Source organism: Lingula anatina, chromosome 2, assembly GCF_051362555.1.
Source record: "Lingula anatina isolate TDL-2025a chromosome 2, LinAna3.0, whole genome shotgun sequence".
Lineage (NCBI taxonomy): Eukaryota > Metazoa > Brachiopoda > Lingulata > Lingulida > Lingulidae > Lingula > Lingula anatina.
The window spans coordinates 23,652,182-23,796,360 of NC_141768.1; the positions used below are offsets into that span (position 1 = coordinate 23,652,182).

General features: G+C 36.6%; 7 protein-coding genes across 15 annotated transcripts; 3 read left to right on the plus strand and 4 right to left on the minus strand.

Annotated features, from left to right (window-relative positions):
* Positions 1-436: 436 nt before the first annotated feature.
* LOC106153603 (epidermal growth factor receptor) lies at positions 437-66,166 on the plus strand. 7 transcript variants are annotated; one of them, XM_013527595.2, is made up of 26 exons: positions 437-668; positions 34,726-35,094; positions 35,700-35,834; positions 37,623-37,688; positions 43,439-43,551; positions 44,541-44,682; positions 44,970-45,071; positions 45,307-45,415; positions 45,700-45,864; positions 47,730-47,762; positions 50,278-50,471; positions 53,111-53,459; positions 53,741-54,215; positions 54,493-54,578; positions 54,896-55,169; positions 55,325-55,609; positions 59,320-59,383; positions 59,660-59,751; positions 59,961-60,036; positions 60,354-60,500; positions 60,665-60,762; positions 62,223-62,414; positions 62,692-62,902; positions 63,126-63,149; positions 63,932-64,072; positions 64,269-66,166. In XM_013527595.2, exons 1-26 carry the CDS (start codon positions 572-574, stop codon positions 64,544-64,546), a joined length of 4,317 nt encoding a protein of 1,438 aa, XP_013383049.2. In that variant the 5' UTR covers positions 437-571; the 3' UTR covers positions 64,547-66,166. The 7 variants fall into 7 exon arrangements, with proteins under 7 accessions (XP_013383049.2, XP_086862855.1, XP_086862856.1 ...); XM_087006729.1 differs by lacking the exon at positions 437-668 and adding an exon at positions 7,889-7,934; XM_013527594.3 differs by lacking the exon at positions 437-668 and adding an exon at positions 24,726-26,778.
* Positions 14,131-17,107, minus strand: LOC147763484 (uncharacterized). Its single transcript, XM_087006742.1, has 4 exons — positions 16,944-17,107; positions 16,225-16,367; positions 15,907-16,021; positions 14,131-15,665 (listed from the first exon to the last, which is right to left on the minus strand). Exons 2-4 carry the CDS (start codon positions 16,362-16,364, stop codon positions 15,612-15,614), a joined length of 309 nt encoding a protein of 102 aa, XP_086862868.1. The 5' UTR covers positions 16,365-16,367; positions 16,944-17,107; the 3' UTR covers positions 14,131-15,611.
* LOC106153605 (uncharacterized) lies at positions 66,132-82,461 on the minus strand. Of its 3 annotated transcripts, XM_087006731.1 has the most exons (29): positions 82,337-82,461; positions 81,322-81,552; positions 81,025-81,075; positions 80,465-80,536; positions 80,150-80,263; positions 79,625-79,698; positions 79,228-79,332; positions 78,804-78,874; positions 78,578-78,682; positions 78,147-78,250; positions 77,817-77,927; positions 77,358-77,553; positions 77,016-77,119; positions 76,324-76,387; positions 75,704-75,840; positions 75,121-75,419; positions 74,668-74,857; positions 74,049-74,103; positions 73,729-73,832; positions 73,384-73,506; positions 73,067-73,149; positions 72,358-72,484; positions 71,741-71,881; positions 71,400-71,502; positions 71,115-71,212; positions 68,489-68,565; positions 68,044-68,284; positions 67,505-67,611; positions 66,132-66,437 (listed from the first exon to the last, which is right to left on the minus strand). In XM_087006731.1, the coding sequence occupies exons 2-29, from the start codon at positions 81,541-81,543 to the stop codon at positions 66,332-66,334; spliced, it is 3,384 nt and encodes a 1,127-aa protein (XP_086862857.1). In that variant the 5' UTR covers positions 81,544-81,552; positions 82,337-82,461; the 3' UTR covers positions 66,132-66,331. The 3 variants fall into 3 exon arrangements, 2 of the variants coding, with proteins under 2 accessions (XP_086862857.1, XP_086862858.1); XM_087006732.1 differs by lacking the exon at positions 80,150-80,263; XR_015333235.1 differs by lacking the exons at positions 66,132-66,437; positions 68,489-68,565 and having other exon boundaries at positions 67,507-67,611.
* A 216-nt stretch (positions 82,462-82,677) lies between these two features.
* Positions 82,678-93,905, plus strand: LOC106153606 (uncharacterized). The gene is made up of 5 exons (XM_013527602.2): positions 82,678-82,808; positions 83,097-83,122; positions 86,607-86,825; positions 87,299-87,421; positions 89,885-93,905. The coding sequence occupies exons 3-5, from the start codon at positions 86,696-86,698 to the stop codon at positions 91,702-91,704; spliced, it is 2,073 nt and encodes a 690-aa protein (XP_013383056.2). The 5' UTR covers positions 82,678-82,808; positions 83,097-83,122; positions 86,607-86,695; the 3' UTR covers positions 91,705-93,905.
* Positions 93,906-94,114: 209 nt separating this feature from the next.
* On the minus strand, positions 94,115-101,418 carry LOC106153607 (LETM1 domain-containing protein 1). Its single transcript, XM_013527603.2, has 9 exons — positions 100,921-101,418; positions 100,027-100,184; positions 99,079-99,203; positions 97,857-97,939; positions 97,390-97,576; positions 96,993-97,091; positions 96,469-96,603; positions 95,362-95,458; positions 94,115-94,784 (listed from the first exon to the last, which is right to left on the minus strand). Exons 1-9 carry the CDS (start codon positions 101,046-101,048, stop codon positions 94,699-94,701), a joined length of 1,098 nt encoding a protein of 365 aa, XP_013383057.1. The 5' UTR covers positions 101,049-101,418; the 3' UTR covers positions 94,115-94,698.
* Positions 101,419-101,594: 176 nt separating this feature from the next.
* On the minus strand, positions 101,595-105,881 carry LOC106153609 (heterogeneous nuclear ribonucleoprotein A/B-like). Its single transcript, XM_013527605.2, has 10 exons — positions 105,683-105,881; positions 105,077-105,117; positions 104,790-104,917; positions 104,427-104,591; positions 104,036-104,167; positions 103,341-103,437; positions 102,880-103,080; positions 102,600-102,635; positions 102,269-102,367; positions 101,595-102,041 (listed from the first exon to the last, which is right to left on the minus strand). Exons 1-9 carry the CDS (start codon positions 105,844-105,846, stop codon positions 102,276-102,278), a joined length of 1,056 nt encoding a protein of 351 aa, XP_013383059.1. The 5' UTR covers positions 105,847-105,881; the 3' UTR covers positions 101,595-102,041; positions 102,269-102,275.
* A 102-nt stretch (positions 105,882-105,983) lies between these two features.
* On the plus strand, positions 105,984-113,951 carry LOC106153608 (uncharacterized). The gene is made up of 16 exons (XM_013527604.2): positions 105,984-106,155; positions 106,939-107,107; positions 107,308-107,509; positions 107,716-107,881; positions 108,089-108,292; positions 108,526-108,793; positions 108,960-109,033; positions 109,448-109,567; positions 109,767-109,932; positions 110,376-110,536; positions 110,697-110,907; positions 111,166-111,370; positions 112,146-112,428; positions 112,637-112,785; positions 113,036-113,240; positions 113,381-113,951. The coding sequence occupies exons 2-16, from the start codon at positions 106,987-106,989 to the stop codon at positions 113,630-113,632; spliced, it is 2,787 nt and encodes a 928-aa protein (XP_013383058.1). The 5' UTR covers positions 105,984-106,155; positions 106,939-106,986; the 3' UTR covers positions 113,633-113,951.
* Positions 113,952-144,179: the final 30,228 nt, after the last annotated feature.

Genomic DNA, 144,179 nt, shown 5'->3' on the forward strand with positions numbered 1-144,179 from the left:
CCCCCCCCCCCCCCCCCACACACACACTCACACACAAAGTATCTTAATTCTGGTAATTAAATTCTTGGACCTTTCAAAGTGGAACAGTACAGACTATACCGCTTAAGTATAGGCCTACTCCACGATTATAAAAAGACCGTGCATAGGGCATTATTATAGTTATAATTTTAATATTGAAGGCTTTGTGCAGTTTGTGATTTGTCCTCGGTCATCCTCTTTGCCTGCAACATAACGTTAAATTTGGTTTATATCGTTCATGTACCCGAATTTCTTTCGTTCTTATTAGTTCTTTATTTCTGTCTGTGATTATAGTTTTGTTGGGAGGGGCGTAATCAAGTACGTGACAAGCTGCAGAACATTTGAACGTCGATATTGTGTAATTTGTCCTTTGCGATACGTGGTTCCTCTTGTGCGGCTAACGCACCTCCTCCTACCTGGCGCCCTCTATGTCCTGGTCCTGAACACGCCAAGCAGATCAAATTAACTACAGAAGTTGGAAGGAGTGTACGAACTTTTAATGAATCCGTAGAAGTTGTATATAGTTAAGATCGCCCAAACTTTGTGGCTTAGAATGAAAAACATAATGTTAAAGGACGTACTGAGATGGTCGGTGGTCGTCCTGACGTGGACTATGTGCCCGTGGCTCGTAAAGGGAGACCAACAAAAAAGTAAGTATCGGAAGTATTTGATGTAATATTAGAACTCGTTGATCAGACTCACGATCATGATGACTGTACACGCTGATCACTGTTATTACAAATCCCAATATACATTAAATGTTCACATTTTATTTCTTAAATTCAATCTCGGTTTAAAACTCTAAACTGGATAAATTTTGAAATGTAAACAAAGTTATTACAACACTACGTCGTGTCTCATGATTTATACCACCACAGGACAAGTTGTGTGGCGGTTTAATGCTTCATTGACGACAAGGTATTTTAACGTGATCGTTTAAAACATATCTGAATGAATAATGGATTTATGCAAGAAAATCCTATGTTAGCTGGGAACTAGTATATTTCCACTTCAAGTGTTTTAACAAGAAGTGAGAGTGATCATTACTCATTGATATTACGGGACAATATGCCTGAAAACGTGCATTGAGAATGAATGGGGGTACATGAGGGAGTACACGGGAGGAATAGGGAGAGAGGGAGGGGGTGTTATATTCGTTATACATTATAGGTATTCTAGTTAGGTACCATGACATGGGGACATATTCACAATACCAGCTTCCAAGATTTATACACTGATGTTAAAATTTGTGATGGTATTTAACATGTCCATGGGTTTCAGGCTGTGTTTTGACTTCTTTATAAATTAACTTTCCATTACAGTTTTTAAGCTGTTGGAGTGGGAAGCAGTCCTGAAATGATCCTAAAATGGGTAGTCTCCATAAAAATATTGACATTTTGAAAAAGAAATCGCCATGTATGTCATGAACAATAGAGTCTAATTACTGTAGGTTGAACCAGTGTCACAAGTGAATGATTGAAAATGGGTAGGATAAAGATGCCAATCAATATCTTTTATGAGAGTTAAATAAGATATTGATTCCAGTTTTCTTACTTGATGTACCACCACATGGACCGTGTACATGCCTTGTTTTCATTGAGTAGTTGCTTGTTTTAGTTTTGACATAGTATGATACATTAGATGATTGTGTAATTGTGTGGGTGGAGACAATTAATTTGGCATTAGTTTGACTAGGATATCATATGAAGATCTGGACAGTTCTAATAAAAATGTCAAATGTGATACTGTGATGAGTTTCAATTAAGCTAACGACAAGCACACGAGAGAGTTTTGACATGAGAAATTACAAGAATTTGGTAGGGGGGTCAACATTAGATTATTAATTCAAATAAATCGGTGTTCAAGTAATCTTTGTTACACACTTACTGCATATACAGTATCAATTATAACATTTGTGAAGATGTTCTATCTGCATGGAACAGGTTGATATAGCAAAGGAAGTGGTTGTTGTTATCGCCCTGCGCTTCTGTCCGGCTTTGTATCTGTGGAGACAGATAGCCAGTGTGTTTCAGACATAAGACTATTGATTTAGACTCTAGCCGCTAGGAACACAACCTATCCTGTTTATTGTAATGGATTATTATAATATATCAGTTTGGACTGCATAGAAATATAATGTACAGTGTATCCAGAATTGTTGACCAGTATATGCTACAAAGTTCTTAAAAAAAGATAAAAATTGTCTTTTACAAATTGGGCCACAATGAACTTCATAAAGGTGACTTGTTTCACTGAGCAGATTAATTGTAATACAATTTTGTTCTCTACAGTAATGGAACTAGGCTGGGAGAACAGCTGCTTTCATGTGGGTTTTTAAAGTCTGAGTAACATGCTTACAGTATGTTTACTGTACGAAAGTGTTGTGCCTACTTGCACTTTAGCAAATTAGGGCCTGAAATGTCTTCTTCGACATTTGCACAATGTTGTTAGCTGTATCTTATCTCATAAGGGTTCTGTTTTACACCCAGCCAGTGGAGCAACTGGACTCGGACTAGAAATTAGATTGAAGAGCAGTGGCTCAGTAGATGAAGTACAAGTCATGGAGGTTTATGTGAACTAGGGGAGATAATTGTCTCTACTTTGTGTTAAGCAGCACGTTAACTTGTCCAGGGTTATATCTGACTTACACCACCATTGGAGAAAACAATAGGCCATGTCATTCTCTGTTCCACATTCATGTGTGTTGTCACTTTCTGTGAAATAGAGCACAGCTTGACCTATTGTTTTCTGCTCAAAATATGGTTTAAATACAGAGAAAGTGTCTCCATAGTCCATATGACCAACAGTACATTTTGCTGTTTGTTCAGAAGTGCGTTGGTCTGATAGTTCAATAGCAATGGCTATTAGAAAATGGAAATAGTCTTTAGCTGTGATGCTATTAAAATAGAATGTCTCTTGAATAAACTTGATGGTAAATGGAACTTCAAGCAATGGATCCTTGAACATAAAAACCTTCAGACTATTGTATGCTTTGGAAAACGTGGAGGTAAATTTTCCACTGTTTTGGGATGAGCGAATCTTCAAACTTTTTCACAATAGATTTATGAGATGAATATTGCAAGATGAAATAAGGAATAGTGGTAATGTTAAGAAAACTAAATTTGATATGAAGAATTTGATGTTGGAGTGACTATTTCAAATCAAAAATGACAATTTATACTGGAATGCATTTGGTTCGATTTATCCAAGTTTGAATAGAACAGAATTACTGCAATGCTACAGATAAATTAGAATCAATGGGATTTGAAGAAAACCATCAAATTACAAATCCCTTGATGTTACTAAACACTTAGAGCATTAGTTTAGGTAATGTCAGATAGAAATAGTTGCAGATGATGGAATTCGATATTTTCATTAGGAAAGAACTGAGAAAGTCAAGTGTAAATTGGCCAAAGTTTTTTTTACTTCAGTAGCAAAATACACAGAGCAAAGTAATGCAAAAGGCACAACTGTTTCAGACAGATTTTAATAAATAACAACCCTGAAATTGTTTAGCTAACAAATTTACCGATGTGAGTCAGCCACCTGCGTTTCAGAACTTGCCATTTTATTAATGCCAGAAGTTTGTATGTACGAAAGTCAGGAAAGTCTGGTAAGACATTTATGTTCTACATGCACAGCAGCTCCTGTACAATATGAATGCATTGCTCAAAGCAATAAAATGTTCCTGAATAAATTACCATCTGTGTTATATATACTATAACTTCATTAGAATGACTTCATTCAAATCACGTAGAGGTAATAATATCAACTGTGGTCTTATTTGAATCGACACACTCTCCACTCGTTGACATCTTCACACTGTAACAATAAATGGATAAAAAAAAAATAATACAAATTAAGAATAAATAGTAAATACCAATTGTAATAACTTTCATGGGGGGCGGCTTGTATGAATTGAAAGAGCCTACATGTACTTCTTTCACTCTTTTATTTACCTGCGTGGTATGTTGATGGTTTCACCTGATACTCAAGATAAGGCATAAATGGCTATATTTCACTTTCACTTCTGTGCCTTTCCAGAGCTCAATGATCTATATCCACTCGGGTTATCAGACACCAAGTGGGTGGAGATCCATAGCCAGACAGACGGACTGCCAGCTTGGGGATGTGGGGGGACAGTTTTCCACCAATGGATGATATCTAATTAGATAGTGAAATTATTGACATTGATTTTCCACTAATAGCTGTACTAAGTGCAATGGATTGCTGTATTGCATGCACTCCATTACATCTTCAGTATTGGCAGAGAGGCATAGATTGGGAATTGTGAATGCTATCTTGCAGCCTGCTGTTATCAAGGACCATGTAATGCAGCAGAAATCTATAAAGGCCCCTTGCATACTGCAATCACTGAACAAATTTCACAGCCCAGAGCTTCTAATGATCTCTTTAAAGTTTTTTATGGTGCACACAGGGATGGAATCAGGTTATTTTGACTGTGCACAGTGTTTATGTTCCTTGGCCTGTGATTGCTAGCAGCTATGCAAACAGGGCCCCAGATCTATAGCCACACATGACAGTCACCAGGTAACACAGGCCAATCTCACCTGGGGCCAGTAGACCTGCCTGGTGCTTTAATCTCCAGATACCATTACCTCCCAACAGATGGACTGCTCGGCTATGTATATTTGCCGGGTAAATACTGGAGTATCAAAGCTGTCTTCAGATTAAAGGAACATTTAAATGCAGTTACCAGAACTTGTTTTATTCTTAGATAGAAATGTACAGAAAATTAAATTTTGCTTAAAAATGAAGTGTGTTCAAGTTCTGACAGACAAAATACACAACCAGTGTAGTGAGCTTCTGGGACCTCCCTCTTCGGACGGCCTCCAAAAAAAAAAAAAAAAAGATGTTCCCCTGTGTAATGGGGTATTATTCAGCCGTAGTATATAACCGCTGTTTGCCTCTGTATTTTGATGTCTCCAGGGGGAAAAAACAGAAAAATACTTCATCTAAATCTTCAGTCTTGAAGCTGAATTTCAAATACTTCTTTAAAGCCCTTCTTGCATTATTCTAATTAGAAGAAAAAAGGATGCCTTTTACACCACAGATGTTAGAAAGCAAAGTGGATCTTATGTCAATATTGGCTGTGAGAGAGCAGTCCATCCTTTTGTGTAGCCTTTCTCTTCTTTCTAAGAGTTCATTGCATTGTCATTCGTATTGAATAAGAGGAAACCAGTGGAAAGATAAAAGAAAATTGACCATTTTGCTATAACTGATGAGGTTTTTGAATCTGGGGAGTACAAGGAGTTCAGACGCATTCTATACCAGTGGGTCGTCTTTGTGAATGAGCTTACAGTGGTAATTTACTTCTAGCTATATCTCAAGCGAGGTATGAATTGTCTCTAATGCTCTCCACTTGGTTTAAAATAGCACTCAGTTTTAGTTTTTGATTGATTGTACAGTTTGTTAGTGCAAATAATGTCTCCACATGTAAATATCCTGTTTTCTAGAGAGGGGTTGTGTAATGCATTGTACGTATGGCAATTATCTGACTTCGCGGCCTCAGACACTGGGCAACCTGCTTTGTAATATCATTACAAGTCAGGAAGTTCCTAATAAATTTATTAAATCAAGCCCAAATAAAGTTAGCATAGTAAGTATAGCTAAGGCGTAGGGCCTCCTGATAACTATGGATGTAATTATAGCGGATTGCGAAGGAAAGGAATTAAGGCACTGAGGGGCATGAGGTGTGTATGGGATGCCGGGTATTCCACAAAACACACAACCAATCACAGATAAAGGCACTGTTATTGTTTCAGATTTTGGTTAAAGAAAAGAACTTGTGGCGGTTGTTAACTTTCTGGAATCGATTTGTAGTTTATTGGCTGAAGCCTTTTGTCATGGATTCCTGGCATGCCTTCATAGGGGAGAGCTGCTCCGCCAGATAATAAGATGATGATGAAGAGGTTATTTTACCCAACTTAGAACAGTCAGGTTGATTAAGTTCTTATTCCATTTCCTGTAATAGAAATTGACAGAACAAGTTAAAATGTCTCACTTAAAGAAATGAATATCTCGCAGCTTTGGGGTGGTTTATTCCGTTTTGCGGAAGACCAAGTTGGTTAGACCAACACCAAGTTGTTTTACCACCTCGGCTGATAACGAAAAAGGAAGAGTCAGTTGGTAGACCACCATAACTGACCACTAGGTTGTTGTCCAAAAGAGGTTGACAAAATAGTGAAGTGACTTTTAAACAATTTATGTATTTTATGTTTGGGTAATTGGGTATGTGTCTGACTTCCTATGTTACGATGTGAGTATTACAGATGACATTTTCTGTAATTCTTTACAACTTTCTCCTGCATTTCTCAAGAATTCAAAGTCCCTGAACTCAAAGTCAGCCAGTTGAAGCAGTCCATGGAGAGTCTGCTGTATTTTTACAGGATAGCTTTAGCTCTGTTTTTCTGTTTACTCTGTGAGGGATGGGCAGCTGTCCTTGTTTTATTTCACATAACTGGGGTAGTTGGTGCGAACTACTACAGTGCACATGCTGAAACATGGTCCTGATTGCTGAAAAATCAGACACGTTTTTCAGATTTATGGGGAAAGCGGGCCTCTTACTTGGGAAACAGACAGGGCCGTTATCATTTTGGTACGGCAAGTTATTGCTGCCGTGGACAAATTACCTGCCATTTCCTCTGACATATGACATCTTAATTTGTGGCGTGTTCGGTACCTCTGAGCCATTACATTGCCTTTACCTGTGCACCTATTAAGTTTGGGAGTAAGACCCTGCTGGGGGCCCAGCTGACTGGAACATGCAAGGAAATTATTTACTAGCAGACTGAAGAAGGTTTCAAAGAAGACTTTGTCAGGCTGGACAGAAACATGTGTACATTTTCACCTGTTTTATCACTTTTCACTTTCTACGAGGTTACGAGTATGAATTTCTTGACTGCTCTGTTGTTGTGTAAAGAAACGGTGGCATGTAGGGGTAAACACGTCTGTGTGCCCTTCACAATCACGGCATTGTCACCAGATTTTCAACCTGGCAGAGCCCTGTCATATGCCAAGCCAGCACACCTGCCATTACAGCCGTCAGATTATCCAAACAAATTGCGAGGAGGGTAAACTACGTCCATGGAAGGACTAGGCTTCGTTTACATACCACTAAATAAGCTTGCATGTCTCGTGTGCTTTCATCAATTTACTTAGTCGGTATTTATGACTTTTTTACTGCCACTTGATTTCATTTTTGGAGGCACCTGATGGAGGGTGTTTTTCTTTTCTTTTGGGTCTTTGATGACTTCCAGGTTCTATCATTAATTCTTGCCTTAAATGAATAAAAAAAATCAACTTTTCCAAAACTTTGTGTAGATTTTTAAAATCTTTTATGACAGTATGCCATGGCTGGGGACAAAGTAGCAGTGATGACAACTTGGTAAAATGATGAAATGACATTTTCATTGTCCACCCTGACTTTAAAAGACTATAATTTACCTACTTTTTGGATAAATATATATATATATTCATTCCTGAATGTTTTTTGAACAAAAAAGTGTAGTTGTTCAAAACCTATCCCTCATATCAGTATAGATTGTGAAGTGACACAGAATGGGTAAGGACTTTTCACATTGGTGTTCACTGGAGTGAGGACCACAGAATTGTGACAAAGTCCTGGTATATTGGTGGTTATCCGGGTGTGTTAAAGTTAGCTGTGGTGTACATGATATCCCTCTTTCTTGTCTATCACAGCAGTGGAGAAATACGACTCGTCCTTTAGGCAGCCCTAAAAAGCAGTTGAAAAGAACGCATAATAATCTATTCGACAGCACTTCAGATCTGCTAATACATCGCCGCATGCCAAAGCAGTACAACAGATAACTTATAGTGGTATCATAGATTTATCAACCGGTATATGAAAAGCATAGGAAACCTTTACTATCTTGGTATCAGTATAAAGATTTTCCAAGCAGTCAGCTGCTAGTCTGTGTGTGTGTGTGTGTGTGTGTGTGTAAAAAATGTGACAAGCATAATGAAAATAATGATGATGATAATGAAAGAAAACTAAATTATGATATTTTTCACATTAATTGTTGAATTGTTGGAAAGTATCTAGTTTGGGTTGAATTAAAAATTACACAGTTGAAGCAATGTAGTCATTCCTAAAACATTTTCATTTTCCAGTAAACCCACTTGTTTTTGATCATTATGCTTTTCATCAAAGTCTTAACTCTCAGTTTGTCAATAATGATTGTCTTAAGAAGGGATTTGTAGGTAATGGCTCTGTTAGACCATTATCTGATAAAGATTATGTACTTGTAATGGCAGATTTCTGGAGTATGGTTGGTGTTCTATAGGCATGAAAACCTCTGACACATTTCTATAACTCAGGCGTCCTTTTCTCAGTGAAGCTCCAGATATTCTCCATAGGTATAGTGCAGTGCAGCTGGTGCAGTGTCCAGGGGAGTTGTGAACCAAATCCCTTTTGACTGTAATGTTTGCCCTGTTTGCCATTTGCTGTGTATGGTTCATGTGCCATCCATACTCAGTACTTATGTGATGATAGTTTGGCAGCTGTTTTTTTATTTGGTATTCAGTATACACACATTCAGTACATACACACTGCTTGCTTATATTTCTGCACATTACACAGTTTTGCTTCTGGGGAAAAAATGTCATAGTTGCATACAGGTCATTAAAATTAGGAAATAAAGATGCAGAATTGTACTTGTGGAATTGATTTATTTTATAACCCCCCCTCCAAAAAATGTTTACAATTATTATTTAAAATTCCAGAAAAAAATTGATTTTGAAATTTTGAAATGGGTGCCAGGTTATCAAGTCAAAAGTTCTTTTTTTATCGCAGTCCTAAGTTTGAATTCTTGCAAGGTGTTTCAAATTTATGAATAATAACCATGTATCATTTAGTTTGTATTATTCGACATTGATCTTTGGTCTGAGTGGCAGCAATTACAGAGTGTAAGTCCTATATTTAGTCATAAAAATCAGAGCATGTAGCAGATAAAGCCACAGTGCAGCCAGTCACTTTTCCAGTGCATTTCTGCTTTGAGTTGACACAGAACTGGGACAATACAGAAATATTTGTTTTGAATTAGGACAAAGCCTGGTATTCTGTTCACTTCAAAGACAAGAATTTGCCTTGTTTTGGTAAACAGTAAACTACAAGAAAGTTACTCAAATGCACTACAGGGTCCTGGTTGCTTTTGGGCTCCTCTTGCTATGTTATTCCAGGGGCTGGGTTCACAAAGAACTTACGCCTGAAAACGATTATAAACTTGGGGACTAAATTTTTAGTCTACTTTGCCTCAAGACAATTCAGTAGCATTCCCATTTTAATGAAATATTATGCCTGTTTTGAGAACAGGAATGGCATGCCTATTGCTTCAGACCTGTACCTCATTTAAGTGGAGTAATAAAAATTTATCTTGTACTGAAGCAAACCAAAGTTTGAAGTCTAAAAGTTTGGAACAATTTTCAGGCCAAAGTACTTTTGTGTGGCAGGCCCTGGAGTGTGATATAATGGACTTGGAATCTCACCTGGTCCAGGGCCCATTGTTTGTCAGGTAGATTACATTATAGACACAGTACAGAAGAGGACAGGGTGGTGCGAAAACAATCCGAAAACAACCCCATGCCCTCATTGATGAAATTGTTGTCCCCATTAATCATGTGATTATAAGTTTTTGATTTGTATGCCCTTGTTATAGACATTTTTGTTCTCATTTATTAAGGTACTGCTTGCATTAATCATTGAATTGAAACTTTTTTCGTGTTTGACCAGATGAAGCTGTGGATACTGCAGATGCCTGTGTTTGTAGGTCCATGTAGCAGAAATTGATTTGCTCATTACGGAAATAATTCTCTACATCAATTTCACATGACTTGCATGCATTGCTTTGTTTTTTTTCTTTACTTCTAAGTGAAACTGAATTAGCATTAGACTTCAGAATTTAGTTGAAATACAAGCAAGTTTTCAGAGAATAAACATTTTCACTTTGAAAACTTCCTGTTTTGGTTGCTTTTTCATTACTGAAAGTTTAAAGCAGCAGCATGATATCCTATAAATAACACTAAACAAATGAACAAATGTACAAACTGCATTCATGTTTGGTAGAAACAAAATCACCATCACCATGATCACTTTATTAAGGTTTTTGCTCACAGGATTGGCAAGTGCTAAGTACTGTGCACACTGTACACACTTTCTTTTCTATTATATGTCTGACTCAGCATGACCAAGCTTCCCCTGGAAATTCCAACTTTTATAAAATACACAATAAAAATGCTGATTTCAGCTGACCTCTGACATTGGCCACATTCAGAACAGTGGACTAACTAGTCCAAGGGTCAAATATGGCCACCCCACTTGAATAGTTCCCCAAGGGAAATCTATTCATTGTCTATTAGCGGATTAGCAAACTTTTTAGTGGGTTGCCATATTTTGACCTGTGGACTAGTTAGTCTACTGTTCTGAATACAGCCATTAACTTACAGGTTTTGGGAAGTGTGATTAAACACGTTCAGGATACAGGATCTGAGAAGACCACAATGACATGAGATATAATTATATTAAACTTAGAATTAAGAAATTGTAGTCATATTTCCAGTAACCCTTTCCTATTTTCAATGAATCCCTCCTCTTCTTAGTTTTCTAATGGTCAGAATTTATGCATCTTGACTCTTCACTTTTGTTTAAATGCTGTGGAGTAAAGACACCATAATTCAACTTGCTAAAGTACACTCACTCAGATTTTCTACTTTAGAATGTAATAAGACCACAGATTCTTAAGACATCATTATCTAGAATTAAAGTGATCCAAGCCAGGATTTTGAACATATTCTAAGAGCATGAATCACTTCTTGTTGAACTAACCTGAGGACAATTCAAACTTTTAAAAACATTGACAGATAAAGACCTTAATCAATATTGTAAAAAAATTATCACATCCATTGTCCTCTGTTCAACCTTAGTAGTCAGCCACTGAGTCATCTTTTATTTACACAGTTTGAAAATAATGGCAGATTATGCTGGTCATGGCACGATTTCTCAAAGTAGAGTCAATGGCCACATTCAGAACAGTGGACTAACTAGTCCGAGGTTCAAATATGGCCGACCCACTTGAATACTTCCCCAAAGTGAATCTATTCAGTGTCTATTAGTGGATTAGACAAGCTTTTTAGTGGGTCACCATATTTGACCCAGGGACTAGTTAGTCTACTGTTCTGAATGTGGCCAATGGGTATCAGCACAGGGTTTGATCCTTTGCTTTTCCAAAGTTGTTGCAGAGTTATGGTGAGTGTCAGGAAAAGAAGATTCAAGGTTAGTTAGTAGGGGGGGGGGGGGGGGGTAAAATGTAGTTTACAGGGAAAAAAAAAGTTTTGCTCACCCAAACATTTAACAGAATCTAGTAAAAACGTATACAAAAATGCTTGAAAAAATAAAAGATGCACTCCATACTTCCATTTTCAGTCAGTTACTAGGAATACTCCTCTTTGTATTTTTTTGTCTAAAGGCCCAAAGAAAAGAAAATGTTTTATTTTAATCCTCCAGACAGCATTTTATGTTCCTGCTATACATCAAAGATTATTTCATCAAACATACATGTCAATGGATTTTGGTTTGTAGTCCCCTGAGACTTCAGGAAAATTGGCAGGCCTCTTTTGAAAAGAACTGTCAGTATTTGAAATGGGTATTTGATTTAATTTTCAATCAGATATTTAAGACTTTAGAAGACTGATAGCTCGGGAGGTTGGACCTGCCCCTGATACTTTCGTATGCTGCAGCTAGGATCCATTGCATCGGCCCTAGACCTCAGCATTGCAGCAAAATTAATTATATTAGTGGCATTAAGGGATCTGTCTGAAGATACAGGGTGGTTATGAAATGTCAGATGAAGAGCACAGTCTGCTACACATCCATTAACTCATCAATACATAAAACAAACATGTAACAAAATCAATAATGCTAATTATGTGGCTTATGGCTTTTCATTATTTATTTGGAATTTATTGGAGAGGGGTCACTTAAGTACATTAAGTTACATGAGCTTTCAAAGAATGCAGAATGGATCTACTCAGTGAAAATTTTTAATGGTTGTTTGTAAAATATTGTGAAAAAAGTCATGTGGTAAAAAAGTCACACATACACATACAGAAGACATGCCCCCCTCTCTCTAAAAAAAAAAGTGTATATATATGTACGTATCATTCAATGCAGTAGGAACTGGAAACTGCCAGGACATTAGGGACCATGTAGTATGAGGTGTGCTGCATTCATCCCAACAACAGTTTAGATATCAAATTCTGTCTCAAGTGGTTAGTATGGCTTGTGGTTAAACACTTGATAATTTGATACAACTATTGGTGTAATATAACCACACACACACACACATACCAAAAAAAAAAATGAATTAAGGATAAGATCAGTTTTAATTTTGTGATGATTATATCTCTGTAATCTATTCCTTTAATTTTACTTTGTTTTCAGACTTGTCAGGCGACACCCTTTTGCCAAAAGATCAAAACCATTTAGTAATTATAAAACAAGGAAGAAAATGTACGTTCAGGATTTTAGCAAAAAAAAAAAAAAAAAAAACTGCTCACCAGGTTATATCTGCCCATTGACAAGCAAAAATTATTGCAAGTCAGGCATGTTTTCTGCTAATATACCAGTAGAAGGTTAATGGACATGTTAAGGATGTGACTAGGGAGTAGAGAGGGTACCATTAATTGCTGTAAATATTCACTAAGTAGCAATAATGTTCTTCGTACCTATATACGATATATGAGTAATGTGGGTCCAAGATAGACTTCCCAGACAGGGATGGTCTTTATTTTGTGTGTTTTACAAATCAGCGGAAGAGATTGCAGGTAGTTTATCTCTGATAAGTACTTTCAAACTCAAGTATGCTGATTTGGGTTTTTGAAACAAGTTGATTTTGGAGGAAAAGATGTGGAAGTGAATTTTATTTTAACCTTCAAAATTCTTTACATTCATGACACGAAATCAGAATGTGAAACTAAGTATGTTTTATTGCTCCAAGGGCATTTGGATTGCTATGGCATTGCTACCAGTTCTTTTTAAATAAGCTAGAAAACCACTAAATAAAGACAATTTTGTAGTGAAAAGGATGTGCCATCAGTTTCTATCTAACAATGACAGCATTGAAATATCATGCCCATGTATGTAAGAGATGTACAATTGAATTTTCATGATTCTTGAGAAACAGGATATTTATTAATAAACAACTTGACAACAATAGAACTTGCATTTTACTCTTTCAGGGTTGTGACTAAGACATGGTGCTTTTAATCAGCATCAAAGATTTACAGGAACATGTGTATGTGATATACCAACCACTGCATTTTGCCTTTGAAGCTCAAAAAAATAATTGTTTTAATTGCCTTTTCAAAATTGGTTTTACTGATGTAAGAAGTGTAGCCAAACATGAGCATTAGCAATAATATTCTTGAGTAGCACAGTTTCCTGTAACCAGTATATATTCCTTTGAACACCTCAGCCTACTATTGTCTGTCATGATGACCATTTCCTTGGGTTTGTTGTAGTATTTGTGTTGTGATAATAAAAAGGTTATGGATATATGCAACAATATATTTATGTCTCCTTGATCTAAGCTAATTTGCATATAACGGCTACGTATATATTTTTGAACCATGGGTTACTTCATGCATGGTATACGTTTGCCACATATTCAGGTATGGGGTCCCCAAATATTCATGTATGGGGTCCCTATGTCCCTGGTAATAGGGTTCAATAGGCTTGTTAGGCTCTCCACACTAATTGGAGCTTAGAGAAAAGGCTGAATGTACCAGCTGGAAATCTTTGTCTGGCCATCAAGTCTGAGGGATGGCAATTAAGGTGTTAAGCCTAATTTATTTGACGGGAATGATGGCGTCTTTCACTGAATTGTTTTCAGTATGGACATGATGGGTAGAAATTGAACCAATAACTTCATTGGTCCAGACACACGGCTTTTGGCATGGGAATCAAAGATCAATGTGGTGTACTCCAGGAATTTTGACGTTACATATTTAATTGCTTTAATAGCATAATATAAAGTAAATGCTATTAATTTGAATTCAAACAGAACGCATTTCAAATGTATGTATATCTCACTTTATTTGCCTTGTTGGCTCAAACATAACATAAAAACATTGCAAATGAAGAAGGTACAATAAAATGAAATCTCCCTGTGCTGCAAAAACATTACCATGTAGATCAAATTTATAGAGAAGAGGCAGTGCAACATAATCAGTGGTATGTATGCCTGTTGTAATATATTGTGATCACCTGATCTTTTCAATGGGCAAAAATTTTCAAACTTTCAGATACATAATTTTATCATCACAAAAATTATATTTCTTTATAACATTTATGGTGCTTTAAATGCATAAAATACAACTATAGAGGAGCCTCCTTTTTAAGTCTGTTGCTACCACTAAATAGGAATGTTCTAATTTTAAGAATTTATGACTGATAGAATACAGTTTCTATAAAATGAACAATTTTCCCTGATTTAAAAGATCAAGTAATTACTGTAAGTGGCCTGACCAAAGTCTTTGGCTTAACTGATACTTGGCTAAAGAAAATGTTTTTTTATTTGTGCAAGACTGATATAACGTCTGTCACCTAACATTGTATTTACTTATGCAGGCTAAATAAAAGGAAGTTATGAACTTTTCTGGGGTAATTTTTATGACTCTGTGCTATTTAACAATTTTTATATCAACATGTATATATTCTGATCGGTCTGTCTGCCTGTTTTGTTGCCATTGCTGTGGCTGTTGCTGTTTGACACATGACATTCACCCCATAACTGCCAAACTGTATTTTTGTTTTACTGCAAATTTCCTGGGTAGCTTTGTTTGAAAAAGAGGCAGGTTACTTTTCGAAAATCAACACGATTGGTCTACATTTACAGTAATTATACTGTTTTTTGGCACAATTTTGGTGATGTTTAACCCATAACTGCCAAACCATATTTTTTGTTTTACTTTAATTTACTAAGTGGCTTTGTTTGGTAGAAAGGCAGGTTGCTTCCAAAGATCAGCATGATCGGTTTACATATATGGTAATTATTCTGGTTTCTGTTTAGTGTCTGTATATTTGTCAGCTTTGCTGTCTAGTTGTTTAAAACATGAGCAGATTAATTTTGATCAGATAAAAGACTGCAAAATATTTGAGCATTCTGGTCGATTTCTCATTTGAGGTATTGCATGGATATTCTTTGGTGTTGTGTGTTGCTGCACATAAGTAACTATGGATGAAATATGTTTCTCTGTTTAAAATTAGCTGTACAATTAAGGAAAAGGGCTTTAAATCTTTTTCGTACTCTTAACTGTTATTCAGAGACAGCAGTCCTTAGAACTTTGAACTTAATTAATTCAAATAACATATATTATTTATATTATGTAGAATCTTTGTTGACTGTGATTAAGATATTGTATGCAACAGAATAATTAATAAATAGGAAAAAGTCATTCTAAACCTGTAAAGATAATTAAGTTCAATCTGTCCTTGTTTTTTTGACAGTATAAGTCTTCATAATCTCCAAAGTACATTTGCACATCTGTTGTAGTCATTACAATTTAGCTGGTAGACAATCTGCTTTCAGAAGCTTTTCATAATGTGCTATCTGAAAGAATAACAAAACCAGGTTACTATTTTCCATACAATCAGTTACGTATTTGTTGCTTTTCATTAATACATATTATTGGCTTTGTTTTATATTGATTATTTCTGTCCCAAGTAGAGGGGCGAGTTACTTTCGGACAGTTGTAAGTAAAGATCAAAATTATTGTTTGACAATGATTTGGTACTGTATATAATTTTTTCTTTTTACAGATTATGTGCTAAAATGCTAAGAGTTTACTTACTCTGGATCTGTTACATTTTAAGTTGTAGAAATTTCTGAACATTTTACAAGGTTCGTAATCTTTTCCCTTCAGTTTAATGCAACGGTGATAATCCACAAAATTGTCAAAGCACTCTCTGGAAAAATATAAATTTATTATTTTTGGGCTTAAGATTTACTTGTAATGATTGGATACTTAATGAGCTTGTATTTTTTGAAAATGGTGAAATGGTACATTTAGAAAAAAAAAGCAGTTAGGGTTTTGAGTATGAAAAGGAGAGAGAGAGAGAGAGAGAGAGAGAGAGAGAGAGAGTGAGTTGATGATAAGAGAGAGATTCACCTTCTTCCATTTGTTGAAGAATAGCGTGGATCAAATGGTACAGTGACTTCTACATTTTCTGGTAGCTCATATTCATCAACTGGAGCCAATCTTTGAAAAAATCTATGGTAAAAATTCTTTGGTTCCTCTGCCTCTGTCATGATCTGGAATGATCAATGACTTTGGTAGTAAACATTTTTTGTTACAATCTACTTTCTTACTGAGGTATTAAAGAAGTCATGAATAGCACCACTTTCTATTAGCTTATAGTGAAAGTGAAAGCAAAAAAAAAAAAATGAAATCAAACAAGTGATAGATGTTAATATTTTGATTTCACGATATGGCACTTTTTTCAACTTTGATTCATGATTTATGCCAAATATAACAAGGCTGTTCTGTTATAAAATAAGCACAATATTTTCATTTATAACAGATCATTATTACCATAATGTATCATTTTTACTAAACAAATTTGACTTGTTAAATTTGGGTACAGCAGAACGTATTTTCTCTTTGATTAAACCAATTCATTTTTACAATTTTTGATAGAAAGATTTGATCAGCTTTGCCCAAAATGGAAGGGCCTTTTAGTCTGTAAATTAAAGGTACTGACCACTCCTTCCACACAATAACAGCTCAAAAACATAAACAGTAAAAAATAAAAAATTAAAATTAACATTTTTCACAACCAAAATGTCATTATTTAAAAAAAACTCAAAAATACAAAAAATTAATCTCACCAGTCAAGCTTATTTCCACGTACAATTCCTTGCAGTTGGTATTCTGGCTTTCCGTTCAGTTTAACTGCCGACAATACAACTCTGACCTTCAAAGGCTCATCATGGAAAATCTCACGTTCTCCCATTCATTATCTGGAATGTTTCCCTAGCAATGCACATGCCCAGTGTACACTTCCCTTTACTAAGCTCTGCTAATGTTTTTATCAAATATCCTACAGAGGTCATTTTAAGGACATAAATTTTGTAGATTATTCTATTTTAGATTTGTTTTTGACATTAGTGGAAACATTTGCCACCAGTGGGTACTATGTTCAATAATAAAACTTTTGCATAATGCCAAAATTAAGTAAGTATGCAAGGGCATATATACATTTATCAATGTAATATTTATTAAAGGAATAACAGTTTAACTTCAAACCAATGGGGACGTGAGTGTTTTTGTAACTTGAAAGCTTTTTGGGATAATGTCACTGTTTTTATTTGTGACTGCAAAGGGATTTTGTATTGTTTGTGATCATATAATGTTTGGTATTGGATATCTGACCTCTGCAGGAAAACGTGACTTAGTGTGCTAGGACACCTGGCTGACTGTTAAACTATTTACTGACAACCCATCTGGTCTGATTTTAGCATTTAATCTTTTATACCTTCATGTGTATGCCCTAATTTTAGTCTAAGTGTCAAACAATAACTACAGTACTGTACAGGTATATATAGGCCCACTGTCAGCAGTGACCAAGATTTGATATCTATACGTCAAAAGTCATTGTGCTTTCATGTATAAATTACCCTGTTAATACCAGTAAACCAAGTAACTGTGATATATGGGTGCTAAAAAGATTAATTAAGTCAATATAATTAATTAAATCAAATAAAAACATGCTGGTGCCTAGTTGAAGGCGCAGATGTCTTATTATTCCAGCAACTGCTTTCCCTCCCCCTGCATTCTATCTTATAGGAGTTGCTATAGATTATGCATTTCTCTTTGGAAGGTAATGAATATGTTATGTATCCGTGATAAAATACATACTTTAGTTATTATTTAAAAGATTACTAGAACTGAAAAACAATTGCAAATATATATTGGTTGAAGGAAGAGATTAAAAAAATTTTGTGATTATTTTTTCAACAAATTTCCTCCATTCTAATCCCTCTTTCTGTCATTGCATACAAATCATCTTCCTCTGTGGGGATGCCATATCTGCTAATGAAGTGAATTAAGTGAATACAGAAAATTAAATCTCTGCCTTGTTTATATGAGCTGGAAGGCCTTTCAAAATGAGTTAGTTTGGAAGAGAGAGCTATAGCTATAGGGTGTGTGGGGGAAGGGGAGGGGAGTTGAGGGCTAGAGATAGCTTGATTAGATATGTTAATGACATGTTTTATGTAAGGGGAGACTGAAAATACATCTGTAAAACAGAGAACATTTTTATTGTTTATTTTTATTATAATTATTTTTTTTTACTTTAAACATCCTTGTTGTTCATAGCACCCTAACTAGCAATGCACTGTCACATCCTATGAATTCTTTAAACCTTAGCATAGATACATATCTAGGTCAGCAATCTTCAAGCCCTATCTTTTGGGTCAAAGATATAAATTACAAGGACATACACCCTTTTAGCATTTAAAACTATACTTGGGTTAACAGTATCCTGTGCAGGTTGATAATGATCTCCATCCCTGCCAATATTGCCCATTTTAACCAGAATCAATGGCTTTCAGAGCAAGGCAGATGGGAATCCACTGTGCCGCCAAGTATTGGAAGCTTTTATGATTTGAATTCTGTTGGAGGATGCAGAGGACTTGGCTCCTTCACCTTCTCTTTTTCTCTCTCATCTCTTTTTATTTGATCTGCTTGCTGTGAAAAGAGCTTTTTAGACATTTAAAAGAAGTTTAGTCCTATGTCTGGCCTTCCATGGAAACTGTCTGAAGTGTTTCTGCCCTCGGCTTATTAGATGTATTTATTATATTGATTGAAATGATATTGCCTGGGAATTTCAGGATGGACCTGCAGTATAAGGTTTTATCCGTCATCAGATTGCGAAAGCTCTCGTGTTTTTTTAGATAAGATTTTGTTTCATTTCTGCCTTTTCTTTTCTTATGGAGTTGACACCTCAAGTTTGCAGTGTGTTAACCATTGGCCTGACTGCCAATGCCAGTAAAAATTGGACCAGGCCTGTGAGATTTCTGAAAAAAACATTTATCGGCCTGACGATGCTAGTGGATTTTTTTCAGCTGTAACATGTACTCCAATTCGTTTTATAAAATGTTCAGGCTAAATGTTAAAGTCTTTTTTAATAACCTGAAAATCCCGTATAAATATTTGTAACTGGAAGCCTGTTAAGTCTCAGTGTGTTAATTTAAGATTTTTTTTAAATTTTGGTTCGGACAAAAAAAAAAGAGATTCTCAGACCCTGGTGCCCGGAAGATCTGTAAGTTATAAAGTGTTTGGCACAGACTGAGTGGGGAAAATATTTTACATGGTTTTGTTTGATGTATGGATGTCAGATCATAACATACATTTAATTCTAAATCATGTTACCTTAAGACCTAGAATTAACCAGAACCACCTCTCTATATATATACTATGCTTATTTTGTGTCTAAAATAGTCACCGTGGGGATGCAGCTTGTGATGAGCAGGTGAGATACGTTGTATATAGTGCTATATGTCTCAACTACCACAATCAAAGGCAGATCATCTTGGTAAACAGGTCGTTTCATGTGATAGATCTTATAAACAATATAACAAACTTTTGAGAATACGTGTTGTGACATGCATAGATGTTAGCTAGACAGTTGCACAATATTGTCTCTAATAAACTGATGTTGCTCCCTTTACAAACCATTTAGATTTCCCTGGGGTCTCAAGATAAGAGAAATAGTGGTGCCGAAGTTTTTTTGTAAGCCCACGATTCTGGTTGTTATCATGGGACATTCTGCATTACATGATTAATTATAGTAATTCTGCCAAGCTGAGGACAACAAGCTACAACAGACAAAAGGTTTATGAAAATCAAGTAGTGTTTGAATTAACTCTGATTGTTTCAGGTATATAGTTGGACTGGACTTAAATTCTCAGCAGCCTGGGAATAACAGTGTGAATATTGTTTAGCAGACCCAGGAGGTACCTGCTATGTGGATAATTCCACAGAATGAGGGCCAATTTAGGTGGAAAAAGTCACAAGTGTGCGTGTTTTCTCAGCAGTGAAGTTGATTTTACACATGTACAACTAATTATGGAGTGAAAAGGTGCTAATCATGCTGACTGGAATGGACTGAAAGACTCACGTTATTTGCTCCTTTGAGGCACTAATGCTGGTTAATTGTTATGGTGCACTTTTACAACTGCTAAATCTGCTCATTTGGTATTTTGCTGCCATCTTGTGAAACATTTTGTCACATGCACAGTAATTCATTAACTTACGAGATCCACTTAATCCCCAGACAAACATTACAATGCTTGGTGATTTGATCATACAGCATCAGTAAGTGATTTCCCTGGTGGCAGTTTTTTGCGGCAAAAATGATTTAAAGTGTCCAAATGATAGATGTAGGAGTGGTGTAATGACTTACGGCATACAAAAAGTGTAAATTTTACAGTGGCATCCATCTTTTTGTTAACAACAACACATGTCATGGACCTAAATCTAAATACTGGTAAGCTGTGTCTTAATTCACAGAACACATGTAAAGAAATTCCGCTAGCCTCGCAGAGCAAGAAGCTTGCAGAAAAATAAGTTTTCAAGATTTGTGTGTGTATGTGTGGCATGTGTTGTCTAGGGTAGTTGCCCGACTAATGTTATAATCAGTAGGTAGAAGAGGTTGTATTGACGTCATCCTCCAGGTGATTCTGTATGATAAACTGTTATCAGTCTCTTAATGTGTGCTCTGTGATTACCTGGAAATTTTGACCATGAGTATCACTACTGTGGAATATAGTCCGCTGGGCTCACTGCCACTGCTTAAATTTCCCTGTAGCAAACATTAGGATATAGATGCAGACTAGATAGGATATAGACCAGATGCAGCCCCTATTTTTATTACTAAATTTATTTTCAAATATCTTCTGCATTAACATCTTGGAGGTGTTCAAAGGGAATTGTGGTATACAGAATTTTTAGTTTCTATTTGTGAAAAAAAAAATCCTCCAGATAAGTGATTTTTACAGATTCGTAACATGTAATTTGAGACTTTAATTGTCTCTAAATTTCAGCCGTGAAATGAGAACCTCTGTTCCTGCCTTCACAGGATACCACTTGATGCTTTGCATTTTGCACTAAAAGCTCTAAAATAAAAGGTATTGGCTGTCAGTCATTTTGAGATGTTATTGTCATTATCGTTATATTAGAGCCAGTAGTACTGTGTGGGAGATTTGATCAGTGTTGAGTGCAAGAGGACCCGAAACCATACCCTAACAAATGTTAATGCTACAAGAGTGAAATGAGTAGCTATGTTAGTTGATGATTTGCGTGGGATGATACTCCCACATGCTTCTTTGACAAAGATGTTCTTGAAAACAGCTGATTAAATCGTGATAAAATGGTATCGCTCGAGCTATTGGCTGAGTTGTCGTAGCTGTTTTTTTTAGTTCCTAGGGATTTTGTTATTTGAAATTATCACTTCTCATTCAGTACAAGCTTGTAAGAACAAATTTGATGGTGCTAAGAACAAATGACCTATGAATCAGAGACCGAAGAATGGAGAACATGGCTTCCAATAAGCTCACATGCTGGGTACTTCCTTTGTGCCTTTGGCATTGAGCTGCTTTTACTTAAGTCTCACTGTTTGCTGTTAGTCAGACATTTTGTCTCTATTAATGATTTGATTGAAAAAAATGCAAGTCCTCCTTTCTTGAAATGGTTGCATGTGCTGTAAGTTTAGTGAAGTTTCTAAAATAAACAGTACTGGCACTTGTTGATACGAGCTGCTAGGTTCCTGTGCTTTAGGTTAACAAAATATCTTGTAAAAACTGCCTCTGACAAGGCTGAAATCCAGATATTTACAGTAGTGGTTGGATAAAAATAACTGGTTTTGAGTTTTATTCTTTATCTTGTCAGAGGTAAATTATAGAATTTCTCTACTAAAATATTCTGATTTGAAAGCTGTCCGACACCAGGTTAAAATACATACCATACAACACCAGGTTAAAATTTGGACAATTGCAGAAGTCAGTGTCTGTTGTATTTTATAAGCAATTCATTTATTTTTTGTCAAACAGTAGAAAAAAAATTTTTTTTATTATCTGCAACTGGTATCTCAGATAAGGAGGTTAATTGCAGCAGAGTGATTTACTGTTTCTCATTCCGATAGTACTGTTGTCAACCTCAGCAAAATACCACCATTGCCAAACCAAAATTGATCTAGAATCAGTAAAGATTTATGTAACCAATTGATTTGAGGCCTGTGTGCTGGTTAAAACAGATAACGGTCCTGCCCACACTATTGTGTAGGTTCCTCTTATAGACTACTGTCTGAAATGAAGGTTGAAAAAGGAAGATTACAACAGCCTGACATCTAACTTGCTCTGAAACCATAAAAGTTTTTGAGGCATTAGGGTGATTATTGTTATCGATCATGAAGGTTTGCAGAATTTAATATGTGGTGGGAGGTGGGGCTACATTCATTACTGGCTGTGTGGTGGAATCCATTGATATGAGGATAAAGTGTCAACAAGCTGGAACATGGAACTCATTTCCAGGAATAATGGTGCTCAGCAGATATTTTGACAAGAACAAGGCAAAACTAGACTTATATATTTCTGATCTATCGTTACCAGGAAAATCACATTGTCATAGTGTGGGTGAACACTTATCTGTTGCCATTATACTGCTGTGAGCTGGGAAGGGGCCAAAGAATCATAATTTTATCTCTTTTGTAATTCAGAATTATTTGATGGTATTCTGAGTAAAATTATTTGGCAGATGTCATTCTCACTTCCTGTTTATGACATTTACAGGAAGACTTGATATTTGAGAAAAGGGTTCAGATAGATTGTTTGATATTTGTTGAACTTGTCAAATAGAAATATTTATCAGAATGGCTTTATTTCACTTTAAAATCAGTCAGCTTGTCACACAAATGGGATGCTGTGTATAGTAGATGACGTCTCAACTACCACACTCATACTCAGGAAAATCGTTCTCTCTATAGAGCTCCTTATTTCATATAGTTCTAAATAGTAAAACCAGAAAACTTGCAAACTTCTGGATCACTTTTCTATAGCTAGTGATTGGTATTTCCCTGGAAAAATGAGAAAAAATTGCCTTGCTCTGTATTCACTCTGTTTGTCATATTGTTTACTTGGCAATATTAATGAAGATCCATGGATGACGTTTATTAGTTTAGACAGAAAGTTTTCAGAGTGCCCCATCTCGTCTCTGTCTTCCTCATTTAACAGTAATATGACTGTCTAAAATGAATTACTTATCATTGTGACAGGACACGTAGCGCTTGCAACACTTTCAAATAGGATGGCAGCTTCTCATTTTTCATGAATTTAAGTGATTACAGTTCTTGTGAGCCAGGGAGACACTGAAAATAGAAATGCTTTTTGCTTTTGTAGTGATAAAAAAAGTTGCTAATTGAATCGAGCATAACAACAATTGGTGTTGACGGCTCTTGACAGGGCATTTGTGAAAGTGGTATCTTTGATCATTGTGACCAAGCGTAATATTTGGTAAATTTTTATGGATGGATGTAAAATAGGCAAACTGAAAAGGGTACTGTTGGCGCAAGTCATCATTTGTAATTTTTGTCAAATTTCCTTGGATATTGTAGGTTATTAATTTCATAAGCTGTATGTGTGGAATTGCCTTTCATATTTTTAAAGATAACTTGGATAGTTACTACTCATACCTTTTGTAGAGAGTGACAATGGAGAAAAATTATATTTCCAATTTTGCTGTTAAGAGTGCGTCACCTTGGCTCCGATGCTCTGTTCTGTAACAAGGGGATGATTATTTACCCACCGCTCAAATATGTCTGGAACTTAAGTCTTTGTCAGGGAAGAAAATATGAAATTTGTATGGAGGCCCCCTCATTGTAGTATTAGTATTCTAGTCAGGTTATCCTAGTATAGCACTGAACATCACGAGAAAGGCTATCTATCAATTTTTCATCTCAAATGGGCAGGCATAAAGCAGCTGTCATCTGGGTTCAGCAAGTTAGAAAAATAGCATCTTTTCACTGCCCCCACATCTTCTAGGTTTATTTTTCGTGATTGACACTCCAATGGTGTATGGTTTTATTCCCTTGGGCCGAGCTCTCTATTGAGGTGTGTGCAGAGAGGCAGTCTGTCAAGAGAGTGCTTGCCGTTAAGTGTCACATGTACAGGTGCTGGGGACTTGTGTTGACAAATTTGGAAATAAAAACATTGTGGATGTAAAATTAACGGAGAGGTCGGGTCTAGATCCGAAAGGTAATGAGGAGTATAAGTTACCTGTCCTTACAGAACACAGGTGTGTGCACGCTGGAAACTATACCCATTACAGTCACTTAATATCACTGAGAACAGGGGGACTCTGTCAAGAGCGACATATCAATCAGGATTAGGATTGATTTGGAAGCGAGGACTCATCCAGGAAGCTAATACTTGTATTTGAATGAAGATTAGAAGAGCTACGCTTTCAAAAGTGTGGAGTGAAAAAGTTGACGGGCTGTTTACCTCAGTTTTCTTTTTCTCCTAAAGTAGATGGCAATTAAATTGCTATCAACCCGAGCAGGTGAAAAGTGGAGCAGTTGAGTGGAAAATTCCTCTAGATTTTCTTTTTGATGTCAGGGTACACAGCATTGCTGGCCCCAGTGCCTGGTAACCAGCCGGAGTGTTCACAAGAATGTAGACTTGTTTTCCACTAGTATCTGGCACATCTACATCTACAGCACCCTGAAAAGAACAACATACGTCACACTCCTGTCAAACAAAGATGATATCGAGTCTGGAATAATGACCTATTACCTTATTATGAGTTAAGAAACACATTCATGAAGGAGTAGATCTACATCCAGGCAGGAGTCCAGGTGCATGCAGCAACAACCAGTGCAGGTGTTGTTATTATTATCGGATGAGAAGAATTCGTACAAAAAAAAGTTTTTTATTTTATCTGAAGTGTTTTTCAGCATCCTAGATACTGACAGTTGAGCATAGTAAATCCCAAGAGTGATATAAGGCAATGAACATCCAGGCCTGGAAGACATAGTAGGTCCCATGTTAGCTACTGCAGCTGAGTATACCAAGTACTGCACATTATCAAAGCCATTAGCTCCACTAATGGCCAGGTATTGTACTTGGTCAGGGCCCCATGGCCCATTTGTTTATCTGTTTGTTGTTTTTCACGAATGCAGGTGGATTGCCTGAGCACAGAGTTTAGAGAGCAGGGTTATAAGAGAAGATTGGAAGTCTTGGGTTGACATTAGTAAAGGCCAGTGTGGCAGGTGTCCCTGCCTAACCTCTCCGCAGGGTTCTCCCAGCCCGAGCCGCTCCACACCTGTGTTCATGCCAGCTTCAGACTGCACTGGAATGTACCAGTAATGAGGAACTTTCTATTCTGGTGAAATTTAACTAATCCCAGCGCATATCTCAATAGTTGAGACAACTGCTGACCAGTAATGATGCTACTACCCAGAGATGAGGAGGGTTAAGGCGGGAGCAGACTGTCTCTAAACACAAGGAGAACTCTACAGGCAGCTTGGTGCCCCCCTCCTCCACAGCCCTGGGTATATACTACCTGCATCAGATAACACATTCTGTAATGACTAATGTGGTGACAACATCAAAGTGATTTGCATGAATAGCTGGCCAGGCTGTGTATGTGTGTGCTACAGTAACACTGTGGTCTCTCTCAGTCCTAGCTCAGCCGCCTTAGTCTACACACTTGGAGTAGAGTAGTTTTATTAGATTACTAGATACATAGGTCTACAGGATACAGACAGAGTACTAGTGTGTGTGTGTGTATATATATATATATATGTATATGTACACACTCTCACTCACTGTGGAGTAAGTACTTAGCACTAGCAGTGATCCAGGGTATATAGATATAGTGGAGTAAGGAGTTTGAGAGAAGATGTGCTACTGATGAACTTTTCCAAAGGTCAAGAGACTAGTTTAAGGTGAGAGCTTAGAGCACATCATAAAGAGGAATACCCCGGGAATTCCTGACAGTTTGGAGAGACCCGGCTAACACTTTAGTCTTCCTCATTGCAGCCACAGGAGTGGGTAAATTTGTTTTCTGCACCAGACTACAGCTGATTGGATGCAAAGTTTTCATGATTAATGTCAAAATGATCGCGTAAAATGTGCACAGAGAGGATATTACCTGAAATGCGGGCAGACTATTGATTGAGACCAATCAATATAAATGGAGAACAATTACTAACTAATGCTGGAGAAGCAATCTCTACTGGACATCAGCACTAGAAGGATGACTACACAGGACTAGCCAAGAAGAAAAGAAAAAAGTTTTTATTTTCACTGATGAATTAAGCTGATGCTGGGAGTATTATGAACACTTTGTCTTTGTCCATCTTTATTCCGTAAGATCTCCCAAGTTCACTGTTGAGCATCATTCGGTACACTCAGATGATAGCCGCAGTCAGGTGCTGCTGAAACTTCCTGGAGTTACAAGTCCTGGGATTTCCAGGTGGCCAGCCACAGCATATATATCTTACATATATATGTACCACATAGAGATGGGGATCCAGTGAAAACCTTTAACTTAGTAATATGGCCAAAGATACATGGAAGAGTTTTACACACTCTTTACCTAGGTGTCTTCAGTTGGGGATGCTTGTCATTCTGCTCAATATTGGAAATGTATTTGTGGAAGGGAGAAGTAAGTTAAATTATCATTTACGTTTATGAAGCAAAATCAATTTTTTTTCTTTTCCTTTTTTCTTGTCAGAGCTGATTTAAACATTTTTTCTTTTTCTTTTTTTTTTTGTCAGATCTGTTTAAACGTTATTTAAATTGAAGGTTGACATTTGGAGCATGGGGGAATGTTTTTTATTTGATTTATAAATTGGCATGTGCTGCAATGAGGGATAATTTTGAAATTCCTTGTAAAGTTCAGGTAATTTGTTTGAGACAGCCTCAGAATACTAACACAGGTGATGAGAGAGTGGTTAGTAATCTTTTAATGTCACGTCAGTTTAAAATTGCCAATACTTCTTCTGTTTTTCTTCACAGAGCCTCTCCTAGTGTGTTTACATGTACAGAAAGGTTAATGAATCACTCGAATCTATAACAAACCAATTTTGGCATACTCTTACAATTTTTCCACCAACTGTTGTGATACAGTGATAGCCTAAGTACTAGTAGTTGTGGGGAGATCTAAAGTGGATTAGGTTTAGTTGTTATCATGACTTTAGACAGGTAAATATAGATATCCCAGTCTGGGTTTACATGAGGATGGAAACATAGCAATTCAATTACCTTATCACATTTTCATTTGCGTTATCATATTTCAATTTTGTTGGATCATGGCTCTAATAGTCAGACAAAACTGAAAATGTTGGCAAGGTAAAATTGGGGTGAAGATAGTACATAGGTTCCTTAAGGACAATAGTCTGCTGTCTACTTCACTACATAAGACTGTCTGATTTTTTTTAGACAATTTGGTGATTCACTGAAAATTTTAAAACTTATTCTAGGGTTTGCCCATTTGTCTTAATTTGAGATATAGAATACCTTTGCACTCCATTACTAAACCCAAGCTGATGTGAGTCACATTCACAAGGATATCGAGTGTTGTTCACCACAATTCAGCAAAGAATTCCTTTAAGCTCTATATGAAACAACTAATCATAACTATTGTGAAGAGCCACCTAATGTAATGCACCATTACATCTAGTATTATTTCGTCTGAATTCTCATCGTGTCTTGTTTCATAAATGATCCGATTTCTGTAGATATGATACAGATAGGTTGTCAGTTGTTTGGTGTTATTGATACAGTATTCCACTCCTCTTCTCGTTGACTCGGGTAACATTAATAATACACTACTTCATTAGTTATGGGGATATGATGCACCTAAGTATTGTGATGGAAGTAATCCCTGCCCCTTTAAAGCATATACAATAATTCTAAATAATCTTTGAGTATATAATTCCAGCGTGGGCCAATCTTTTTGAATTAAATCACTTTTATGGAAAAGGGGATGAATATCACGAACTGGTATGAAATTTAAGTGAAGTAGGTGTTATTTTGGCTTCCACCTTTAACTTAAGGTAACTGTGACAAGGCAGTCTGATATTCTAGTGAGGTTTTACAAATGTGACAGGTGACAAGGCTATGATAGATGCTGCTTTGGTCTCCTCACATATCGAGGTTTATGATCCACTGGCAGGCAAAGTTGCAGTGAAATCATTTATTTACAGACCCCTGTCATGCAGCGATTTCATTCCAAAACCAGTCTAGCGATTCTCAATTCAAATAATCATAATAGTGGTGCGGTTGATGGTCAGTGATGATCTGAAAGAAGTGACCACCGGCCTGAAAGGCGGATCACGACTGCCGACATCCTGAGCCTTGTTTTCTAACAATCCTACATTCCTTAACCTGTCAAGCCTTAAAAAGGTGATTGATACAAGGGAGGCTCCGTAATCACAGCCAGGCATGTGTGTGTGCAGACTTAGTAGCTCCCTTCCACAGGTTTGGGGTAGGAAAGCCCTGTAAGCTCTTGCTGACATTTTAAAACTAATCAAACAAGGTGTATATTACAGCTCGAGAATCTTTTTTAGTTCAACTTGACAGTTTTGAAGCATGGGGCCCTTAGTAACTGACAGTTTGGGGCTAAGTGGAGGGATGGGACTGCAGTTGCCTTTTTAGGAGGAATTAAATTGATCTGACTTTTTTCTGGCTAATAAGTTCTAAAATATTCAAATGGTGTTAAGACGGAGGAAGTGGGAGATCAGTCATAGTAATTGTTTCATAATGTAATGAGGTAACAGTTGAAGGCAATGGGCCAAGTCAATATGATTATCTGTGAATGGTAAGGGGCAGTGGGACTAATTATTGATATTAGTATCCTCAGGTGAATAGCTGACTAATTGATTTTCATACATTGTCACAAAAGGCCTTGTGTTCAGCACGGCATCCCCCTACATCCTCTCCCACGCACAACATATGAACTCTGACGTACTCTCTCTCTTTACACACACACACACACACACACACACACACACACACACACACACAGAGAGAGAGAGAGAGAGAGACAGAGAGAGAGAGAGAGAGAGAGAGAGGTGGGGGGGGGAGAGATTAAGGCTTCGTTCACATGCAATGTCTATTTTCTATTTTCTATTTTCGGTATGTCTTATGATCACGGTCTGTGCACTGAATATCCCGCCGCGTAATTACTGGCAGCGCGAGCCAGTTACTTATAGTAACTTATAGTAACTGGCTCGCGCTGCCAGTAATTACGCCGCGGGATATTCAGTGCACAGACCGTGATCATAAGACATACCGAAAATAGAAAATAGAAAATAGAAAATAGACATTGCATGTGAACGAAGCCAAAGTTTTCTGGACAGGCCAAAAGATTTTCTTAATATAGTTCCCAAACAAGTGTTAGCCTATTGATTAATACCAAAATGGATTGTTTGCCAGAGCTTTTGTTGATGTTATTGCCTAAACCGATTACCATGAATCAGCTAGATACACCAGTTATAAAAATAGTACAATGAAAAATAAGCAGGAAACCAAGGAAATGATTTAAACTGAGGACAGGAAATTTAGGGTGGGATGAACATAATCCATAATAAGTTGTATTTTTATTGATAGATACTTTAAGGAAAGAGCTCTAGGAAATTGCTAATGAACTGAGGGGGTGTGGATGAAGTGTTGATAGGACTTCCAGGGCGTGGTAGTGAAGAGGTGGAGGGATCTTAAAATAATCTTGAAAAATAGCTGGTGTGTGTGTGTGTGTGTGTGTGTGTGTGTGTGTGTGTGTGTGTGTGTGTGTGTATGTGTGTGTGTATTGGTGGCGGCCGGTGGCGGGGGGGGGGGGGGGGTGTTACAATCATTTGCTTCATATGTGTAGGAATATGACGGTTTGTAGAACATACTCCTTTGAGTTTATAAAACAAGAATGAATCTGTGATCACTGACATCCTGTAGTGTGACATTTATATTGATAGAAACTCTTCAGAGTGACACCATGAGGGCATATGGAGACAAATATTGTCGAAGGAGGACCTTGTGTCTGACTGTTGGCTGACCTATGGGGGAATGTTTGACAGCAGTTGGCATGCACGCTCAGACACTGCGACGTAACAAAGGATAGAACAATACTGTCAGCTTTGCCAGCCCTTTGATACAAAGCTTTGTACGCAAACAGGATAACAAATGAAGCCATATGTTTTTTTACTCAAGTTTAGATATATCTGGTCTTATAACGTACCTGTATTCCATACGTGCCTATGATATTTTTTTATTTGAAAGACAGGTATCAAGGGGAATAGATGGGATGTGTGTTTCTTTGAGTAATGCAGAATTTTACATATTTACATATGTGTTAAAGGGGTAATTTTTTTCTCGACTTTTTTAAACAAAATCACATTAGTATGCAAAGCACAGCCTTATGAAGTGCTCCTGTCCCATTATCGGTGCCCCCCAGGGGGATGGGGGAATTGTACACAGGTAATGATGCAGAATTACATGTGCCTAGGGTCTGGGGGACAAAGGAGGACCAGGGTGAAGGGAGGGATAACGTTGACAAATTCTAGCTCAATTTTCCCATTGGTGCATCCAATACCGCAGTAGAATATAATATCTGTATGCCCAGATAGTGTGTGAAAGAACTGCATCTTAAAATATTTCAGAATGTTACAAAGAGAACAATAGTGCACCTGGCTTATTGGATGGACTCCAATCTAGGGCTGGCTGGGGGAAAACGTGTTAGTTTAAGATGTCAAAACAGTGAAATTTGTGCTGTCTTTTAAGATCATTATTTGATTATTTCCTTCCTATAACAATGACATTTATTATCACCCGAATTCTTTTAAATAAAAAGGGACATTCTGGTATGTACAAACATACTAGTAAGTTTTTTTTTTATCATAGGAGCCACTTAAGCTGGGGTGATCATGTTGTAGGATTCCATATTTAACTTAAAGAGCCACTTGTCCCATAAGAAATATCAGCAGGTGCTTGTTGTCCTTACATAGATAATGTGAGAATTCTTATATGTTGACTTTTCCTCTATAATGAAAATTTATTACATAAAAGCACTTGATGCAAAGCTCTTTTCTAGTCCAATTTTATCAGTATAGAGCCAGGGATATATTTAGACTAGTAATTTCTTTTCACAATTTTACACTACAAAGCATCAAAAGTGATATTTTTTATGATTCTTTTTTGAGTTAATCATTATGACAAGTCGAGCTCATACTCCAAATGATAATGGAGTAGAAAGTAATTACCTAGAAATCTGATAAACTTGAGCTTTCAGCTTTTTCCAGAGTTTATTTACATATTCCATTACTGTGTTTATTGGGTACAAGTGGTACAGAACAACTTTGCTGTTTTTTTTTTCTTGGAATGTTTCCCAGAGGAGTGCTCTCAGTCGGACTGGTACAGGTAGATGCCAAAGTTTGAGGAAATACTGGAAAGCTTAAACTCATAGATAAACATATTTGTATCTTTCAAGGTGTGGGCTCTTTTTCACTTGCACTTAATCTCAAATGTCTGTAGGTGTGCTTTTGCTGTATCAAAATGGAATGTTTCCTACCTGGCCCATTACTAGTGAAACACTGTTGAGTATTGCTCATATGGCTGGGGATGGTTCTGACTTCAAAATAGATTGTTGTAATATTTCCAGATACTAGGCTCTTAACGTGAAAAAGGTAATTTTGTTTTCATAGTCTTGGCAGACAAATGGAAACGAGCCAAGGTTCATGTCAACTTTCTTTTTTGTCTATTATCAAGTTATGAATTACAGAGGTGTTGGATGTAAATATGAAAACGTATTCCTTTTATGCTGTTGGAATGATTTTATGAAATCAGCACAGGGATGTGTGCAAATGAATCAACATTTATTTTCTGTCTCGTGCCATTTGTAATTAAATATAAATAAGGTTACAGCATTGAAGAGTCTTCAACAACAACATCATCCATTAGACTGCTCAGTGACAGCTTTAATTTACACTGAGAGCTAAGTTTTCTGTCAACATATGAATAAATATTTTATTTTTGTCACATATTTGCACAATTTGGTACTTATTTGCATTGTTCAGTCCAGTATTAATACTACTGGTGAGGGAGATTCTGAGGCTGGCATTTTAAACCTGAAGGCACACTGAGTGAACTTTTGATAAGAAATACTCCAGTGAAACAGATTCTGATCTTTTGCTATTTTCTTTACTTTTCCCAGGATGCCCTATGCCAACTTTACCTTTTCCACTGTTCATACAGAACAATACAACCATACTTATGCTATTATATTCATATTCCCTAGAATAAATTTTGAATTCCCTTCAGAAAACTCGGTGGCATCTTTCATCACCTTTGTGCTTGATCTCAGTTTTCATTTTAAACACAATTAATGAACTTTTCAAGTTTTATTTAAGCATGCCATATTTACATGATATATAATTAAGAAAGAGATGTATCAAATGAAGTATTATTTGCTTCCTTTTCGGGTTATATGGAAAAGCTCTTTTTGTGTATCTCTGTTAGACAGGTGCAATTATTCAAGTGCAAAATTGAAACACCTTCGAACAAATTAATTATCAAATCTGTTATTTCAGTTACCTGAATCCTTAAAATACACAGACCTGTTTTACTCTTTTTTTTCCCTCCCAGTTTTTGCAGTTTATTCCTTTATAAGATAAGACTACCATAACAGCCCCACCCAGTTCACCTCTAATCATTTTGTGGTCAGTACACTGTGGCCGTAATCTATAAATCAACTGACCATTAGAGTAAATGAACAATAATAGTGTGCAGAATCCAGTAGAAGCTGAAATGAGTGCTGCTTCTCGGAAGTAATAAGTTACAGTAAGTGGAATGAAGGGAAGGCATCAGTCAAAGCAGACATGTTCTTTCACCAGCAAGTTAAAACATAAAGGGAGTTTTCTTGTCTGTACAGAAAAGTTAGATTTGGACAAATGCACCAGACTTGCATGGATTCTGTCTTTCACACTGTGTGTGTGTGTGTGTGTGTGTGTGTGTGTGTGTGTGTGTGTGTGTGTGTTTCAACAAAAATCTTTTATTTGATGGTGTTTGCATCATGATGCATGCATGTGTTTACATGATAGTGTGCACATGTGTGTGTGTGTGTGTGTGTGTGTGTGTGTGTGTGTGTGTGTGTGTGCCATATTAATTACATATACATTCACATTTAATTGGTACTATATGCAGACCAAGGAGCCATGTGTTATCTTTCTCCTCAGCAGTGCTCCAAATCAGTTTGTAGTTAATCAGCTATTAATTATGGAGGACATGATGATGACTTGGCTTGCTAACATCAGAGGAGACACAGAGTCTGGAGCTGATTTATTTTGGTCTACCAGGTGATATATCCAGCTCAGCATACGAGCACCTGACTTGATTAGCTCAGGTCCTGGTTGGTTTCAGTGTACTCACTTCATATCAGTGCTGAATAAATGATACAACCCGCTGGAGATCTTTCCCCCTCTTACTTCTTCCCGAGCTCTTTTACATTCCTCAGTGTTAGACATCCAACTTGTATTGGAAGGAATGCAAACTTTTTTTTCGTATGTTGTGGACTGATGTAATGAGAACTTAAAGAACATTTTTTCATATACCTTAGAAGTTGTACTGTCAGTGAATTAGTATTTTTATAGATTAAGATAGACAGACAACCTTTAACTGCCAATTTTTTCCCTTAGCTTTGGCCTTATTAATGTCATCTCTTGGATAGTGAAGCCGACCTGGCCTAGTATCCCGGCAAATCTGAGGATTCTTTTCCAAGCCAGTGACTTCTCTAGTCATTATACAAGGTCCCTATCTAACCATCAAGTTTTTATATCATTATGCCCATCTATGTGTAGTTGGTGACATTAACTTGAATACAGATGAAGTGTGGAGATAACATCACTGGGACAAGACACCTTACACTGATGGTGTCTTCTAACCATGTGGTTTTATCTTATCACAACAATAGACTAGACTGCTTGGGAGAACTTAATTACTTGTGGTAGTTGTTTTTCAATTAAAAAAAACAAATTCTTTGTTTGCTGTTATTTCTGATTTGTGTTGGAATTGGCAGGTGAGGTTCATTGGAACCAAAGACATTCCTGTAGAATTTGTCTCTCATGAAGTTGTCAATATTAAAATTTGAGATAATTATGTGGTTATAGACTATGCAATTTTAAAGAGGACAGTTTAAGCACAATATATGTCTAGAACTAAATGTAAATTTTGCAGATGCATACAATGACAAAACATTGAAGTATCATACTATGTTATAAAATTTAATAAAAGTTATGTACATATGTGTATATATAAATACTAAAAATAAAAGTGTAATGTGTATGTACATATATATGTATGTCAAGGATATAGAATTAGTAGAGAATATATAAGATACACATGAAAATAACCTTGGGTTTTCATGTTGACATGACTTAAATGACCATGTGGATATCCTTAAAAAAAATAAATGGCATTGATTCTTGACAAATTTTATTAAAAAGAAAAAGTTAACAGACATCAAAACAAAAATATTTTGGCAACATTACTTCACTTTAATGATCTTGCTTACAATTTGATCAAGTCAGATGAATATTAACAAGACATTTTCTCTTTCTATTTTCAGCTTGCATAGGGACAAAATATGAACTGAGTATGCAAGGCGATGCGATTTATCGCTACAACTTATACAGGGAACGCTACATGAACTGTACTTATGTGCAGGGAAACTTAGAAATCACTTTCTTGGATAACCCGCAACTGGATCATCCTTATGATTTGAGCTTTTTGAAGCACATTCGTGAAGTGACAGGCTATGTGTTAATTGTGTCAGTATTTGCAAACTATGTCCCACTGGAGAACTTGCGTGTGATCCGCGGGAAGACCTTATACTATCAAAATAACAGGGGTTACAGTCTCTACGTGGCCCTGAACAGCAAACCCAGTAACTCGGATATGTTTGGATTGAAGGAACTACGGTTTGTGAATCTCCATGGTAAGTGATGTTTTTCAAATTGTGATCCTAAAATGATAATTATACTCTGAGCAACAATGAGTTAAACAGAAGGGGAACTTAGATTTTTTATTTAGAAATATCAGTTGGTTGAAATCTCATGATAATTGCATTCATTATGATTTGGTGAGATAGGTGAGATGTTATCATTATGTGATGTGGTACAGTGTGATAGGCAATGTGATGTGGTGCTGCACAATGTTATGTGATAAACTGTGATAGCTGAAGTGATGTAGTAGGCAGTGTGAATAGGTGATATGATATGGTCCAATGTGATGCTGTATCTAATGACTGCGTGATAGGTGACATTATATGATATGTGATATGGTATGTGATGTATATATGTGATGTGTGGTGTGATGTGTGGTGTGATACGATAGGTATTGTTGTGTGTTGTGATATGATATTTGATAATAAATCAGTATTTGTGGAGCAAACAAAAACTAATGCACAAGAATTTTCATCGGGCTGTGGCAAGGATATATTCTTTTTGCTGGACCTTCATTTTACACAGGGTTTCGTCTGATTCTCTAACTGGCCTTAGCTTGTTTTCTCAGATATCATACTAACATATTTTCTCCTTGTAGAAATCATGGCTGGGGATGTGTACTTCTCCAAGAACCCCTTGCTGTGCTATGAGAATACAGTGGTCTGGAATGGCAAGATTGTAACAGGAGAAGGCAGTCAGGTCTTCGTTGATGATGATGCCAAAGGGAGATCTTGTAAGTAGGACTGAAATAAAAACCACCTCTTGTTTACATTCACTGCTACGATGAAATATTGTAATTTTTAATCTTTAAATGATAGTGATTTGTTTAAAATTATAACAAGATAATTTAAGTTTTTTATGTACAATCTAAAAAAATATTGACAATTGCAAAGTGTTTGAATTTGAAGTTAAAAAATTTAGGTAAAGAACTATTTCCTTTTAATATCATTGTATCTCCAGGTGCAATCTGGCTGGTTTTCTGGGTGAGATAACACTCTCACAGACAAAGCCAATCTATGCCTAATACTTCTAACTGCATAGACTAAGAAAAATCACAAGAGATTTTATTCAAATATTTTGGCAGATGACTGCATCTTGTCTGAAATTGATCCTTCAGGCTTTAAATTGTGCCCTCACCCAGGTCTGATGGTCTTGTTACATGACCACCAAAAACTTCTTCACATCTTACTCACAGTCAGGTTTTGAAAGATATTAGGACAACAGACGAGGATTTACCTCTTTCCAATTTGGTCCTAAAAAGTGTGTTTCTTGCGTGATGTCTGAATAGATATTATGAATTATACATTGCACCCGAAGTGCAAACCCTCATCTAGTGCTACATGAAACATGAAGTGATTTTTCATGTGGTTTATGCAATAATCTCAGTTTCATTATTTAGCTTGCATTGCAATTAATTTTGATAAAGGTAAGAAACAGGAAACACTGAGCAAGTTATTTCTGTGAAAAAAGCACGAGTGTTATTCTGTACAACAGTGTGGGCTGGACACTCCTGCATTCATGGTGGACTGCACTGAAAAGCTGTGGCATATGTGTGCTCTCTTTTGACCTTGTATTACTCAGCAAGATTGCAGTCCTTGCAGCTCATCCTATCCTTGCCATCTGCCCTAACTTTATATTTGCTTTAAAAATATTGGAGTAGGAAGCATTGTTCAGTTGAGATCAATATTTCAGATTATCCCCTGCCCTCGGCACATTCTGATGGTAGGTAACTACCAAACCGTCATCCAGCCCAAAGCAATTGAAGATGTGATTCAGTCATCATCAGCTTTATGTTACCCCCTCCCTTCCCCATTATCAGTTACAATTTTCTTTTTTTTTTTTCCAGCACAAAACCAAATTCTTTAAAGCTTTTTTTTTAAATCACAAAACATGTTCACCTTTACCAAAGGGTTGTTTTCGAAAATTTGTTTATTTATTTTCTTAATTATTAAGTCACAAAATTGGCCTTCTTGGTACATATTTAAATTGTAGGAATTCGTATTCACTTCATTTTTAAAGATACCTTCCTTTTAATGTGTTGAAGCGAGTTTTAAAAGTTGCTGGATTATGTGCGCAACACCAGGAAATATGGAAGGGGGGGGGGGTGTCTGTGTACTGTATAGCATTCTTTGTACCCATCCTGGACATAGCTGATCAATGATTGGTATAAGAAGCATCAAGGAAAGCTGTTTTTAACCTGAACTATTTTATATCTTTACCTGATGGATACCAAAAAGTTCATCTATTCCACAATTGGACGCACCTGTTTTGAAGGCTAATGGAGATCATCTCAGGTAGATCGTCAGGCATCACGCTGCTGGATATCACCACCACCTTCATTTCCTATTTGAAACATAAAGTGACACAAAAAATTCAATTTCCTTTATCAGTCCGCACCCCTGATTGCACTTCCAATCATACTTAATGGCTTTTCCAGGTTTACTGTCCATTTTGTGCCATTAGAAGGTGAGAAAAATAAATGATGGTCATTTGATGTTTTCCATTTCATTTTGTTTTTTAGGCGGATCATGTCATCGTTCCTGTGAGGGCCATTGCTGGGGAGCAGGACCAAATATGTGCCAGAGAAGTAAATATAGATTTTTTTCTCTTTAAAAAATGTATCATTAATTACTGTTAAGGGCATATATTCCATTTTTGTATGTTTGATCCATAGGATTGCACTTTTTAAAATTTGCTTGTCCACTCTCTTTGATTTGCCTGTCCAGATAGCAATAAATGATATCAATGAAATTTCAAAGAATTAATATTATATGCATGGATGAGGATTGACAAACACAGCTGTGTTAGAGAAAGCTTCATGAAATTGCATAGTTAAAAGAGGCTAAAGAGCTGTATGACAGGAAGAGCCATGATCTAGGTATCATCAAATACTCAAGCAAGGCATCACTGCAGGAAATTGATAAGATAATGAAAAGATTTGATCAATGGATTCTGTCAGTTTTGTGAGATATGTTTGGTGTTTGAGCCTTGCAGCTGAGCACACAGCTAGGGACAGGACAGGACAGGGCATGGCTCTTGAAATTCACGGCTTTATTTTATTTATATATTATTTGCAGTAGTTTTGAAGGTGTGAGTATAATTACTGAATATTAGAACCTATATTAGAACCTATCAAGCTCTACTCTGTAACCAGTTTTAAAAATGCTTCTACCTAACTGCTTATCTCTATGACATAACCCCCCCAATCTCTTTTTAATTGCTCCTCCAATAGCAAGATAAAAGTATATCACTCAGTACTGTAGTATTATGCCAGATGGCTTTATTTGCCATTAGAAAACACTTCAGTACTGTCTTACAAGTGTGCACTTAAGGCAAGAGCAAGGTTACAGGCTAACTGATTGATACAGTGGATTTGCTGTGTGAAAGATGTTAGATGTCTATGGGCGCATTCCCAATGCAACTATTGTTCTATGTAGATCGATCTAAATCTGCAGGGACCCCCAGAATGCAATCAGATTAACAAGTTAACCATCAGTTAATTGAGGAGAATACAGAAAAGCTTGTGATTATATGAGTATGTTGAAAATAAGAGGAGACCTGTTAATCTGATTGTGCTCAGTGAGAGTCCCTGTGAAGTTGTTCAGAAGTTTGTGAGACTGGACTCAAGTTTATGTGGAGCAGGCCAAAAAGCACATCTCATAGATGGATAAATTCTGAGAAAGTCGATATTTTTACCCCTTAACTTGCCCCAACTTGAGTAAAAGCATAGATTTTATTTTAAAAGAAACAAGTGAGTAGCGCCAGTTAAATAACTTATGGTGCAGCAGTTTCTTACATAATTAAAAAAAAAAGAAACAATAGCTTCTAATTTTATTATGTTCCTTATTTTTGAATATGTTGATGAAGTCTTCTTTTTAGTGTAATTTCCCCTGCCCTGTGTGAGGACAAGTTGGGACATAAAAGCATGGTGATGGCTGCCTTGGGCAGAGCACAGCAATAGACACAGGCAGATGGATGTAACATTTAGCTATAATTGCAATGACAGGATGGAGAAAACTAGAAAACATTATTTCATTAGCAGCGGAAGTGAAATGAAATATATTGTTCCTTTCATCTTCTGGAGCTAATGCCCTCGAAAACACAATCCTCTAATTAAGCTGCCAGAATGATGAAACTGAGAAGCAAGCGTCAGGTGAAGTTATGAACACAAAAACAATTAGTTGGGATATGAAATTGTAAAATGTTGACTCCCTGACTCTGGATGTCACATTATCCACGTAGTTATGCAAATTTAATTATGGTGGAAGGTAACTGTCAGCAGGGAGGCTCTCAGTTAGTGCAAAGAGTCATGAATTAAGACCTGACATATCATGGTCGGGCTTCTTATGCATTTGCACGTACAGATGCATGCACGCACTCACGCATGCACGTAGGTATGTAAGCACGCAAGCACGCACACACACACACATACGCACACTATTTTTACAAACACTATTTTAAAAACTAGTTTTGCAGTGGCAAGATTCTTTTTGCATATAAAAGTAGTTATTACACATGACAGCTTCTTAAAGTGGCATCTCACATTAATTATTTTACTTTAATCCTACTAAGATCTAGTTTTACTTATAAAATCTTTTTCCACCAGTTCCAACCCCATTTCTCTTCCAACTTTATTCTACAAATTAAGTGAAATTTTTTAAAATTGATGGCTGTTTCTGTGTAGAAGTGAAGTTCCTGTTTGTTAGTTTAATCTCCAGACTGAAAACAAACCCTCACTGTAATAGTTGAACCATTTTGACTCCAACGTAAGATAAAACATATACATAAAAAGTGGTTTACATGTCAGACTGGGTGAATCTAAATAACTTCCCCAGTGCTGTCTCGGGGGCTACATGTATGTGTATAATGTCCTAGTAAGAAGTTGCGGTTGGGGAATATATAAGTATAGCATGTTGTAGAGTATTAGGCAGACCCTGGTATGCAGATTATATATATACTGTGAGAGCAACTTTGCTTTGGTGACCTTCATTAATTATGATGGCCTAGGGATGACGCTGGGCCTTCTGTCACCTCACTAAAAGAGTAGGCAGGTTTGATAACTGGCATCATCCTGAATTCATAGACCAGGGTGGCATTATGCTGTTTGATAAGCATTTTTTACATCAGTTATCACCCATAGGATGTCTTTGAGAAGAGACATATTTGGGTTCTTTAAATCTCATTAGTGTATTTTGAAAATATTATAGTTCTCAATATTTCCTGCAAAGTAATACTTTTGATATAAAAAAATCCTACCACTGGTGGTTTTATAATGGCATAAAAAAAGCATATGGTGTTATATGGTGGTATGACACTGGAAAACCAAGGGTAAACCATGACAGTGGAGAGAAACTTCCTTCTTTTTATTTTTTTCCTTTATTTATTTATTTATTTTTTTTTTGTTTCCTTGTTTGTTTGATTTGATTTTATTGTTTGTTCAGTATAACCTGATCAGAAAGGGCCCATGATCAGTGATGGTTTGAAGTCAGTTTTTACAGAAGTGCCGACAAACTGGTATACAGTTGGGTCTTATAAATGAATTAGCTGTTTGCTAACTTGAACCTTTAACCTGCTCACAAATCCAAGGCGCGCGATCCCAAGCAGCAATATCGTTTATGAGGCCTAACAGTGCATTCTGGTATGTCTCCTCAGTGGCCATCCTGCCCCAGTTATCTAATTAAGGTGGCACACCAGGCATTTTAGAAAAGAATGTTTATTTGTTGGCACATTTCCTATTGTAATAAGGAAGGGAGGTGTCTCTCTCTGTGTTCTAACTGTTATCCAGGTAACTGTACTACATCAAAGTCCCAAGGAGATCTTTGATGATATAACACTGAGAAGACAAAATGGAGACCAGGGGACAGCATGAATAATGGAGCAGTATTAAGTTCAGACTAGTGTGACCATGAATATTTATTACATTTAAGCACTGAATTTCCTCTTGTGGTTATAGTGGCTGGATGTCCATCTGTGAGTGGGAACAGGGCAATAAAAAGAATCTTAGTACATAATGCTATCAAGGCATTTATGGAAATTAATTTTCATGGCAACAGCATGTCCTGTTGTAATTAGGAAGGGAGGTGGTCATATAGGTACATAATACCTGCTGCTAGGGCATTTATTTTAATCACAGACCTTTTTCCTGGGCTAGGTACCAAGGGAAATTGAATATTACTCTCCAGCTATTTCCGAAGGTAATATGTTTTGGAGGGGTCTTTATTAGAACTTTGTGTATTACCACTAAGTTGGTTATTATGCAACAACTATATAGTAACTTTGAAAAATTCTTTCTGATGATTTTCTGTTGTTGGTATACAGTATACAAAGCATATGTGTGCTGATTCATATACGACATGTGAAGAAATGTGTATTTTTACCTTTTATGTATGATTAAGTACCTTGTGTGTGAAATTTGCCTAAGTTTACACATGAATATAAACTTTTGCCTTCATACATATATGATAGGCTTTCAGATAGATAAAATATAAATTAGAGTGTCAGTATACTTCATGTATTGTCAATCTGTATAGCAAGCATCAAGCACACTTTCTAAAAAGTTCACTTATTATTATTGTACCACCAGCGTTAGCGCTGGCGGTACACATGGTTTCGGTCCCGTCCGGATCGTTCCGCCGGCTCCGCCGGCTCCGCCGGACGGCTACCGTTACCGCTTCTCCTCCTAGACGGTAAGGGCCCCCGTACCCATCTCATGGATTTAGGTCACCTATAATCTCAACTCGTTCCACGTAAAATTTGGACTTTGTCGGTATTGGGGTCTGGGTGTGGCACTCATTACAATGCACCCTTGTCTAAAAATGGCAAAATTAAATGCTTATTATCTACCCTACGGAAGGAGTTATGGGAAAAATTTCTATAGACGGCCTTCCAAAAGTCATATGTGTAGATTTCAAATATACCCTTGGATTTGACCTTTGACCTTTACTTCAAGGTCAAATGGGTCAAAATTTTCAAAAAAATGAAATTTTTTACGAAAAAAATTTTTTTTACCCTGTTATTCAGACACTACACAGACTTAACCAATAATATTATTGGAAAGTGTTACCCTTCAGGTCATCTTTCATCTCCATGAATTTGGGGTCAATCGGTGCATTTTCACGGGAGTAGCGGCCATAAGATACCGAAACTGAAAACTGTCTCTAATTCGGGAACCGTTAATGCTAGAGACCCATTCTTTTTTGCATTTTGTAGAGCATGTAAAGCCCAACACTGGAAGTGGTCTCCGTTTTTTTGTATTCCATACGGTTTTCGAGTTACGCTGTATCAAAAAGTACATATTGGTGGTAAAAGCAAAATGTGCAGTACGGTAATGGATAATAAATTTTGAACTCTGGAAAAATAAAACATAAGGCTTGGCAAAGCAGACAACTTGTGTTCAAAAATGACATTATTTCATCAAATTTGAACTTCTGAAACTTCAGAGCACCTCCTATTTCAAGAATTTTGACCAAAATGACTTTTTCTTTATTTTAATTAATTTTTTCTGTACGAAATTTAAGGCACATTATGGTAACTCCAAAATTATAGCATTTAGTCCCTTATATCTCCAAAACTGGCAGAGATAGGTCCATAGTTACTATTGAAGTTGAATAGGAAGTCATATACTGGCAATCTTACTGTGACCTTGAAATTGACCTTTGACCTACTTTCCACCATGAACTGAACTTTGCAAATTTTGCTTCCCTTTTATCTCCAAAACTGGCAGAGATAGGTCCATAGTTACTATTGAACTTGAATAGAAAGTCATATACTTGCAGTCTAAATGTGACCTTAAAATTGACCTTTGACCTACTTTTCACCATGAACTGAACTTTGCAAATTTTGCTTTCCTTTTATCTCCAAAACTGGCTGAGATAGGTCCGTAGTTACTATTGAACTTGAATAGAAAGTCTTATACTGGCAATCTAAGTGTGACCTTGAAATTGACCTTTGACCTACTTTTTATCATGAAGTGAACTCTGCTAATTTCTTTCTCTTTTAACTTCAAACTTGACAGAGATAGGTCCATAGTTACTCTTGAACTTGAATAGGAAGTCATATAATGGCAATTTACTGTGACCTTGAAATTGACCCTTGACCTATCTTACAAAGAACTTAAATTTGATTGTACCATATATATTTTTTGCAATAGTTTAAAAATTCTTGTTGATTGCATTTTTACAGCTTGTCAAGCACAAAACTGGTGGCTGTGTCCCTTATTTTGTGTATGTGGGGGTCTATACGAATGCGCTTGCTCCAGCTGGTGGTACAATATTCGGAGGCGGTATCGCCTCTCTGATCCTCTAGTTTTTTTTCCAATTTCACATTTTTATATTGCAGTCATCAAGTGTGCCCCCCAGTGTGATGGCAGTTGCTATGGCAGTGGCCCAGTGGAATGTTGTCACTACCAGTGTGCCGGAGGGTGTACAGGACCAACCAACAAAAACTGTACTGTGAGTGCTGGTAGAGGTCCCTTTCACATCCAGTGGTACATGTAACTGGACCGGTCCACTTTTATTTTGAGAGATCCTTGATTATAATTACCCTACAGCTGGTTTTTGCTTCCTTTTACAAGTTCTACACAAGTTCCATTCCTGCTGTTTAGTTGAATTAATTAATCAGTTGTGCCAAGCATAGGGGAAAGGTGGTGGTACTCTGTTTAGGTGGCTCTTAGGGTGCTTTCCCAGAGATTTAGATCGATCTAAAGATTAAGTTTTAGATCGACCTAACTCCCTGGGGGTTCACGCTAAATTGCAGTCAGCCAAGCGGGCACCATAGTTAATTACCCCCTTACAGCTTTTAGTAGGTGGGACAGACGCTTAAGCCGGCCAAGCTGACAGTAATCTAGTGAGACTCCCCACAGGGATAGATCGATCTAAAAATCTATGGAAATGGGGTGTTAGTCTGGCTGTAAGTTGTCAATCTCTCAAAGTTGACCAGTCTTGTTGAGTAGTACCAATCTGTGTGAAAAGGACCTAAGCTTATTGTGTATGCTATATTGTTTTACTTCTGCCCTCCTCCACGTTTTGTTTCTTCTCTGATAAAGTGGCATTGGAGGAATTAATCACTTTAAGAGATGGTTCTAGTTTAACACTTAAGCAGCATTCAAAACAGTTTAGTTTATCACTTCTAGCTTTTTTTTTATTCTGTGGGTATTGCTGCAGATAAGCATTTTAATGTCATGACAAAGAAGGCCCCTCGTGTGTTTAACGTGTTTTGTTGGTCAGACAGAAAACGTTCATGTTGACACACAATTTTATGTATACCTTTCAGCAAATTTTACTGTATAATATTTAATTGGTGAAAAAAAATATTTTTATTCACTTCATAAAGTGAAAGTAAAATGATCTCTTGTCTAGATTTATAATGACATATTTTTTGCAAACAGCTACATTTCTGACTTTCATGTTCTTTGTTAACATACTACTTACTGACTTACCAGGCCTGCCGACATTTTCTTGATGACCGAGCATGTGTTCCTTACTGCCCTCAACGTCAAATATATGATGAAAAGACATTTACATTTGTGGACAACCCAAAATTTAAGTACACATATGGATCCTTATGTGTAAAGGAGTGCCCAGGTACGTGTATAATAAAGGCCTCTGTGTGTGTGTGCGTGTGGCTGCTTACATGCAATCATTTGTCTGAGTGTGTGTGTGCATATTTTGTTTACTGATTTGGGCAGTGAAAATCAGATCAGTCTGAAAAGCCCCATAAACATAAATTGATAAATCCATTAGGTAATATTATTAAAACCCAAATTAGTTGAATTACATGCTTGTGTTTGAATGTCTGCTAAGCCAAATGCTATAATATCATTTTGTGTACAGATTTGTTCACTATTTTGATGCCCACTGTCATGTTTTAGATCACCTTCTTATGGACCAGTCAGGTTGTGTAAAGAAATGTCCAGAAGGAAAAGTGGCCAACAACCGTAAATGTGAACCTTGTAAAGGACCGTGTCCCAAGAGTAAGAGCTTTTCTGGTTTTACCATAATAATAATAATAATAATAATAATAATAATAATAATAATAGCTGGTTAAATGTGTTTTGTTGGTCTATCAAAAACTCTATAACTCCATTAAGTATGAAGTTAATTAATTTACTCTGAGTACACATCAGCAACATTTCAATTGAACTTCACAAATTAATGTTTTAGTTAAATTTCATAGTCAAATGATTTTATGTTCATTCCACTATTTAGGTTGTAATGGAACAGGGGATACATACATCACTTCTCAAAATATAAACAGTTTCAATGGATGCACCATTATAGAAGGAAATCTGAAAATATTAAGTCCGACTATTGATGGGTAAGTGTGAAGGTGATATTATCTCTCTCTCTCATACCAGTATGGGATTGTTGGCCTTTTGTCTGTTCTTACATCTTTTCTCTCAGTGTAATTTTTAACTAACATCTTTCCCATTCATCAGACCTCGCACAGAGGTTAATATGTCCATTACATCATCTCAATTGGAAAAGATAGTAGCTTTGCAGGATATATTGAAAAAGAAAAATAACTTTAGGACATTTTCAAATGTGGATGGTATATACCCTTGAAGATTTCTTTGCTATGGCTCCGATATTGTCTTCCAGGGACATGTTCAACAATATACCACCTATGTCGCCCTCGCAGTTGGAGGCATTAAGTCAAGTTCGAGAAGTGACACACTATGTCCTGATTCAGTCTAATAGTCCAAACCTCACCAGTCTAGCCTTTCTCAGAAATTTGGAGATAATCCATGGCAGGGAGTTACATACGTATGTATAACATGCATGCCGCCACTTATAAGTTTGAATAAAATGGACGTTTCAAATTTTGTTCAAGAGACTTACACGTTCAGGAAACACAAAATTGTTTAAGTTGCAAACAGTTTGCTGCCAAATTTGCCATTGAAACCACCATTTTGTTTGCATTTTTTCTTAATTTTATATGCAGATACGCAATAGTCTGTATATACCCTTTTTGTCCATCTGTATTTATTGTTACTGTAAGTTGACAAAGAGGTATGACTGCAACAAGCTGGTCTGTCTTCTTTTCATACAAAGCTGAATTTCCAGGCAGATGGTCAATTTAGAAATATCAGAAAGCAATACGATATTATTTCTCTTAAGTATATTCTCTTTTAATTTGTATCTGCATATTTCCAGCTTTGCTGATCAGGCCATTTATAGTGCACATGTTTTGTTTGGCATTAGACAGTTCTGTTTTAGATACTATGTAACTGCATAGTAGACAATTAGAATGGTTATTTCGATTTCAGTTAAGTTTGATTTTGAAGTAAAATGTTACTAATGTAACTGTTATAATGGTAATGCCGCAATTTTATTTGACCTGACCTCTGACCCCTGACCTATGACCCTGCACTCCCCCACCCTGTCACCTGGAGGTTTTGGCATGGACTGGGTTTATTTGTTTTGTCTTTCAGGATTTATTTGGTCTTATTGAAGCTTGAATTTTTTATATCAAATTGATATGCTTGTCTGTCTGTCTGTCTGTCAGTTGTAAGTGGGATGAGTGGGTAGAAACATTGTGGAAAGGAATTACACATTATTGTTTATTTAACAAACCTTTTTAGTGCAATTAGTTTTTGCCTTGATGATAAGATATTATGGGAGAGGGTACACAAGGTGTTTATGTTTATTTTATTTTAGATAAATATCCCAATTACAGTATAAGGTTAAAACAAAGGGCTGTTTTAGTTCAATCACCAATAACATAGGAAATTAAGGAACCATGGTTTTTTGTTTCCCTGATTTGGTGTCAAGTCTAACTGCATAATGATGATTCATTTAAAAGTAAATGTTTTTTTAATGTACATGGTGTGATAAAATAAAATGAAAATATATCTAATCATATCTTTAAAGACAATCATTTTTATTATTAATGAAAGAACAATAGCAAATACTTAAACAAATAAATAAAATATACATTCAGTTCATGTATGTTTAATTTATGTCTTTGAAGATAATGATGGTGATGGCATAGAGTACTCCTCCCATGGACTTGAGCTGATCAATGATGTTTTATCTGATCAGTGTAGTTATCGGCATACAGAGTGCACAATGCCTGTATTCGGCAGAGATAAAGGAAGGTCCTTTTCACGTCAGTGGTACAGTTTTCTGTACCACATCAGTTTAACTGGCCCAAACTCCCACTGTACCATCAAATATAATAGAGTTAATTGGCTATGCCGCAAGCTGGCTTTAGAGTTGTCAATCCCTCAACATAGGAAGTTACAGATAACTGTATCACTTGATGTGTTAAGGACCAATATTTCTATTGGGTGAAACATGAGTAACCAGGAGAAGTTCATGTGAGGAGAATTCTCTCTGGTCTTCATTATTTACATTGACATTGTATATCCAGCAATATTAATGCAATTTGCTAAATCCTGCTGGATCACTGATAATCTTCATAAACTTACTTATAGACGTGCATTCATCTGTAAATGTTTCAGTTTTGTGGTTTGAATTTTGATGCATTTGAATAAACTAATTTTTGTTATGAATAGAGTAAACCTAACAGGTTTTTTTAAATTTGGATTTATGTTATTTGCTTGATGGCATTTGTTCTTAATTGTTTGCATTTTTTTGGTTTTTTATTTTTTCCCTTCACACAACAGGGGGGGTAAAGCAACATTAGGAGTCCCACAGAGGTAATTTCAACTTCTGTTTTGTATAATGTCTGCACGAATCCGTTTCTATGTGTTACTCTATAATGCTTCACCCTGGCAGTGTAATGTGCCCTAGCAGGTAGACAATCAATACATACACCATCATCTACAGGTTAAATAAACATCATAGATGAACTACTTGGGGAAATCTGTCCTCTGAAATGTGATCACCAATTGTTGTAATAAGATCTTATTAACATGAAGAAGAGCAAAGGCATGTTCCTCATGCCTGAGTGCAGGATCTAAGCTTCACTGACAACCTTTCATTCAGTAGATGACATATCTAACCTTAAAAGAGCACATTAAACCCTTCTGATGTTAAAAGCAGCTCCTTACAGGTCCCCGTAGGCTTCTTGGTGACATTTTAAAGATGGCTATATAAGCTTGGTAGCTGCCAAAGGGATGGCTTCACTAATACAACTGTAGTAGACTCTGCTCTAGACTAATGTTAGAGCTATCCTTATCAACAGTGTAATCTGAGTGAAAGTTTTAACCCTTTGTCAAGATCAAAAGTACAAAAACATATTTGTAAGTTGGTCAGGGTTGCATTATAGAAAATTATTTTTGATTCATGCTGTCACACTTAGAAATGCTACTCACTAATAAGGAACATTCAAAGGCTTTTTTGAACAAAATGTATAAAATTTATATAAGAAAAAAGTATATGCATATATGCATTTAAAAAATAATTTAAAAAACAGTATTGGGAAAACATAGTTATGGTTCTCTTATTTTATATGCAGAGATACCAAGTAAAAGGACTCAGAATCTAGGGATAATGATTTGGTAGATAGTCTTCCATTTAATAATATGGGTTGAATACGAATTGAATTTTCTGAATTCTGGATAGTAAATCAACTAAAAATTGTTTTACAATATTGTCACAGTTATGTGCATGTATTACAAAATTGTTTTACAACATTGTCACAGTTATGTGCATGTATTACTGAGAAATTGAAATCTTGGAGCAAACACCTGTTGTCTACCATCAGTTCATTAGATTAAGAATATAGGTGTGAAAACTGGTGATTCCCTGATTAGGTCTGAATCCCCTATGACAATGCAACAGACAGTTTTCAGACCTAGCCAGTCTCTCAGACCTAACCAGTCATTGAAACCTAGCCAGTCTCTCAGATCTAACCAGTATCTGATACACCAACAACAGGTCGGTCTGGATGCCTTTGTTGGCATGGGCCTAATATGAAATGTAAACACAACAAAAACACAGGATGATGTAAAGATAAGTTGAAATGTCTCTGTTGGGGAGGTGCAGGATATTTGCTTGTTCCATCTGAAGTTAAGAATTTTACATTTGGCCTCTTCTTCTGATATGTTGGTTTGCGAAGATGGATTCTTTTTTAAACTTTGTCTTTCTCTAGTAAATTAAACTCTCCTTTGCGATGTGAACTTCTTGACTGCAATTATTTTGTAAAGTGGAATTTAGAACTTCAGATATGTCTTGTACGTGAGTATGTATGTGTGTGTCATGTATGTGTGTACCATGTTACAAGATTCTCACCAGTATGTGCCTTTTTAATACAAGTTTGAATTACAGGGACAGTATACAGGAGTGTCATGTCTAAAATTTACCCTTTTTCTGTTTAACAAATGTTCAAAGGCATTTTTTTTTCATTGCCAAATTATTGCATCTCCATGTTAAAAAATCACATTTTTACATGCTGCTGAAATGCAAAGCATGTTTGTAACTGCTTATTAGGGCAGCAGCACTTAGATTTACACTTTGTCAATATAAAATTTTGCCATAGTCGTATTTAGGAACACTTTAAAGTAAGTTTTTAGAATGAACATTTATAGTGAAAGCTGTGCCATTAATCTAATTCTTGTGGGACATGGTGGCACAATACTGATTTCTTGGTTTGAATGTATGGCATACGCAGTGACTCTCACAAGTGTAGTCAAAAAATCCCCATGTTATGGTTCACTGCTGGAACCAAGTACCTATTCTTTAATTTGCATAGACCAAAAAACAGAGTCTAATATGTGACAAATTTTGTAAAGCTAGCAACAAGAAATGTGACCCTTAAAATGAACTGTTTTTAGTTGGGAACTCAGCTGAGTGATGATGAGTGAGAATTAAATTGTTCCAGTTTTGTCCTTCAGAGAACCTGTATACTGTCCTTTTGTCTGCATGAAGCCTGCTACAAAACAATTTATGATAACTGTTGTTGCTTGAACAACTAATGTGGTTGTGAATTCTAATAACTAATCTTTTCTTTTACTATATTTTTACAGGATAAAAGTGGGTTATTGAGGAAGATATAGCACTTAAATACTTGTGTGTCTTAAAACAGACTTGCTTAAGACTGTTTGTAAAACGAAAATCATAATCTTTATAATGAAAAAGAAAAAAAAAAAGAAAGAAATCTTACTAATCACAGTATTCTATATGAATATGGTCTTGTTGGCAGCTTGTTCCTGTATCAAGGTGGCGGTGACACTCGTCTTTATGTGTGTGCTTGTTTTTTTCTGCTTCCAGAGGATCAGCACTTGATGTATATTCACAAACAGTGACATACCTGGGGTTTAGTTCTTTGAAAAGGGTAAATGGTGGCGAGATTCGGATCACTCATAACAGTGCACTTTGCTACTGGTACACCATAAAGTGGGAGACCCTTACAGGTCCAAAGAGTCTCCATTTTGTTGAACAGAACAAGATAGAGGCAGAGTGTGGTGAGTCTGCATGTCAATCTCTGGACCATGTACCATGCTTGACGCCCAGCCATATATCCACCTGTCTCCACCTCCTCCACCTCCTCCAGGTTTTATTTTCATTTTTATTTTTTATTTTTAACCTGTCTCTATTGCATGCATTCAAGTGTTATTTAGCGTGTCTTTTGCATGGTTGCACCTTTTTCAGAGGCAGTGCACTGGACATTTATGTTCCAAATCTCAGAGCATTGAATTTAGTTTCCCTGAAATCAGTGATGCATGGCGATATAAAAATGGAGTACAACAGCAATCTGTGCTACTGGTACACCATTCAGTGGAAGGATTTTCTTAAAGATAATGCAATCTTCGCTGGCAAGGATAACCCAAACAAGGCAACCTGTGGTAAGTAGGGATAGCTAGTCAGACTCTGACATCTTTATGCATCTGCTATATTCCTGTGGTAAGTTTTCTCCAATAGGTGCAGTTATGGAAATGCTGCTTCTTTGGATATTTCCAATGATTTTTGATGACAGCATTAGGGATTTGTTACCTGATGCTGAACCTCAGGTGAAATATAAAGAAACTTTTTTTTTCATATTAGATTTTGTTATCACTGAGAACCAATTTGTTAGTCGAGAACAAACAAACGAAAAGCCCATTTTGTGTCCTTGATAAGAATACAATGGAAGTCAACATTAAAATTATACAATGTGTAATTAGTGGATTGATAACCTTGAGGGAACATTTTCACAAGGGGTTACAAATCCACTAATTCTCAAATGTTGTCACCACTAGTTGTTTTATTATATACCCAAGGCTATGCACACTTGTCTTCTTGAAAAAAAGAAATTGTAATCCCTGGCAGTGAGTTACGACATTTTGCTCAAATGATCCTAATTTGGTCAATGACCAATCTGGCCTGGTAATGGGTATATAATCAAATGATCAAAATTAGGAATGGTAGCCAGAAGGATGCAAAATGGGCTATGTATCAGTGGTTCCTGAAAAGGCAAAAGCATGTCAGAGTCTGAAACTTTTTTAAACTTATTTTTGCTTGCTTAACATGATTATTTTTCATAGCCATTTTCTTCTGTTTAGTTATAGTTTTAGCAATTTTTTTTTGACACAAACTGACTGAAGTGTACTTTTCTGTTTACACAATAAATCGAATTTGGGTTGAACTAAAAATGTCAGCATTTTTTTTTTACTTAATAATCATGAATATTGTCATCTAAACAGTGGATTTTGCCAAATGCCAATCTGATATCTGCTCATGTCTGGGATTCAAACCCAGTCTGAAATTAATATATTGGATATAATATATTGCTGGCATTATGACGTGTAAGGTCAAGGTCACAACAGAAATCACTGAGGTCAGGTGATGGTGTAGTTTTATAATTTTAATTATTTTATTAGTTTGGATTGATAGTTTAAGTTTTTTAACCTTGTGGCATCATTTCACCCCTCTCCCTTCCCACACCCCCCAAATTCCTTTTCACTCCCTTGCCATGTGTAATGCAAGCATTGTCATATTACTGTATTTAATAGTTACTGTCATAATCCAGAACTTATATGTTACTAATATTGTTTTGGATGCAAAACTGTTTTGCTTAAATGTTATACATAAATGATGGAATGGAAATAGATGTATTTTGAATGGCTTTTACTAGCATTGCATTGTGAAGTAGTTTACATAGCTTTGTGAAGTAGTTTACATAGCTTTGTATTTCTGTCATTATCAGTTATGAAACCTTATTCTTAATAACCAAAAATACGTATTAAATATGTCAAATTATGACATGGAATTTTGAATGCCCACAAAATTGACTGGAAACCATTGGCCCAGAAATGAAAATTAACATGAATATCATTATTTTGAATGTTTCTGTGAACAAGACTATTACAAAGTTGTTCTAAAGTGTGCTGGTGTCTTTTATATAAAAATTGTCATCTAGTGATTTATAATTGTTGTTGTAATTAGTTTGAAAATTGCTCATTCTTGTGAGTAGCATCCATACCAGCTGATTTTTTTAACACAAATTTCAGATGCACTTTAATAGTAATCTGTATTCTTGACATGAAAACTGCATTTTTAACAAAACCATCTAACATGAATGTCCTGGAGATACATGTAGCATATCGCCAGCATTCAACTGTGGAAACCCTTTAGATTTATTTATTTTTTTAAAGTTATGTTTTTCCTTAATAATGCCTGCAAATTTTTGCCCAAAACATCAGTGTCAATCACTGCGATCTTGTAGATTTGATAGTCATTTTATTTATGTAGCTGAAGATGCAATACTTTAAAACTGCTACTTTAAAACTGATATTTTTGTCTGGTCGTTAAGCCAATTTCTGGTTTCAGAAGGTGACCATCTGGCAACAGGCACAGACAATCTTGTGTCTAAACTAGCATTTATACATATGTTATAAAAACCACTGTAAGAACAGGTTAGTTGTATGGATGTATAAAGGCGAGATAAGTGCCTTGAAATATTATCTTGGCCCTGGAAGAATTTCTCATGGCAGTAAAAGCATTTTTCAAAACATGAAATACAAAATGCTTATATTATTGGAAAACATGATGTATAAAAAAAAACTAAGAAAGGTTTGCCAAACATCATATTTGTTTTCAATATTTTGTTGCTGCTGCCTTCCAGAGCGAGAAGGGCGTGTGTGTAGCGCCGAGTGTCGAGATGGCTGCTGGGGACCAGGAGACGACAAGTGTGTCAAGTGTGCTAACAAACGCCTTGGGAACAAGTGTCTAGCAACATGTGACCCGAGTCTGGGAATATACACCAAAGATGACAACGTCACCTGTGACTACTGCCATCCAGAGTGTGCCAGGACATGTACTGGACCAGAGGCCAAGGACTGCGATAGCTGTAAGAACTATAAGAATGGACCATACTGTGTGAAGGAGTGCCCAGAGTCCATGTATGGTGACAACACCACCAAGGAGTGCAAAAAGTGCCATGAGAATTGTCTTCTGTTGCAGGAAGAGAGCGGGTATTACTTGTTTTCTATTGTATTATATTATATTTTATTATATTGTATTGTTTGAAAGAAGAAAGATTTTATTTACAGTGTTTGGTGAAAAGACTGAAAGCTTGGGTAACTTTTAAAATTATACAATGTGAATAAGTTCATTTGTTTATTGACTGTGAGTAAAAACAAATTTTCTGAGGTTAATTTTTTGCGTTACTTTATCTCAATAGAGCTAAACATATCTCACTAACTCACTCATGAATGATTGAATTTCAGTGGAAGTTTTATTTTTTACAATTCAGGTGCTCGGGTCCTGGGAACTTTGTTGGTCCAGGAGGCTGCTCCAAATGCAAGATGTTTATCTATGACAAAAGGACCAAGAACGTCACTGAATGCCTTCCTACATCAGACAAGGGGCAGCCGCAGTGTCCAGCAGGATATTATGGTCACAGAGTCACATCCCATGAACACTTAAATACAGCCTACGGGCTTCAGGGCATGCAGTCCTGCGAATTATGTAATCCCTTGTGTAAGACCTGCTTTGGGGCCCTGCCAACCGAGTGTAATGAATGCACCTTCTTCAAAGACATCAGCATGTCTGTGCATTTTTGTGTTGTCTCTTGTACTGAGCGAAATTATGAGGACCACAATGATAAGACTTGTAAGCCGTGCAATTCCGAGTGTCGCAAAGGATGCACAGGACCCAACTCTACACAGTGTAATTTCTGCAGTAATGTGAAGGTGCCACTTGGAATTACTGTGAATGGAGTGGATATGGTAAGTAGAAAATGAAACAGACAAACTTCCTCAAGTTTTTGTACAGGTCATAATTCTCAGGTTCTTTCATACATTTCTGTTCTTTTTATGAAAATTATACTTGTTGGGTCATAGGTATTATAAAATGGATTACTAACAAAATAGATGAATAAGTAAATGGAGAAATATGATAAATACTGATTCTAGCAGTTCAGGTAGTAATATAAATTTAAATAAACGAGGTCTAGTTCCACTATGTTGACCATCAGATTCCATTTTTTTCCCTTCTGTTCTTCAGTTCAATTGCTCCAGTGAGTGTCCTAGTCATCTGCCTCACAAAAGACGTGAAGCTGGGGACGAGGTGTGCAGCACGCCACCTGTGATGTAAGTAGATTTTGAAGAAGTTTTGATTAAGAGTGGCTGTTGGCTATAAGCAAGTTGTAAAATAAAGAAATATATAGACTGAGGGAGACGGGAACTGTAAATGCTTAGTTTCAAAATTGTGTCATTTTATTTTTCAGTGTGTAATGTACTTTTCCACAATATTATATAAGTATTATATTATCGTTCATGAAAAGTCAAAGAAAGAACAAAACATGTCTGATACATTACTATTCATATCCATTATAACACTTGTGGTGCAATCTCTATTAAGTAGTGTACACTTCTCTTAACCTCTCATCTTTTTTGCCTTATTCCAGTGGTCTAGCCACCGGTCAAATTGCTGGCATTGCGGGAGGTAGTGTGGTGTTTGGTCTCATCTGCATCATTTTACTCGCCTTCCTGTGCTACAAGAGACAAAAAGCTAAGGAGACAACCATTAAACTAACCTCTAAGATGATTGGCTATGGAGATGATGAGCCACTGACGCCTACAGACGCCGTTCCAGATCTCTCCAAATTGAGACTTATTAAAGAGTGTGAAATACGGAAAGGAGGAATCATTGGTTCTGGTGCCTTTGGAACAGTGTATAAAGTAAGCTAGACAAAGAAATGGCAGATTAATTCATATTTAAATTATCAATATCTGAGAAAAATTCATATTTTGACTCAGCAAAAAACAAAGAGTGTTTGAAATACATATAATGCCAAGATGTTACCGCTGACCACAAAGTTAATCTCGTCTTTCAGGGCGTCTGGATACCTGATGGAGAGAATGTGAAAATACCTGTTGCCATCAAAGTCTTACAAGAAGGCACCTCGCCCAATCACAACAGAGAGTTGCTCGAAGAGGCACGTGTCATGTGTTCTGTGGAGCATCAATGCTGCGTGCGCATTCTTGCAGTGTGCATGACAGCGCAGATGATGTTGATTACACAGCTGATGCCCCTGGGGTGTTTGCTGGATTATGTCAGGAAGAACAAGCAGAATATAGGGTCCAAAGTATTGCTCAATTGGTGTGCCCAGATAGCTAAGGTACGTGCATTTGAATGTCCTAGAAACTAAGATGCTGTATAGTTAATATGGGCCCCATTAGCACAGATGATTAGACTACCTGTATAAACTTTTCCAGTGTCATTTACTGTCATCTGTGCCCTTTGGAAATATAAGAACTTATTTCCTCAATTACGGCCAAAGATTGATTTTTCACTAGATATTCACATATGAATGCTCTCTCTCAGCAGAGAAAATTGACATAAATTAGCCAGACACATATCTATGAATATGTAGTGAAAAATCAATCCATAGCCCTGGTAGAGGTTGATATGAAACCTATGTATTATCATTTACTGTTGATGTACTCTTTTGGAAACATGAGAACTTGACACCTACGGTAATGTGCCATGAATTTCGAACAGTAAAAAATAATTAAATTTGGGAAAAGATCGTTCTGGCCGAAATTCATGAAATGGAGGTGCTCAGAACTTCCGAAAGTTCGAATTTCATGGAATTCTGTCAATTTTGACCGGAAGTTGTCTGTTCGTCGCTAGGCCTTCTGTTATCTTCTCCCTACGATCTATTTAGAGTTACCATAATGTATGATGTGTGAGTGTCGGTAATTGCGACCAAAGGTATACACGTACTTTCACCCGATCACTGTGTATGGCCCATAGATAGAGCGGTACTGTTGTCTAGGGCCGCAAAACAGCATCGTTAACAGTAGTGTCGTTTTTCAAAAGCGATTCTGGCAGCCAGAAACAAGTGTCGTTTTTCAAAAACGATCCTGGCGCTCAGAACGGGAGTGGACGAAGGGAGAGACGGCCGATGATTAGCGTCTGCCACGGCCAGATAACCTTTACTATGGAAGCTTAGTGTTACCGTTGCTCCTTTCCGTGCACTGAAACTGAGACGACAGCCGATCAGTGTCTATGGCCCACGTGCAGGTAGCCTTCATCTGCGATAAGTGTCTTCCGCGACCAGGTTCGTTGCCTTTACCGTTAAAGTCGGGCGGAGCTTTACGCGCGAATGTGTCCTCATCTCGCCGTTCGCGGGTCGGTGTCTCCGACGCATACGTAGCCTTCCCTGCAGAAGCCGGCCTCGGCACTACGGCCTCTCCTCCGTGCGGGGAGGCCACTACGACCGCAGATCGGTATGTGCAGCGCACAGGTAGCCTTCGCCACGGCAGCCGAACTGTGTATTAGGGTCTCTCTTCGTCGTGCGCTGCGACCAAGATGACCGCTGATTGTTGTCTGCGATCAAATATACTAGGTTTTTTTTTTGGGGGGGGGGGGGGGGGAGGGGGGGGGGGCAACCCAATCTTAACCAGCAGCAGCAACTGATTTCCTGGCGCATAGTTGCGTCAATGTACGCATTTGAAAAGCGTGTACGTTTTGTCATTGAAACCATCTTCAAACAAACGCAAGAGATAGGTAATCTAGAGTAAACCGAAAAGGCAGCTTTTATATTCGTTCAAGGGACTGGAAGATCGTCAATGGGAGATAGTGAGCGATCTGAGCGCGACAATAAGCCAATTTCCACACTAGTTCCACACTAGACTTCGTTACTATATTCGTCAGCAAGAGATCGTCTGCGATCCGAGCAAGCATAGAAGCTTGGACTTTTTGTCCATGCTAGAAGGCAATTTTCATGTAGTCAGCAGGATATGGTTTGCTGGTTTGCGACAGGGGCGTAACCAGGCATACGCACGGATACACTATGCGTATATAATTTTTTGGCCAACCATGATATTATTCTCTATAAATCTAGTGTACTTTTCAAGGAATATTATCGAAAATCCCCTTCAATTATAAGTTAATGTCACCTGAATGTACAAATTCTCTAAATAATTTATATATGCACCATTGTTCTGACACCCTTCTCGTTTGCTTTCACAGAACTGAGGTAAAGAATACTAGTTACCATCTGAAGTCCGATCTTAATCGTCCATCTAGCTGGAACTTGCTTTACCTCTTAATTAGAGGGTAAAGTGCCCTTCAGCTCACAGGTAGCTTTTGTCTTGAGTGTATCGAACGCGATATTTATCTCAGATAAAAATCTACCTGTGTGTTATTTCAAAGAGCTGCTCCAACAGACCTGGGGGCACTAGATAAATCTGATCATCGGGCTAAACAAGGAGCCAGAGAAACAAAGGAAGATTGATTTTTCCTGCAAAGTTTCAAAGAATTTTGACACGGACTTGATCTAGATTAACCCTCCAAACTAACGGGGTGGCATGGGCAATTTTTACAAAATTTACAAACAATTAAACTTAGATATATTACAATTTTATCCTTTAATATAATTTTGGGAGGCATGCACCCGCATGTAAGCTGGGTGATGTCAGTAAGCCCCTAGTTAAATAAATATACCCTTATGAGCAAGGCTTTTCCCAGTGAACCGTCCAGCCGTCATTTGGACGGCCGCTGACATCACCGGACGGCCTATATTTTCAAAGACGGCTAGACGGCTTGCGACTTTTTTTTAAATGACGTCTTGGCTTGTCGGGACAGCCGTGGACGTTGTAAGAAATTTTCTTAGAGTAATTTGACGTACCTAGCTTTTATGATGCGTCACAGATGAAAGGTACTACTTTGTAGTGTACGCTGATATTCAGTCAGGACGAAACTACTTCCTAAAGCTTACAAAACACAATAAAATGTTTCTATGAACTTTAAGATACACATTCCATGCCGTATGCAGCAGTGACAAGAGTGACCTTCATGCGGTACAAAACACTAAGCAAACTACAGGCCAATTTGTGAAAGGGGACACCTTCCGGACCTTCATACGCACGGCAACTGACAAAGCTGATTGACAAAAAGGAAAATTTCAAATTTTCAGCGAGAGATTGTTCGCAATCCGAGAGAGACCAGGAGGCAATTTTCATATTTGTTAAAGAGACTTCGTAAGCCAAAGGGCGAGACGAGAACGCAATTTTCGTGTCGTCAGCGTCGCAATCCGAGTGAAACGAGAAAGCTCACACTCGTTCAGTGGCTTTCGTTTGCGGCAGATCGTCAGCCGGAGATCATTCTCGATTGTTTTTAACCCTCCATCCCTCCCCATTGGAATTTCCATCCCTCCCCATTGGAATTTATAATTTTTAAAAATATTTTTCATTTCATTTGTACATTTCAAGGGACATCATTAGCGGAAGATCGTCAGCGGGAGATCGTGAACGATCTGAGCGAGACAAGAAAGCAATGATGGTAATCTTTATTGCAGCTCTTAATATTGCTCTTTTGTTCTGTTACTGAAGTCTCTACTGTTAACAATGCTATTATGCGCCTCAGCAAAACTACCGATCGCTATCTCACACCGAATACTGCGGTAAAGAAACAACAGCCCGACAGTGCAACTCTTAATAGATTCTCCTGTTATCTGAATGAATGGATATGACGATGTTGTTTAGCGTCCTAAACTAACTGTACTGATCGTAATCTTGCACCTTGGGTCGCACACGTAGTACTCAGGTAAAGGTACGCTAGGGCAACATTGCCGACTGATAGATCTTTATAAGCGCGAGAATAGAGCGGTGGCCGATTTTAAGGTGTACGAAATTCACGAAATGAAGATCGCGCAAAATTGCTTACTGGCCGAAATTCATGGTCCAGAAAAAACTCCAGACGGCCGATTTTAAGATCGTTCGAAATTCAAGAGCCGTTCGAAATTCATGGCACTTTACCGTAATAACATGCTTTCTGGGTGCTCTCCTGACACAAATGCTCACTGCTTTTCTTGATTTGCAGGGCATGTCGTACTTAGAAGAGCGAGGCATTGTCCACAGAGATCTGGCAGCAAGAAATGTCTTGGGTAAGGAAAATAATCAGCATAACTATGAGAGTTTTTTTATCAACATTTGTATTAAGACACTATTCCAAGAAGAATCTGGTGATGAATGATTTGCTTACATATTATAATTGGACATTTAGGATAACATACCATTCCACTGACAAAATAAAAGGTTGAAAGACTTTCAAGCAGTTTAGAGTTTAAAATGTATGTAGTGCAAAAAGCTATCTTTTCATTGCATTATTTCAGTTGGAAAGTTCAAGCAAGGTAACCATTATTTCCTTGTTTTTTTTTCAGTTCAAAGTCCCAGTTATGTTAAGATCACAGACTTTGGTCTGGCCAAACTGCTGGACTACAATGAGGCAGAGTACCATGCGGCTGGGGGCAAGGTCAGTAAAACAGAATGGCCACGTGTTATAACTGCTAAGGGATCAGGATTTAAAAACACAGAAAGCACAGAACATGTCTGATATAGTGCTACATCATCCAGAAAAGAGTTAACAAGGCATCATTTTTTTTATTGATATCTTGCATTTTGAATATTTAAGGGCCTTGTCTGAGAGATGCTAAAAAAATGTCTTCTGTTTTCTCATTCCAGATGCCAATCAAGTGGCTAGCATTAGAATGCATTCAACACAGAATATTTACTCACAAAACAGATGTATGGAGCTATGGTAAGAAAATAATATCCATTTACACCCCTGCTGGTAGGGGAGGAGGGTTCAATAGAACTGCCCTTTTGGCTCAAAAAAAGTATGCTCTGAATCAAAATTTGATGTACTAGTAGATTCCATACCATTTCTCAACTGCGGACAACTAAGGGGTAAAAAGGTCCATTGTTTACAAAAACTCCTTAAATTGCCAGCTACAGATCTAATTGATATGCAATTTCCTATGTAACCAGGCCCTCAGTCTTAACAGAGAGGTGATAAAATTTTTTTTAAAAATCAGGCTAGTTGTCAATTTCTTACAACTTATTTATCTTTTACAGGTGTTACAGTTTGGGAGCTTCTTACATATGGTTTGCGTCCGTATGAAAATGTTCGAGCACGTGATATCCCAGATTTGCTTGAGAAGGGAGAACGTCTTCCTCAGCCAAGTATTGCTACAATAGATGTATATATGATCATGATCAAATGTAAGTGTAGGTGTGGTTTGTGAATGTATTTGCAGGGATTAAGGCAAAGGAATAAATAATTTCATTACCTCAAACTTTTTTATATTATTAAGGCTGTTACGTTTTTGGGATAAGTTGTGTCGAAGTTAATCATTGTGTGATTTCTACCATGATTTTTCATCTAGGTTGGATGTTGGATGCAGAGAGTAGGCCATCATTCAAGGAACTCCATGAAGAATTTAGTAAAATGGCCAGGGACCCAGGCAGATATCTTGTCATTCATGTAAGTATGAGAGAAGAACTAAACACATACATGTAGCTATGTGAATATTGGTATTTATGCCCCTTTTTACATTGAGCAGTACACTCAACAGGGCTTGTTCACTTTGAGAGATTGACAACTTAATAACCTGGTTATTTCACAAGAGAGTCATCAAAATGGAACCTCTGTACTCGGCACAACCACTTAATAAACTAAATAGCAGGTAGTGAATCTATGGAGAACTTGTGAAAGGGAGTAAAAAACCCTCTCTCAAAGTGGACCGATCCAGTTAAATGTACCACTTGAGGTAAAAAGGACCTACACTAGAGGTTCAAAAACAGGCTGTGATCAGTGTTACAGGACTAATCCCCTCATAGGCATTACATTACACATATATCATAGGTATTTTTTCGATGTATATTAGGGATATATTATGTCCCCATTAAATGAGTAGGAACTGTAAACAAATGGTTTTGTAGTATCAGCAACTTGAAGAACAGACCAAGTCAGAGAAATCAGGAGTACAAAGTATATTTAATGGCCAGGCTTCAGAACTTATTTATGAAAGCTTGGGAGATGACAGTATCAAGGAGCAATGCGGGGAACAGCCTGAACCCAATGTCCTGAGTCATGTGACTAATCAACCTCTGGGAAAAGACTACTCCAATTTGGCAGCTGGATCAAGACTCTGTGAGAATAATAGTGATTTTGTGCTTCAAACAAATAATCTGGACCCTGATAAAGCTGAACTTGATCTTCATGTAGCTGTCCTTGACCTTCATAAATCTGACCTTGACCTCCCCAGTGCAGATCACTCGACTCCAGAATACCTGGCTTTGATAGCCACAGATGATGTAGGCAAATCTGTTTTTAGAGTGCATTATGAGTCTCTTTCCAGCTTTCATAGAAGATGAACATTATGTATTTTCTCTCCTCTTTTGGCAGTTTTTGAAATGGATTGTGCTTGTCTGATTTAAGGCTTAAGATTGTATTGATATATTTGCAGTGAACTTAGTTGTATCATGTTCAGAATATTTTTGTTTTTTTTTTAAGTACTCTTTTTTCCTATCTACATCCTATTTATTGAGATTGTTGTGCTGAATTTTGTTTTAAAAAGACCATAAGAGAGAAATGATTTTTAATAACAGTAGAATTGTGTTGACAATGGGCAGTGACCAGACAATAAAGATTTAAATGGATAAACAGTTGGTAAAATTTAAATGAGCATATTTTCTATTTAAAAAAATTCTTGTCCATGCCCCTGTGGCATAAAATATGACACACCCATTTGCCAGTTGATGATAAATGTTCCTCATTGTGTCCTTATGATATCATGATGAGAAAGTTTGATATGGAATCTGCAGTCTGATATAATTTCCTTAAAAACTACAGCATTGCAAATGTTAAAATTGTAAAGTGGAGCATAACTACTTAAAGATGCGACAGATTTAATTAATCAGATGTCATTCTCTGACCCTCAGGGCGACAGACTGATGCGTCTCCCTAGCCATACCTACGACAAGCGTGATCTGATCCGCAGCATAAGTGGGGGGACGGAAGGGCCCGAGGAGATCATGGAGGCTGAGGACTACTTAATGCCACGGTCCAGTACAGAGAATGAGCAGGGGCCCATGTCTCCCACGTCCCCTGTCTCTCCCAGTGGGGGCATCACGGTGAGTGGTTTTATCCTGGTTGGGGAAATATATATATACACACACACACACACACTTTTGTATTTGTTTTTGTAGAGGAGGTAGAATTAATATATATATATGCAGTGAGTGATAACATATATAAGGATTTGAAATGCAATTTAGCTTTGTTTTTAATGGAGTTTCTCTCATCAATTGTTGTCTTTGATTTTTAAAGTCACAATAAGAGAAATGAGCATGATTTTTTTCTGGATTGAAATATTGAAGGCCATCATTAAAATGGAGCTATATTTTTCAGAAACCACTTCTTCCTGTTAGTGAGCCATACGACAACGACAGAGGTGCTAGAGCCTACCCAAGAGGGGATTACTTAAATACTGAAAATAAGAGAGACAAAAAATATGGCAACCTTGAGGCAGCCAGTGCAGCCTCCAGAGGACGAGGCAATAGTGTTAATTCCAGATATAGCTCGGACCCCTGTAAACTACTGGTGGACATGAAAGGAAGAGGTAGGTTGTTATAATGGAGAGTGTCCAGTTGGCATTATGACTAACTCTATTATCCATAAAAATGAGACTAATTGAGACTAGGACAGAAAGAAGGCTGTTTACCATTAGATTAGAGACTTGTGGATTATGAAAGAAAGCAAGTTTAGGTTATTAGGCTTGCCTTGACTAGTTTTCTCCTCTGACTATCTGGCTATGTATTGTGATGATGTTTTCCTGTATTAAGGTTTCTTTGAGAGAATCAAGGAAGGTAGGTCTAGCACAAAAACTTAGCGTCCTTCATCAACATCCCATGCTTGCCAAGAAGATCTGTTGTCTATGTAGAACCCTTAGCATTGTGAATTGTTTGGTATAATTCTAAACATTACATTATTTGAATGTTCTATTTTCTGTAGATTCGTATTTGTGGTTTATTTTTTCCTCTTAGAAATCATAATGTGTATGTGCAATTGAGGCCTTCTGCTTTTTATATTTCCATCTTTTTTTTTTGCATCGATGACCTGTGTATTTTTATATATCATTGTGAATGTGGTATTCAAATTGTATTATATCCAGTTCCATATTATTTTGACATGCCTTTTAGGGATTTGCTAATTATATATGTGTGAATTAGATATGTCATGCTGTCTGGTAATATTCACCCTACACAACTAGAGTCAAAATGTATGGGACACCACCTGCATGTCACATATGTTGATCTATGTATATCTGCAGGCCTACATATACATGTAGGGCATGTGTATGTTCATATGGTTGATATTTACAGTTAAATGGAAGTCATCTCACTTCAACTCAGATTGCACTGAATTATTTACACAATTACCTTCTAGTCTCGGCATGGATTCTTGATTATTGTCAGATATCTTTCATGTGAAAGAAACTACTATGTAACAGAGAAGATTTTATCTTTTATGATATTATGTAGATGAAATTACATCATGAACATGTAGCCCAGACCAGTGACATTTGCCCACAGTTTCACATCTTGCTCAGATAAATTTTAAACTAACCTATTTATATCAATATTTTCAGAAGATGAAGTTGATTCTCCAGTAAACCCGCAGCAGAAATCGCGGCCCGACCGTCCTCCTATGTTACCTGTAGACGAGGATGATTATCTCCAGCCCAAATCCACCAATCCAGCTGCTTACATGGACCTCATTGGTGGAAAAGGTAGTGTATCTAGGATCCTGGCCTTTTTTTGCTGTTGCTTTGTGGTAAAATACAGTCGCCTTTATTCAATGACACCTTTTTTTTTAAGCCTTTTTTTTTTTCAATTGATTTGTGGGGTATTCTATACATATATATTGTTTGTATGTATCCTGGAAAATCGATTTGAAATAATTTGCATTTGTATGCATCATTTCAGAACAAGTTGAAGAGCCAAAGGACAATCACGACAATGATGTGTTCACAGAAACTGGGAACATTGATAATCCAGAGTATTTTGCAGCCTTCAGTCCCACAAGTCCAGAGACCCCACTCAATGGACCTTTTAGTGATAAGAGACCACTGTATAATCACAACAACAATAACAATAGACAATTAAACAAATCCTCAGCGTCAGCAGAGGACCTGCCTGATAGAAACTATTACAACGATATTCGTCCCATGGAGATGTCAAAAGTGGAAGAATCAAACTGCTAGCAGTGGAGTCATAGTCATGTGATGATATAGGTCCAAGGATGTGAAGTGAAATGTCCAGATGGGAAAATTACACAAACTTGTCATAGAGCTCATTATATAATTTGTATACAAACCAATCTGCTGGCTTAGAGGGTATGGTGTCTGTTCTTCCAGTGCAATGTGGTGGCTATACCAGCTTCAGCCTGGCTTCTTGTATTCCTGGTCACAATGACTATTTCAAAGGTCATACACATGTGGGCACATCTCTGCCTGATAGATGCTGTAGTTTTCTTGCAAATTTCGTGTCATACTGCAAATTTGCCTTTGTAATATCAGGTCCATAGCCAGCAATTTCAAAAAGGGGGGGGGGGTCTTTTTCAAAAAAAGTGGACCTTTCACCATCAAACCTTTAGGTAAAATTTTACCCATAGGGAACCTTTTCCCAGCAAAAAGGGGGGTTCTTTCAAACCCTGGCTACGGGACTGAATATTATCTGTAAAAAATGTTATGTTGCATTTAGTTTTTGTAAAAGTCGCATGTTCCCAATTATGGTAGATGATCAGGTTTCTTAAACACCAAGAACAACAAATTTTGATTCAGTAAAAATTATTTTGATATTATTATACAATGAACACCAACACTATGGATCTTGAGTCAAACAGTGTTGTAATATCTACAATGTTTTGTAAAATAAGTAATTATGTTCAGGAATTGTGTAAAAGGGTGATGTAAATGGAAAGACCGATTTAGAACAGCGCGAGATTTAACTTGTCATAGTCAGACTTTTACAAGAAAATGAGGGATAATGAGTCAATTATTAACCCTGTCCTAGTCCAGAATGCTGGCAATATAGTGGTCTTCTGCTGTATGTGTGAATACAGGCAAACATTGGTCAAAGTAAAGGTTAAGGCCGGTGAAGATGGAAGATTCCAAAAGAATGTTATAACACAGGCACGAAGAAAAGGTTTCTATACAAACCATGTGGAAAATTACTGCCAAGTGAAACTTTATTGTCCTTACACAGGGATAGTTGAATCGTTTGCCATTTGTATATAGATCAATCATAAGAATGTCATTTTAATCATTTGACTCCTTAGTCATGTGGTCTGATCAAAATTATTTGTAGTCATTTTTAATGAGTTGAATTATTATTAAATATTGAGCTTTTAATAGTAAATATTTTAGCTATTTGAGTACTGTCAATACTGCCATATAAAAGCATGTCTCAGATCTATGGGGTTATATATATATAAGAAAGGTTGTGCATATTTCCCGTTTTGATAACTGTGTATATACATTATTACGATATTTTATGTTCAGAATTATCAAATAACTTGTTATATAGTATGAAGCAAGTGAACATTATCTTCATTTTTGCCAAGACTCAATCATAAGCTGTTTCTGTAGATATAAATTTAATGTTAATATCCATATTGGAGAGCAGGAGTATTGTGGATTGAGACAATTTAAATACCTAACTGCTGAGCAAAAATCTAGAAAAAAAAAATTTGTCTGATGGTAGAAGAAAAAAACATCAAAAGCAAGTTATGCCATGCAAGCGTCTTCAATTTATGTAGCTTCATATTTCAAATGATAAGATGTAATATAGTTGTGTTAATAAATATTTTTATTATTTTGCAATCTGGTTTAAATTCAGTTTCGTCCTTTTTAAATGCTAGAAGAGCTACTACATATTATCACGGTACAAAAGTCCACAACCTGCAAGCAGTCGAAAGAATTAATCCCAACACAGGCAGTTAATACTGATAACGAAAGTCCTTGATAGAGGAACTTTTACTTCCATGATTAGAAATTAATTTCTTGGTATGTCTTCCGAGTTTCTGACTCTTTAGGATTCCATGCATAGTCACAAAATTCTGCCTTGGAGAGTGGAAAAAACGATCTGGATTTCCTGTTAAATATATCAAATTTAAAAACAATTAAAATGGCAACTGCAAATTTCTTTTATGATTCACAGTTATGAATGGAATCCAGTATGCAGCCAAATAATATGCCTAATTTAAAAGTAACCTGGTCTGCTTTAGGGACAATTTTCTCCAAAATTACAATATTCTTGTTTTGTATTTCATAACATTGTTTTTAAAATAGCTTCATTTTTTTCACAATAATATTTCCTAATGAACTTTCATCATCAGGATGCTTTGTTTGCAATGAACAGACAAGATGATGATTACATGAGCTGGGTTGATTTATTACATATCCTGGTGGGTAAAATTGACTGTGTGGAACAAGAACTGTATGAAGTGTCAATATTAGTAGTTTATACTTTAGTGCAATATTAGTAGCTTGAGTAGCCTGTGGACCATAAATTAAAAACAATATAAACTTAGCTGGTGTGTTTATAACATCTTGACAGTAAGCAGTTCCTGAAAGAATGATACATTATGTTAAGCACCCCGCACACGGTGAGCAATTGGCGTGCGCCACTTGCGCTGTGCCGTTTTCTCACCGTTTGCGGGGGTATTTTGGTGAGATTTTTGCCTCTTGTGCAGCAGAGCAAAATATCTCACATGTTTGATATTGTTGGCCTCTTGAGGCAAATGGCTCAGCGTGTGCGGGGTGCAAGCGCCGATTGCTCAAGTCATGCCAACAATGCGCATGTGCCGGTAGTCGGAAGTCGGAAACAAAAATGGCAGCCCCCAGCAAAGTCAACAAAAATGCACACAGTTATAGTTAGTCTGATTGATTAACGTGGTCACCATTTTCCATTACTTTCAGAAAAAAAATCAATATGTAATGTTTCCTTAATCACATGATCCCACAGTTCACGGTGCGTCCAATAGGAGCAGGCCGGGAGGCACCTCTGCTGAGCAAAGAGCGCAGCGTTTGCGGGGAGCTGAGGAGCGCGAGCATCTGGCGCAGCGCAAGTGGCGCGCGCCAATTGCTCACTGTGTGCGGGGTGCTTTACTATGATATTTTGTATTAGTATGATATATTGTATCACTCGTGCCCACTGACCTGTGTCCAGCTCTGATCCTTGTATCCTGCATGTCCATCTCCACCAGTCTGGGAAGGTCAGTCACTGTGACAGAGGTCAGTTCATCTGTGTCCAGACTGCTGGCTACCTAGTAACATTAACAAAACAAAAATTAAAGTATGCTTTAAGAAAAAAATGAATTAAAAGAAAATTCACTAATGGTTGTGAATTAACCAACTACATGTTTTTCTGTGACATTTTGAATTGCAGCAAAGAACAGATCTCATAAAGTATTAAAAATGCCTGCCACTCACACACTGATCACTATTATTGGACAGCATTCCTTTTCCATATATCAACAAAAATGATCTCTACTGATTCAGTCCCCCCCCCCCCAATGGACTGTTTGACACTCTCTCTTGGGTCCCGCTATCACCTTTCCCTTAAACCAATTCTAGCTCCCTCCCTATAAATCAATTTTACCTTGCTCCCAGGGGGACTCAGTATAGCACACGACCTATGGGCCCAGTACCCTGCCCCTTTCTGGACCCAGTCAGATCACCCCTGTAAAACCCTGTACCTGCCAGCATGGCTCAGTGGCCACCTTTGTCAATGCACACTTCCCAATGATGCCAGATGTCTTCCCCAGGGGTGGCAAGAACACCCCTCTACTGCTGGGTGGCACCTGCTGAATACCACTCCTCTCACATTTTTCTGTATGGTTTGATACAGGTGGTGTCAGCTGTGGCAGCTCGGTGGTAAATTCCAGGATTATGGAGTGAGCAGATGGCAGCTCTAACTCTGAAACAATGTTCCTGAACCTGGAAAGGTCCAAATAAATGTGTTTGCATCTTATGCTGTATTGAAATACCAAATTAAATGACAATTGTCTTTATATTAAAAATAGAAACTAACCAAAGTGATACACTTTGATTCTTAATTTTAACTCAAAAGTACAACCAGTACTTAATTAGTGCAAGACCGTAAAAGAAACTAAATAACTAATTCTATGTCTGAATATTTACACATGATCCAACTCAGAATTCAGGAGACTTCTTATCATTTCCATCTTTTCATCTTCACAAGCCCATCTTTCAGAAAGCTGGAATATCAAACCAGGTCACAAATCATCATGTGTCTACTTTTACTTACTATAACTGAGAGTGTAGGAGGAAGGGGAACATACGCTAGCTGTTGCACCAAACTGCATTACTAAGGGCGTATTCCCAGAGCTATCCCGCGGGGAGTCTCACTAGATTACTGTCAGAGAATCCGGCTTAAATGCCTGTCCCGCCTACTACAAGCTGTAAGAGGGTAATTAACTTTCGTGCCCACTCAGCTGACAGCTATCTAGCGTGAACCCCCAGGGAGTTAGGTCGATCTAAAGTAGATCGATCTAATCTCTGGGAATGGGGTCTTACTCTGGTAACAAAATTTGGGCATCTTTGCATGTTTTATCTTACCCTAGAGAAAACTGCAGAGAGTTACTTCTACCAGATAAAGATGCAAGGAGTGACAAAAAAAAGTCTGATACTATTTTGAAGTTGTATAATGTAGGAAAGATAGAATACGGTAAAGTCTTGAAAATTTCGTCGTTCTTGAAAATTTCGTCGGCAGACGATTTTCCGCCGACGTAATTTTTTTCCCTTTGAAAACTTCGTCGACCTTGAAAATGAGGCACTCGATAATTTTTGAAAAGTTCGTCACCAAATATGGCCGCGTTGTCCAGCTCAAACATGAAGGTAATGCGTCAGTTGATTCAAGACAATGATACGATCAGGATATCATTGCCGATAACACTCTCAATGGGAGATAGGAACAATAGTGCGCCCCTGCGAGCGGTTACTCACAATATAGATGGTTTAGATGTGAATTCCCGTTCTCAATTGCGGGAACGTCGGCCTTTTGTCTTTAGTTTCATTACTATTACCTGGCTTAAGGTGCGTTATCAAGCCGGCAAATAGAAGCCACAGGCCGCGGCTTTGTTATTTGTAACGCCGTTATTGTTATCGGCGGCTGTTCTAAATGAGGAAGACACAATGAAAAAATCAAGATATTATCTCGAAGTGAAATGTACCCGTCACTTCTATTCATTTCCATGTTCAATTTAGGACCATTTAACGATTACCTGGCTCGTACATGGAGATCGTTCGCAATGCGAATGGGACGAGATGGCAATTTTCAGATCCTCAGCGGGAGATCGTTCGCGATGTAAGCGAGAATAAAATGCACTTTTCATATTAGTTCAAGGGAACTTCGTTCGTGGAAGATCGTCAGCAGGAGATCATTATTTTAACCCCCTCCCCCTTTGAATTTTATAAATAATATATATTTTTCATTTTATCTTTAACCCCCCCTTCCCCCGCTCACGGCATATCTTCAGCGGAGAATCGTTCGCGTACTATCGTCAAGACTTTGTTCGCGTAAAATCGTCAGAGGGAGATCGTTCGCGATCCGAGCGAGACGAAAAGGCAATTTTCATATCTTCATCGGGAGATTGTTCGCGATGTAAGCAATAATAAAATGCAGTTTTCATATTAGTTCAAGGAACTTAGTTTGCGAACGATCTTCAGCGGGAGATCATTATTTTAACCCCGCCTCCCCCTTTGAATATTATAAATAATATATATATTTAGTTTTATCTTTAACCCCCCTTCCCCCGCTCACGGCATATCTTCGGCGGAGAATCGTTTGCGTAATATCGTCAGGACTTTGTTCGCATAAAATCGTCAGAGGGAGATCGTTCGCGATCCGAGCGAGACGAAAAGGCAATTTTCATATCATCATCGGGAGATCGTTCGCGATGTAAGCAAAAATGAAATGCAATTTTCATATTAGTTCAAGGGATTTAGGGAACTTCATTCGCGGAAGATCGTCAGCGGGAGATCATTATTTAACCCCCCCCCCCCCCTCCCACACACACTTTGGATTTTTTTTAAATATTCATTTTCAGTCAGCTAAAAATGACCCATCTATCTAGCTAGAGACATATCTGTGAATATATGTAAAAATCTATCAGTCTATACCCTGGTAGAGGGTACTCACGGCATATGTTCGGCGGAGAATCGTTTGCGTAATATCGTCAGGACTTTGTTCACGTAAGATCGTAAGAGGGAGATCGTTCGCGATCCGAGCGAGACGAAAAGGCAATTTTCATATCATTATCGGGAGATCGTTCGCGATGTAAGACACTGACACTCAATCCTGGGAAAAGCCCTATGCAACAAACGTTCCCAAGTGCGTAATTTTTTTAATATGTCGCGTCCAGGTTATGATGCAAGGTTGCAATTAGGCTTATCTTGATCCTTCTTCTTTATCAGGAAGTAGGTTTCTTACCGAGAAAATAATTCTCAACATGTTTTCGGGTACAGTAAGTTAAATATAACTTAATCGAGATGCACTAATAAAAAGATTATTATTTACCACCAGGAAATGACTTAGGAAGTAATAATAAATATCCCACAATATAGGAGGGTCAAAGATAACAGTCGCTAAGGATAAAAGCCCAAAGGCCGGATTTTTGAAAATTTCGTCATACCCAGGAGTCGGGGAGAGGTAATTTTGAAAAATTAGTCGGATTTACATAATTAAAAATATTAATTAATTTTTAAGCGACGAAATTTTCAAGACTTTACCGTACAATAGTCTCACCAGTGACAGCTTTTGATCCATGTTTTGAACATATAAGTTGACTTTATCATGTCTCTCTGGGAGAAGATTTTCAGTCTCCAGGTATTTCAGCAATTTTGCTGAAATGACAATTTGAAACTAAGAAAAATGAGCAAAAAAAAAAAAAAATGTTGTAAAAAACAGCACCTCTGGTACCAGACACTGGGAAATTGTCTCCCATCCATATCTACAAACTGATATAAAGTGTGCCCCCCCTACCCATCTTTAATATGATTTTTCCTACAGAGAATCATATGCTTTATATACCTTTGATGCCATTTATCCTGCAGAAGATAACATATCTAGTGAATAATCTCTGAAGACGTACACCTGCTACATCCATGGATTTCTCTAGCAGCCTCTTAGTTTCCTGACAACAAACAACAAGTAATATAAATTCAATGTAGGTTTTGCACATAAGGATGCTTGAAAAGGAGCAAAAACTTATAAAAAGCTGTTGTGTAATTATATGTAAAGACCTCTGGAAGATAGTTGGTCCAGTAAATTAAGTATGCTGCCAGATGTAAAAAGGCATTTGACCCCTTTTATTAGTTCATTTCTTTCTGATTGAAAGTCAAAGGGCTAAAAAATAAAATAAACATCCATACTTCATATCTCTCCTGTGATATTTTGCTTTGCCGATAACTTGACTCCAGGAGCTCCAACTTTTTCTTGTAATCCTTGCATTGACTGCAAGGCCTCATTTCAGGCAAAGATGTCAGGCCAGGAACAGAAGATTGGGAATATTGCTGGAAGAAAGTAAAATGAAAACAGTCATTGCAATAAATGCACCCCTTCCATTTAGAAATGAAAAAAAGAAAAGGTGATGAGATACTGTTTGCATGATAAAATCCTGAAATATGACACCAAAAACTTGTATTGCATGCTTTGTACATACATTTCTTACTACCCTTCCAGTGCAGAGGTTGCCCAGGAACATATGTTTTTTTGGGAGTTCAACTTTTAGGAGAAAACTCAAACAAATAAGCACTGTCTTTGCTTTCTAGTAAAGCTCACTTTTATTACATCTTTTTAAAAAGTCTCACTCAAAGCCAAACTGACTGTTTTTATTGACCAGGTATAGCCCGGCCCTGATTGAGAGAGAGGATAATTATGTAAATATGATTTAGAATGTTCTATGAGCACATTTTTGGATCATACTTCTTTGGGAAAAATCTTAAGTGCTTCGGTTTGTCAACTCTTAATTTTTCACATTAAAGGCTACCTGCTTTTGCATTTCCTTAACCATTTCTTTATGAGCTTGAAGTTCTTTCTGCAATTTACCCTTTCTCTCTTTTATCATTTCCTTCATTGCAATTGTTCTATTGGTTTTGGTCAAAACATTTTGCTCCCTGCAAAACAAACAAAAAAAATTAATTTATAAACAAACAAATAAATAAAATCCTTCAGGTTTTTTCACATTAGCACACATAGTCATAACTACTACTCAGTGCAAACAATTAAGCTGTCAGGGCAATTTTTTAAAGAAAATTGTCAGGCTTAGCTTTGTTTGCTAATTATAAATGACCGATTTACAAAATGTAAGTAAGTATGTGAAGGCAATTTTAAAGCAGTCATAGGGGCCTTTGGAAATGAGTGAGGTAGCTATAGCTAATGCACAGTTACTCCATGGGGACAATTGCTGAATGCTATGAGATTAACAGACAAAAAAACACCTCTTGACATTGAACAAAATACAGAAAAGCTGGTATTTATATGAGTATGTTGGAAACAAGAGGCGTGTCAGTCTATTAATCAGCTTTCAGCAAGAGTCCAATTACTGTGGATTAGCTTTTGTGAGCTAACTCATTTTGAATGGCTTCATAATAAGTCTAAATTTATAATGATAACCATTCAACAAGATGGACAGTGGGTCTTTTACATTCCAGTTTCATCAGGAGCAGTCCTTCAGAAAACATATAAAGTAAACTTACAAGAGCTGGTAGTCCTTTTGTAAAGCATTAAATTGGCCCCACAGCCGCTTGTATCTGTCCGTCAAACTGCCATACTTTGTGTTCTAAGGGGAAAACCGATAAGTATTGTGAATAAATAAATATATCAGTTAATGAGAGTTTTTTCTTATTTCTCTGGTTATAAAACATATACAAAATAGGCTCCTATGTGCAATAGATGCTTCTATGTTATCATAAATCAAAACTGAATTTAAAAATATTTATATTGCCTTCATCAAAATTTAGGGAAGACCATAAAACTATGGAGATTATATAAGGAAACAGTGTATCTTTTTCACCTCTTCATTTCTTATTCCCTTGAGTGCCTCCTCGGCAGCAGACAGTTGTTGTTTGGTTTGCCTAAGTTCATCTGTCATCTGCTGGTTGTTGTGTTTTACTTTCTTCATCACTGCCATTATAGTCTATCATATGAAAAAAATGACTGTCACAAAAAAGAATCAATGTTTATCCATGAGAGAGTATCTGCATTTATTTCTATTTTAGGTTAAAATCATATTAACAACATTCAACCATTTGTTTATCTGAACAATAAGAAATCATTATTATATTATGATATTCTTCAGTACAAACATACATGCAAACATTACAATAAAACTGATAACACTGTACGCAATATTTCTAACCTCCAAATCTTTGTTTGCAAAAGCTTTGGCTATGGTGTTATCCTTGATTTCAAACCTCTTGTTCAGCAGTGCTTGGGACAACTTGAATTCTATGGCAACCAGCACTAAAAAGATACAATGGTGCTAATAACAATAAAGAATATCAATTATTTCTCTTTTTATTTCTGTCAGATTCTTTTTTTTTGTTTCATCTATGGAAGATTTGATAAGCTAGTATGACAGAACTGTCTGCACATTGTAAAATTTCTGCCATAACAAAATTGATGTTCCTATATAGATCATATCTTTTTGTCTAAACTGATGGAGATAATCCTACTTACGCTCAACTGCATTGCTAGCCATTTGTCCCAGGAGGAACTTGGCGTCACTGGGTACCTGAAACAAATGAACCACACCGACATGAATCCCCTATTAAAAGTTATGGCAGAAGACGTATACCCACTAGGACGCAACTGCACCTGTCCATTCAGAAAGGTCCCCAGGCCAAACTGATTTAATTTTTAAGGCTGACATCCTCTGGAGACCTATAAAAACTTATGCGAGTAGGTGGAGACAGAAAAAAAATGCTGCTAAAGTTAAGAAATACCCCCCCTCTAAATCCGCCACTGAACCATGAAAATGTGGATCAGTCCAGAGAAAAGTGAAAAAAAAAATTAAACAATATTTTTATATCATCCTCTTACTGGAAGAATATATAACCACCTGTGGTAGCTATGGATTTAATTGACCTACTTAATTCATATCTGCTAGCTACATTTAATTTTTCAAATGCATAGACATGCTTTTTTCTAAAAGATGGTTATAAGAACATATTATGGATGACATAATGTGGAAAGTCTTGTGCCTCTTGCCTTGACTAAGAACACGTGGTTGCTTTGGATTACTAAGGGCATGCCATATAATGAACAGATACAATCAAATCCATGTGAATAAACTTACTTCTTCTGTGGGTAAATTAGCCAACTGCCGGACGTAGTAGGCAGCATCTGGTAGATTCTCTTTGTCCAATATTTGTGCCACTGTGTCCTTGAACCGATTGATGGCTCTCAGCAAGTGTATGCTTTCCTTGTGGATTCCCAGCAACTGTTCCTTATGCTGTGCTTCAACTTTCCTAATGGTTGCCTCAGACCTTCAAAGGAAAAAGTAACAACTACAACACTGTAGTCTTCTTCATGACTTGGCGTGAAAACCCAAACTGCTATTAGATTTAAATTTTGCTTAACAAATGTCCAAACTCAACAAAACACTTTGGCCCATAGAGAGGTATTAATCAAAATCAATATATCATAAAATTTTATATATAAATATAAAATAATGTTAATGACAAGCCTGCAAGTTTTTCAGATATTTGTTTATCATTAACAGAAAACTGAGATATAACAGTTGACTCACCTCTGCTTTTCCTTATGAACAAAAACCTTCAGTCGGTTCACCTCTCCCTCATACTCATTTTTGAGCTTGTTGATCAATTTAGCTATATCATTTTGTGACTTCCCTGACTTTTTCTCGCTGCCACTACTCCCAGCTGCACCTTCATGGTCAGAAATGGACCTCTGAATGTCTTCTAGCACCATCATCAGCTGATACTCTGCCTTCACTTCACCAAGTCTACTTTCTTGAAACTGAATCAACTCGTCTTTCATTTTGAGGTCTTGCAACAACCGCTCCACTTGCCTTTCAAGGGTGTCATTCTGGAATGAGATACCAGTACTAAAAGCCTGCCAGTGAAGGAAATTAAAGCATGATCTGACATGCCAAAATCTTTTCATCAAAATGAAAAAATGCTCAAACCTTTAACAATTCAATAAACTCCTGAACAGGGATATTGCTTTCTATGACAAATGTCATATGATAGTCTTAAAACAGGAAAAAGGCAATTTGAATAGTATTCTAGTAAAATGTTAACAAAAATTTTTGTTAATAGGAAAATGGAAGCTATTATGATTAATAGAGAAAGGAAACACAATAAAGACACCTTCTGGTATAGAGTTCTCATCTGAAGGTTCAATAGGGGTCCTGTAGATTCTGGGGTCATTTCTCCAATTCTTTCCTGTTCTATTTTGGTCAATTCAGTCAAAGAATCAACCTTCATCTCAAGTTTAGCCACCTTCTCTACAGATAATTAAACAGCAAGCAGATAGAAAATAGTGCAAAGATGTGAAAAAGAAACAAGGAAAGAGAAAGAATGCATGAGGTGAGAAAATGGATGAAACAGTGAAATAATAGAAATCTGAAAAACTTCCTTGCAGTTTCAGTTGTTCATGGATTAGGCCAAATAAAATATTCAACACAAATTAAATCCCAAGTCTCTCTCTTTCTGTCCATATATATATATATATATATATATATATATATATATATATATATATATATATATATATATATATATATATATATATATCAGGGCATATACACAGCATATGGCACAGAAAGATGACCAAGGTCTGCATTTTGTTCAAATCATGATTTGCTGGTTGTGGCACAAAGGAAGGCAGTGGATAGAAAAAAATAAAAAATTATAAGAAAGTAATGTCCATATTGTATCTTACAACCAAAGTGATAATTGTGTGGCTACAAAGTGTTGGATATTCCTACCTAAATTTTGCTTCATCTGCTTCTCCACAACCTGTTTCTCGTTTTCCTTTTCTTCAGCCAGGTTCTAGAGATACAAACAGAGAGTTTGTATCATGCAGCAGTATACATGAATATATGTATAGATTTTGACATACAATACAGCACTGGGAGCTTAAGTAATTCACGTTTTTCTACACTAGAGAATGAGGAATATTTGTGCAGCTTAACTGTTACAGTAACAATCACATCAGCGAGATCTGCTGATGATGTAGTTAATGAAGCAAATATTGATTACAAAATGAATTGAACTGATATGCATTCAGTACAAGCTTATAAATAAAGCTCATAACTCCAAGCATAAAAAATTTATACAGTGTAGTTCAACTGTTTTTCTTGCTGCCTAATATTTGGTGCATAGACAGTGAAGCACTGTTTGGATTTCCTTTTTCTCAAACAATTAACTGACATCAGCTATAATCATTTTTTTTTTTGGTAAATTTCATGGCAAACAGGAGCTTAATTTTTACTGTTGGAATTACTTGGTTAATTTGCTAGTATTGCAAGCAGTAGAAATGGATGCAAGAACTAAACATCAAAATGATATCTAGTTTACAGGGTATGTTTGATTTAAATCAGTTCTTATAAATTTGATTTTGATTCAATTTAATTCTTAACTCAATTTGATGGAAAGCCCATCAACTATCATAGGGTACCTTATAATACTGAATTTCTTCTTTCAGAGCTTCAACAACTGGATGGCCTGCAATAAAGTTCTGTTTAACTGATTCACTCATTTGCTCAGCTTCTGAAGTTTTCCCTAAAATGTGAAAAACAATACTGATATTAAGAGAGTTTAACATATGAAAAGTATATCCTCTGATAGAAATTATACGGTCTATCAATTTACAATAAACAGACACAATTATGCCTAAAAACAATATCTTGTGTCATTTTCATTATATTTTAAGTTTGTTATTGGAAATATCATAATTTTTAATTTAAAATCAAATAATTACAGATTAGGTTATCAAAGAATATAATAGACATTTCCTTACTTATAACTGATTCTTTACGTTTTGGTAACTTGGCTCGACTTGAATCTGACTTGACCAGTGTAACTATACTTCTAGTTTTTGATGTCTTCTTAACCACTTTCTCTTGTTTTTGTTTTTCTTCTTGAAGTATCTTTAACTTCTTTTCACATTCTTGATATTTTATTTCACCCGCAGCCATGCTCTCTTGCAATCGATTCTGTGAAAATGATGAAAGCGATTTCTCACAACAAATCCATATTTTTCTACTCATTTACCTTTACAACTCCCCCCCAACCCCCTTCCATAAAAAAAGAACTAAATAAGCAACACACACTCAAGTAAGCAGAAATGTTGATTGCTTACCCCTTAAAATAATAGAATAAATGTTTTTTAATATTTTGAGCCTATTATTACAAATAACTCAAATAAATTTTAAAAAATATTTTCCTAGGAATTAACTTCTGCCACACTGATTCTTACCACAGTCATATTCAGCTGGTCAATTTGTGCATCTAAAGTTTCTAGCCTGGTTCCTTTTTCTTCGTTCTCCCTCTTTAAACGTTCTGCAGCATTTGTAAGTCTGTCCACTTCCTAGAACAGAGTATAACAGAAACATAGAGAATTTGTCTAGAACAAACTGTACATTAAAAGAAATGATCGTCTAAACTGAGTAGATCCTATTAAGCTTTAATAAACCCTTAACCCTTATACTTCAACATTCTAAAAATATTTATCACTGATAAAGAAGTTAGATCTAGGCACTTTGCAAGATTAAAAAGCCAACATTTACATATTTACGAAGATACTCACAACACCCATTTTCAACAGTTCTTGATCTTTTTGTTCTATTTGTTCTTGCCTCATTGCAACAGCTTTTTTTATGAACCGGAACTGCCGAGCACCATTTCTAAGCACTAAGGGAAAAAAGACAAGATGAGGTAAACACTTTTAAAATTTCTCTGAGCAAAGAAAGCATTTTAGATGTCAACACTTAAACACACAAAATCCAGGCAAGTGCCTAATTTTTATGGTAAAAAGTCAAATTAATCACACCACTTCTATCCTCAAAACTGTATGCAAGCTGTAAATTCATATTGTGAAAGTATATGAATAGATATACTTCGATGCTGTAACCAATTATCATTTATTAACCAAGTTCCCTATAAAAGCAAAATGTCAAAAAGTGAAATACAGAGATAATAAAGAAATGGAGAAGAAAATGGCAGAATTGAGAAGTTTACCTTTTTTAACATTGCCTTTTACAACTCTGCTGGCATCATCCAGAGTCCTGCTGACAGTTTTCAAGGCAACCTCCATGTTGTTGGGATCACTCAGCAACTTGGTCTCTGAATGTTCAAAAATAAAACACTTTGTATTTGAGTACAAGGTCTTGTTAAAAATCATGAAAAATTCCATCGGTGACTTGTTTTACTACTTCACTTCTTTAGTTATGGGGACATATATTACCATCCAATGCTTCCTTTGGTATTACTCTTTCTCCTCTCAGAAGTTGTCTCATTACTTGCTTTTTTTCTGAACTGGAATGGAAGATATACACACATCTATAAGTTATGCATTCTTTACAGTGTGCAATAAAGTTCTATGGTATATTTCTCGCTCTCACTCTTTTCCTCTCCTTTCAACACGCACGCACGCACGCACGCGCACACACACACACACACACACACACACACACACACACACACACACACACACAGAAACAAAAACATAACATTTTGGAGAGGATCAATTTAGGCTATCCAAGGGTGATGTGCCCACTCTTCCCTATTAATAAATAAACGTGATATATACATACAACAGCCATTACATGTACAACGTAGAAGTGAGTCTGCTAACCACATACAAACAGATTCACTATAATTCAGATTACCTGACAGAAGGGTCATCTTCCTCTATCAACCCTGCTTCAACCATCACTTTATGGCCAAGAACTTTCAGTTTTTCTCCAGCTTCTTTGGCAAACTCAAGAGCATTTCTAAAATTAAACGATGAAAGGAAAGGAAAATCATTATGGTACGTGTATTATGCCAACTTACATTAGCAGACTTATTTTAGGCTTGTTTGATGAATAGGGTTGTTGATGTGACCATGAAATCTTGTGTAATATACAGTCACACTAAACATTTTATTGGTAAAACAATTACAACCTAAGTTTTAACAATTAAGTATGTTAAAATATAAAATGAATATACAGTATTGTGTAAATTGAAATAAGCACAGGATGAAAGATAAGGAAGTCTATGTTAAAAATGTCACACAAAACTTACAGTATTTCTAGATGGCTGACTTGAATTTCAAGCCCTTTGGCTTCTAACTGCTCAGGTGAAAGACAGTCCTCTTCCTGTAAAATATAACATTACAGAAGATACACATCTCTTATACACACAGTAAAAACATGACCAACATAACCCTAGTGCCCTCTATCTTTTACAAAACATCCCATTATGGATTTAGCTCTTAGGCCACATTAAGCACAGTAGACTAACTAGTCCACTTGTCAAATATGGCCAACCCACTTGAATACTTCCCCATGGGGAATCTATTTAGTGTCTATTTGCAGATTAGACAGCAAGCTTTTTAGTGGGTTGCCATATTTGACCCCCAAACTAGTTAGTCCACTGTTCTGAATGCGACCTTAAACTCACCTAATATTATGAGTATCATTTTGCAGGCATTGGTATATTACAGTGTACTCAGAACAAAGATGCCTGAAATCAAGTTTTTTAACAGCCAGTTTCTAACTCAACCCAATTTAATCATGCATACACATTCACTACATTGTGCTGACTTACTAAGTCATTACATGAATCCAACCACATTTCAACTTCTTTCATGAGCTGAAGTCTTTTTTCACAACCATTTAAATATGTTTTCACCAATTCCATCATATTATGCTGTTCTGCTATCTGAAAATCAAAGTAAATTAAAAAAAAAAAAAAAAATTTCACTCTTATATTACTGCGGAGGTATTTTAAATGGCACCAAAATATTTCTCAAGTAAAAAGGTATATTTCAGATAGTTAAAAATAACAAAAAAGAAGTAGACTGAATATCATCAATGATTTTCTTTTTATTCAATTTCCATAATTTTTTAACAATTGTCTTACCCTTTTCTTCTTTTCTTTTATATCAAAAACTGCAGTGGGTGGTTTACGCTGAAGCTTTTGTAACATTTCACGCTGAAATGTGTGAAGTCAAAAGTTACTTTTCTCTGCCAAAAAAGAATGTAATTGCAGAAATAATAATTTTGCTATCAATCAAATGCAAATATGTCTGCATTTGGTTTGAAAAAAAAAAAGAAATCCTAATCTCAGCACCAGACACAAATAATCAAACAAGAAACCATAAACTTCATGAAGTAACAAAATAATCATATGGAAATAATTCAATGAAAACAAACAAGGAAATGTCAGTTACTATCATAAAAGAAAAAAAACAAAGCATTGGTGCTTAATTGTGTAAGATAATTTACCTTATTCGTTTGGAAAGGAAGCAGAGAAGAAAAGGTTTAACAATTTGATAAGATGTCAACAAAAATAAAATAAAATAAAGTAATAAATTAGCTTTTTTGGTTAATGAAAATATATGAAAATTACTTTATATCTCCAACCAAATATTTTGACTTATATCACAGTCGTCATGAAGAAGAAAAAGATTAAATGAATACCTCTGAAGATGAGGAGTAGATATTGGTGACCATACCAGCATTTTCATAAGCCTGAAAAATTCAAAATAGAGAAAATGCAAGGAAATGATATATATTCCTGTTATCAGTACCTTTTTCTTAAATAAAGTGATATATCAGAAATGAACCCAACATGTCTTCCTTTAAAAGTTCAAACTTTGTGAATGTTGTTTATGTTACCCACAGATCTGTATTTTTATTTTTATGAAAATTAAAAAAAAGATAAAAGGAGGCAGCTAGATTGCTTCCATGTTAGTTATTGGCCTTTTTCAGTCTTACAATTTTAATCCTCTCGTGAATTATGTTCAATCTGGCTGCAATATCCAATTTCTTCCTGTCAGCCTCCTTCCTGTCATTCTTCTCTATCACCTCCAATGCATGTGCTGGCAGGGGCACTTTCATAATGTCCACTGGAACCAGAACCATTGGATTTCTAGAAGCCTTTGTTTTTTTCTTATGTAGCATTTTCTCATTTTTCTTTTTCCTTTTTGTTGGTGGCATCTTGAATATCTGATAAAGCCATATAGAAAGTACAATTTAAACATTTATGACTAATTTGAGTTTCAGTTCTGCAAATGCCAATTGACTTTTTTTTTTTGTCTTCTAAGCATGCAAGGCTGCATGCCTTACTGATTGATGAAAATCATTTAAAAGGACATTCTCAATGCATTCTACTTTTCCATTTACCAGAGTCTCAGGTTATGACAAATATTAAATTGTGTTAAATTAAACTGTTGTAAGATCTGATATATATATACTAGTATATATATATATATATATATATATATATATATATATATATATATATATATATATATATATATATATATATATATATATATATATATATATATATATATATATATAAACGTTTAATATTAGTGCTCAACAAAAATATAAACGCCTCACGTTTTATCAGCATTATGGGTTATATACATACTCAGTATGTACTGTCCGCATCCCAATATTTACAATTCACATTAGGGGGGTTTTATACTATATATATTTTTTGCTCAGTGTATATGAAGCGCAGACTAAACTCGTTCTGTCGGCCCCCGCAGAACGGACCCGAGAAGCTGTGTTGTTTGATTTAACATCTTGGGGAAAATCGATTTTACACAATTAGATCTATGTGATGAGGAAATACATCACTTGAAATCGCTAGGGTAAATTCGGGATCACACATGCATTTGACATTCCACAAAATGCATTGAGCCCCACGTCGTAACCAACAACGGAAACACTGGTGTTGTTGCAGTGTAGCGATTGGACCACTGAAAAATGTTCAACTTACATTTTCACACTTTAGAAATTACATTGCGTGCCGAATGTCTCGTATCCTTTGTGACGCAGTCACTGTTTACTTGTCTACGCGGTTCCACGTGCTCTGCGAGAACACAATGTTGACCTAAATAAAATATAGGTCATATTTTCCGGTTCCCAGTAAAAGGGGTGAAATAAATCTAATCTAGTATAATGGTATCGTTCTATGTCTAAAAATAATTTTTAAAATTCTAAAATATTTTACTTATTATTTTTTAAATTAATTGGACATCTTAAATGGGTAATTTCTGAGTTAATAGGGATATAATAACAAGGTAGTGGGACCTTTACCCCTTTGGATTTATAAACTCGTCCTAACCTTTTACGGGAAGGACGTTGTTTATTGGTCGGTTTGTTGTGACGTCTTCGACATGATATGATGGCAGGCCTAGGCCATTGAAGAAGTCAGACCTGAAATGTGGTAATTTTCCATTCAAATACAGGTATGTTTCATTATTGATAATTAAAAACCGGGGATCGTATTTTAAATCATATCTTCTCCTAAAGAAGTAAAGTCTTATTATGGTATTTTATAGGCTAAGAAACACACGCGAGATAAAATCCTGTGCCTTTAAATGCCGTCTGTGTACACCTTCAGATTGTCATTTTGGATAATTATCATTTAAGTCTAGCTCTGACGGCGAACTTAAAAATACTATTATTATAGGTACTTGCTTTCTTGTAGTTTTAGCAGTTTAACAGGTAATGCAAAATGCATTTTTATATTGCAGGGTATTAACTGGATTTAAAGTGAAAGGTAAGATTTCAAGCTCATTATTATTCATCACTGTCTCAGGCGGGTCGGCCATTGTTGTAGCATGATCAGCTGATTTGTTTTAATCACTTTCCAAATATAAATGATAGTTAATAAATAAGCACTTAGTTATGTGAAGTATATCCAAGGTAAATTTCGAAGAGATCTGGTTTGGATCAAGAATTTACCTTCGCAGTGGGGCGCCCAAGGTATATAATTAACTGGGTCATTTTATACCTCCTTAAATGGCAGGGAGAGAAATGGTATGCAGCAGTTTACCAATGATTTTTATAAAAACTTTGGTTGGTGCACTCTACACTTCCTTGATATTTTATCAATTTATTCAACTGTTATATCTTTTGTTTCAAAAAAACATTAAGTTTGTTTAGATGAACAGGTTTTAATTGTATTATATTTTAAGGCAAATCTCTTTTTTGTTGAATCTACAAATACAACAATTATTTTTTGTGACTATGAACCATAAAGAAATTTGAGAACATTCATCTCAGAAGCACTTTATTTGAATTCATGTTTAAAATAAAAATGCTGTGTGATTGAACATTACAATGTTATCAAAAAATAAAGACGAGGGGGGAGAGACTTGTACTAATATAAGGCATTTATGGTTGAATTGCATTATGTGACATCATTCTGCTGTGAGAAACAAACAAATTTATTGTTGTAAACTAAGTAACAAGAATTAAAATAATTATTTATGGCCAAAATTCAGGAATAACATTTTAGATTAATGCAATCCATGATGCTAATGAAAAAAAAACTGATAATCCAGGGATTGCATTTATAATGAACAGTGTTTTGAATGATAGAAGAAAGTTGACATAGGTAAAATGTAAAAATTATTAAATGGTTTACTGATGATTTTTGTGTCAACAAAATGATTTGCCCTTCTGCATTAAATTTGTCCTTTTTTTTATCTGAAATACGTTTACAGCTTGTAGCCGGTTTTTCTTTTCTTTCTTTTTTTTAAGCATTATAGGACAGATTATAAACCAAAATCAAATAACATTGAGATTGTTTTTTGAGTATATGGGTTTATCAGTTATCTAAAGCAAACAGGCAGAATATGGTGAACAACATTGTAAAAAAATTGTTTGTGTGGAGACTTCTAGAAACATAATCTCTTGAGACTTACTGTTTTTGTAAGACCAAAGAATTATTTAGTTCAACTTCAAAAAAATCCACTGGGGTTATGAGGATTGAATAGCTATGTGTGTAGAAATGAGTTTTTATGAGAGAGAGGTCAATTTTAATAGTACTGTTGTTCTTTGTTTTTCACAAAAGGTATTCAGCCTCTTGTTAATATTAATCCAAGTCTGTTTTTAACCTTTATATTTAGAATGATGGAGGCATTAATGGTTCGGAAACATGCAGGTAAATTGCTGATATTGGCACATGAGGTGGGATATATGGAAGGATTAACAAGTTACTAGTGATTCATTCTGCTTTAAATCATTCATCTTATCCTTGTGTTTTATATTTAAAAAAAAGAGAGGGAGACATCAAATCTCAGGGCTGCTGGGGATTTCTGCGAAGTGGTTAATGAAGTCTGTATATTGATTTTCCTCCACAGCTCTGAATGGGCCGGAGCAATGGTTTCCAGAGGTATTGATCCTTTGCAGTAGCATCTGGGTCAATACTAGCACTAGACAGAATAATTAATTAAATTGAGGGGACGAGAACATTTCCACAACCAAACTGAATTAATAGGAAAATATATTGTTGCAATGTGTGACATTTGGTGCCATTATTACAATAGCAGTGATGTGAAGTGTGATATTGCATGTGGGTGTGCTTGCATATGTGATGATGATTTGCCCCAATATGAATATCTGTTTTCCAGACATTCGCTATGGTGTAAACAAATTGAAGCAATCTTTTCACCGAAGTGAGGATTTTATTCTCTATTGTAAATTATGTTATTAAGGAAGACTTCTACAAATCCATTGACCAGACAACTGTGAAGTAATCATACCTTTGTGTAACAGTTTGGTGAAAGGACAGCATTTTTGTGCAGAGAAGGCAGCAGACTGGAAATGGAAGTGGTTGTTGTTATGCATTGTGACCCAGTTAAGGTTGTCATGCAATCATCATAGCTTTCCTTGGTGCACTATTTTTGCATTTGGAATGCATTGAGTAAAATTTATGTTATTTGCCTTTGAACATACAAGCTAGTTATTGCTGTTTTCATAAGCAGATTTATAGGTTGGAAATATTGTGACCTTACTGTGGGCTCTCAATGTCAACACTGACCTGTGATGTGTAAGGTGAAGAAAATCATTATGCAAAGTAATTGGAAAGATGCTGTAATTTTTTATCCTACTTTTGGGGAACAGATAACAGAACTGGTGTCTTACTTCATGCAGGTTGACATACTACACACTAAAAAAGCACCTGAAATATAGCCTGCTGCTTGAAGTAGATTAAAAATGTTAACAAAAGTAGATTGATGATGTATGTTGCTTATGAAAGTCAAACCTGGTTGCATTTGATGTAATTAATTGGCAGATTTTTTTTTTTTTTTTTTTTGAAATATTGTATTTTATCAATGGTTCTGTTAAGAACACATTCTAAATGTGAAGTGGACATTGCTGGACTTGTAATGGTGTCATCTTTTGTCATGCAATATACCAAACCATGCACAGCATGTTAGAATATAAGTGTAACATGGAATCTCTAATCATTTGACAGTGTTCTGAGGTCGTGTCCTGAGAGCCATGGAGGTAGGGGCGGTCTGCTTTGCTATTCTCCAATTGGGAAATTTAAAAAAGAAGATGTATTGATCTTTATAGCAGTACCTTTTTGTGAGCTGGAGAGGGTTCACTTGTTGTTATGGCAACCATTTGTATATGTAACTTGAAGTATGAATTATTCATAGTTTATATATGGGCAATTTCAAGAACGTGCCAAGAAAATTAAATACTTCAAAGCACTATTTTGAATGACGATTAAGTGAAGAATGCCCTTGTATTGTAGAAAGTTTTAAGTAAAAAAAAAAGCAAAAGGATTGCATTGTGTAAGACTTTGAAGTTGACTCTACTAGAAAATATAAGAAACAATTGAACACACACTCAAGCTTTATCTTAAATTTTGGCAAGGAATACACCATTTTCATTATAATTACATATGTTATAATTATTATTATTATATCATACAAACGGACATTTGGTTCTGTAAACTAAATACAAAGAGAAAAAAATATGACAGTGATAATTGTTCAGGTATCTGTAATCATGTGTAAATGTAGGTCACTCATAAACATAAAAATTGAACAAAATCCAGGTGAGGCAAGTGCAGATTGCATGATAGCAGTTACCTGTATCAGTTAGATATATCTTGATTGCCTCCTGTTTTAATAGAAAACTTATTATTTCATGTATAACCAATACAAACAAAAGTCTATTATATGAGACGACTTGCATTTGATATCGTAAAGTATATAAAGCTTTTATATTTTTTTTTCTTTTAGACCAAGTAATGGGAAGGAGCTAGCCAGTACTACAGTATTCCCATGAAAATTGATCCACTGGGTTTGTGCAATACTAGAAACCTGCCAGCATGCCAAAACGCACCTTTGACAGCGTTAGCTCTGAGACCAGTGTTATAGCGTCTGAGTCTGAAGACAGTGTAAACAGCAGTATAGACAGTACTAACACAACTGGTAGTACAGGAGTTCCATCTAGTCGGGGTGAGTAGACAACAGTAGTCTAGAGTGTGAAGACAGTGTGAACAGCAGTATAGACGGCACAGATACAACTGCTAGTACACAAGTTCCAATTAATCTGGGAGAGTAGACGGCAGTGACTGAAAACTGTTAGCAGCAATACAGAAAGTACAAATATAAGTGGTAATTCGAGAGTTTCGTCTCTTAAAGAATAGTAAAAACTAGTGTAGTCAAGAGTCTTTAGACTTGACAGCAGAATAGACACAAGAAGTAACTGTGGAATGTATCTTATTTTGGGCAAGTAGAGATCAGTGTAGTTTATAATCTAAGATATAATTTTGTAGTTAAAGAAATTATATGTCCCAGGAGTTTTTTCAATATTTAACTCTTATTGGTGGTAATTTAAAGAGTAGAATATAGATGCTATATGAAATGTAAAGATTCATTTTAAAATATTAATACCTATTAAGTGATGTTCATATGACTTTATTCCACAGATGAATTACCCCCTCAGAAGAAGAAGCAGAAGAGGTCTGTGAATTTTAATGGAGTCACAGTTTTCTACTTCCCCAGAAAGCAAGGGTTCACTTGTGTCCCCAGTCAGGGTGGATCAACACTGGGTAAGGGATGCTATAGTCACATTTGTGTGCACGCGCACACACACACGCACTCTCTCTCTCTCTCTCTCTCTCTCTCTCTCTCTCTCTCTCTCTCTCTCTCTCTTCCTAGTGCTGTTTGCAATTCGAAGTGGTACCAGCAAGTGATTCACAGGCAAAGATGGCAATTTGTTAGCATGAAAATGATTTTGGTTGCATTTCTGTTTCCCCCCTCCCCTCCCAATGCTCCAATCAATCATGCAAACACTGTACCTAAACTTTTTTTTTATTACATCATTAATGGAAAGGTTTTGGCCCAAATAAAAAAAGTTACTAGCAAGTAAACTTTGTTAACATGTATAAGAATTTTACCTAGTAAAGGGTTTAAGGGCTCTAATAGTAAAAAAAAAAAAAAGAAAACACATCAACAATTCTTGACTGTACTTGACAAAGAACTTAATAATTTATAGATAGTTGGGTTTAGCACTGGACTTAAGTATTTTACACAAAGGAGAATCAAAGACCTACATATTTGATGAAATACAATACAAACTGTTTTCGGTTTATAAATTTGTACTGATAAATTAAAGAGTGTAGAAGCTGTGTATTTATTTGTCTGCTGTATGTTATGAAAAGAATTATAAAAAAATGATAATGCATTTCAAGACTGGCAGATTTAACATAATAACGTAAAGGAATAATAAATATTAGGTAGTCAAGTGTGTTAGTTTACAAAACCTCTACTCAGAGCTACATTTTGCGCAAAAAGAAAAATGTAATTATGAAATACTAAAAATCCTTTTGCTAAAATAAGAAATGCTCTGTTGCATTCAAAGTTTATAAATGGTCAAAAGACAAGACTTTTTTTTTCTACTTTAGTTATGTAGGAGTTGAGCTTTTTGTTTACATTATTGGACATGTCAGCATTAGAAATATGTACTCAATGAAAATAAAGATGTAAGAATTTAGTTATGTCATTTACAGCTAAAGTAAGCTCTTGAAAAAGCTAGCTGTTGGGGGGTCTTTTGCCATGTTTCATTGCACCCATACCTAAAAAGTGAACATGTGTACTCGTAATGCAGCTTAATAAGCATTGAAATTAATACTCTCTAAGTTTGTTCCCATGGATACGCGTCCCATTCCAATGACCTCTTAATTTCTCCCAAAGAGTTTCAGCATGAATCTTTGTCGTTTTAAAAATTGTAGATGTGTTAGTTTGTATGCCCAACACTATGGGCATTTTGGAATGGGTAATTACATAGCAGGATTACATGTCATAGATGATATTAGAATGCATTCAGTGCATTTAACAACATTTTGGCCTTTGATCCAGTGACGAGGACAGGGTTCAGGAGGGTTAAGGCAGGTCAGAATTCCTGAGTTAACTGACGTCAGTGTTAACAAGTAGCCAGTGGGTGTCCACTGTGGTTAAGAGAAGACTGGATAGATAATGCAAGAATGTTTTTTTGCTTCATTTGTGGCAAGATGAAACAGCAAATTATTCAAAAGGGACAAAATTATTGATAATGAGTTTTTGTGTAAAAGTTTTGTTTTTTTTTTGTAAAGTTGAAAAATATTGTTTTCAATTAAAATGGATCTTTGGATACCGCAAATTTGTTAACACCATTAACCCAGAGTTTTTACAGGTCACCATTCTAGAAAATCCTTTTTTCTTCAGAAGTTAGCTTTAAATATTCCAGAAGGTCATCCCAGACTAAGGAATTATTCCTTCCTGTGTTTAAAGGCCACCTATGGCTAACTGATATGAAAATGCATCAAATGCCAATTATTATAATGCAATTCTTGGAAACAATATTGCGGAAATTACTACCCATATTTCATGGATTAATGGACCAAAAGAGTATTTTTAACACAAGTTACAAATGACAGATTTTCTTCTGGAAGGGGGAGGTTCAAAATTTTTGCATTACTTGCCCAACATCTCAACATCAAATTCAAATCTCAAAAATGAGTTACATTTTAAAAACCATTCTCTTCTCTTGTCATGAGCAGGTGTACTGTCAGGGAAAAGAAAGAAAAACAAATGAAGTCATGTGTGTTAGGTTATACATCATTAAAATTTTTTCCTTTCATATTTCCCACAAAACATCAATGTTTGTATGCTAAAATGCATGATTTGTAATCCTTTGTTAAGTTGATAGTATTCATGGAAACTGAGAACTATATTATGGTGGCACGGCAGGCCACGTGCATATTGAATGATATCTGAAAAATCATGAAATTCATTAATGAAATGGTGTTTTCAGTGTAGCATAGGAAGATGCTGTGTGGAATGTTTGTTCTTTTGTCATGTCAGTGGTTTCTGTTTGCCACTTATATATATATATATGGATGGTATCTAATGACTTTGGTAACATTTTTGGTTGGAGCCGTAAAAGATAATATTAAATCAGTAAAGATATTTATAATTAATATGTTGTGCAATAAGACCAGCATATGACAGACTGTGGTTTGTATATGTTTTAGGTATGGGAGAGAAACACACTCACACAGAGAAGTTCACCTTGAGTGAATACAAACGTCTGCAGCATCAGATCCACCAGCGTATGATCAAGGAGCAACGTCAAATGCAGAAACAGCTTCAGTTACAGCACCAGCAGCAGCAACAACAAGGACAACAACAGCTGATCGAACAAGAATCTCATAGTGATGCCTCATCTGACAGTGACAATCCAACGTCCTCCGACTCTGAAGATGAAACTGATCTATATTTCTTACAGCCAGTCTCCACACGACAGAGGCGCACACTACTACGACAGTCGGGCATTAAGAAAATTGACAACATGGAGAAGGATGAGTGCAAGCAGATACGCGTGTCCCGTGAGGTGTGTGGCTGTGACTGCAAGGTGTACTGTGACCCAGAAACATGCGTTTGTAGTCTGGCTGGAATCAAATGCCAGGTGGATCGTCTTTCCTTTCCATGTGGCTGCACCAAAGATGGCTGTGGCAACCTGGCAGGGAGAATAGAGTTCAATCCTGTGCGGGTGAAAACTCATTTTATTCATACTCTGATGAGACTGGAACTGGAAAAGAAAAACAATATGTCACAAGGCTCTGACATATCAGGAGGATGGAGTGAGAAGGAGGAGAATTCACAAGGTAGAGACAGCAAGAAAGCTATTGACTTATCACAGTTCAATAGTAATGAAAGAGGGAGCTGTCGGGACTGCCAGAACTCTGCTGTCAATGACATTGTTATGAGAGATGTACAGCTGAGTACCGGGAATGTGGCTGACTTGGAAGGCTGCATAACCAATACTGACTTTGCTGCATTACATTATGGCAGCGAGGCCCAAATGGAGGCACCCATGCCCAATGCAGGCAGCTCCGATACCATCCCTAGAGTTATGTTCTTTAACGATAGCAGTGACGAAGAGTTCCATCACAGTGAAAATACCACCAGCATGCTGTTCCAGCAGAAACCACCAGAAGAGAGCTCGTACTCTGAGAGCAGCGACGGCTCTGAGGGGACATACGAGGATGCTTATCACAACCTGACCTCCTTCCAGGAGACGGCTGCCAGTCACACAGACGTCATTGCGCTCAACTCTCAGTCAGTTCAAGACAACACACCAGAACACAAATACCTTGAACTGGATGGGGGATCCACCTCCTTCAAGTTGGAGCCTATCTCAGAAATGCTGAATCCCATCCGCTTCCCTTCCCTGCCTCATTCCAGCAGTCCTAATCACCAACATCGGCCTTGCTGGACAGAGGGCAGTGAGAGGTCATTCACAGCTGACCCGGTGTCACCAGCAGCTTATGGTGCTAGTAATGCTTATTCCTTGCAGAATGTTTCTTCTACAGAGAGTTCATTTTTAACAGGGGAGTATGTGCAAGCTACAGGGGGTTCTAGTACAGGGTCATTATATTCATGTAACCCAGGGTATAGTCAAGTTTCCCACCAAAGGAGTCCTAGTCAGAATGGAGGCGACTATGGGAATGCAGGGAGTGCCATGGCATGCATTTCTAGTGTCACCTCCGAGTTTTCTGTCCAAACTAACGGCTTTCTTGATTCCATTGACACAAATCCTTTTAGTTCCCATTTTACTAGTAACCAGGCTATCAAAATTGAAGGCCCTGAGACGGATTCTACCTTTGACCCACCCCTCCCCACCTCCAGCTCCGCTAGTGGAAGCGCCACTCATAACAACTGCCGTCACCCATCACTGGAGAGTACTCATATGGAGGGAACAAATCACAACTTAAATCAGGACCAAAGAGATACTGGGCAAACCTTTGGAGAGATTATAAAAGAATCTATCGTAGAAACTGTATCTGCCTAAGTGAATCATTCTGAAGACCAAAAAGAGCTGTATTTTAGCACAGCTTTTACGGCACCAGCGAATATTATGTGGATTCCTTACATAATACAGATTTAAGAACATTATATGCCTTTATGTAACATTTCTGGAACATTGTTGGCAACTATTTATTTTATTGAAATTTTTTATTGGTAACAACACAGGACATCTGATATACAGCCAGCATTCTCATTTTTTGCAAGGTTCCTCATTTCCAATTTGTGATTTTTTTTTTGTTCAGACTTTCAAAAATAAGAAAATACAAGGTACCTTTTATTCTCCACCTGTACCCCAAATTCATTTTTGCAGCAAAGGGAATTTTTCTCATTAAGGATGAAGATAATTTCTTAATGGTAGTGTTCTTTATGCTATCAATTTTTCTCATGCTGAGGCTCTGTTAGGTCTGAGCATAAAATCAATAATCAATTTCATAAAAATTCTATCTGTAAGATAAACGAGGGGTAGTTCCATACCTCTGTAGAGTGGGAAAAAAAATCAATTCTTGCCAATGAGATGTACAAGTATTGCTTTACATTTTCCTCCCATTATTATAGTCTGCCTCAAAGGGCAGCTCGTCCATCAGGAATACATCATAGGGTGATCTGTTTCTGTCCAATTTATTACCCAATGGAAAGACGGGTCCTTTAAGATGATAACAGTTGGCTAATGGCGCTACTTGTCATCGATAGAAATAATACGGTAACTGTTTGTAAAATGGGGGGATGGTAGATAAGAGTTTAATCTAATGGGGTTAATTTATTTAAAAAAAAGGGGGGGGATAGATTGGGATCTGAAAATTTTGTCTGATGGTGCTTTTTTGACATAAGTTAAAAAGACCATCTTAATTTGTCATTAATGGTGTTAGTCACAAGTCTTAGGTGTGCAAGTTTTAGGTGAAAGGTAAAGATCTCAGACTGGTTACATTGTATCAAATGTATTCCTTGGATTTTGTGGATGTATAAGTGTCTTTTCTGATGTGTTGAAATAATATTATTCCTACACTACACTAAGTGTATGCCAGTGTGAAGCTTTTAGAATGTCATCGCAGTATTCAGTGTTCGATTATTCTGAAAAGCATTGATTCACAAGCAATAAGCTGGCAAGGTGTTGTAATTGCTGTACATCAATAATGTGAATGTAAAAGAAATGAATACAAATGTCATCTTTATGTGAAGAACATATTCGCTTGCCATATTGGTGCTCATTTTTGTTCCCCTTGCTTTGTATATTTATGATAAGTTATTATTTTATCTAGTATTAGGCAACTGGATGACAGTTTTTAAACTGGTGTTAGGAGAGTATTTTTGTCTGTTAAAAGGCATGGCAGCCTTGGCAGTTAGTCAGCTGGTGCAATAAGAATATTATGATATAAAAAATGGCATTGTGAAGTCACCTTAGGAACATTTTGTTGGTATTTGTGTCCCGATTCCATCATTATTAAAGAAGACTTTCTGGTTATGCTGTAAGGTAATTGGTACATCCATGTTGTAATTATGTTATTTTTATCATTATTATAAAAGTGTTGCTGATGTCATAAACATTTGGTTTTAGTTGATTAGTCACTTATTTTTTTCTTGCTGCAATAAGTATGGAAAAAATTAACAGGTAATAATGTTCAAATAGTGTATCTAAACTTCTTGTTATATTGCTTTAAGCATGGATTGATAAATTAATATTTGCACTGAATTTGTTTACTTGGATTTTAAAAGTAAACTTTATATTCTATGCTAGTCTATTAAATGGATGCTTCAGTATTTATTGACATATTCTTACATTTTGCAAGGTGCACATTGTTACAGGTAGAACTTCAATTTCTGGTGCTCTGGTGTTTCCTTCAAAGTAGCACTGAAGGTTTTATAAAAAAGAAATGTATTTTTGAAATCACATTACTGAAGTATATATGGGGAGATAGATCTTTATTATGTAACTTATTGTAAAAGTAATGCTATTAATGGTATTCAGTGTATTATGGTATTTTATGGGGAATTTTTACACCTACAGTTTATTGATATATTATGAACAAAGTTCTGGCCTAGGATATATGTTTACAACTGTTCTTGCCTTCAGGAGGTAGAAATCTTAATACCAAAGTTCTCCCTTTCTAGAAGACTAAAGATGCCATAATATATTGGAAATCTATGTTGTCAGTGTACATTTTTGTGCAATAAATGTACCTGCATGAACTGCTTTGTTGACTTGGTCTATCTTTTTTCCAATTTCAATCTTTTTGGGATTTTTCTCACCTTAAGGGGTCCTGATCCCCAGGCTTAAAGCAACCAAAACATTTTTCCTACTTTTTTCTTTCACACAACATTAAATAATGCCTGTATTGAAACTGGCCCATAAAATAGCTGATAAATCATTTGCTTTCAATAAAGACAAAAATGCAAACTGGATGACCCAGTTGTCTTCAATCTTTATTTCTTTACTGATCTTTGCATCTTCAAATTGCAAACTTAATCGTGACCACTGAATTAAAACTGTGACTACAGAATGGGACTGTGTAACATGAATGAAAAGAATTATGGTATTTTTAATGCTGTGCTCCAAGGCCAGTATGAAATGCTGCAAAATAAATGTCTCTGTCGCAATAATACTAGGGTTTTGTGTAATTGAATGATCATGGAAAGAGAATGACCTTTAGTAAAAAGAACATCTTGTGCAATTGACAGCAATTTCCCTCAGATTCTACATTTTAAAAACTGGTCCTGTTTGTATCTTTCTCCAGATAGTTGCCTTTTGACAATTTTGCCAAACAAGTGTTATGAAACAATGACATCCACCATTATTAAACTAATTGACTACCACAACTTCCCATAAGGATGACACAAAGTGCTGCGCTCAGAAAATAAACTTGGAATTCTGTTCACCAAAAGGAATGCAATTATGACTAGTATGTAAAGGTTTGTGATGCAAGGTTTGACTGTAGCAGATTTCCAAAGATACTCTTTGCCAGGTATACATTCTTTCCTGTACCTATGTTGTTTGTGGGTCCTTTGTTGACCTGGGTAGGTTCCAAGCCAAAAAGACTGGTCCGTGAAGTATCAGTGACAAGCTAGGACCTGGAGGTTAATAAAAGAAAATGCATACAATGAAAAACTGAAATGAACTTCACTTCTTTGTATCAGTATAAATCCTAAAATTTTGGCTTTATAACAATTATTGCAATTGCTCCCCAGAATCCCTACTTAATACTGCCATCACACCAAAAGCCCCCTTTAAACTGGACGTCCTCCTTTCTGCGTCCCGTAGTACTGCCCTGTTTCAGTTTGAGTGCCAAAAAAATTACACTTTACATGCCAATAACTGGCTGATCATTGAGCATTCATTCTGCAACCAAAGCAATGTTTGTGCCTCCTTTCTACGACCACAACGATGCCAGTTTCACGGTCACCGAAAGGACGCAGAAAGGACACTACCCAGTGTAAAGGGGGTTTAAGTAAGCCCCAAGTGCCAATCAAATTTGATCTGATTAAATGGCAATGTCAAGCCAGGCTATTCACTTGTCACATTTTCAGACTGGTGTGATACTAGAAATTTAGTGGTAGACGTAAAAAAAAAAATTGTTACTTTTTTAAGTTTTTGTCTGGGTGGGTTTTAGTCTAGGTGGGTTTAAGCTACACTGCTGCTGTCACACACCTGTGCAAGCTTGACTGAGCTGTAACCATGACTTCATATACTGTACTTGCTCATCTTTGGTTAGACTGTAGGAATTAACTCCTCGGTCAAAACATGCCTGAAATGACCATACAGCTATTTAGATTATCTCCAAATTAAAAAAATAAAATAAAATGAGATTTTTAAAAATATGTATACAGATTTAGGTATATCTGTTAGTGTTAACGTGAAATCTAAATCTTATTATTGCTCTATATTAAATCTGATTAACTATTCTTGTTCTAGCACACTTATCCAAGATTTTAAACCACAAATTTCTCATCATCCAAATAAAAGTACACCCTAGCAGCATAAGACCATCAGCCTTGTCAATAAGACTTCTTAGGACAAAGCATAAGATTTTAAACACATTTTTTTACTTAGTCCATAAACCACTCCTTGTTGAACTTAGGTGGGCAAGTAATATCCCTTATCATTAATTAACAGATAAATGTCACAAATTAATGTTGCCAAAAAATCATCAAATTTATCACCTCCTGAAGCTCCCAGCCAGCTGTCTGCTACCCTGACACAGTTTTAAAAACCAATGCTCATGTATGAGTCTTTTTAATTTACTAGATTTTCACAGAATTATGGCAAGAGTCCAGAAAAGAGGATCAAAGACCTAAATACCTTTTACCCCAGGAAAATTCATTAAGTAATTCATAAGTATGAGATTTTTACAGAAAAATCTTAGGCTGGACACTTTATATCAGAAAACAGATTAAAAATGCATCTGATATAATGGTTATAAGAAATATAGAAGACATGATTATTGACAGTTGAAGTGTAATAAGAGTAATGAGGTCTAAAACTTACATGTACGCAAGGAATCTAAAATGATATTTTTGCAAGAGAGTGATAGAGGTGCACAAGGTCTATTGGGCCTTTAACTATGTATCACAATGTTTTGAGAGATTTAAAGCTGATAGCCTGGCTGTCATTTAAAATAGTAATCTAAGTACAGCCCAACACACACAACAACAGCAATCAACCTTCACATAATTAATAATTACATGTTCGGACCAGTCAAAACCCTGCAATGCAGATGTGAAAAGGCCTGAATTTCTGAACTATTGGTGTAATCACCTGCTGCAGTTCTGCATTGCTTAGCATATGTATGCCTTCTTTGTGTATTACTTGATCAATGTTATGAAGCAGCATAGCATCTTGGATAAGCTTAGCCTTCATTTTTGGCATATCCATGGCATATGCCACATGATACTGAAAATAAAAGATCAAAAACCACTTCTAATGCATTTTGTTTACCATATCAAAGTACACTTTAATCTGTGTTCATGACACATCTATTAAATATGAAATTGTGAATGTATGAACACAAGAACTGGAACAAGCTGATACTTAAACGAACCATTATTATCCACCAAGATAAAGTACCTTCAACTCTCATTACCCAACAGTCATTTAGAAATAAAATTTGTTTCATATTGGAAACATACACCACAACTACTTTAATACATTTCTTTACACAAGTCTCTGGGTTTGTTGAAACATTTATCATTGAATACCACTTTTTAATACTTGAAAAATGTATCGAAACCCCCAGAACAAACATAATTTTTTAAAAAGATAGGACTTGTGTCAAAGCTTACCAAGTGTGCCATGTTTAAGGACCACAGGCTCAGTGGTTCGTGTTCAAATAGATGCTTCACTGTCAACAATTCTTCTACAGACACTGAGCTCTCAGGTATCTACAATGTCAAAGTTATTTGGGATGTTTTGAGAATAGGCATTGCATAATTTTTGCAAAATTAAAACACTCACAGTTTCAGTAATTGTAAAATTTAATATAATTTAATTCATTTAACCAACTTGCTTTTCAAAAACATTACAATCCTCACTTTCAGTTATTGTTTACAAACACTGAGCTACTTTTTCAATTTTGTTTGGCCATTTACAATACCAATAGTAATTTTAAAATCCTTTTTATTGTCATTAATAGCTGAAATTGTTGAAAATTGCTTATAAGTGACAAAATTTATTTCATGCCTTGTTGAGAATATCTAGCAGTTTTTTTCTTTCTCTTTCATCCTTTAATTTAGAGGCCAGTGTCTTAAGCTTAGCCAATAACTTAGGGAAGTGGTCCACCTTGTGTTTATGTTTAGAAATATCAAACTCTTGTTGTTGCTCAGCAGTCCAAAATTGTCTACTCAGCAAATGATTGGGGTATTTGTACCTAACAAAAAAGAGAAAAAATCAAATATTTCACTGTAAAATATGCATTTATCTCCATGATATTTATTTAATCTAAAACTTTGACAGGTATTAAACAAGATTTATTTCAAAGTAGGATTTTCGATGAAATTCCAACAGACAAATATTATAGATAGGAACATAACAGAAGTCACTTATTACCAGCAAGACTAGATTTTCAAAATTGCTTTATAACAGTTATTACAGTTTCAGTGAATCATCAATTTTTTCTCTCATTTATAATTCATTTCAATAAAACTCACGCAACAAAGAAAACTAAATTTCCTACAAATGGCACAGTGCTCACAAGGAGTACAAATCCTACTTTCCTTAAGTCTTTCGGTACCTAGTGTGTAAATAAAAAAAAAATCTGATTAAGTTTTCAATAATTTATGTATTAAATCATGTATAATTATTATGTGATTCCCGTGGTGTGTATTCATCCAACATCAGGTTAAATGTCTTTATAAATGAAATATACACTTATTCAAACTGCATCACCATGTTTACAGAGTATTGTGAGATGTCATATATCTCTTTAGCCTATCTTTAAACTTCAGCCACCATCTTACAGCATGGCCTACATGTACTCCCTGGTGCACATTCCATAAGTGTGAGTTGTGAAAGCCATGCTGGCTACCTTTTCATTTCAGCCCAGCCAAGTTAAATTACACTTCATCTTTTTTACATATATATATATATATATTTTTAAATATTTCTGAGTGGCAAGAAGATTGTAATCCCTAAAAGTTTTTAAGATGCAAATTTTAACATTCAAAGTCTTATGAAAATTTGAAAATTTTTCAAACTTAAAGGGATAATAACTCCTAGAGTAAACAACAATTTTCCCATACTTACCAATGGTTAATGAATCCATTTTTACATTCAAAGTTAGCCCCTGTTTTTTTTTTTCTAAAAAGTTTGGTTTTTTTTTGTTAAAATCTCTTATGAGATTATAACAGAGTACAGCCATCAATGGAGGTCACGTGGTCTGAAGACAGGCTAAGTTATCAGAATAATAGCTATAAGTGCCGTTTTTCTTGTACGACAGAATATATTATATTTCTATGAGTTGTTCACAATGTTTTTATTGTGAAATATAGATCTCATACGAAGAGTTATTATCCCTTTAATAATTCATGTGAGAGGGGCCATTGTCTTCGTTGGGAGATAAATAATTAAGCGAGTTCTGTTACATGTATATCCATGTCAGGTTAGTTTACAAGATTTGTTTTCAAGAGGCATATTTTTATATTCCTTATCGTCAATATATCTTATACTGCAAAGGATCTACATTAGCATAACAGAAGATTGGGTGACGCTGGATGTTTGATTTAGCCAAATCTTTCACCAAATGTATATTAAATTGATATTAAATGATCACCTATTTCAAATACTCTTTAATGATATTTAATTGTATTTAAATTCCTGTTCAGCAGAAGAAAATTATCAAAAGAGTTGAGCAAAATGCATTCATAATCCCACCTGTCTGTAGGCCATCAGTTGTTCCCTGTTTAATGAACTATAATCTACCATACCCTTTCTCATGTTATATAGCTCATAGACTGCACCGCTATACACCTTCATGTCTGCCAGTAAACTCTCTATTCCTTCAACACAAAAATAAAGAAAGAGTAAAAGGTAAGGGTGTGTTCACAATGAAGCTATTGTACTTGCTAATGGGCACTACTGGTAATACCACAGGGACTCTCACTAAAAGGAATCAGATTAATGTTCATGAGTACACTCCATGAACACTATACCCATGAACACATTTACTGATTTTCACATATTATGTAGATGTTAAAAAGACTTAAAAAAGAAATTTTACACTGATATCTCAATGAGTTTCAGGGTTACGGCATTCCAAAGATGTGTCCAGCCTAAGATTTGCTGTGATTCAAATACATCTGTTGGCATGCAGGTCAAAGTGACCTACTCATGTATTACAAATCATGCTCTAAAACACAAGTATCCTATTGCTGTATATGACTTGGCTTTCATATTCTTTTGGGGAGGAATCCAACTATCACATGGAAAATGTTGTATCGCATATTCAAAATGCATTAATTGTCTTTTTGAGTATAAATTTGGGTGCGTGACAGTAATCATAGAATCAGTGCTCATAGAACTGCTCATATACCATACAAATTTTTACTTGTATCATGCATCATTATTTTTGTCTACAAAATACACCAATCCATTTAATTGTTTCACTTCATAGTTCAAAGGTAATTCTTTTAAATGACATAAAACACATATAAATATATATCCAGAGGGAGAAATCAAGAAAAATTCGATTAAAAAGAAGGAGTGTCCTTAATCCTGGAAAAATGACACCAATTCTCAAAAGTTAAAATTTATGCATTTTAAATAAAATTTTCTAGTCTGGATGAACAGTGAACGAGCTTCTAACATGTTTTTTGTGTTTACCTTTCTTGGATACAGCATATACTTGATATAATTTTGGATACTTCTTCTCCAAATTTGAAATCAATTTCAGGTAGTTCTTAGCTATAGACTTGCGTATGATACCAGGTTTTTTAACGATGTCTTTCTTCTTTTTGAAATCATTCTCTTTATTTTCTTTTCTGAAAGGCAATCAAAGAAAATTGTATATTTTAACTTTTAAATGACCTGTTAAGTTTACTGGAAGACAAATAAGTTCCCAAGATGTTCTACTTCTAATTTATTGCTCAGCTGAAGTTATGTTATCTTTAATATCTTGTTTTCAATTCACCATCACATTTGTTGAATCAATGACACCACGAAAGTTGAAGCTGAGGTTAATCTTGAAAGGTGAATTTTTGGTACTTTTGCAGTGTCCTCTATCACCTCAACCCACCTTAGTGGTAATTTCAATGGTAATAAAATTAAGGTTAAGTGTTAATTTTGCTCAATGCCTCTGCTATTTAAATATATGTTTGGATATTTACTTCTTAGGTTTTCATCTTTTTCCGTTAAACTTTCAAGCTCATTGATCAATGAGATTACAGCAAAATTTCTTTTCTGCATTGGTATTGACTGTCATGATTACATTCCAATCGACATCAAGTTCATTGTAAAAATAAACAAATATAAGTAAATGGATTGCCAAACTAGTTTATATGAATAGCTGAGATATGCTCAAAGGCACCACATAACTAAATTTAGAAAAATTATGAAAAACCAAATCACAATTCAGGTAGAGAGAATATATTACAATAAAGGTACTAGCATTAGTAAGAGGATATGTTTGGCAAGTTAAACAAGGAAAATTAAAAATAGGAACATTTATGATCCAACTAATGAACATTTTTCTCATTTACAAAAGAAGAGGAACTTTACCCATCATTGTGAAATTGTCGCCCTTTCAAGCCTGAAGTATGTGAAATTATTGCTCGTAAAAAAAGCTTGTCGTAAACGAACGATTTCCGAAAACATCTAACACAAATTTGCACCCTGTTCCCAGCCATTGGCAGACAGCAACTACAGTTTTCAACCTTCAAATAAAGAAGACCTGTCTCACCTACTTCAACTTGTCGCAACTACCACATTTTTTCAAAAGGGCTGATGTGCACGTAGAGCCCTGGTTGCCCCCTTAGCTTTTTTGCATAAATTGGCAATCTTTTTCATACTGATGATATTTAAACAAAGAATCACTCGGATTGTTGTGTCAGTAGATACAGATTAAATTAGTGATACAGAAGGATAGATTTGCTTGAAATGAAGAGAAATGAAGTTTTATTCCAATTTTCAGTCTTGCATCCGATTGCATCGAGTTCCAGAATATCGTGACCTCTAACGAACGCATTTTTTAAAAACCAAGTTTCAAGAGAACATTCTCCTGTCCTCTTGTCTTGTATGGCTTAGAAGTGCCATACAAACATCAGTGTTCACAAGTTTCTCATTGACAATGTGAATAATGAAGTCAATTTTAAAGCATACATCTCTATATCGTTACAACGTCGTGCCGTCTCTTCTCAGCAAGTGTATGAAATTCGTTAAAAAACATAGACCAGTTTATACAGCATTTACAAGTGTTTATTTTTTTTTATAAAATCAATTGCTAAAATAAGGGATCTTTTACAAACATTGGAAAGGACTTACATATACTTAATTTACACTAACTTTAGATGACAGTGTTCTAACACTAGTTATTGAAATCGATTTGACTGATCTCTGCTAGAAATTTGTGCAAAGTATGAAGAAAATCTTTAAAAAAATATTTAAAAATTGAAATGCTTGGATACAGAATGACTTGAATGCAGATCCTTCTGATCATTTCTTTGTCCTTTTGTTGGTATGTCAAATGTATTTTGTCAAAATGAAACCAAGTTTAGACAAAAATGTTCACATCAAATGGAAATAAAGTCATCGACTACAGGCTGCTGAAACACATAGAACTGAAACCACTGTTCACTTTTACTGCATCCCATCCAACCTTTTGTCACCTACATATCTTCATTCTGAAACGAAGGGAACATGAAGACAGTGAAAATGCATTACGTAATGCAAACATTTAAATGGGTCATTCTAACAGAAGCTTAAAATGATACAAAAGATTTTAAATGTTGTACCCGAAAAAGATCACATTCACACCCCATTACGACAATCTCTACAACAACAACAAAAAGAGGCCAAGCCTTACATGAGCTGGCTTAGAATGTAAATTGATCATAAACATTCTCCTTACCTCTCTCTCACTGCCTGTTATAAGGATGGTAGCCCTTGTTACCACCACCCTGAGCAGAGGAACCTGTGCTCTTCTGGGCACCATAATTACTCTGCTGACCTGAAGTTATAGTAGTTGCATAAGTATACAGAACATTTGAGAGGAAAGGCTATATTTTCTTTCCATAAAGCTAACCTCTATTCCTTTATTTAGCAAACATAAGTGCCATTCTTCGCTAATCAAAGAAACAAACATATGCAAAGTCTGCAGGAACATGAAGTCTGGAATTTAAGCCCTTTATTAGTACAGGAAAAGCAGAAATCAGCCACATTAAAATGGTCTTTCTACTTACTCTGATCTCCATAGCCCCATCCACTGTAGTCATAACCTGAAAGGAGACGTAAGTGTTACAAGACGACTGTAGTCAAAAATGCTGGACTTTCACAATTCTTACGACAAGGTGGTGTATGAGCAAGGCAAGTCAGGCACTTTCCTTAAATCAAAATTCAATAGTGGGCATTACAAAAAAATACCAACTTGTTGACGTTTCTCTTTATGCAGTTTGAACCAGCCAGCTCGAGACCATTGTTTGCATTAATAGCATCAAGCTTCCCCTGTAATGCTCAACTTACCACTGTTGTCTCCACCATAGCCTCCATAACCGCCGTAGCCTCCATAACCACTCTGGTCATATCCACTCCAGCCTCCATATCCATAGCCTTGGTTGTAGTCATAGCCACCATATCCGCCATATCCACCGTATCCACCATAGCCCTGGTTATAGCCCTGGTTGTACCCACCCCAGCCCTGGTTGCCCCAGCCACCATCATAACCTGGAGGAAAAAACATGTATATAACAATATGCCTCAACAGCATCACTAGCTCACCACCTATTAACAACTTTCTGGGTTATTGATTTTTACTTCCACTTTATCATGACATCTTCATTAGACACTGTCCTTCACCAGAACTTGCATAAAATGTTTTTTAAATTAATTTGTCCTAAATATTGGGTTTGTGTTAGCTGAATGCTGAATTATACATTTAAGTGTTAAATACTTATTCCAGAAAGATAACATAATCGATTCCTTACCGCCTCCACCACGTCCTCTTCCCCTGCCTCCAAATCCTCCTCTGCCTCCATAACCCCAACCTTCATTCTGCTTGGGTGTGGCCTTTCTCACATCAACCTACAAGTAAAACACCATCTCACAATATTAGTCCAAGAAAAAATTTTGAACTATATAGGCATCCAGCCCTCATAATGTTTACCTGTAAACACGGCTTTACTTATCTGACATCAACCACTTGCTGACCAATGCAAACTGTGCTTTATGCAATGACAGGAATTAGCAGGGAACCTAGACAACTGGTAATAAGAAATTATGATTACAGTGGACTCCTACATAGAAGATACCCCGTTAAGGAGCCCACGGTACACCACTGTTGATTACATGCTCACTACCTCACTGTGGTTCCTTGAAAAATGAGTCCCATATTTCATGGAGACTGCAGCTGTAAAAATTGGAACAGAATGTTGGGTCAGTATTTTGGTGTTTATCTGTGTATGGCTTATAATACCAACCACCCCATTCAAATAGTTCACAAACTCCTTGAACATCAACAAAAAAATCCCTCATTAAAAAAAATATTTGAGGCAAAGATGAAGTTGTTCTACTGCTTGAACCATCAGACAAAACTTATGCTTTACCTGTAACAGAGAAAATATTTACAAATATCATGTCATTACAAATGTAAGATATAGTGTAACAAAATTGTATATTTTACCTCTTTTCCGCCAATGGTCTGTCTGGGATTTTCTACGATTTTATCAACAACCTCAGCACTCTCAAATGTAATGAAGCAAAAATTTTTCCTCTGGCCCTTCATACGGTCAAATGGAAGATCAATTTCCTCAATCTGTAAAAAATTATATTACAATTTCTGTGACATCTAATCTGTGGAAATATTAGATTGAAAACTTTGTTAACTAGCAATAATGTGAATTCTATGTATACTTTCAGAATTCTGGAGTGAAGAACCAAGAACTAACTCACATATATCTATGTTTTGATTTAAATCTTGATAAATACAAGATCCATAGTGCACATTAACCTCTAGTAACTGTTTACCTTAAAATGCTATGGAAACCAATACTTATATATTTTTTCTTAGGTACCTTTCCAAACTCTGAAAAGTATGCCCTTATATCTTCTTCTGAGAAATCTGGTTGTATTCCACCAACAAATATCTTCTTGATAGGATCCCTGCCACCCCTAGCCTTAGCTTTCTTTGGATCTATGGTTTTACCTTGTAGAACATGGCCTTCCTTGCAATTTAATACCTGCAATGTGATGATAACAGCAATGTTTCAAAAGTTTAATTTCTACATTATATTACAGATTTAAATTATAAAGTATGGCTTCTCTTTCTCAGTTTTCAATCAAATTTTACCTTGAAAATCCTTATAGCCAGTAATTATTATTTGCATTCTGTAGGAGATTAAATAATGATAATCTGAATATCAAGTCAAATTACTTACACAATCAATACAGGAACTATCCTTGAAAACAACGAAAGCAAATCCCCTTGATCTGCCTGAATTAGGATCCGTCTTCAATGTGCAGTCGTCAACTTCTCCAAATTTTCCAAAATAGTCTCGTAGTTCTTCTAAACAATGGAAAAAAGTAAAGGTAACACAAGTCGGTGTTTTATTAAAACTAAAGAAATGTTTAAGATATTGTTACCATTAGTTTACATATGTTAGAGATCATTTAATTTCACTTCATACACATCTTTTAATATTTTCAAAAGAAAATCATAACTTACTAGCTGTTGTTTCCCAACTGAGACCGCCCACAAATAATTTTCTGAAAAAAAGGAAAATTGTTAAGTATTTCTTGATCTGTTCAAATGCTTAAGTTGGGCATCTTACCAATCATTGTGATCTTGGTACTTCTGCAGTACCATTGTATTTGAATTGTATTTGATTGTATTTGTACTCTCATTGTATTTGAATGGACCTAATTTTCTTGAAAAAAACATCCAAAAATCAAATAATAAAATGTAGAACAAATTCATTTGAATATGAAGACATTGAGAAAAGTCTCCACACATCATATTTGGGTGGAGGTGGGATGGGGGGGATTCAAAGACCAATACAGGTTGAGAATGATACTGCAAAATTACAAAACCTAACAAAGCTTTACGTCGTTATTCTAAATTGGGTCAAGTAGATTTTTCATGTCTGCATGATAAATTGCTAAATTTCCTTATGCTAAAATGTATAATGGCACATCTGCCTTAAGGTGCTATGAGTTTTAAGGGTTAGGTTGCACTCGTTTCCACAAAAGCTTATTTGAAATATTACTACACACGTATCTCCAGTCAGTGAATGCGTGGGACCAAGTGGTTGGCCCCGGCCGGAATTTTTACCTATCGTCATCATCAGCTTTATGGGTATATTCTGTTCCTTGAGGTTTTTCAACAGCAGGAGTTTCTTGTGGAGTTTGTTCCTCATTGTTTTCCTCGCCGCCATAGTACTCCTGAGCCTCTTCATACTGTGCTCCGTTCTGCTCAGCAAGTTCTGTGTCCGCCATTGTTTCTTTCTTCTTCAAAAGCGGGAGCACGCGGTGGTCACGTGATCGTTATCTTCGGTTTTCAAATTTTTCATACAGTTGCTTTGCTTTATGATATATATGATTTCTTCACATTTTTAATATGTATCAAAAATTAATACTCAAAATATTCACATATGTCAATAATGGTACTCTCGCTTTTCTGTGAAGAGATTTAATTAAACGGATATAGATTAGAGGGCACCACTTGTATGTTGTGTCTCTTGGCAACGTGCAACATCAACTACAATCGTGTTTTCATTGATGGACTGTAGCATACAGGACTTGCAGGTAAGAGCTACTTTATATACATGTTTCAGAATATTTATAAAATAATGATTGTCATATGGACCTTTATAAGAAAATTATGTGCATTTTACGTTCATAAGCTGAACTAAATATCAAAATTTATGTAAAATGGGTAAATATGAAGTAATATACATGAACCCAGTATTAGCTTGCCTTTTAAAAGGCAAGTAATATATGAGCTGGCCTTTAATGAAACTTGAAAGTGACTTAAATAGTTCTCACTTTGGTCTAACGTTAAGGTGTATGCAAGGCCTACATCCAGCCTTATTATATTATGTGTATAAATCTGAATAAAATTTATAACATGTAATTGATAAGCAGTAGGAATCAAAATTACACTTTAATTTAGTGAAATATTGTTTTGACAAAATTTAGGAAAAACTTGAAATTAATTTTTTTCTATTTAATTTTGGGTTACATCAGTATGAATAATAATGATACTGTTACTGGCATTTATATTTCAAATAAGTCTTATGGTTACATGCACTCTTTAATCTTCAACATTGAATTTTGTGCAAAATGAAAATGCTGAGTGCATATGTTGTATACAACTTGTGCACTGCTGCTTGTGTGTGTGACAAAAATATATAAGAATGTATGTTTATAGTTTTTTTTCTGAGTACTACAACACTGTTAAAAGTTTGTTAATGGCACACTTTAAAATCTCATATATAACTTTTAATATACTGTATAATGTAACATGTGCATGGATTGAATATGGTATATTTCATGCTTCAATCATATATTATACATTTATATTTTCAGAATTAAAAGCCACACATACTGGACTAAATTTTTTAAAAAGCAGAAAAAATGGCAACTGCTACAGTTGCAGAAATTGAAAACAATATCCGCACTATTGCGCAGACAAACAGGGTCAGGATCTCAGAATTTTTCTTGGATTTTGACAAACTTAGGTCTGGATATGTAACAGGTAAGAATGTTTATACAATTTACTGAAAATATTAAATCAGAAAGCTTTTTAAGATATCTGTGAGATAAAAAGATTAACTGTTGTTAAAAAAAGTCACCACTGCGTTGACTGCATGTCAAATGTGAAAAAAATTGACTGTGATTTAAAATGCATTTGTAAAATACTGAAGTACTTATATATTTGATTTTTGTTTTTAACAGAAACACAATTTTTTCGGACCCTTTGGTTGAATTTGGGTGTCAAAATGACCCCAGGGGAAGAAAAACTGATGGCTGCAAAATATGACATCAACAGAAATGGCAGGCTTAATTACAGGGTGTTCTGTGACAATATTGAAAAGGGCTTTGATCCAAACGATGTAAGAAGGGACCCAGTAACACAAAAAGTAATTCCAGAAGAATTGTAAGTTATACAGATGTTTAGTTGCATATAAAAAAATCTACATTTGTTATTGCTTATTAACAGTAATTAAGTGTTTGTGAGTTCCTTATAAAAATCATTGCCTGATAATGATTAAAATATTTACTTATAAATTAATTTTATATTGAGAATCACTTTTGGTGTTGTTATAGCTTTAATACATGCATATTTGTATATTTTTTGTTAAGTTTGGGAACCCAACGTTCTGTCCGCCCGTTGAGTCCAAAATCTGAAAGTCGACTTGAGGAATTGCTGAAACACATGGGTCAGTTTTACAAATACCATGGCATCAATCTCAGGACTTGCTATGAAGATTTTGACAGACACCACATTGGAAAGGTCACAGAAAGTCAGGTGAGACTAAAAACTGGTACCTTTTTTAGTTTGTTTTGTTCTAATTCAAAAGAAAAATAATATAACAATACTGCAAACATCATGTGCCAACTTATTTCCATAAAAAAAAAAGAATAATTTATAAATAGACAGTAAAAACTTCTGAAAAAATTACTTTTAAATCTCAAATGGATAGCATTTATATATACATTCCAATATCTGTTTCAGTTCTACCGTAATTTTCCTGGCCCTGCTGATGTTGACTCAGAGGACATGTACCTGCTGGTGATGAAGTATAGAGATCCGGGGAACCCTGGCTTGGTGGTCTACCTGAACCTTCATCATGATCTGGTGGCCATTGCGCAGAAGATGGCACTGGCAGATACTTCTCTCTCTGACATTACAAATGTGACTGATTATCTAGTTCCTGAGGTAAGATTTCACTTTTGAAAATGAAAAACTTTAAGTGAATATATGAACTAGAGTTCATATGCAAAGCCACTACTATTAGAATACAAAATTACACATGCACCTTGATGAAGACCAATTGTGCTAGTTTTGAAAAAAATATCAGTCATTGCCAGGTACATTAGTACATTTTGTTATATTTTATCATGAAATAATTATTTACACATATTTTATAGTCTCTTATTATATTATTACAGCCAGAAGCAGACCCCACACTGCAGCAGAGTTTTGATAAGATTAGAGTTGCTGTATTCAAAAATGGAGTCAGGACACCAGAATTCTTCAGAGATCATGACAAGCTAAGAAGTGGCATCATTACTGAAAACCAATTTGTCTGCGGACTGTCCCTGGCTATTGGAAAAGAAGCACAGTTGTCGAGAAATGAGATACAGAAAATTGCAGAATTCTACAAAACTCCAGATGGAAGAGTGAGATACAAAGAGTTTTGTGATATGATGGAAAATGGTAAGAATTTGAAATTAATATTTTATATTAGCAATTCCTTCTTGAGTCTTTAATTGTGTTCATTCTTTGTATACAAAGACACATATACTGTTGTAATGAAAGTGGATTTATATCAAGGATATACTGTAGTTATATAGTAAAATTAATTATTTTCCTTCTTTTGTAGCATTTAATATCCCTGACCTGGACAAGAAACCAACAGAAAGTGTTGTCAGACCCCCAAGAGGAGCCTTGTCTAGGGTGAGCTTTTACATTTATCAAATAAAAAATTCATGCTGTAGCATTTACAACTACATGGGTTGATGAAAATGTACAACAGAACTTTAATTATAAATAAATATGCTGTTGAGCAGTGAAATAGTATGACTACTCATAAAATAATGAAGATATTTGGATGAGCCCAAGTTTCTCTTACATATACTACATCATTGCCAATAGAATATATGCAGGACAGATTTAGCATCCCTCAAAACAAAAGTAGCATGCTACTAAGCAAGCCCTAGCTTGGTAAAAGCACAATTTGTTTTGTCAAAATATGCAAATGAAGCAAAGATAATCATGTTATGTACTCAGTAATAAAGGGGCATAAAACAACAAAAGTAAGGGTTATTTGAGAATGATGGTAACAAACATTGCTGTTGTTTTTTCCCCCAGACTTTAAAAGGCATGACTCCTGAGGAAGAGGAGAGAGTGGTGAAAGTGGTCAATGAGATTGCAGACCAAGTGGCCAAGAGAAGACTAATGATGTATCAGTATTTCAAGGATTTTGACAGGGTAAGTGATTCTAAGATTATTAGTTTTGTTGTTTTAATAGATTCTGAAACTCAAGTTAATAAGTTTTGTAAATAGTACCAACAACAGAAGTATTCTTAAAAACTAAATGGGGAAAAAAGTATGAAAGTCATATTTTAATTTGTGCTGTTTGTACACTGATTTAATTTATTGTGGACGTGTACATTTATTTTACAAACAGGGCCGTGGATACACCAGAGTTATAACAAAGACCCAGTTTGGCCGTCTGCTTCACTTCTTGTCTCTGAATGTGACATCTGAAGACTTCAAGCTTCTGTGCAGAAAGTTTGAAGACCCTGCCACGGGGGACGTCAACTACCCAGCCTTTGTGCAGACAGTGGACAGAGGTCAGTATAGATACTTCTTGTATCGGATGGTAGAATTTAGTGACTGTTTTTTAAACTCATTTTCTATTTATTTTTTGTTTATTATGATTATTCTATTTATTTGTTTTTTTTATGATTATTATTATTATTTTAACAAATTTAATTATTATTTTTTCATTAATTCATTAATTTTATTTTTTATATATTTACTTTTTTCTTTTTTTTCTTTCTTTCTTTCTTTCTTTCTTTCTTTCTTTTGAGCACAGAGCTTCAATACAGTATGTACAGCTGTATATGCCAAAAGAGGACTTTCAATGAGTATCTTGCATATGATGTACATGTACAAGGGATAAATAGTATGCAGTAATTTTTCAAGGTACTTCGCTTTTTCTTATGATGCAAAGTGATTAAGTTTTGTCCATGGTAAGCCCTAAACTGATATACAACTCATTATTTATTTGTAGAATTTGTTGGATTCACAATGAATGATGCAGAGCAGCCCATGGAAGAGGGAAAATCAAGCAAGTCAAAGTCTCCTACTGAGATGACAATGGACATCAGTCAAGTTAATATTGAAGATTTGTTGGCCAGAATAAGGCACCACGTTCTAACAAACAGGCTGAGGGTATGTTTCAGTTTTAATAATACGGTACATTTTGATATTAATTCAATTACTCAGCAACATTTGTACACTTAACTTGAGCAATATTTTGATCAGGAATTTAAAATATCCCTTTATAGTCACAGTCATTTTAACAACCACATTGACCTTATACTTCCTTTAGGTTGCTGAATATTTCCAAGACTATGATACCCTCAGAAGTGGCAGCATCAGTAAAAGCAGGTTTAGACGTGGCTTAGCACTTCTTGGATTAAGCAAAATTGGCCATCATGACCTGACTGACCCTCAGTTCACTGTCCTCTGCAAGTACTATGAAAATACACAGAAACCAGATCAAGTGGTCTGGGTCAGGTTCCTGTGGGACCTTGAAAGTGGTGAGTCTTTTGTGTGAATAGTAAAAATTGATGAACATCGTCTGTCTACCATAATTTTTTCACAGTGGCACAAAGATTGAAAGAATCAAACCTTATTTAATTTAACAGCCCTTAACTTTTTTTAAATGATAACTTGTGTTTAATCATGTTTACATAAGTTGTGTGCAAATAATTTAGAAATGTTACATTGTATCAGTGTAGATAAGCAATTAAGACATTAAAAGACATATTTTATCTACTTCTAAATGGCCACTTCAGTGTTCACTCAGCCCAACCTTGAGAAGATGCCCACCTACCGCGTGCCTGCCCAGGAGATCTTCCGTGTACCCAAGCCTGGCACCATGGACTGGCGGTACGCCTCAGAGGAGCACCAGGCTATCTTTGAGGAGGCCATGGAGAGGCTGAGACAGAGGGCCAACCAGAGACGAGTGCTGGCTAAACCGGTTTTCCAGGACTTTGACAGGTAGGATTAATTAATGAACAGTTTAAACCTATTAAAAGTGCTAATCAATTTACTGTGTTATTAAAAGCTTAATTCTGACATTGAAAATGAATCATTTTTATAAAAGCAAGTGGATTTAATGTTTAGATGCTAAGGTTAAAATTTTTGATGAATCTGGTAGATAACTAAAAAAATGCTTACTATGAGCGCATTCTCAACGAATTAAGCCAGGCTTTACAAAGCCGGTGACCTAAAAATGGCGGACGTACATGAAAGAAAAACCGCCTAATCTTTTAATAGTCTCTCCGCCTCTCACACGCCTCCCCACACGTCGTCCCTGCGGGGTACAGTAATTAAATCTCGGCTCCGAACATTAATATTTCCGTGAATATCTCTGGTGATATTATCTCCGTAGATAGTCGATTCATTGCTGCTCTACGGGCCAAATTATTCCTTTTTCGTCTCTATTTTCAAAGATAATAGAACAGAAGAGCTTTTTTCCTTCGATCGCCTTCAGCCGCCATGCTTTCTTCACCACGAGTTTAACTGATGAGCATGCGCACTTGATATTTCTCAGGTAGCTTCCGCATGGCGAACGGAGCCGAAATTTAATTACTGTACCCCGCAGGGACGACGTGTGGGGAGGCGGAGAGACTATTAAAAGATTAGGCGGTTTTTCTTTCATGTACGTCCGCCATTTTTAGGTCACCGGCTTTGTAAAGCCTGGCTTAATTCGTTGAGAATGCGCTCTATGACTGAAAATTACATAATATCGTTTTTACTCTTTATTTCACAGACACAACAATGGTTATGTAACACAGGGACAGTTCCGCCAGTGCCTCACCATGTTGGAACTACATGCATCAGACCCAGAGATGGCTGCCATTGAAGCCAAATTCTGCAACGACACTGGCTTCAACTATATTGCTTTCCTTGCTGAGCTCCAACCCCCAGAGAAGCAGCAGCTGCGGTACCTGGAACGTCTTCAAGACATGAGAGCTACCAATCAGAAGAAAAAACTTCCCGAATTGAACATTTGTACAGATTTTGAAAGTTTGATTGCAAAACTAAAAACCAAGGTATTCATTTATTTTTTTACTGCAAAAGTAACATTAAGTAAAAAACATAACAATTATTTTTCACTGTGTATAGTGATCAGTAGAATTTTTCAACTCTGTATATTTATCACTATTCTTTTAGATTTTTTTTTTTTTGAAAAGAAATATAATTGCTTTTTAATTTATGGTGTTTAATCAGCATACTGACTAGTGTTTATGAATTTTTTAGGTTGTTAGGGAGCGTATTCGTGTGCTTGAATTCATGCGTGATTACGACAAGCTAAGAACAGGTCGCATGCTGAAGACCTCTTTCAGAAGGGCATTGGATTTGTGTAAATTCGAACTAAAGGAATCAGAAGTTGCCATCTTAGAAGACAAGTAAGTGGTTTTTATCTTTAAAGGTAAACATTTAGAGTCAAAATCTTGCATTTTATCTTGCAGTATATAATGTTCATTATAATAATTCAATGGTAAAAACATTTATGTGCAATAAAAATCTGCAATAAAACTCAATCATCAAATTGATTTTTAACAGTTATTTAATATGCACTGCTGATCTATTTATATTGGGAAATAAAACTTAATCAGAATTTGATAAATATTATAATTCAGTCTTTATAATCTTCAGATACAAAAGTTTCCAACAGCCAGAGTATGTAGAATACCTTAAATTCTCTGATGAAATGGAGTCAGTTTTTACCACCAAAGAACTGGAGAAAGCTCCTATGCTTGATGTTGAACAGTTCAAGCCTCCAGTGGAGTGGGAACAAAACCAGCTCCTACCTGAAGCAGAGGAGATGGCCAAACGCTGCATGGACAGATTGGCTGAAAAGGTATATGCATATATATATATATATACATACATATAATTGACCTGAAATTATATTTTGCCACAACTATATTGAAATGTCAGAACTTGTCAAAATCTCATAATATTGTAAGGCTATAACTTGCCAATGTTTTATTTACTTAGGTACGGAAACACAGAATGCAGCTGTTCCCACTGTTCGAGGACTATGACAGAGTTCACAATGGCACAGTGTCAAGGTCACAGTTCCGTAGGGTTCTCAGTGAGCTGGATCTCGGTAGTCTTGTGAGCGATCAAGAGTTCAACCTTATATATGAGAAGTTTGATGTCAAAGTGGGAGGCAAAGATGATGTGAATTATATAGGTTTCTGTGATATGATCTATGACTTGGCCAAATTTGAGTGGAGAAAGCCCTAAGCCAGCACTGCTGAAAAATTCTACAAAAGTTAACAGACTTAAGATGTTACATTTACCACAACACCATTATGATTTTTATGGTTTTCTTTCAGTATTGAAAATGTATTGTTATTACTTTTTAAAGACAATGCTCTAGGTGAAAATGACAGTTGTGAACATTGTATTTGAACAGTGGTATAGCAATTTGAAAAGAAACACCCAAACATATATATAAATGAATAAGTCTGTATATTCAATCTGCATCACAAGTCAAAAGAAAAACAGTTCAAAAGTATGTACATATGTAATTAATAAAGAAACTATTTCTTTTTGTAAGCAATTTGCATTTGTTATTATTATGATTGAGGAGAAAAGTTGAATAGTGTTTAAAAAAAGAAAAATTCTGTTTAGAACAAACCTACTAGTTGCAACAATTTTTATGAAATAATAGGAGACATTAAAATACAATGTATCGGAATCCACATAGGTATTAGCAAGGAATACTTACCATAACCTTTTCTCACTTTGATGCCGTTTCAGATTCCCTGAAATAACATGGTTGATTAATAACCAATTACAAACTTTGTCTCATTTTGATAACTTTTAAATGTCACTTATTCTTTATATACAGGTCAATTTAACATTTTTATTGCTTTAAAAGTAAGTGAGCAGAAGAATTGTTTGTACAAGTGGAACTTAACTAACATCAGTCTAGCAAAAATAATAAAAAAACACTACATTTATGTTTCACAAAGAACAAACGGACTAAAATTTTAAACCTTCATTACTGTCGCTCGCATCACCATCTCACGTTTTCCAATTGATCTTGTTAATTATTACTAATGTTGAAAATATACAATTTGTCATTAAGCGAGTATGATGTCTAACGTCTCAGAAAATGCCCAGAATGTTTCTATTAAATAACTCAATTAATAGCTTGTGTCTACATTCGCGGTGTTGCCGGTTTTTAAAAATTGAAAAAACCTTCATTATGTCTTTTGGTGCAGGTAATCATTTGCAGTTGTTTGATGTTTTTGTAATATCTTAACCATTTATAAAGTCTTCAATTCAGTTACATCCATGATTAGCTAGACAATACGGCGACAGTGCATACCCCCGTTAGTTCAATGTTTTACACGAAACACGGCAAAATTGCATCTGGAGAGAGTTTTTGCTCTATTTCTTCCTTAATAATGATACAACCACTCTTTCAGTACTTTACCCTCACTACAAATGACCAAACACACCTACCTGACACAATATTGAAGAAAAAAATTTTTCATCCCTACCTGGCCAAAATTGAAGAAAACTGCCATATCCGGACCTTACGAAAATCACTCAAAATCACCCAAAAATGACCCGTCACCAATTTTTTCAAAAAGTGAGGAAAATCAATTTACCACACCTATCATTCATAAAAAATGTGGAAACGCGCCCGGATCACTTCATTAAAGCCCCCAATTTCACCTTTAAAGATTGCCAGAAAGCACACCTGAGAACAGGATTTGGAGAGGGGGGGGGGGGGAAGAGAGTTTTTGCTCTATTTCTTCCTTAATAATGATACAACCACTCTTTCAGTACTTTAACCTCACTACAAATGACCAAACACACCTACCTGACACAATATTGAAGAAAAAAATTTTTCATCCCTACCTGGCCAAAATTGAAGAAAACTGCCATATCCGGACCTTACGAAAATCACTCAAAATCACCCAAAAATGACCCGTCACCAATTTTTCCAAAAAGTGATGAAAATCAATTTACCACACCTATCATTCATAAAAAATGTGGAAACGTGCCCAGATAACTTCATTAAAGCCCCCAATTTCAGCTTTAAAGATTGCCAGAAAGCACACCTGAGAACAGGATTTGGAGAGGGGGGGGTGGAGAGAGTTTTTGCTCTATTTCTTCCTTAATAATGATACAACCACTCTTTCAGTACTTTACCCTCACTACAAATGACCAAACACACCTACCTGACACAATATTGAAGAAAAAAAATTTTCATCCCTACCTGGCCAAAATTGAAGAAAACTGCCATATCCGGACCTTACAAAAATCACTCAAAATCACCCAAAAATGACCCGTCACCAATTTTTCCACCACACCTATCATTCATAAAAAATGTGGAAACGCACCCGGATCACTTCATTAAAGCCCCCAATTTCAGCTTTAAAGATTGCCAGAAAGCACACCTGAGAACAGGATTTGGAGAGTGGGGGGGTGGAGAGAGTTTTTGCTCTATTTCTTCCTTACTAATGATACAACCACTCTTTCAGTACTTTACCCTCACTACAAATGACCAAACACACCTACCTGACACAATATTGAAGAAAAAAATTTTTCATCCCTACCTGGCCAAAATTGAAGAAAACTGCCATATCCGGACCTTACGAAAATCACTCAAATTCACCCAAAAATGACCCGTCACCAATTTTTCCAAAAAGTGATGAAAATCAATTTACCACACCTATCATTCATAAAAAATGTGGAAACGCGCCCGGATCACTACATTAAAGCCCCCAATTTCAGCTTTAAAGATTGCAAGAAAGCACACCTGAGAACAGGATTTGGAGAGGGGGGGGGTGGAGAGAGTTTTTGCTCTATTTCTTCCTTAATAATGATACAACCACTCTTTCAGTACTTTACCCTCACTACAAATGACCAAACACACCTACCTGACACAATATTGAAGAAAAAAAAATTTCATCCCTACCTGGCCAAAATTGAAGAAAACTGCCATATCCGGACCTTACGAAAATCACTCAAAATCACCCAAAAATGACCCGTCACAAATTTTTCCAAAAAGTGATGAAAATCAATTTACCACACCTATCATTCATAAAAAATATGGAAACGCGCCCAGATCACTTCATTAAAGCCCCCAATTTCAGCTTTAAAGATTGCCAGAAAGCACATCTGAGAACAGGATTTGGAGAGTGGGGGGGTGGAGAGAGTTTTTGCTCTATTTCTTCCTTACTAATGATACAACCACTCTTTCAGTACTTTACCCTCACTACAAATGACCAAACACACCTACCTGACACAATATTGAAGAAAAACATTTTTCATCCCTACCTGGCCAAAATTGAAGAAAACTGCCATATCCGGACCTTACGAAAATCACTCAAAATCACCCAAAAATGACCCGTCACAAATTTTTCCAAAAAGTTATGAAAATCAATTTACCACACCTATCATTCATAAAAAATGTGGAAACGCGCCCGGATCACTTCATTAAAGCCCCCAATTTCAGCTTTAAAGATTGCCAGAAAGCACACCTGAGAACAGGATTTGGAGAGGGGGGGGGGTGGAGAGAGTTTTTGCTCTATTTCTTCCTTAATAAAGATACAACCACTCTTTCAGTACTTTACCCTCACTACAAATGACCAAACACACCTACCTGACACAATATTGAAGAAAAAAAATTTTCATCCCTACCTGGCCAAAATTGAAGAAAACTGCCATATCCGGACCTTACAAAAATCACTCAAAATCACCCAAAAATGACCCGTCACCAATTTTTCCAAAAAGTGATGAAAATCAATTTACCACACCTATCATTCATAAAAAATGTGGAAACGCACCCGGATCACTTCATTAAAGCCCCCAATTTCAGCTTTAAAGATTGCCAGAAAGCACACCTGAGAACAGGATTTGGAGAGTGGGGGGGTGGAGAGAGTTTTTGCTCTATTTCTTCCTTACTAATGATACAACCACTCTTTCAGTACTTTACCCTCACTACAAATGACCAAACACACCTACCTGACACAATATTGAAGAAAAAAAATTTTCATCCCTACCTGGCCAAAATTGAAGAAAACTGCCATATCCGGACCTTACGAAAATCACTCAAATTCAACCAAAAATGACCCGTCACCAATTTTTCCAAAAAGTGATGAAAATCAATTTACCACACCTATCATTCATAAAAAATGTGGAAACGCGCCCGGATCACTACATTAAAGCCCCCAATTTCAGCTTTAAAGATTGCCAAAAAGCACACCTGAGAACAGGATTTGGAGAGGGGGGGGTGGAGAGAGTTTTTGCTCTATTTCTTCCTTAATAATGATACAACCACTCTTTCAGTACTTTACCCTCACTACAAATGACCAAACACACCTACCTGACACAATATTGAAGAAAAAAAATTTTCATCCCTACCTGGCCAAAATTGAAGAAAACTGCCATATCCGGACCTTACGAAAATCACTCAAAATCAACCAAAAATGACCCGTCACCAATTTTTCCAAAAAGTGATGAAAATCAATTTACCACACCTATCATTCATAAAAAATGTGGAAACGCGCCCGGATCACTTCATTAAAGCCCCCAATTTCAGCTTTAAAGATTGCCAGAAAGCACACCTGAGAACAGGATTTGGAGAGTGGGGGGGTGGAGAGAGTTTTTGCTCTATTTCTTCCTTACTAATGATACAACCACTCTTTCAGTACTTTACCCTCACTACAAATGACCAAACACACCTACCTGACACAATATTGAAGAAAAAAATTTTTCATCCCTACCTGGCCAAAATTGAAGAAAACTGCCATATCCGGACCTTACGAAAATCACTCAAATTCACCCAAAAATGACCCGTCACCAATTTTTCCAAAAAGTGATGAAAATCAATTTACCACACCTATCATTCATAAAAAATGTGGAAACGCGCCCGGATCACTACATTAAAGCCCCCAATTTCAGCTTTAAAGATTGCAAGAAAGCACACCTGAGAACAGGATTTGGAGAGGGGGGGGTGGAGAGAGTTTTTGCTCTATTTCTTCCTTAATAATGATACAACCACTCTTTCAGTACTTTACCCTCACTACAAATGACCAAACACACCTACCTGACACAATATTGAAGAAAAAAAAATTTCATCCCTACCTGGCCAAAATTGAAGAAAACTGCCATATCCGGACCTTACGAAAATCACTCAAAATCACCCAAAAATGACCCGTCACAAATTTTTCCAAAAAGTTATGAAAATCAATTTACCACACCTATCATTCATAAAAAATGTGGAAACGCGCCCGGATCACTTCATTAAAGCCCCCAATTTCAGCTTTAAAGATTGCCAGAAAGCACACCTGAGAACAGGATTTGGAGAGGGGGGGGGGTGGAGAGAGTTTTTGCTCTATTTCTTCCTTAATAAAGATACAACCACTCTTTCAGTACTTTACCCTCACTACAAATGACCAAACACACCTACCTGACACAATATTGAAGAAAAAAAATTTTCATCCCTACCTGGCCAAAATTGAAGAAAACTGCCATATCCGGACCTTACAAAAATCACTCAAAATCACCCAAAAATGACCCGTCACCAATTTTTCCAAAAAGTGATGAAAATCAATTTACCACACCTATCATTCATAAAAAATGTGGAAACGCACCCGGATCACTTCATTAAAGCCCCCAATTTCAGCTTTAAAGATTGCCAGAAAGCACACCTGAGAACAGGATTTGGAGAGTGGGGGGGTGGAGAGAGTTTTTGCTCTATTTCTTCCTTACTAATGATACAACCACTCTTTCAGTACTTTACCCTCACTACAAATGACCAAACACACCTACCTGACACAATATTGAAGAAAAAAAATTTTCATCCCTACCTGGCCAAAATTGAAGAAAACTGCCATATCCGGACCTTACGAAAATCACTCAAATTCAACCAAAAATGACCCGTCACCAATTTTTCCAAAAAGTGATGAAAATCAATTTACCACACCTATCATTCATAAAAAATGTGGAAACGCGCCCGGATCACTACATTAAAGCCCCCAATTTCAGCTTTAAAGATTGCAAAAAAGCACACCTGAGAACAGGATTTGGAGAGGGGGGGGGGGTGGAGAGAGTTTTTGCTCTATTTCTTCCTTAATAATGATACAACCACTCTTTCAGTACTTTACCCTCACTACAAATGACCAAACACACCTACCTGACACAATATTGAAGAAAAAAATTTTCATCCCTACCTGGCCAAAATTGAAGAAAACTGCCATATCCGGACCTTACGAAAATCACTCAAAATCAACCAAAAATGACCCGTCACCAATTTTTCCAAAAAGTGATGAAAATCAATTTACCACACCTATCATTCATAAAAAATGTGGAAACGCGCCCGGATCACTTCATTAAAGCCCCCAATTTCAGCTTTAAAGATTGCCAGAAAGCACACCTGAGAACAGGATTTGGAGAGTGGGGGGGTGGAGAGAGTTTTTGCTCTATTTCTTCCTTACTAATGATACAACCACTCTTTCAGTACTTTACCCTCACTACAAATGACCAAACACACCTACCTGACACAATATTGAAGAAAAAAATTTTTCATCCCTACCTGGCCAAAATTGAAGAAAACTGCCATATCCGGACCTTACGAAAATCACTCAAATTCACCCAAAAATGACCCGTCACCAATTTTTCCAAAAAGTGATGAAAATCAATTTACCACACCTATCATTCATAAAAAATGTGGAAACGCGCCCGGATCACTACATTAAAGCCCCCAATTTCAGCTTTAAAGATTGCAAGAAAGCACACCTGAGAACAGGATTTGGAGAGGGGGGGGTGGAGAGAGTTTTTGCTCTATTTCTTCCTTAATAATGATACAACCACTCTTTCAGTACTTTACCCTCACTACAAATGACCAAACACACCTACCTGACACAATATTGAAGAAAAAAATATTTCATCCCTACCTGGCCAAAATTGAAGAAAACTGCCATATCTGGACCTTACGAAAATCACTCAAAATCACCCAAAAATGACCCGTCACAAATTTTTCCAAAAAGTGATGAAAATCAATTTACCACACCTATCATTCATAAAAAATGTGGAAACGCGCCCAGATCACTTCATTAAAGCCCCCAATTTCAGCTTTAAAGATTGCCAGAAAGCACACCTGAGAACAGGATTTGGAGAGTGGGGGGGTGGAGAGAGTTTTTGCTCTATTTCTTCCTTACTAATGATACAACCACTCTTTCAGTACTTTACCCTCACTACAAATGACCAAACACACCTACCTGACACAATATTGAAGAAAAACATTTTTCATCCCTACCTGGCCAAAATTGAAGAAAACTGCCATATCCGGACCTTACGAAAATCACTCAAAATCACCCAAAAATGACCCGTCACAAATTTTTCCAAAAAGTTATGAAAATCAATTTACCACACCTATCATTCATAAAAAATGTGGAAACGCGCCCGGATCACTTCATTAAAGCCCCCAATTTCAGCTTTAAAGATTGCCAGAAAGCACACCTGAGAACAGGATTAGGAGAGGGGGGGGGGGGGTGGAGAGAGTTTTTGCTCTATTTCTTCCTTAATAAAGATACAACCACTATTTCAGTACTTTACCCTCACTACAAATGACCAAACACACCTACCTGACACAATATTGAAGAAAAAAAATTTTCATCCCTACCTGGCCAAAATTGAAGAAAACTGCCATATCCGGACCTTACAAAAATCACTCAAAATCACCCAAAAATGACCCATCACCAATTTTTCCAAAAAGTGATGAAAATCAATTTACCACACCTATCATTCATAAAAAATGTGGAAACGCACCCGGATCACTTCATTAAAGCCCCCAATTTCAGCTTTAAAGATTGCCAGAAAGCACACCTGAGAACAGGATTTGGAGAGTGGGGGGGTGGAGAGAGTTTTTGCTCTATTTCTTCCTTACTAATGATACAACCACTCTTTCAGTACTTTACCCTCACTACAAATAACCAAACACACCTACCTGACACAATATTGAAGAAAAAAAATTTTCATCCCTACCTGGCCAAAATTGAAGAAAACTGCCATATCCGGACCTTACGAAAATCACTCAAATTCAACCAAAAATGACCCGTCACCAATTTTTCCAAAAAGTGATGAAAATCAATTTACCACACCTATCATTCATAAAAAATGTGGAAACGCGCCCGGATCACTACATTAAAGCCCCGAATTTCAGCTTTAAAGATTGCAAAAAAGCACACCTGAGAACAGGATTTGGAGAGGGGGGGGTGGAGAGAGTTTTTGCTCTATTTCTTCCTTAATAATGATACAACCACTCTTTCAGTACTTTACCCTCACTACAAATGACCAAACACACCTACCTGACACAATATTGAAGAAAAAAAATTTTCATCCCTACCTGGCCAAAATTGAAGAAAACTGCCATATCCGGACCTTACGAAAATCACTCAAAATCAACCAAAAATGACCCGTCACCAATTTTTCCAAAAAGTGATGAAAATCAATTTACCACACCTATCATTCATAAAAAATGTGGAAACGTGCCCAGATAACTTCATTAAAGCCCCCAATTTCAGCTTTAAAGATTGCAAGAAAGCACACCTGAGAACAGGATTTGGAGAGGGGGGGGGGGTGGAGAGAGTTTTTGCTCTATTTCTTCCTTAATAATGATACAACCACTCTTTCAGTACTTTACCCTCACTACAAATGACCAAACACACCTACCTGACACAATATTGAAGAAAAAAAATTTTCATCCCTACCTGGCCAAAATTGAAGAAAACTGCCATATCCGGACCTTACAAAAATCACTCAAAATCACCCAAAAATGACCCGTCACCAATTTTTCCAAAAAGTGATGAAAATCAATTTACCACACCTATCATTCATAAAAAATGTGGAAACGAGCCCGGATCACTTCATTAAAGCCCCCAATTTCAGCTTTAAAGATTGCCAGAAAGCACACCTGAGAACAGGATTTGGAGAGGGGGGGGGGGTGGAGAGAGTTTTTGCTCTATTTCTTCCTTAATAAAGATACAACCACTCTTTCAGTACTTTACCCTCACTACAAATGACCAAACACACCTACCTGACACAATATTGAAGAAAAAAAATTTTCATCCCTACCTGGCCAAAATTGAAGAAAACTGCCTTACAAAAATCACTCAAAATCACCCAAAAATGACCCGTCACCAATTTTTCCAAAAAGTGATGAAAATCAATTTACCACACCTATCATTCATAAAAAATGTGGAAACGCACCCGGATCACTTCATTAAAGCCCCCAATTTCAGCTTTAAAGATTGCCAGAAAGCACACCTGAGAACAGGATTTGGAGAGTGGGGGGGTGGAGAGAGTTTTTGCTCTATTTCTTCCTTACTAATGATACAACCACTCTTTCAGTACTTTACCCTCACTACAAATGACCAAACACACCTACCTGACACAATATTGAAGAAAAACAATTTTCATCCCTACCTGGCCAAAATTGAAGAAAACTGCCATATCCGGACCTTACGAAAATCACTCAAATTCACCCAAAAATGACCCGTCACCAATTTTTCCAAAAAGTGATGAAAATCAATTTACCACACCTATCATTCATAAAAAATGTGGAAACGCGCCCGGATCACTACATTAAAGCCCCCAATTTCAGCTTTAAAGATTGCAAGAAAGCACACCTGAGAACAGGATTTGGAGAGGGGGGGTGGAGAGAGTTTTTGCTCTATTTCTTCCTTAATAATGATACAACCACTCTTTCAGTACTTTACCCTCACTACAAATGACCAAACACACCTACCTGACACAATATTGAAGAAAAAAAATTTTCATCCCTACCTGGCCAAAATTGAAGAAAACTGCCATATCCGGACCTTACGAAAATCACTCAAAATCAACCAAAAATGACCCGTCACCAATTTTTCCAAAAAGTGATGAAAATCAATTTACCACACCTATCATTCATAAAAAATGTGGAAACGTGCCCAGATAACTTCATTAAAGCCCCCAATTTCAGCTTTAAAGATTGCCAGAAAGCACACCTGAGAACAGGATTTGGAGAGGGGGGGGGGGGTGGAGAAAGATTTTGCTCTATTTCTTCCTTAATAATGATACAACCACTCTTTCAGTACCTTACCCTCACTACAAATGACCAAACACACCTACCTGACACAATATTGAAGAAAAAAATTTTTCATCCCTACCTGGCCAAAATTGAAGAAAACTGCCAAACCCGGACCTTACGAAAATCACTCAAAATCACCCAAAAATGACCCGTCACAAATTTTTCCAAAAAGTGATGAAAATCAATTTACCACACCTATCATTCATAAAAAATGTGGAAACGCACCCGGATCACTTCATTAAAGCCCCCAATTTCAGCTTTAAAGATTGCCAGAAAGCACACCTGAGAACAGGATTTGGAGAGTGGGGGGATGGAGAGAGTTTTTGCTCTATTTCTTCCTTACTAATGATACAACCACTCTTTCAGTACTTTACCCTCACTACAAATGACCAAACACACCTACCTGACACAATATTGAAGAAAAAAATTTTTCATCCCTACCTGGCCAAAATTGAAGAAAACTGCCATATCCGGACCTTACGAAAATCACTCAAATTCACCCAAAAATGACCCGTCACCAATTTTTCCAAAAAGTGATGAAAATCAATTTACCACACCTATCATTCATAAAAAATGTGGAAACGCGCCCGGATCACTACATTAAAGCCCCCAATTTCAGCTTTAAAGATTGCAAGAAAGCACACCTGAGAACAGGATTTGGAGAGGGGGGGGTGGAGAGAGTTTTTGCTCTATTTCTTCCTTAATAATGATACAACCACTCTTTCAGTACTTTACCCTCACTACAAATGACCAAACACACCTACCTGACACAATATTGAAGAAAAAAAATTTTCATCCCTACCTGGCCAAAATTGAAGAAAACTGCCATATCCGGACCTTACGAAAATCACTCAAAATCACCCAAAAATGACCCGTCACAAATTTTTCCAAAAAGTGATGAAAATCAATTTACCACACCTATCATTCATAAAAAATGTGGAAACGCGCCCAGATCACTTCATTAAAGCCCCCAATTTCAGCTTTAAAGATTGCCAGAAAGCACACCTGAGAACAGGATTTGGAGAGTGGGGGGGTGGAGAGAGTTTTTGCTCTATTTCTTCCTTACTAATGATACAACCACTCTTTCAGTACTTTACCCTCACTACAAATGACCAAACACACCTACCTGACACAATATTGAAGAAAAACATTTTTCATCCCTACCTGGCCAAAATTGAAGAAAACTGCCATATCCGGACCTTACGAAAATCACTCAAAATCACCCAAAAATGACCCGTCACAAATTTTTCCAAAAAGTTATGAAAATCAATTTACCACACCTATCATTCATAAAAAATGTGGAAACGTGCCAGGATCACTTCATTAAAGCCCCCAATTTCAGCTTTAAAGATTGCCAGAAAGCACACCTGAGAACATGATTTGGAGAGGGGGGGGGGGGGTGGAGAGAGTTTTTGCTCTATTTCTTCCTTAATAAAGATACAACCACTCTTTCAGTACTTTACCCTCACTACAAATGACCAAACACACCTACCTGACACAATATTGAAGAAAAAAAATTTTCATCCCTACCTGGCCAAAATTGAAGAAAACTGCCATATCCGGACCTTACAAAAATCACTCAAAATCACCCAAAAATGACCCGTCACCAATTTTTCCAAAAAGTGATGAAAATCAATTTACCACACCTATCATTCATAAAAAATGTGGAAACGCACCCGGATCACTTCATTAAAGCCCCCAATTTCAGCTTTAAAGATTGCCAGAAAGCACACCTGAGAACAGGATTTGGAGAGTGGGGGGGTGGAGAGAGTTTTTGCTCTATTTCTTCCTTACTAATGATACAACCACTCTTTCAGTACCTTACCCTCACTACAAATGACCAAACACACCTACCTGACACAATATTGAAGAAAAAAAATTTTCATCCCTACCTGGCCAAAATTGAAGAAAACTGCCATATCCGGACCTTACGAAAATCACTCAAAATCAACCAAAAATGACCCGTCACCAATTTTTCCAAAAAGTGATGAAAATCAATTTACCACACCTATCATTCATAAAAAATGTGGAAACGCGCCCAGATCACTTCATTAAAGCCCCCAATTTCAGCTTTAAAGATTGCCAGAAAGCACACCTGAGAACAGGATTTGGAGAGTGGGGGGGTGGAGAGAGTTTTTGCTCTATTTCTTCCTTACTAATGATACAACCACTCTTTCAGTACTTTACCCTCACTACAAATGACCAAACACACCTACCTGACACAATATTGAAGAAAAACATTTTTCATCCCTACCTGGCCAAAATTGAAGAAAACTGCCATATCCGGACCTTACGAAAATCACTCAAAATCACCCAAAAATGACCCGTCACAAATTTTTCCAAAAAGTTATGAAAATCAATTTACCACACCTATCATTCATAAAAAATGTGGAAACGCGCCCGGATCACTTCATTAAAGCCCCCAATTTCAGCTTTAAAGATTGCCAGAAAGCACACCTGAGAACAGGATTTGGAGAGGGGGGGGGTGGAGAGAGTTTTTGCTCTATTTCTTCCTTAATAAAGATACAACCACTCTTTCAGTACTTTACCCTCACTACAAATGACCAAACACACCTACCTGACACAATATTGAAGAAAAAAAATTTTCATCCCTACCTGGCCAAAATTGAAGAAAACTGCCATATCCGGACCTTACAAAAATCACTCAAAATCACCCAAAAATGACCCGTCACCAATTTTTCCAAAAAGTGATGAAAATCAATTTACCACACCTATCATTCATAAAAAATGTGGAAACGCACCCGGATCACTTCATTAAAGCCCCCAATTTCAGCTTTAAAGATTGCCAGAAAGCACACCTGAGAACAGGATTTGGAGAGTGGGGGGGTGGAGAGAGTTTTTGCTCTATTTCTTCCTTACTAATGATACAACCACTCTTTCAGTACTTTACCCTCACTACAAATGACCAAACACACCTACCTGACACAATATTGAAGAAAAAAAATTTTCATCCCTACCTGGCCAAAATTGAAGAAAACTGCCATATCCGGACCTTACGAAAATCACTCAAATTCAACCAAAAATGACCCGTCACCAATTTTTCCAAAAAGTAATGAAAATCAATTTACCACACCTATCATTCATAAAAAATGTGGAAACGCGCCCGGATCACTACATTAAAGCCCCCAATTTCAGCTTTAAAGATTGCAAAAAAGCACACCTGAGAACAGGATTTGGAGAGGGGGGGGTGGAGAGAGTTTTTGCTCTATTTCTTCCTTAATAATGATACAACCACTCTTTCAGTACTTTACCCTCACTACAAATGACCAAACACACCTACCTGACACAATATTGAAGAAAAAAAATTTTCATCCCTACCTGGCCAAAATTGAAGAAAACTGCCATATCCGGACCTTACGAAAATCACTCAAAATCAACCAAAAATGACCCGTCACCAATTTTTCCAAAAAGTGATGAAAATCAATTTACCACACCTATCATTCATAAAAAATGTGGAAACGTGCCCAGATAACTTCATTAAAGCCCCCAATTTCAGCTTTAAAGATTGCCAGAAAGCACACCTGAGAACAGGATTTGGAGAGGGGGGGGGGTGGAGAAAGATTTTGCTCTATTTCTTCCTTAATAATGATACAACCACTCTTTCAGTACCTTACCCTCACTACAAATGACCAAACACACCTACCTGACACAATATTGAAGAAAAAAATTTTTCATCCCTACCTGGCCAAAATTGAAGAAAACTGCCAAACCCGGACCTTACGAAAATCACTCAAAATCACCCAAAAATGACCCGTCACAAATTTTTCCAAAAAGTTATGAAAATCAATTAACCACACCTATCATTCATAAAAAATGTGGAAACGCGCCCGGATCACTACATTAAAGCCCCCAATTTCAGCTTTAAAGATTGCAAGAAAGCACACGTGAGAACAGGATTTGGAGAGGGGGGGGTGGAGAGAGTTTTTGCTCTATTTCTTCCTTAATAATGATACAACCACTCTTTCAGTACTTTACCCTCACTACAAATGACCAAACACACCTACCTGACACAATATTGAAGAAAAAAAATTTTCATCCCTACCTGGCCAAAATTGAAGAAAACTGCCATATCCGGACCTTACAAAAATCACTCAAAATCACCCAAAAATGACCCGTCACCAATTTTTCCAAAAAGTGATGAAAATCAATTTACCACACCTATCATTCATAAAAAATGTGGAAACGCACCCGGATCACTTCATTAAAGCCCCCAATTTCAGCTTTAAAGATTGCCAGAAAGCACACCTGAGAACAGGATTTGGAGAGTGGGGGGGTGGAGAGAGTTTTTGCTCTATTTCTTCCTTACTAATGATACAACCACTCTTTCAGTACTTTACCCTCACTACAAATGACCAAACACACCTACCTGACACAATATTGAAGAAAAAAATTTTTCATCCCTACCTGGCCAAAATTGAAGAAAACTGCCATATCCGGACCTTACGAAAATCACTCAAATTCACCCAAAAATGACCCGTCACCAATTTTTCCAAAAAGTGATGAAAATCAATTTACCACACCTATCATTCATAAAAAATGTGGAAACGCGCCCGGATCACTACATTAAAGCCCCCAATTTCAGCTTTAAAGATTGCAAGAAAGCACACCTGAGAACAGGATTTGGAGAGGGGGGGGGGTGGAGAGAGTTTTTGCTCTATTTCTTCCTTAATAATGATACAACCACTCTTTCAGTACTTTACCCTCACTACAAATGACCAAACACACCTACCTGACACAATATTGAAGAAAAAAAATTTTCATCCCTACCTGGCCAAAATTGAAGAAAACTGCCATATATGGACCTTACGAAAATCACTCAAAATCACCCAAAAATGACCCGTCACAAATATTTCCAAAAAGTGATGAAAATCAATTTACCACACCTATCATTCATAAAAAATGTGGAAACGCGCCCGGATCACTTCATTAAAGCCCCCAATTTCAGCTTTAAAGATTGCCAGAAAGCACACCTGAGAACAGGATTTGGAGAGTGGGGGGGTGGAGAGAGTTTTTGCTCTATTTCTTCCTTACTAATGATACAACCACTCTTTCAGTACTTTACCCTCACTACAAATGACCAAACACACCTACCTGACACAATATTGAAGAAAAACATTTTTCATCCCTACCTGGCCAAAATTGAAGAAAACTGCCATATCCCGACGTTACGAAAATCACTCAAAATCACCCAAAAATGACCCGTCACAAATTTTTCCAAAAAGTTATGAAAATCAATTTACCACACCTATCATTCATAAAAAATGTGGAAACGCGCCCGGATCACTTCATTAAAGCCCCCAATTTCAGCTTTAAAGATTGCCAGAAAGCACACCTGAGAACAGGATTTGGAGAGGGGGGGGGGTGGAGAGAGTTTTTGCTCTATTTCTTCCTTAATAAAGATACAACCACTCTTTCAGTACTTTACCCTCACTACAAATGACCAAACACACCTACCTGACACAATATTGAAGAAAAAAAAATTTTCATCCCTACCTGGCCAAAATTGAAGAAAACTGCCATATCCGGACCTTACAAAAATCACTCAAAATCACCCAAAAATGACCCGTCACCAATTTTTCCAAAAAGTGATGAAAATCAATTTACCACACCTATCATTCATAAAAAATGTGGAAACGCACCCGGATCACTTCATTAAAGCCCCCAATTTCAGCTTTAAAGATTGCCAGAAAGCACACCTGAGAACAGGATTTGGAGAGTGGGGGGGTGGAGAGAGTTTTTGCTCTATTTCTTCCTTACTAATGATACAACCACTCTTTCAGTACTTTACCCTCACTACAAATGACCAAACACACCTACCTGACACAATATTGAAGAAAAAAAATTTTCATCCCTACCTGGCCAAAATTGAAGAAAACTGCCATATCCGGACCTTACGAAAATCACTCAAATTCACCCAAAAATGACCCGTCACCAATTTTTCCAAAAAGTGATGAAAATCAATTTACCACACCTATCATTCATAAAAAATGTGGAAACGCGCCCGGATCACTACATTAAAGCCCCCAATTTCAGCTTTAAAGATTGCAAGAAAGCACACCTGAGAACAGGATTTGGAGAGGGGGGGTGGAGAGAGTTTTTGCTCTATTTCTTCCTTAATAATGATACAACCACTCTTTCAGTACTTTACCCTCACTACAAATGACCAAACACACCTACCTGACACAATATTGAAGAAAAAAAATTTTCATCCCTACCTGGCCAAAATTGAAGAAAACTGCCATATCCGGACCTTACGAAAATCACTCAAAATCAACCAAAAATGACCCGTCACCAATTTTTCCAAAAAGTGATGAAAATCAATTTACCACACCTATCATTCATAAAAAATGTGGAAACGTGCCCAGATAACTTCATTAAAGCCCCCAATTTCAGCTTTAAAGATTGCCAGAAAGCACACCTGAGAACAGGATTTGGAGAGGGGGGGGGGTGGAGAAAGATTTTGCTCTATTTCTTCCTTAATAATGATACAACCACTCTTTCAGTACCTTACCCTCACTACAAATGACCAAACACACCTACCTGACACAATATTGAAGAAAAAAATTTTTCATCCCTACCTGGCCAAAATTGAAGAAAACTGCCAAACCCGGACCTTACGAAAATCACTCAAAATCACCCAAAAATGACCCGTCACAAATTTTTCCAAAAAGTGATGAAAATCAATTTACCACACCTATCATTCATAAAAAATGTGGAAACGCACCCGGATCACTTCATTAAAGCCCCCAATTTCAGCTTTAAAGATTGCCAGAAAGCACACCTGAGAACAGGATTTGGAGAGTGGGGGGATGGAGAGAGTTTTTGCTCTATTTCTTCCTTACTAATGATACAACCACTCTTTCAGTACTTTACCCTCACTACAAATGACCAAACACACCTACCTGACACAATATTGAAGAAAAAAATTTTTCATCCCTACCTGGCCAAAATTGAAGAAAACTGCCATATCCGGACCTTACGAAAATCACTCAAATTCACCCAAAAATGACCCGTCACCAATTTTTCCAAAAAGTGATGAAAATCAATTTACCACACCTATCATTCATAAAAAATGTGGAAACGCGCCCGGATCACTACATTAAAGCCCCCAATTTCAGCTTTAAAGATTGCAAGAAAGCACACCTGAGAACAGGATTTGGAGAGGGGGGGGTGGAGAGAGTTTTTGCTCTATTTCTTCCTTAATAATGATACAACCACTCTTTCAGTACTTTACCCTCACTACAAATGACCAAACACACCTACCTGACACAATATTGAAGAAAAAAAATTTTCATCCCTACCTGGCCAAAATTGAAGAAAACTGCCATATCCGGACCTTACGAAAATCACTCAAAATCACCCAAAAATGACCCGTCACCAATTTTTCCAAAAAGTGATGAAAATCAATTTACCACACCTATCATTCATAAAAAATGTGGAAACGCGCCCAGATCACTTCATTAAAGCCCCCAATTTCAGCTTTAAAGATTGCCAGAAAGCACACCTGAGAACAGGATTTGGAGAGTGGGGGGGTGGAGAGAGTTTTTGCTCTATTTCTTCCTTACTAATGATACAACCACTCTTTCAGTACTTTACCCTCACTACAAATGACCAAACACACCTACCTGACACAATATTGAAGAAAAACATTTTTCATCCCTACCTGGCCAAAATTGAAGAAAACTGCCATATCCGGACCTTACGAAAATCACTCAAAATCACCCAAAAATGACCCGTCACAAATTTTTCCAAAAAGTTATGAAAATCAATTTACCACACCTATCATTCATAAAAAATGTGGAAACGTGCCCGGATCACTTCATTAAAGCCCCCAATTTCAGCTTTAAAGATTGCCAGAAAGCACACCTGAGAACATGATTTGGAGAGGGGGGGGGGGGTGGAGAGAGTTTTTGCTCTATTTCTTCCTTAATAAAGATACAACCACTCTTTCAGTACTTTACCCTCACTACAAATGACCAAACACACCTACCTGACACAATATTGAAGAAAAAAAATTTTCATCCCTACCTGGCCAAAATTGAAGAAAACTGCCATATCCGGACCTTACAAAAATCACTCAAAATCACCCAAAAATGACCCGTCACCAATTTTTCCAAAAAGTGATGAAAATCAATTTACCACACCTATCATTCATAAAAAATGTGGAAACGTGCCCGGATCACTTCATTAAAGCCCCCAATTTCAGCTTTAAAGATTGCCAGAAAGCACACCTGAGAACATGATTTGGAGAGGGGGGGGGGGGGGTGGAGAGAGTTTTTGCTCTATTTCTTCCTTAATAAAGATACAACCACTCTTTCAGTACTTTACCCTCACTACAAATGACCAAACACACCTACCTGACACAATATTGAAGAAAAAAAATTTTCATCCCTACCTGGCCAAAATTGAAGAAAACTGCCATATCCGGACCTTACAAAAATCACTCAAAATCACCCAAAAATGACCCGTCACCAATTTTTCCAAAAAGTGATGAAAATCAATTTACCACACCTATCATTCATAAAAAATGTGGAAACGCACCCGGATCACTTCATTAAAGCCCCCAATTTCAGCTTTAAAGATTGCCAGAAAGCACACCTGAGAACAGGATTTGGAGAGTGGGGGGGTGGAGAGAGTTTTTGCTCTATTTCTTCCTTACTAATGATACAACCACTCTTTCAGTACCTTACCCTCACTACAAATGACCAAACACACCTACCTGACACAATATTGAAGAAAAAAAATTTTCATCCCTACCTGGCCAAAATTGAAGAAAACTGCCATATCCGGACCTTACGAAAATCACTCAAAATCAACCAAAAATGACCCGTCACCAATTTTTCCAAAAAGTGATGAAAATCAATTTACCACACCTATCATTCATAAAAAATGTGGAAACGCGCCCAGATCACTTCATTAAAGCCCCCAATTTCAGCTTTAAAGATTGCCAGAAAGCACACCTGAGAACAGGATTTGGAGAGTGGGGGGGTGGAGAGAGTTTTTGCTCTATTTCTTCCTTACTAATGATACAACCACTCTTTCAGTACTTTACCCTCACTACAAATGACCAAACACACCTACCTGACACAATATTGAAGAAAAACATTTTTCATCCCTACCTGGCCAAAATTGAAGAAAACTGCCATATCCGGACCTTACGAAAATCACTCAAAATCACCCAAAAATGACCCGTCACAAATTTTTCCAAAAAGTTATGAAAATCAATTTACCACACCTATCATTCATAAAAAATGTGGAAACGCGCCCGGATCACTTCATTAAAGCCCCCAATTTCAGCTTTAAAGATTGCCAGAAAGCACACCTGAGAACAGGATTTGGAGAGGGGGGGGGTGGAGAGAGTTTTTGCTCTATTTCTTCCTTAATAAAGATACAACCACTCTTTCAGTACTTTACCCTCACTACAAATGACCAAACACACCTACCTGACACAATATTGAAGAAAAAAAATTTTCATCCCTACCTGGCCAAAATTGAAGAAAACTGCCATATCCGGACCTTACAAAAATCACTCAAAATCACCCAAAAATGACCCGTCACCAATTTTTCCAAAAAGTGATGAAAATCAATTTACCACACCTATCATTCATAAAAAATGTGGAAACGCACCCGGATCACTTCATTAAAGCCCCCAATTTCAGCTTTAAAGATTGCCAGAAAGCACACCTGAGAACAGGATTTGGAGAGTGGGGGGGTGGAGAGAGTTTTTGCTCTATTTCTTCCTTACTAATGATACAACCACTCTTTCAGTACTTTACCCTCACTACAAATGACCAAACACACCTACCTGACACAATATTGAAGAAAAAAAATTTTCATCCCTACCTGGCCAAAATTGAAGAAAACTGCCATATCCGGACCTTACGAAAATCACTCAAATTCAACCAAAAATGACCCGTCACCAATTTTTCCAAAAAGTGATGAAAATCAATTTACCACACCTATCATTCATAAAAAATGTGGAAACGCGCCCGGATCACTACATTAAAGCCCCCAATTTCAGCTTTAAAGATTGCAAAAAAGCACACCTGAGAACAGGATTTGGAGAGGGGGGGGTGGAGAGAGTTTTTGCTCTATTTCTTCCTTAATAATGATACAACCACTCTTTCAGTACTTTACCCTCACTACAAATGACCAAACACACCTACCTGACACAATATTGAAGAAAAAAAATTTTCATCCCTACCTGGCCAAAATTGAAGAAAACTGCCATATCCGGACCTTACGAAAATCACTCAAAATCAACCAAAAATGACCCGTCACCAATTTTTCCAAAAAGTGATGAAAATCAATTTACCACACCTATCATTCATAAAAAATGTGGAAACGTGCCCAGATAACTTCATTAAAGCCCCCAATTTCAGCTTTAAAGATTGCCAGAAAGCACACCTGAGAACAGGATTTGGAGAGGGGGGGGGGTGGAGAAAGATTTTGCTCTATTTCTTCCTTAATAATGATACAACCACTCTTTCAGTACCTTACCCTCACTACAAATGACCAAACACACCTACCTGACACAATATTGAAGAAAAAAATTTTTCATCCCTACCTGGCCAAAATTGAAGAAAACTGCCAAACCCGGACCTTACGAAAATCACTCAAAATCACCCAAAAATGACCCGTCACAAATTTTTCCAAAAAGTTATGAAAATCAATTAACCACACCTATCATTCATAAAAAATGTGGAAACGCGCCCGGATCACTACATTAAAGCCCCCAATTTCAGCTTTAAAGATTGCAAGAAAGCACACGTGAGAACAGGATTTGGAGAGGGGGGGGTGGAGAGAGTTTTTGCTCTATTTCTTCCTTAATAATGATACAACCACTCTTTCAGTACTTTACCCTCACTACAAATGACCAAACACACCTACCTGACACAATATTGAAGAAAAAAAATTTTCATCCCTACCTGGCCAAAATTGAAGAAAACTGCCATATCCGGACCTTACAAAAATCACTCAAAATCACCCAAAAATGACCCGTCACCAATTTTTCCAAAAAGTGATGAAAATCAATTTACCACACCTATCATTCATAAAAAATGTGGAAACGCACCCGGATCACTTCATTAAAGCCCCCAATTTCAGCTTTAAAGATTGCCAGAAAGCACACCTGAGAACAGGATTTGGAGAGTGGGGGGGTGGAGAGAGTTTTTGCTCTATTTCTTCCTTACTAATGATACAACCACTCTTTCAGTACTTTACCCTCACTACAAATGACCAAACACACCTACCTGACACAATATTGAAGAAAAAAATTTTTCATCCCTACCTGGCCAAAATTGAAGAAAACTGCCATATCCGGACCTTACGAAAATCACTCAAATTCACCCAAAAATGACCCGTCACCAATTTTTCCAAAAAGTGATGAAAATCAATTTACCACACCTATCATTCATAAAAAATGTGGAAACGCGCCCGGATCACTACATTAAAGCCCCCAATTTCAGCTTTAAAGATTGCAAGAAAGCACACCTGAGAACAGGATTTGGAGAGGGGGGGGGTGGAGAGAGTTTTTGCTCTATTTCTTCCTTAATAATGATACAACCACTCTTTCAGTACTTTACCCTCACTACAAATGACCAAACACACCTACCTGACACAATATTGAAGAAAAATAAATTTTCATCCCTACCTGGCCAAAATTGAAGAAAACTGCCATATCCGGACCTTACGAAAATCACTCAAAATCACCCAAAAATGACCCGTCACAAATATTTCCAAAAAGTGATGAAAATCAATTTACCACACCTATCATTCATAAAAAATGTGGAAACGCGCCCGGATCACTTCATTAAAGCCCCCAATTTCAGCTTTAAAGATTGCCAGAAAGCACACCTGAGAACAGGATTTGGAGAGTGGGGGGGTGGAGAGAGTTTTTGCTCTATTTCTTCCTTACTAATGATACAACCACTCTTTCAGTACTTTACCCTCACTACAAATGACCAAACACACCTACCTGACACAATATTGAAGAAAAACATTTTTCATCCCTACCTGGCCAAAATTGAAGAAAACTGCCATATCCGGACGTTACGAAAATCACTCAAAATCACCCAAAAATGACCCGTCACAAATTTTTCCAAAAAGTTATGAAAATCAATTTACCACACCTATCATTCATAAAAAATGTGGAAACGCGCCCGGATCACTTCATTAAAGCCCCCAATTTCAGCTTTAAAGATTGCCAGAAAGCACACCTGAGAACAGGATTTGGAGAGGGGGGGGGGGTGGAGAGAGTTTTTGCTCTATTTCTTCCTTAATAAAGATACAACCACTCTTTCAGTACTTTACCCTCACTACAAATGACCAAACACACCTACCTGACACAATATTGAAGAAAAAAAATTTTCATCCCTACCTGGCCAAAATTGAAGAAAACTGCCATATCCGGACCTTACAAAAATCACTCAAAATCACCCAAAAATGACCCGTCACCAATTTTTCCAAAAAGTGATGAAAATCAATTTACCACACCTATCATTCATAAAAAATGTGGAAACGCACCCGGATCACTTCATTAAAGCCCCCAATTTCAGCTTTAAAGATTGCCAGAAAGCACACCTGAGAACAGGATTTGGAGAGTGGGGGGGTGGAGAGAGTTTTTGCTCTATTTCTTCCTTACTAATGATACAACCACTCTTTCAGTACTTTACCCTCACTACAAATGACCAAACACACCTACCTGACACAATATTGAAGAAAAAAAATTTTCATCCCTACCTGGCCAAAATTGAAGAAAACTGCCATATCCGGACCTTACGAAAATCACTCAAATTCAACCAAAAATGACCCGTCACCAATTTTTCCAAAAAGTGATGAAAATCAATTTACCACACCTATCATTCATAAAAAATGTGGAAACGCGCCCGGATCACTACATTAAAGCCCCCAATTTCAGCTTTAAAGATTGCAAAAAAGCACACCTGAGAACAGGATTTGGAGAGGGGGGGGTGGAGAGAGTTTTTGCTCTATTTCTTCCTTAATAATGATACAACCACTCTTTCAGTACTTTACCCTCACTACAAATGACCAAACACACCTACCTGACACAATATTGAAGAAAAAAAATTTTCATCCCTACCTGGCCAAAATTGAAGAAAACTGCCATATCCGGACCTTACGAAAATCACTCAAAATCAACCAAAAATGACCCGTCACCAATTTTTCCAAAAAGTGATGAAAATCAATTTACCACACCTATCATTCATAAAAAATGTGGAAACGTGCCCAGATAACTTCATTAAAGCCCCCAATTTCAGCTTTAAAGATTGCCAGAAAGCACACCTGAGAACAGGATTTGGAGAGGGGGGGGGGTGGAGAAAGATTTTGCTCTATTTCTTCCTTAATAATGATACAACCACTCTTTCAGTACCTTACCCTCACTACAAATGACCAAACACACCTACCTGACACAATATTGAAGAAAAAAATTTTTCATCCCTACCTGGCCAAAATTGAAGAAAACTGCCAAACCCGGACCTTACGAAAATCACTCAAAATCACCCAAAAATGACCCGTCACAAATTTTTCCAAAAAGTTATGAAAATCAATTAACCACACCTATCATTCATAAAAAATGTGGAAACGCGCCCGGATCACTACATTAAAGCCCCCAATTTCAGCTTTAAAGATTGCAAGAAAGCACACGTGAGAACAGGATTTGGAGAGGGGGGGGTGGAGAGAGTTTTTGCTCTATTTCTTCCTTAATAATGATACAACCACTCTTTCAGTACTTTACCCTCACTACAAATGACCAAACACACCTACCTGACACAATATTGAAGAAAAAAAATTTTCATCCCTACCTGGCCAAAATTGAAGAAAACTGCCATATCCGGACCTTACAAAAATCACTCAAAATCACCCAAAAATGACCCGTCACCAATTTTTCCAAAAAGTGATGAAAATCAATTTACCACACCTATCATTCATAAAAAATGTGGAAACGCACCCGGATCACTTCATTAAAGCCCCCAATTTCAGCTTTAAAGATTGCCAGAAAGCACACCTGAGAACAGGATTTGGAGAGTGGGGGGGTGGAGAGAGTTTTTGCTCTATTTCTTCCTTACTAATGATACAACCACTCTTTCAGTACTTTACCCTCACTACAAATGACCAAACACACCTACCTGACACAATATTGAAGAAAAAAATTTTTCATCCCTACCTGGCCAAAATTGAAGAAAACTGCCATATCCGGACCTTACGAAAATCACTCAAATTCACCCAAAAATGACCCGTCACCAATTTTTCCAAAAAGTGATGAAAATCAATTTACCACACCTATCATTCATAAAAAATGTGGAAACGCGCCCGGATCACTACATTAAAGCCCCCAATTTCAGCTTTAAAGATTGCAAGAAAGCACACCTGAGAACAGGATTTGGAGAGGGGGGGGGTGGAGAGAGTTTTTGCTCTATTTCTTCCTTAATAATGATACAACCACTCTTTCAGTACTTTACCCTCACTACAAATGACCAAACACACCTACCTGACACAATATTGAAGAAAAATAAATTTTCATCCCTACCTGGCCAAAATTGAAGAAAACTGCCATATCCGGACCTTACGAAAATCACTCAAAATCACCCAAAAATGACCCGTCACAAATATTTCCAAAAAGTGATGAAAATCAATTTACCACACCTATCATTCATAAAAAATGTGGAAACGCGCCCGGATCACTTCATTAAAGCCCCCAATTTCAGCTTTAAAGATTGCCAGAAAGCACACCTGAGAACAGGATTTGGAGAGTGGGGGGGTGGAGAGAGTTTTTGCTCTATTTCTTCCTTACTAATGATACAACCACTCTTTCAGTACTTTACCCTCACTACAAATGACCAAACACACCTACCTGACACAATATTGAAGAAAAACATTTTTCATCCCTACCTGGCCAAAATTGAAGAAAACTGCCATATCCGGACGTTACGAAAATCACTCAAAATCACCCAAAAATGACCCGTCACAAATTTTTCCAAAAAGTTATGAAAATCAATTTACCACACCTATCATTCATAAAAAATGTGGAAACGCGCCCGGATCACTTCATTAAAGCCCCCAATTTCAGCTTTAAAGATTGCCAGAAAGCACACCTGAGAACAGGATTTGGAGAGGGGGGGGGGGTGGAGAGAGTTTTTGCTCTATTTCTTCCTTAATAAAGATACAACCACTCTTTCAGTACTTTACCCTCACTACAAATGACCAAACACACCTACCTGACACAATATTGAAGAAAAAAAATTTTCATCCCTACCTGGCCAAAATTGAAGAAAACTGCCATATCCGGACCTTACAAAAATCACTCAAAATCACCCAAAAATGACCCGTCACCAATTTTTCCAAAAAGTGATGAAAATCAATTTACCACACCTATCATTCATAAAAAATGTGGAAACGCACCCGGATCACTTCATTAAAGCCCCCAATTTCAGCTTTAAAGATTGCCAGAAAGCACACCTGAGAACAGGATTTGGAGAGTGGGGGGGTGGAGAGAGTTTTTGCTCTATTTCTTCCTTACTAATGATACAACCACTCTTTCAGTACTTTACCCTCACTACAAATGACCAAACACACCTACCTGACACAATATTGAAGAAAAAAAATTTTCATCCCTACCTGGCCAAAATTGAAGAAAACTGCCATATCCGGACCTTACGAAAATCACTCAAATTCACCCAAAAATGACCCGTCACCAATTTTTCCAAAAAGTGATGAAAATCAATTTACCACACCTATCATTCATAAAAAATGTGGAAACGCGCCCGGATCACTACATTAAAGCCCCCAATTTCAGCTTTAAAGATTGCAAGAAAGCACACCTGAGAACAGGATTTGGAGAGGGGGGGTGGAGAGAGTTTTTGCTCTATTTCTTCCTTAATAATGATACAACCACTCTTTCAGTACTTTACCCTCACTACAAATGACCAAACACACCTACCTGACACAATATTGAAGAAAAAAAATTTTCATCCCTACCTGGCCAAAATTGAAGAAAACTGCCATATCCGGACCTTACGAAAATCACTCAAAATCACCCAAAAATGACCCGTCACCAATTTTTCCAAAAAGTGATGAAAATCAATTTACCACACCTATCATTCATAAAAAATGTGGAAACGTGCCCAGATAACTTCATTAAAGCCCCCAATTTCAGCTTTAAAGATTGCCAGAAAGCACACCTGAGAACAGGATTTGGAGAGGGGGGGGGTGGAGAAAGATTTTGCTCTATTTCTTCCTTAATAATGATACAACCACTCTTTCAGTACCTTACCCTCACTACAAATGACCAAACACACCTACCTGACACAATATTGAAGAAAAAAAATTTTCATCCCTACCTGGCCAAAATTGAAGAAAACTGCCAAACCCGGACCTTACGAAAATCACTCAAAATCACCCAAAAATGACCCGTCACAAATTTTTCCAAAAAGTTATGAAAATCAATTAACCACACCTATCATTCATAAAAAATGTGGAAACGCGCCCGGATCACTACATTAAAGCCCCCAATTTCAGCTTTAAAGATTGCAAGAAAGCACACCTGAGAACAGGATTTGGAGAGGGGGGGGTGGAGAGAGTTTTTGCTCTATTTCTTCCTTAATAATGATACAACCACTCTTTCAGTACTTTACCCTCACTACAAATGACCAAACACACCTACCTGACACAATATTGAAGAAAAAAAATTTTCATCCCTACCTGGCCAAAATTGAAGAAAACTGCCATATCCGGACCTTACGAAAATCACTCAAAATCAACCAAAAATGACCCGTCACCAATTTTTCCAAAAAGTGATGAAAATCAATTTACCACACCTATCATTCATAAAAAATGTGGAAACGCGCCCGGATCACTTCATTAAAGCCCCCAATTTCAGCTTTAAAGATTGCCAGAAAGCACACCTGAGAACAGGATTTGGAGAGTGGGGGGGTGGAGAGAGTTTTTGCTCTATTTCTTCCTTACTAATGATACAACCACTCTTTCAGTACTTTACCCTCACTACAAATGACCAAACACACCTACCTGACACAATATTGAAGAAAAAAATTTTTCATCCCTACCTGGCCAAAATTGAAGAAAACTGCCATATCCGGACCTTACGAAAATCACTCAAATTCACCCAAAAATGACCCGTCACCAATTTTTCCAAAAAGTGATGAAAATCAATTTACCACACCTATCATTCATAAAAAATGTGGAAACGCGCCCGGATCACTACATTAAAGCCCCCAATTTCAGCTTTAAAGATTGCAAGAAAGCACACCTGAGAACAGGATTTGGAGAGGGGGGGGTGGAGAGAGTTTTTGCTCTATTTCTTCCTTAATAATGATACAACCACTCTTTCAGTACTTTACCCTCACTACAAATGACCAAACACACCTACCTGACACAATATTGAAGAAAAAAAAATTTCATCCCTACCTGGCCAAAATTGAAGAAAACTGCCATATCCGGACCTTACGAAAATCACTCAAAATCACCCAAAAATGACCCGTCACAAATTTTTCCAAAAAGTGATGAAAATCAATTTACCACACCTATCATTCATAAAAAATGTGGAAACGCGCCCAGATCACTTCATTAAAGCCCCCAATTTCAGCTTTAAAGATTGCCAGAAAGCACACCTGAGAACAGGATTTGGAGAGTGGGGGGGTGGAGAGAGTTTTTGCTCTATTTCTTCCTTAATAATGATACAACCACTCTTTCAGTACTTTACCCTCACTACAAATGACCAAACACACCTACCTGACACAATATTGAAGAAAAACATTTTTCATCCCTACCTGGCCAAAATTGAAGAAAACTGCCATATCCGGACCTTACGAAAATCACTCAAAATCACCCAAAAATGACCCGTCACAAATTTTTCCAAAAAGTTATGAAAATCAATTTACCACACCTATCATTCATAAAAAATGTGGAAACGCGCCCGGATCACTTCATTAAAGCCCCAAATTTCAGCTTTAAAGATTGCCAGAAAGCACACCTGAGAACAGGATTAGGAGAGGGGGGGGGGGGTGGAGAGAGTTTTTGCTCTATTTCTTCCTTAATAAAGATACAACCACTATTTCAGTACTTTACGTTCACTACAAATGACCAAACACACCTACCTGACACAATATTGAAGAAAAAAAATTTTCATCCCTACCTGGCCAAAATTGAAGAAAACTGCCATATCCGGACCTTACAAAAATCACTCAAAATCACCCAAAAATGACCCATCACCAATTTTTCCAAAAAGTGATGAAAATCAATTTACCACACCTATCATTCATAAAAAATGTGGAAACGCACCCGGATCACTTCATTAAAGCCCCCAATTTCAGCTTTAAAGATTGCCAGAAAGCACACCTGAGAACAGGATTTGGAGAGTGGGGGGGTGGAGAGAGTTTTTGCTCTATTTCTTCCTTACTAATGATACAACCACTCTTTCAGTACTTTACCCTCACTACAAATAACCAAACACACCTACCTGACACAATATTGAAGAAAAAAAATTTTCATCCCTACCTGGCCAAAATTGAAGAAAACTGCCATATCCGGACCTTACGAAAATCACTCAAATTCAACCAAAAATGACCCGTCACCAATTTTTCCAAAAAGTGATGAAAATCAATTAACCACACCTATCATTCATAAAAAATGTGGAAACGCGCCCGGATCACTACATTAAAGCCCCCAATTTCAGCTTTAAAGATTGCAAAAAAGCACACCTGAGAACAGGATTTGGAGAGGGGGGGGTGGAGAGAGTTTTTGCTCTATTTCTTCCTTAATAATGATACAACCACTCTTTCAGTACTTTACCCTCACTACAAATGACCAAACACACCTACCTGACACAATATTGAAGAAAAAAAATTTTCATCCCTACCTGGCCAAAATTGAAGAAAACTGCCATATCCGGACCTTACAAAAATCACTCAAAATCACCCAAAAATGACCCGTCACCAATTTTTCCAAAAAGTGATGAAAATCAATTTACCACACCTATCATTCATAAAAAATGTGGAAACGAGCCCGGATCACTTCATTAAAGCCCCCAATTTCAGCTTTAAAGATTGCCAGAAAGCACACCTGAGAACAGGATTTGGAGAGGGGGGGGGGGGTGGAGAGAGTTTTTGCTCTATTTCTTCCTTAATAAAGATACAACCACTCTTTCAGTACTTTACCCTCACTACAAATGACCAAACACACCTACCTGACACAATATTGAAGAAAAAAAATTTTCATCCCTACCTGGCCAAAATTGAAGAAAACTGCCTTACAAAAATCACTCAAAATCACCCAAAAATGACCCGTCACCAATTTTTCCAAAAAGTGATGAAAATCAATTTACCACACCTATCATTCATAAAAAATGTGGAAACGCACCCGGATCACTTCATTAAAGCCCCCAATTTCAGCTTTAAAGATTGCCAGAAAGCACACCTGAGAACAGGATTTGGAGAGTGGGGGGGTGGAGAGAGTTTTTGCTCTATTTCTTCCTTACTAATGATACAACCACTCTTTCAGTACTTTACCCTCACTACAAATGACCAAACACACCTACCTGACACAATATTGAAGAAAAAAAATTTTCATCCCTACCTGGCCAAAATTGAAGAAAACTGCCATATCCGGACCTTACGAAAATCACTCAAATTCACCCAAAAATGACCCGTCACCAATTTTTCCAAAAAGTGATGAAAATCAATTTACCACACCTATCATTCATAAAAAATGTGGAAACGCGCCCGGATCACTACATTAAAGCCCCCAATTTCAGCTTTAAAGATTGCAAGAAAGCACACCTGAGAACAGGATTTGGAGAGGGGGGGTGGAGAGAGTTTTTGCTCTATTTCTTCCTTAATAATGATACAACCACTCTTTCAGTACTTTACCCTCACTACAAATGACCAAACACACCTACCTGACACAATATTGAAGAAAAAAAATTTTCATCCCTACCTGGCCAAAATTGAAGAAAACTGCCATATCCGGACCTTACGAAAATCACTCAAAATCAACCAAAAATGACCCGTCACCAATTTTTCCAAAAAGTGATGAAAATCAATTTACCACACCTATCATTCATAAAAAATGTGGAAACGTGCCCAGATAACTTCATTAAAGCCCCCAATTTCAGCTTTAAAGATTGCCAGAAAGCACACCTGAGAACAGGATTTGGAGAGGGGGGGGGGGTGGAGAAAGATTTTGCTCTATTTCTTCCTTAATAATGATACAACCACTCTTTCAGTACCTTACCCTCACTACAAATGACCAAACACACCTACCTGACACAATATTGAAGAAAAAAATTTTTCATCCCTACCTGGCCAAAATTGAAGAAAACTGCCAAACCCAGACCTTACGAAAATCACTCAAAATCACCCAAAAATGACCCGTCACAAATTTTTCCAAAAAGTGATGAAAATCAATTTACCACACCTATCATTCATAAAAAATGTGGAAACGCGCCCGGATCACTACATTAAAGCCCCCAATTTCAGCTTTAAAGATTGCAAGAAAGCACACCTGAGAACAGGATTTGGAGAGGGGGGGGTGGAGAGAGTTTTTGCTCTATTTCTTCCTTAATAATGATACAACCACTCTTTCAGTACTTTACCCTCACTACAAATGACCAAACACACCTACCTGACACAATATTGA

Bases quoted from the DNA above. Each gene is read 5' to 3' on its own strand.
- LOC106153608 (XM_013527604.2), top strand. From the start codon at position 106,987: ATGGCAACTGCTACAGTTGCAGAAATTGAAAACAATATCCGCACTATT. The intron at 107,108-107,307 runs GTAAGAATGTTT...TGTTTTTAACAG, and splicing joins TAGGTCTGGATATGTAACAG to AAACACAATTTTTTCGGACC. The intron at 110,908-111,165 runs GTGAGTCTTTTG...TGGCCACTTCAG, and splicing joins CCTGTGGGACCTTGAAAGTG to TGTTCACTCAGCCCAACCTT.
- LOC106153607 (XM_013527603.2), bottom strand. From the start codon at position 101,048: ATGGCTGGGAACAGGGTGCAAATTTGTGTTAGATGTTTTCGGAAATCG. The intron at 97,577-97,856 runs GTGAGTTTTATT...CTTTTTTGTTAG, and splicing joins AATTTAGTTTTCTTTGTTGC to GTACAAATACCCCAATCATT. The intron at 96,604-96,992 runs GTAAGCTTTGAC...TTTTATTTTCAG, and splicing joins CCTTAAACATGGCACACTTG to TATCATGTGGCATATGCCAT.
- LOC106153603 (XM_013527594.3), top strand. From the start codon at position 26,670: ATGGCCAAAGATACATGGAAGAGTTTTACACACTCTTTACCTAGGTGT. The intron at 54,216-54,492 runs GTAAGTAGAAAA...TCTGTTCTTCAG, and splicing joins CTGTGAATGGAGTGGATATG to TTCAATTGCTCCAGTGAGTG. The intron at 55,170-55,324 runs GTAAGCTAGACA...CTCGTCTTTCAG, and splicing joins CCTTTGGAACAGTGTATAAA to GGCGTCTGGATACCTGATGG.
- LOC106153609 (XM_013527605.2), bottom strand. From the start codon at position 105,846: ATGGCGGACACAGAACTTGCTGAGCAGAACGGAGCACAGTATGAAGAG. The intron at 104,592-104,789 runs GTAAGTAATTTG...ATCACATTGCAG, and splicing joins ATAGTTCCTGTATTGATTGT to GTATTAAATTGCAAGGAAGG. The intron at 103,081-103,340 runs GTAAGGAATCGA...TTTTTCCTCCAG, and splicing joins AAGAGGACGTGGTGGAGGCG to GTTATGATGGTGGCTGGGGC.
- LOC106153606 (XM_013527602.2), top strand. From the start codon at position 86,696: ATGCCAAAACGCACCTTTGACAGCGTTAGCTCTGAGACCAGTGTTATA. The intron at 86,826-87,298 runs GTGAGTAGACAA...TTTATTCCACAG, and splicing joins AGGAGTTCCATCTAGTCGGG to ATGAATTACCCCCTCAGAAG. The intron at 87,422-89,884 runs GTAAGGGATGCT...TATATGTTTTAG, and splicing joins TCAGGGTGGATCAACACTGG to GTATGGGAGAGAAACACACT.
- LOC147763484 (XM_087006742.1), bottom strand. From the start codon at position 16,364: ATGACAGAGGCAGAGGAACCAAAGAATTTTTACCATAGATTTTTTCAA. The intron at 16,022-16,224 runs GTGAATCTCTCT...ATATTTTTCCAG, and splicing joins TCTTCAACAAATGGAAGAAG to AGAGTGCTTTGACAATTTTG. The intron at 15,666-15,906 runs GTAAGTAAACTC...TTATTCTTTCAG, and splicing joins TAAAATGTAACAGATCCAGA to ATAGCACATTATGAAAAGCT.
- LOC106153605 (XM_087006731.1), bottom strand. From the start codon at position 81,543: ATGCCACCAACAAAAAGGAAAAAGAAAAATGAGAAAATGCTACATAAG. The intron at 78,683-78,803 runs GTAATATATGTC...TTGAACATTCAG, and splicing joins ACCAAAGGAAGCATTGGATG to AGACCAAGTTGCTGAGTGAT. The intron at 77,554-77,816 runs GTAAGAATCAGT...TCATTTTCACAG, and splicing joins ACCAGCTGAATATGACTGTG to AATCGATTGCAAGAGAGCAT.